The sequence below is a fragment of the Calypte anna genome, chromosome 4A (assembly GCF_003957555.1).
Source record: "Calypte anna isolate BGI_N300 chromosome 4A, bCalAnn1_v1.p, whole genome shotgun sequence".
In the NCBI taxonomy this organism is placed as follows: domain Eukaryota; kingdom Metazoa; phylum Chordata; class Aves; order Apodiformes; family Trochilidae; genus Calypte; species Calypte anna.
The window spans coordinates 41741819-41885997 of NC_044248.1; the positions used below are offsets into that span (position 1 = coordinate 41741819).

The window sequence follows — 144179 nt, forward strand, 5'->3', positions numbered from 1 at the left end:
GGTGTCCAGTACACTTGGAATCGACTGCCCCAGGGGTGGAAACACAGTCCTACCATCTGCCATGGACTGATCCATGATACCTTGGAAAAGGGTGGAGCTCCAGAACATCTACAGTACATCGATGACATCATTGTATGGGGTGACTCAGCAAAGGAAGTCTACGAGAAAGGTAAGAAGATGTCCTGGTTTGGACCAGGATAAAGGTGGTTTTCTGTTTCTGTACTTTTGCTTTTAGCTAAGTCTCTCTGAAATTAACAGCAAGTTTCTCAGACAGTGTGTGTGCTTCTAGGATTGATAACACTTGATGTTTATAGTTACTGCTAGAGACTGGTATGCAGGCCAAGGACACTGCTCAGCTCTGCATGAAAACATTTTACCGTCCAGGAGGACACAGAGGCCCCACCTGAGCCCTCCTTTAGGGAGGAACAGACAAGATAGATGCCAGAATTGACCAAACAGAGTATTCCATCCCATATACGTCACACTCAGTATAAACTTGAGGCATCACGAGGGCCGAGCCAGATCTTTTCCGGATCTTTTCCTGCTTCCCTTCCTTCACCCAGCATCCTGGAAGGATCCTGTCTGTTCATCTGCCTGTGGTCCTGATCCGTGCCAGCCCATATCTGTGTGTTCCTGCCTCCGGTTCCCGACTGCTGCCGACTCCAGGAGTCCAGCCTGGACTTTCCCAGGGCTGCCCTACAGCCTCGGTGGTGACGTGAGAGTTATTGGGGGAAAGGGGGGAGGAATGTGGTTTCCATTTTCCTGTATATTTGTATATATTTAGTAATTTTTCCCTATTTACCATTACTGTTTCATTAAAGTTGTGTAGTTTAGTTTCCAACTCATAAGTCTCTCTCCCTTATTCTCTCTCCTTTCTTCATTGAGGGGAGAGAGAGATTAAAGAGAGCGTCTGTTATTCGGTTTAATTGCCGGGTCAGTGTTAAACCGTGACAGAAGATAATTGAAATCCTCCTAGAGGCTGGTTTTGCTATTAAAAGGAGCAAGGTTAAGGGACCTGCACAAGAGATACAGTTTCTGGGAGTTAAGTGGCAAGATGGACGTCGCCACATCCCAATGGACGTGATTAACAAAATAACTGCTATGGCCCCACCAACTACCAAAAAGGAAACTCAGTCCTTTTTAGGAACTGTTGGTTTCTGGAGAATGCATATTCCTCTTTATAATCAGATTGTGAAACCTCTCTATGAGGTTACCCGGAAGAAGAAAGACTTTAAATGGGGCTCAGAACAACAAGCTGCTTTTGAGAATATTAAACAGGAGATTGTACAGGCAATGGCCCTTGGACCAATTCGAACAGAGCCAGACATCAAAAATATTCTTTACACCGGAGATGGAGGTGATGGTCCTTCATGGAGCCTCTGGCAGAAAGCTCCAGGAGAGACTCGAGGCCGACCTCTAGGATTTTGGGGTCGAAACTACAAAGGCTCCGAAGCCAACTACACAGCCGCTGAAAAAGAGATATTGGCCGCATACGAAGGAGTTAGAGCTGCTTCGGAAGTGATTGGTACTGAAGCACAGCTCCTCCTAGTGCCACGATTACCTGTACTAGGTTTTATGTACACAGGTAGAGAATCTTCCCATCATGCTACCGATGCTACCTGGAGTAAATGGATTGCTTTACTCTCACAGAGAGCTAGGATAGGAAGACTTAATCGTCCAGGAATTGTAGAAGCAATAACACATTGGCCAGAGGGCAAACACTTTGGAATGCCACCAGGAAAAGTGGTAAAACGGGCTGAAGAAGCCCCACCATACGACCAGCTACCAGAGAATGAAAAACAATATGCTCTTTTCACTGATGGATCCTGTCGTTTGGTAGGAGGCCATCGAAGGTGGAAAGCTGCTGTATGGAATCCTACACGACTAGTTGCAAAAACAGATGAAGGAGATGGTGAATCAAGTCAATTTGCAGAAGTAAAAGCCATCCAATTGGCTTTGGACATTGCTGAACAAGAAAAGTGGCCGAGACTTTATCTCTATACTGACTCATGGATGGTAGCAAATGCCTTATGGGGTTGGTTAAAGCAGTGGAAGCAAAACAACTGGCAACGTAGAGATAAACCTATCTGGGCTGCTGAACTCTGGAAAGACATTGCTACTAGGTTAGAGAAACTTGATGTAAAAGTGCGTCACGTAGATGCCCATGTACCTTCATATCGAGCTACCGAGGAACATCGAAACAACCAACGAGCAGATGAGGCTGCTCAAGTGTTCCAAATAGATCTGGACTGGGACCATAAAGGTGAACTGTTTTTGGCCAAATGGGCCCACAATGCTTCAGGTCATCAAGGCAGGGATGGAACATATCGATGGGCTCGTGACCGAGGGGTGGATTTATCTTTGGACTCTATTTCGCAGGTTATCCACGATTGTGACATATGTGCTGCAATTAAGCAAGCTAAAAGGTTGAAACCTCTATGGTATGAAGGGAGATGGTCAAAATATAGGTATGGGGAGGCCTGGCAAGTCGACTACATCACATTGCCTCAAACTCGCCAGGGTAAGCGCTATGTGCTTACAATGGTGGAGGCAAGTACAGGATGGCTGGAAACATATCCTGTGCCTCATGCCACAGCCCGAAACACTATCCTGGGCCTAGAGAAACAAGTCTTGTGGAGACATGGTACACCAGAGAGAATTGAGTCAGATAATGGAACTCATTTCAAAAATAGTCTCATAAATAACTGGGCCAAAGAACATGGTATTGAGTGGATATACCATATCCCCTATCATGCACCAGCCTCAGGTAAAATTGAAAGGTACAATGGACTGTTAAAAACTACCTTAAAAGCAATGGGTGGTGGAACTTTCAAAAATTGGGACAAGCACTTGGCAAAAGCCACCTGGTTAGTTAATACCAGGGGTTCCATCAATCGAGCTGGTCCTGCTCAGTCAGATCTTCTACACACAGTAGATGGGGACAAAGTGCCTGTGGTGCATGAGAAGAATCTGCTAGGGAAAACAGTTTGGATTTATCCTGCCTCGGGCAAAGGTAAACCCATTCGTGGGGTTGCTTTCGCTCAAGGGCCTGGACACACTTGGTGGGTGATGATGAAAGATGGAGAAGTACAATGTGTACCACAAGGGAATCTAACACTAGGTGAGAATTCCTAATTTCTGTTTGTCTAGCTTAATCATTAATGCATGGACTCTTTGGGAGTCATGAACTTGTATCCCACCATAACTACTGTTATGTGAACTGTTGCATAAACTAACAGTGTTCTATGAGTGTTTTTCAGGATGGTTTTGTGGTGATGAAGCCAGAACTAGGTTCATCGGCTGGCATCCAGTAACTTCCTTGAAATTACCATTTGCAACCTGCAACTTGTGGACCATGGACATGAACTGTGAAGACTGGTCCTTCTTTTGAGAATCTGCTACAATAGATGAACATCTGCAATTGTAGACTGAATTACTTAGTGAATTTTAGCACTGAGAGATAGTAATAATTTGTGTATAGATGTGTTTAAGGATAAGAGTTAGTAATGATTGGAGCATGACGCAAATGGTATGGAATAAGGGGTGGAATGTCCTGGTTTGGGCCAGGATAAAGGTGGTTTTCTGTTTCTGTACTTTTGCTTTTAGCTAAGTCCCTTGTAAGTAGTTGCATTTGCTGAAATTAACAGCAAGTTTCTCAGACAGTGTATGTGCTTCTAGGACTGATAACACTTGATGTTTATAGTTACTGCTAGAGACTGGTATGCAGGGCCAAGGACACTGCTTTCTTCTGCTCTGAGGAAAATATTTTACCGTCCAGGAGGACACAGAGGCCCCACCTGAGCCCTCCTTTAGGGAGGATCAGACAAGATAGATGCCAGAATTGACCAAACAGAGTATTCCATCCCATATACGTCACACTCAGTATAAATTTGAGGCATCACGTGGGCCGAGCCAGATCTTTGCCAGATCTTTTCCTGCTTCCCTTCCTCCCTGGCATCCTGGAAGGATCCTGTCTGTTCATCTGCCTGTGGTCCTGATCCGTGCCAGCCCATATCTGTGTGTTCCTGCCTCCGGTTCCCGACTGCTGCCGACTCCAGGAGTCCAGCCTGGACTTTCCCAGGGCTGCCCTACAGCCTCGGTGGTGACGTGAGAGTTATTGGGGGAAAGGGGGGAGGAATGTGGTTTCCATTTTCCTGTATATTTGTATATATTTAGTAATTTTACCTATTTATCACTACTGTTTTATTAAAGTTGTGTAGTTTAGTTTCCAACCCATAAGTCTCTCTCCCTTATTCTCTCTCCTTTCTTCATTGAGGGGAGAGAGAGATTAAAGAGAGCGTCTGTTATTCGGTTTAATTGCCGGGTCAGTGTTAAACCGTGACATGGGCACACATCCCACACACAGAAATGTGGAGGGGGGGCAGGAAATGGGGGGGAAAAGGGAGGAAAAAGGGACTGGACTGGACCGGGGGGGGTGGATTGTGCCTAGAGGCACCGAACTGGACCTTGGGGAGTGGGATTTCTGGCCTGGCTGAGCACTCGCCCCCTCAGAGCCAGCCCAGCCCAGCCCTTGCTCCTCACGTCAAAATGCGGAGGCGAAAGAAAAAAAATTAAAAAAAAACAAAATTTAAAAAAAATACATAGAATAATTCTTAAAAATCACAGTATGAACCGATTTGGACACAGACCGTAAAACCTCCAGAGAAGTTTCGTGTCGTTTTCGCTAAAACACCGCTCCCGCCGCGCACCTCTAAGAGGCCCCCGGCCGGGACAGCAAACTGGCACCGGTACCGGCACGTGACGCTCCTCAACTGGACCGGAGAAGGCACCACCCGCTTCACCTTCACCGACACCCTCTCCTTCCCACCCGGGACAAGGTTAGAGCGCTGCTTTCGGAACCGGGCTCACAGCCTCCAAGGCAAAGCTCTCAGCGCAAACTATGAGGCGAAGGGGCCGCGAGGAGGAGCATCGGCGCGAGGCGGGCGGTACCGGCGCGAGGCGGGCGGTACCAGCGCTCCCCTCACAGCCTGAAGGCGGGAAGGGGTCCCTGATCACCTCAGATCACGACCCACGGCGCCTGCCAGCAAAGCCTTCCCGGGGGGAGGGTTGAGCTCCGCTACGATTCCCGCTACCCCCGGCGGTCCCGAAGCCCGGAGAGCCCCGGACCCCATCGGGACGCGAAGGGGCCTGACCGCCGCCATGGCGCTGCCGCCGCCTCCCCTCACGACGGGACGGACCGGACCGAGCTGTGCCGCGCTCACCTGGGCGATACCGGCACCCATCAGGCCTCCTCCGATGACCGTCACATGCTTGACCACCAGCTTCTTGGCGCTCGCCGTAGCGGCTGCGGCGGAGGAGGAGGAGGCGGCGCGGATGAAGTGTCGGGTGGCGAAGGCCATGGCGAAGGTGGGTGGAGGGGAGAGCGGAGGGAGAGGCTACGAGCGGCGGGGCTGAGCCGAACCGGGCGGGGCCAGCACCGCGCTCCGCCCCTGGGCCCGGCTGAGGGGAGAGGCGCCATGAAGCCTTCAGCTTCTGGAGCAAGAATGGGAATAATCAGCTACCTAACAATCCGGGAGAGGGGCGGGTTAGGCAGCGATGGCCTTAGCGGGGAACCCGTCACGATTAAGGTGATCATCGCGACATCCTCCCTGGAGAGGATGGAGGAGAGGAGGCTGAGGGGAGACCTCATCACTCCCTACAACTCCTGACAGGAGGTTGGAGCCAGGTTGGTTGTAGCAGCTGTCAGTAAGACAAGACATGGGCTTAAGCTCTGCCAAGGGCAATTTAGGCTGGATATGAAGAAGAAATTCTTTCCAGAGAGAGTGATCAGGCATTGGAATGGGCTGCCCAGGGAGGGGGTGGATTCTCCATCCCTGGAGGTTTTTAAGAAGAGACTAAATGTGGCACTCAGTGGGCTGGGAACCACAGGGGAAGTGGATCAAGGGTTGGACTAGGTGATCCCAGAGGTCCTTTCCAACCCAAATGGTTCTGGGATTCTGTGGGAAGGCATAGCACCAGTGACTGTCCCCCTGGAGTAACCCAGCTCTGCCCAGCATTTTCCCCTGTGGGCTAAGGCGGTTTTGGGCAATGCTTGCAGATCCTGCCTGAGTTTGTATCTCCAGGATGATACATGTTATCCCCGGAGCAGAGATCAACTTTGTTACCCATGCTGGGAACTGCCAAGCCGACTTGTAACCATGTTTGGCTACTGGGGGAAAAGCCTTTTCGATTCCTCAAGAGGAGTCAGGTAGCAAGGTCGAGGTCAGCACGGGAAAAATGCTCCTGCAGGCAATGGAAATGCCCTGCCAGCCCCAGGCTGGCGTTTGGCCTGATGCTGAGCCTGATCAAATGTCTGCCCTTAGCACTGCATGTGTTAGAAATCTTTCCCAGCTAAAAGGGAAAATAATTTTCAGGATATCACAAGCCATACAGCAAACCAAAAATCCTTTCTTTGTTCATACTGAGTCATATCAGATGCACACCACCATCATTTTTTGATCTAATTATCACTAGAATGGCTGCAGCTGGCAGCATGGCAACTACAGCATATTCTACTTGAGACAGCATCAGGGTAATCATTACACAACCTGTTTTCTTCAGACAAAAGAAGCAAAGTACTCTTGTACCTCTGCACTTTGTACCAAAAGCACAATGCAAAAAATTTGCCCCTTTTGCCACTCAGCCTCACCTGATGGTAGGTCAGGAGGAGCAAGTGGCTGCTGGAAACAGCTTTATCCAAACTCAGCAACTGTTCCTCAGGTATGTAAATTCCTTTAAAAATGGGCACATGGCAAGTTACTTGCAACCTAACTCCAGGGTGTAAGGCACATGATTTCCACAAACAGCTGCTGCTCCCCAGTGCCCTCAGTACACACCAGAGCTCACACCACCTCCTTTTTCCACATGCTGCCTTCCACCCCAGGCTCTCCCTGGATGCCCTCTTCCCTCCCTGTCCCCTGAGCCCCTCTGTGCCAGGACTCCCACAAAACTACATTTCCACATTTTTTTTCCTACCTGGTTCTTCAGACTGTACATCTCCTCCTGGTGGCAACTCACTTGCCCTTTCACCTTCCTTTTCCCTAATCTTCCCTCTCCATTTACTCCAAGTAATTTTTTTCCTAACTGCACTGAGAGAATGAGCAGACACAGCATTCTATCATTTAATAGATATTGTATTTTCCCACTATCATTTTATTGCCCCATCTCCTGCACTCCTCACCCAAAATATTTTGTAGCTTCTTCTCACTCCAGTTTCTTTCTTTCTAAGATAGTAAATACCAAACCCCACAAGCTGAGTCACTAAGTGGAACTCATGAGAACCACTGTGTAAAGCTTCCAAACACGGATTTGGATATTACTTTATTAAAAATAAAATTACACTGAAGCAAAGTCCAAAGTATTTTTTAGAAATAAAGACATTTTTCAGCATTCAGAAATAACCATCCACTTATATAAGCACACATTTTTTAGTAAGGCATTTGAGATGCTTCCTCTGCTAAAAAAAAGGAGGGGAAGGATCCATTTACAAATACAAACCAAATATTATACCACTTTACTTAGAGTTTACCAAAAACAGCAACACATTTTTAAAACCACAAACATTTCATTGCTTTTGTGCTATTGTTTAGCTACTTTCATGGCATCCTGAGAAAATTTCAGTGCATCTGGAAGGTATGAAAGGCAGATCTTTACATCTTGCATTCTGGCAGACACTGACGTGGCTGCACCTTCACATCAGTATTTTTAGTGCCTTGCACTATGCAGCATTTGACTGTGGGTATCATCAAAACCCACATTTAAAGTACAATTTGTAGAAGGATAACTTGCAAACAACAGTTTTCCAAGGTGACACTTAAAACTGCAGGCAAAATGAGCACACACAGGTACAATACTAGGAAATTATGTGAATAGTTTCTTCTTTGGAATCTGTAAAAAAACCAATGCTAAAGTGCTTTTCAAAAGTGTCCTCATTAACTGAAAGGACAGGTATTTTACATAAGTGATCAGCTGCACACCAACATCATTATGTGGCTTAAAGAGGCATCTCAGCAGAAAGATAAATATTATCATCACTTCATTTGAGCTTTGCTAGTAAGCATATATCACAATTTCCAGACAAAGAAAAAAATCCCAACTGTACAGAATCCATTTATTCACTGGAAGATGTGCAGGTAAATAAATTAATTACTCCAGTACTGTCAGCTTTTAGTGCAAGTTTACTAGCAATGGTACCAAACCCAACTTTCAACTTTATTGTACTATGGGGTTTTCAGAAATGTCACATAAAACACCTGAACGTGAGTATGGGGAAGCTATGAAGTCATAAATTAGCCTGACAGCAGGGTACCTGACCAACCAAATGTTTAATCCAGAAATTAAGCCACTCAAATGTTCAAAACAGCTAACAGAAAACCCCAGTTTAAATCCAAAATATCTTTCTTACAGTCTTTGGTAGGTACTACTTGGCTGTTAAAACCTTAATTTAAAAACTGACCAAAACAGAGGTTAATTTGAAGGGGAGGAGTTAACTCTTCTTTTATAGTTTAGGTTTAGTTTCTGTTACAGAATACACAATTCCACTTCACAGTCAATTTCACATTCCAGTCTTTTAAACTTGTCATTAGGAGGACTTCTTGCCATTTCTAGATCTCCAGTGAGGGGAAAAAACAACCAAACAACAAAAAGCTACAAGGGTTTATCTGTCCTTATTTAATCTGACTTGAAATTCTGCTAGACCAAAAGATGTAAAAAGAGATTTAAGGATGATTAAGGACAGTTATTTAAAAGTTAATGATTACAGTTCCTCCAAAAGATCACTTTTACTGTGTGAGAGATCTCTCAAATAAAAGGCAAGGTTGAGTGCCCCCTTCTGGAACACCTCACAGCAGGTTTCCCTGGTTTTGGTTTGGTAGCACTAAAATTTTGCATGTGAAAAGAGCAAGGTAGTGATAATACACGGTATGAAGGACACAACTTTTTACTCCACGTGGAAGATAACCAAGTGAAAAGCCTTCATCCTCAAACCTCAAGGTTTTCAGGCTCCTCCTGTCCCTTGCCTGTGTCAGACTCAGACCTGTAGCACCTGTAGGATTGATGATGCTGTGTTTGCAGGGAGATTCCAGTTCCCAAAACCAAGCAATCAGTGGCAGGAGTGTCCACAGTCCCTGGGAATGATAAATCTGAGTGCAAGTCCCAGCTTCAGGATTAAGCAGGTGGAATTATCACCCAGTTGGTCTCATCCAGACTGCAGCCACTGCTGACAAGGGGAAAACAGCAAATCTGAAGGGGCAGCACTGATGTTGTCTTGAGTAGCTGCTTGGCACCAGAGAAAAAGAGACTTCTGTTTCTAGTTAGAGAAATCTGCTTTTGTTTATATCCCAAGATAAAACATCTGTATCCAGGCACTGCACACTCCTTTCATGCTAAGGATGTGGAATATTCAAGGATTGAGTTGGCCTCCAAAGTTGGGATTTCAGAGCTGGTAACTGCTTGCTTATAGTGAGCCCTGACAGTCAAGATTGTTTGGATCCAGTAATCCAGGTTGATTCAATCCCATCTACACCTACTGAGTTACTTGCAAGAAAGAGTCCTTTAAGGTTAAAAGAAGAGTGATTTAGTCATTTCAAAAAAAACCATCTATCATTATTTAAGCTCAGCTGTAATGTTTCTTCACACTGAAAAGTCTAATACCCTCTGACTCCTTAATCTTTTTGGTATTAGACCCTGTCCTTTGCTCATGGTAAATTAAATATCTACATACTCCTTTTACCAAAATAACAATTAGTACTTGCTAAAGCAGTAATAGATGCTTTGGACCATTCTCCCATAATTATTACTTGACAAACTGACAGCAATAGCTTATAGACAGAGGGGCAAAGTCCAGCAAGTTTTAATATCAAGTTGCAAACTATGCTGTCATTTCATTTGTGGAATGCAACAGCTGGCAAAAAAAAAAAAAAATCTCCTCTGAAGAGTAAATGGATCATTCTCACTAAGAAAGCCTATGCAGTTGGTGTTTTTTCTGGAAAGAAAGTAACAAAATAAGCTGGAAACAAAATACAGCTGGATTTAAAAAGTGCAGTATTTCTTTGTTTCATCTTTTTTTTTTTTTTAATGTCCTATTATTTCTTCAAAGCTATTATATCAAATGGACACGGAGCTAAAGTTAGACCAAACCTTCCCTCCATGGATGGTTTTGCAGCATTTTCAGGATACAAGAAGGTAAAACTTTGCATTAGACTTGCAAAAATTAAGAACAGCTCCATTTTTGCCAGCTGCTCTCCCATGCACACACGTTTGCCTAAAGAACAGATAGAAGAGACATATTACTGGTTTTGTACCACTGACACCTTTGCTAACACACACAGTTCCTGAGCTATCATGGTCCAAACACAGAAAGGCTCAAGCTGCTCCTAAGCTCTGAACTCAGCACCTTTGGTCTCCTGTATTTCAGCCTAAGCCTTGCTCAGCTGCCCTTCTTCTTCTTAACAGCGTTTACACACACACAAAGCAAAAGTTTTCATCATTTCTCACTTCTACCTAGCAACTAGAGGATTTAGGAACCAAACCCAACCCATTTTGCAAGCTCTGTAGCTGCTCATGTCAGCAACTTGGACACCTCATGCCTCTAAGGTCCCAAACCACCTCAAAACAGCCCCTTCCCCCCAACCAGCTCCTGAATGCACCTGGTTATCTTACCCATTCCAAAAGGAATGAATGCCTCTTTCTTAATTAGCTGGCCATTTTCATCCAGAAATCTTGATGGCTGAAATTCATCAGGTTTCTCCCAAAGGTTGGGATCTCTGTGCACTGACCACAGGTTGGGAACAATCACACTGCCCTTAGGAATAGTGTATCCCTGCAGCACTTGAAACAAAAGCACAGAGACAGAGGATCTGACAAGTTGCTAGAAGCAAACATGGGAGACTTAGAGTTATTAAAAAGACAGCTACAAGCTGTCACAAAAATTACATGGATCCCTAGCTGCAAATTAAGCAGGAGCTTAAGGCAACAGTAGCCTGCCTTGGTCAGAATCACACAGGTCACAGCAGCTGGAAAGACATCAAGTTACTGGGAAAAGGGAGCAGCAGTCATTAGAAATCCACTCTGCTACATGCAAGTGCTGTGACCCAGTTTCCTCCTGATCCTGAGCTGTCACAGAGGAAGAGGGAAAGTTTTGAACTGTTCCCACAAAATGGTTTAGAAGTGATTACTCTCATTTCAGCTTCTTGCACCTTGCTGGTCTCTGAGCCAAAACGTTAAAAAAACCCAAACAGCCCAGATCAGTTCAGTATTGGGTTTGAAAGTCAAGTATTGCTAAAGCCCCCTCATATTAGCCAGTGCTCAGCTATAGCTATGAAAACAAATTGATTTGGGAAAGGATCTTTTTTTCTTGTTTTCTGTAGATGTAGATCTCAATGGCTTAAGCCTTTCAAGCTTCAGCAAGCCCATTGCTCTGAATTGCTGCTTTCAGACCTCTGCATCAGATGGCCAAAGCCAGATGCCTGCTTCAGGGCCAGAGGTGGAGTCTCAGCTGCCAACTACCCCTAAGCACATCAGTCAACACAAACTGACCCTCAAAAAAGAAGCTGTTCTAAATCAGAGAACTTCTGGATGTCAGGTCAGACATGCCCACCTGCTCCCATTTTACATACTTGGGTTACATGTTTAATACATAAAATGAGGTCTTCAGAAATTCTCCTCATCAGATCTCCCCCTACAGAAGAAATGCTGCATTACCAGGTCTCTGCAAACTCTTACCAGCAGTTTCTGAGGCCATCCGAGGAATAGAGAGGGGAACAACTGCAGTCATCCTCTGCACTTCCAGAATGGTTGCTTCTGTGAAAGGCATTAGAGCCTTGTGGGCCAGGGAGGGCACTTTGTCACGTCCTAGAACTGTTTCAATTTCTGCATGAACCTTCTCTATTCAAAGAGAGTGAGAAAAAAATAAATTAAAGTGCACAATATGCAAGAAGACATCATCTCACTTTAATTTTCCTGTACTTCGTTGTTTACATAGATTTGTCCAAAATGACTGCCAGACCTGTGATCTCCAGCTAAAATAACTACGCCAAGATAAGACTTAAGAACAGACTCAGCTAAGAATAAAACAACCAAGAGCAATCCTGATACCTGTCAAGAGCAGAGCTACTGAGATGACAAACATTGCTAGCACTTCTGGATTGGAAAAGTACAGGAAAAGTTCTGTTCTAGTTGCAAATGCATTCATAATCTTGGTTAAAGAGTTTAACTACACAGTAATTTGAATGGCTTTCTACACACAGAACCTAAACTCAGCTATTCTCCAGTCCCCCAAAAAGGGAGCAGCAGGAGCTCCTTCTGCAAAGGAAAAACAGAAGTTAAAAATCTTCTCTCCCCTCTTCTTCATGTGAGACACAAAGTGTCCAAATATTTGTTTGCCCCCTTCATCTCACTAAAGGCTCAGCATACAATTAATTCTTTTGGTAGAAGTCTCCAAGAGGCAAAATCTGCTTCACCCATGTACAGGATGATGCTTTTCTTCCAGGTAGCTTGGAATCTGGCTACCCAGCAAAAGAATCTTGAAACGGGGCATCTCATAATTAACCTTTAAAAAAATAATAATAAAAGTTGGTTTCTATCTTTCTATATTGGTTTCTATATTTTTCCTCTGTTTATATTGTGGTTGTCCTGCTTGGTTTTCATCCAATATTTAGATTCCAGGCTTCTGGCTTGCACTTGTGTTTCTTTAGCACTGATTCAAGATCAAATAAAAGCTCAATGCAAAAACGTTTCTCAGCTCTCAGAGCAGAAATACCACAACAGCTGTGCTCAGTTGCTGCCACCTACTGGGTTTGTCAGGAAAACAAGTTCTTAACTGAGGAACAGTAAAAAATACCTGGACAGCAAGAGATTTGCTAACCTGCTTCGTGGGGTTTTAGTATTTTTATTTTTTTTTAAATGACACGTACCTGGATGCAGATATGCACAGCCAGAGTAATTTTAAACAGTTTCAAATATTAAAAAAAAAACGAAAAAGGAAGGAGACTGTCTCGTGCCAAATGTCATCACATTTTATCCTGCACAGCATTTCCTAGGAATTTGTAACCTTTTTATGGAACTATCCAGAAAGCAACCAAACTGCTGCTCACGTTACCAGGTGCAGAAACAGCAACTTCAGGAGCTCTCTGCTAACAGCACAGTAAATGAACAGTAAATTTCACAGATCTTCAGATGTCATGGATCAAAACCAAGCCAGGGAACAGACCAACCCAAGAACTCACCACTGCCTCCCTACAAGCAAGCACACAAACACCCACCCTTCTCTTCTTTTTTCCATGTGAAAAGCAAAACTGCCTTCCACAGACATTCTTTGATATTTTTCCTCTGGTAGCCCTTTATTTCCAGAAAGTATCTGCAACTAAAAGCTATGCAGTTCAGTGTTTTCTTTAGGGGATAAGGAGAGGTATCACCAGGAAAAAAAGGGAAAGGAAAAAGGAGACCCATACACAACTCTCAAGCAACCAGCAATAAGGAATGGGACACCACAAGTAAGAAAACTACATTCCATAGTGAAATGACACACTCTGGGCTACTGGGCTTATTTATATGATTTAACAGCAGCCACAGAATTAGAGAAGGGGAAATCAGAGAGAGTAAATCAGAGCAATCAGAGTAAAGCTGCAAAGAGATCAGACAAGAGAAGAAACTGACCAGCACACACATGTACAGTACCAAGCAGTAGGGAATGGGGTTAAAAAAAACCCAAACCAAACAAGAAAACAACTAAACACGAAACTCTTCCAGCATTGATAACACACAACCATAAAAAACTGAAGAACAAGCCTATGCAATAAAATTTTATTTCACTTTTGTCCCCACTGGACTCTCTCCCTCACATACTGATGCCCTACTTTGCAATCTTTGCTCAACAATTTGGTTGGCTTTGTGCAATAACCTATGATCTTGACCTATTTAAAGGGATTTCAGTCACACAGGTACCGTAAACAAGTAACCTATTTAAAGAGACTCCAATCTATTTGCTTACTTGCAAATCAGCACACAAAAACCTCAAAATAATACTTAAAAAAGCTCAAATACTTAATTAAAATTTCCCAGGTTTACATTGCACTTAGATAATCTGAGGTTTGTCTGTCTCTGCTTCAGGTTATCAAGAAGTCCAGGCACACATTCTGGGGCACTAATAAACGTTGTATCACTTCTATAGGCCTGGAATGCCACGACTGACAAAGCTTTTGACACACGCTGAGGTTCCCTGGAATTCCTTGGGGGAGATAAAGCTGTCTCAAAACAGAAGAAAGCCACAGACTAAAAAAGGGCCATTTAGATGGTTAATATACAGCATTAATGTAGATACCACCACAGCAGAGCAGGATAGATGATGTCTGATTCCATATCAGCCTTTCAAATCTCACAGACATGTGTAGTTATTTGCACTTCAGGTGCCTTCTCCACTGTTGCTGATTGCTTCTGATTCTGACACCTACAGCTTTCTGGCTGGAATAAAAAACATGGAATAAAAACCAGTCTTACCTTGGATTTCTGGGTAGAGAGACATGTAGAGCAGGCACCACAGGAGTGTATTGGAAGTAGTGTCTGTGCCTGCAATGAAGAGGTCACCGATGATAAAAAAGAGATAATCTTCATTAAAACTGCTCTCCTTGTTCTTTTCTTCTTCTGCATGGATGAAGTACATATCAATGAAGTCCCTGGGATTTGCTGCATCCAGCGTATCCCGGTGCTGCGCGATGATTTTCTTCAGAAAAGCAGTAATATCTAATTCTGTTTTCCTAAGCTCCCAGAAAGGCCCAAAGGGAAGGTAATAGAGCCAAGGGCAGATATTGACCAGCATCATGGAGCTGTTCACACTCAGCTCCAGTGCCCGGGCCATGTTCTTCAGCATCGTCTTGAACTCATCGTCCTCGTAGTTGAAACGCCTGCCGAAGGCCATGGAGCAGATGACATTGGAGACTGCATTGCGGATGATGGGGAAGGGATTAAAAGAATCCTTCCCGTGCTTCAGCATTTCCTCCTTTATAAACTTCAGCTCCTCAATGATTTTAGGCTCTAAGCTGTGTCTTCCCACCCCGAAGTGACGCAGTGTTGCCAGAGAGAATTTTCTCTGTTGCTTCCAGACGGGGCCGTAAGGTGCAAAAATAACACCTGGAAGACAAAGGGGTGATCTGAAACCAAAATGCTTTATTTTGAGGAAGAAATAGTTAGGCCTTCAACCCAAGAGCCAGAAGAGGGAAACAATACGTAGCAGCTCTGTCCCAGGCACCGAGATAGGAACTAAAGGAAGAACACAAAGTTCTTCATAATTGCTTTGGGAAATCCTCCTTTTCTAAATCAGTGACATTAATACAATAGCTGCATCAATAGTTTTAGCAGGTTTTGCAAGACACTAACAGATGGAGAAAATGTACTGTAGATGCTTTGGTACAAGTGCAGGAACTGTTAAATCTGGGACATGTCAGCTATAATCTTTTCTCCTCTGACACAAACTCCTTCAGCAAGGCAGAATATATTAAAACACAAACCAGTTTGCATTTCTTTTCCCCTTCCTGTTTTACAAACATCTCGATGCAGTTTGTGTGTGTTCACATCTCTCCACAAGCAAGGTTTTGCTCTAACTTTTATCAAAATACAGGACACACGTGTTGCAAGCAAACTGGGAAGGTGAAGACAAGTTCAGAGCTGCTTGGCAAGAAGAGTTCTGATGCCTCTAGGCACATGTTCTGCAGGATTACATCATTATGAAACACTATTTAAATTCACACCCTCAGCTTCGAATATAAATACTGCTCATCTACAAACATTTCTTAACACACCACACCAGAGACACCACAGCAAAACAGAATACACAACATGCTATTTCTAATGTCCTTCATGGCTAACTTGAGAAAGTTTAAAGTCATCAAAACATGAGCTTGTTCTGCTTTTGCTCCTCTAAGTAAGGCGGAACTACATCTGGTGGTTTTTTTTCATGAAACTAAAATTTACTTCATAAATGCAACATCAATTTACCTGTCAACGGGAAATCTTCATGTTAAATTTAAAAGAATGAGAAGTGGCACAAAAAATGAGCAACAAGATGCACCATGCTACAGTACTTACTGCTACCTGCATTTCATTACAACATAGTGTCATAAAGCCTACTGCAAAAAAGGAGAATAAGCAAGAAATGTGTAGCTAGAAACAGAGATCTGTAGATATGCAAATGAGAGAGCTCATTTACAATCCCAAATGTATAAACAGCTCTGGGTAACAGAAAGCTGGTAATCTTTCTACACAGATTTTCTGTTCATAGTAGTAATGACAGACTGAAGAACACAAACACATGGCCTAGTTTCAAAAGCCCTGAACAAAATAAGCAGAACATTATGAAGAGTCAGAACAAGCTGAGAATCAGCTGAACTTCATCTTCTTGGCACAAAGACATTCCTTAGGAAATTTATCCAAATGTCTGCTCCCTGGCACTTTAAAAACAAACCCAAAAACTTTTCAGATCTCCTTTCTCAGGTAAAGTTTCCTGGTAGCCCTGGTGTCCTCAGGCAGAGCAGGGGAATGAACAATCCCATTTGGGGATGAATTTGGCCAAGATCCAACGTTGGTTTTCAGGGTTTGCAGCTGGGATGGAGAATCCTGAGCTTGATTCCTATGGAGATGGATCACATCCCAAATTTCTTACTGCTGCTTTAGTGCTGCTGCACTAAACTGACAAACACAGAATTCCCAATAGAAAACATTTAACTTCTGTATTATCTGATTTGTCCACACCTGGATGTAGACAAGGCAGGATTATGAAGGCAGAAAACCACTCAAGCTCCATCCACTCTGGAGACTGAGTCTTTGCTGCCTCTCATTGCTACGGGACACAATATGCTGTACTAAACCAGAAATGCCAAACCCTACTTTTTCTCCCCAATGTAGTATTTCTCCTTCCACACGTGTGCAGAAGCCTGGATAAGAACTGACCTCTATCTTCTCCCTTAAATTCTCAGTCTCTCACACCCAGCCAAGAAGACCTCACTTCTGTGCTACTCAGTTGCTGAAATGCAGCAATTGCTCTTTCTGATACTCCTACTTACTTTCCCCCCAAGTACAGTATTTTATGTCTATCTTACACACACTAGAGCCACACACAGCTCAGATAAACCCTTATTTCTTCCATAACACACCCAGCAGGCCAGCTCAGATTAAAGACAAAACTACAACAGAAAATGCAGCTTAAAAGAAAACAGCCCTCTAAGTTTACAACAGGCAGTTTGTTTACAGAACCAAGATGTAGGCAAAAAGGATGCTTGCTGCCTCAAAGCATCCCAGTCAGAAGTGATAGAGCTGAAGTGACACCATCATCCCACTTCTCTTAATTCCTTTTCCTAGGACATATGAACACAGCTGTGGCTGGATCCAGCGTGAAGTCACACCCATGAACTCTGGAAACTAAGAGCAGGAGGCCTCCAATTTGAACTTTAACTCCCCTGGAGCATCTAACCATGGAAACTGGTAAGTTGGTGATCAGAAATTTTAGTCAGGCATGTGAATGATTTCTTTGTAAGTACCATGTGTGGGCTGCCCTGGCTACTCCTGTGTCACCACGCTCCTTCTAATAGAGAACCACATGCAGAAAACAAAACCCATACAAAATTCACAATATTAAACAAAAAATAAATCCACCACCAGCCTGAACACGTGGGTTTACAGCATGGCTGTAGAACAGTCTGATGTCTAATTGCTGTACCCCTTTCTTCCCAACAAATCCTTGCTAAATGTACTGCATCTAAAAATATTCATGCACTATAGCAACTACCTGCCAGTACGATCTGTCACAAGACAGTATCATTAAACCAATAGAATTAATATTTATTTTTTTTATCCTTTAAACCAATTAGAGCAATGGTATCCAATTGCCTGTTATTAAACAAGATCTAGGTCACTCACTTTCCTCTTATCTTTACTGGGGTAATTCTGACACAGTAAAAAAATGAAGATAAATAGCTTTAGGCACTTAAGCAATAGATTTTTCTGGCCTTGGAAAAAAAAAAAGAAAAAAAGATAAACAGCTTTCACCATGCAGTCAGCACATTTGCAAGCCTCTTGGGCTACACCTCCTAAACTGAAAAAGGAAAGGTACTTTCCCACAAATACCAAGATCTCTGATAACCTGAAGACCAAACACAATGAAATTCTAACAGTGACATCGCTATCAGATGTTTAAAATCCCCGTGCCCATTTTTTTGTGGAAGCTGGTACACTCCCCTTTGACCTACTCAAAAAACCAAACCTCAAACATGGTCTGGAAGTTTTGGCAGGCAGAGAAGCACAACTGGAAACATCTCAGCAACAGGAGCTCAGACACAGGCAGTGCAGACTGCACAGGTATGGGACTTGGCACAGAAGAAGCCTTCCCTGAGCCATTATTCCCTTAGCAAGAGCTGGGGAAGCACCCAAATTCCATGCTGCTGCAAAGCATTGCAAACTTCTCCTCCCGATAAAAAGCAGAAAGCCCATAGGTGACAGGCTCGCTGTTCCTGAAATCCCTGCACAAACAACATCTGCTTTACTATAAACAGCAGTAAAGGCATCAGGCACTGCAGTCACCCCGGCACTACCCGCTCTGCACACCGCAGCGCTGCGGAGTTCACTGGGATGCTGCCTGTTCACCGGGATGCTGCCTGCTCACCGGGATGCTGCCCGCTCACCGGGATGCTGCCCGCTCACCGGGATGCTGGCTGCTCACCGGGATGCTGCCCGCTCCCCTCAAGGGAGGGCGAGTTTCCCTCCTCAGGCTCCTCTCAGCCACGGGGCAATGGGCAGGCGCCATGAGCAAAAAAACAAGGAGGCGGCTCGGTCTGCAGCTGACAACAACTATTGATAAATTTCCGCCCAGCAGCCACCAACAGCTCCCGTTCGGTATTCCCGTTAAGCCCGGCCCCGGCCATGCACCCAGCGGTACCCCTGGGTACCGGGAGGCACCGGGCTGGGCTGTCCGCCCGCACCCCCTCCGTCTGCCGGCCCCGGGCCCCTTACCCTTCTTGTGGGTGATCATAAGGACGATGGGGACGGTGGGGCGGTCGCTGAAGACCTCCGCCTTCTGCACCAGCGCCTCCCGCACCGCCCCGAAGGTGTTGAGGACGATTAAGGGGCGGCTGCCCACGAAGAGCCGGAAGACGCTGCCGTACATCTTGGTGAGGCTGGTGAGGAAAACGTGAGGGGAGACGGCGGGGGAGCCGCGGCCGCCGCCCCACACGTCCTTCGCCCACCTCTTCATTAACGGCGGCGGCAGGAGGGCGAAGGCGAAGTTGCCCACCAGAGGCCAGGGCGCCGGGCCCGGCGGCAACCCCGGCGGTGCTCGCCATCGCCGCAGCAGCCAGTAACAGCCCAGCCAGCACAGGGCCACCAGCAGCAGCTCCGTGGCGGTGGGAGACCGCAAGAGCCACGTCCAAGCGGCCGTGCCCGCCGCCGCCATCCCCTCCGGCACCGCCTGACCCCGCCGCCGGCCGCTCACACTCCTCCCACCGCCCTCCCGTTACACTCCTCCTCCTCTTCCTCCTCCCACTGCCCTCCCGTTACACTCCTCCTCCTGCTGCTCTTCCTCCTCCTCCCATCGCCCTCCCGTTACACTCCTCCTCCTCCCACTGCCCTCCCGTTATACTCCTCCTCCTCTTCCTCCTCCTCTCATTGCCCTCCCGTTACGCTCCTCCTCTCATCGTCCTCCCGTTATACTCCTCCTACTGCCCTCCCGTTACACTCCTTCTCCTCTTCCTCGTTTACCCATCGCCCTCCCGTTATACTCCTCTTCTTCCTCCTCCCATCGCCCTCCCGTTACTCTCCTCCTCCGGTCCTGGAGCGGCCTGGAGCTGCGGTGGAAGATTTATGAGAGTTTGTGGTGGCACAAAGTGATGGCAAAGCGACCCGGAGCTCCGGAGGGGATGTTCAGAAGTTGCCCCCAGCTCCGCGGCGAAGAGCTGTCCCGAAAATGCGGGCACTGATCTGCAAAGGGGGCTGCGGTGAAACGTGTGAAATGAGTTCTTGCCCGGGAGTGTAAGAAGCTGACTGCGCTTGGACTCAGTCCAGGTTTGAAAGGTCTCACTCAGGTCCATCTAATTTAAAAAGAAAAAAAAAAAGCAGCTGCTCCTCACGGCCTCGCTTGAACTGGCGGCCACATCCCCCTTAGGCCAATATTTGGGTTTTATTTGGGCTTAGAAGGAAAGCAAATAAACACAATCCTCCTTCCCAGATAAAAAAGTTGGCACTTCTAGGCAATACACCAAAACTTTCTTTTCATAACCTGGAACATCGGTCCCATCTCTGGGTTAAGGGACTTCTTGGCAAATACAGAACAGCACTGAGAGGCTTTCCAGGGCTGGACTTCATTTCCAGAGGAAAGATGGGTTTAGTTCTCATCCTCTCCCATTAAACACAACAAAAACCACCCCAAATCAACCCCTTCCCTTGAAAAAACCCAACTGTATTTCAGCATAACTTCCCCAACCCTGCAAAATACACCTTAGTGCACTTTTCTCCACCTGATCAACCAAAAATTGAATCCCTAAAAGATAATTAGATACTGAAAAATGCTACTGCATGGTCTCCCAAACCATTTGCTGCAGGCATCAGTGACTTTAGGAAGTATTCTTGATACTTCTCTCACTAAAAGTAAAAAGCACTTTGGGCAAAACATAAATACACAATCTTTAAATTGACCCTCACAGAACCAAAAATGTAAAGAATAAAGAGTGTTTCCCATTTAAAATGATGATGGTTGTGTTGGGGTTTTTAAATAGTTGAACATTCAGTAAAGATAGTGACAATTGGCTCTTAAAATAGTGGCTGGACTATATTAAAAAGGTTTTATTGCAATTATACAGAAGTTACAAGAATTTTAGAAATACATAAAGCTTCAAATGGTTAAGGTAAGTTTTTCACCAAGCAATTAAGGCAACTGGATACAATCTTTAATAAAATATAAACAGCAAATGGATATTTTAATAGCTGTGGATAAAACAAAGTAGAAAAACTAAGATCACATGTTTAAATTGGTAAGACAGAATGCAGCTTTTTTACCCATATCTGGCAGAAATTGTGGTTAATTATAATGTACAATAACAAAAAGCATCTATTAGAAAAATATAGAAAAAACAGGTGACAGTTTATCTGATCCAAAGACATTTTAGATCTGAGTCACAAGGAAAGTTTAAGCCCTACAGTCTGCAAATAAGAAGCAAAGCTATCCAGCACAGCTGAAGTTTTTTTACAGAAGAGTAATGTAGCCTCACTTCTTTCTTAACTGAGAAACAGCACTAAAAACTTCTTTGCTTTCCTCATTTGCCTTCTCTTTCCCAATTAAAATTAGAACCAAATAGCCTCTTTTTAAAGCATAAGATTAACAGCAAAATAAAACCAAGGGCTTTACTAATATTCTGCATACACCAAATAAATACATACACAAGTTTTAGCACTGTAATGCTTCCCTTGGAAAATGTTCCTCTTCAGTTCTAGTACCACTGTAATAAAAACCACCTCTGTTTAGTTCTGCACTTAAGGAGAGTCCATTCCTCAAACTGTTTTGCCCTAAACTGAGTAACCAAAGCATTTGGTCACTGTGCTTCTAAGAGGTAAAAAACCCCTCCATATAACAAGGAAACAAACAAAAAACCATTAACAAATGAAACCACTAAAAAACCACTAAAGACTCTATAAAAACCAGTGTTTTAAAAGTAATGAACTGATTTTTCTTCAAAGATAACCATGGTACAGAGTTAAGACCCAAGCAGAAGCATTGGAAATGTAATTAACAGTAAAATCTGAAAAGCAATGTAATATTCCTCTCCCAATTTTATCCTTGGAAACCTATCAGCGCCCATGACTTTTGACCTGTTATTCTACACGGTTGTTGAGTTAGCACCCATTCTCTTCAAGTATGGGCTGTGTTTTTATATACCTTATTTAAGCTTGCAGGCAACTTGTGGATTTCTATTTCCACAGGCACTTTATTCACAGAACCATTCTCCTTGTTGAAGGGATATTGAAAATATTCGAATGTTCTGACAAAGCCATTTGGGTAACTCACAGCAGACACTAATGTTGAAAATCTGCCCAGTCCAGGGCCCATCACATGCTCACCTAGGTTTCATTTTTGCTGAGCAGTTCAACATGAGATCAACACTGACCTCAGTGTTTCTGTAAATATTGCACTTTTTTTGTAAACTAAAAAAAGACAAAGAGGTTTCTCTGAAGTATCTAGTAATCAAAAGATAGGAAAGTTACATTTCAGTGTGGTTTAGAGCTGTTATGGCTGACTTTGTTCTATCATTGGCTCTTCCAAATGTCCTACTATTAAAGAAATCCCTGAGGGAAGTAACACACAATTCAGACTTTTGTTACTAAAATATCCATCTTTGCAAAAACCCAGCCAGCCCTGCTTTTAGCCTAAATAGTGGGTTTGTTTCTGCTTTAAGTTAATTTAGACCTGGCATATTGGTTGCACTGGCAAAGTTCTATGAAACAGAACTTAGAGGAGCTCATTTATTCGTTGAAGCACCAGGTGCAAGTGATTCAGAACTTATTCCAGAATATGAAAGATAAAAGTTTAGTGACCAAAACCTCAAGGTGTGATCACTTTAGAGCAGAGAATTGTGCTGCAGGGTTCCAGACTGGACCATACTACCTGTAAGAATATTATTTTGCTATTCCAGAACCTAAGTAATCCTACTTCACAGTTCTTTTATGTTTTTATCATGTCCTACTATGCATTGCCTTTAAAATTATGCCAAGTTTCACTACTGTTCTTTACATAAGGTTATGGGGTCATTTTCCTTCACAAGTTTACTTTTCATAAGTTTCAGTAAAAGAATAATCAGTGTTCTCTGAATATAATTTTGTCCATTTTACATCCTCACTCTCTGTCTTCAAGGTTTCAACTATGATGAGGAAACCAAAGACTTATTTTAAAATTATTAGCTTATGCCTTAATCCTACCCAACAGAGTTCTTATATTTTACACAGAGTTGCAGAGATCCCTAAGTATGCATGAAAATTTCATCTTGGACATATAGTCTAGACCCATGTACATTCCTAAGGTTTTCCTGCATTAAAAATACTTCCTATTTTGCTGCTTTTATATAAAACAGAAGACAGTAATATTTCTACAAAAAGCATTTGGAACAGGCTTAAAATGTAAAGAAATTTTGCTTTATTGAAAAGGTGTCACAACAGCTTTCCTTAATGTTCATGGGTGAGAGAGCACCCATTGGTCACCATTAGCACCACAATGGACACAGATTTTTGATTTTTAGTTATGTGTGGTCATGTAAATAGTCCACCAAAGTATTGCATTTCCTAGTACAAAGGCTGACCATAAAAGATTTTCAATTTAATATGCTGAGTAAACCACACAGGAAAATCTCCTTAACGTGTTTTTACCAAATTCATGGTCAACACTTCAAGTCATCATGACAGATAGCACCTTTGAAGAGAAAAGCTACAAGATGCTCACATTATTGCTCTTTTTTTAAAGTACGACTAGTGCAATAGATTGGATTTGTGGGGGTTTTGTTGTCTGGTTTTTAGGGTTGGTTTTGACACAATAAACACACACACGAGCTGACACCTGCTAGAAAGTGCAATCCTGAAAGTTTTGCAACATAAACTTTGCAACTAACTCTTGCCTGTGAGGAACACTTTATGTAAAAGTGAGGCTGAGTTTGCAAACATTTGTAGAAACTGCAGCACAAGACATCTCTAAGTATCATTTTTACTGTAGCCTTGTGCTGTAGTTTGTAGAACTGGACCCTAAAGCTATAAAAAAAGGACATGTATTAGCTTCTTACCATACAAGCATTACAGCATTCCTGTATTACCTCAGCAGGCAATGGCTTATCTTGCCTTATTTATTTTTTTTCCCCCAGGTTGGATACATAGCTCTAATCCAGGCACAGAACTATGGATCCAACCTAGGAGAAACCAGGCAAGAAAAGCTGTCAGCCATCAACCATGTTGCATAGAAGTGAAGTCCTGTAATATTTTTGTAGAATTCTTTAGAGTTCTCCTTAAAGTCACATGAAGAGCACGAGAAGCAGAGCCAGGAAACTGTTATTTCCTCTTATCCTTTGAGGTTCCTTGGTGTGACCCTGACCTCCCAAACCCCAGAATTTCACATTTCACACATGTTCTCCTCACTTGGGAAAATAAGCACAAATAAGTACCAAACATATGCAAGAAGTGGTTCCTGAGATAAGAAGTATGCCTTGGGATGTCGTATTTTTACTTCAAAATAAGCTGAAATTTCAAAACTGTGCACAGATGTGTCTGACCTGAATGTCTTTTGGCTTGGTGTTGATTTTGGAGCCTTCTCAAATATAAACCCTACTATTCTCTAGTGAGCCTTTTTAAAAGGCAGTTCATAGAAGCAGGTAGAGACAGACAGGAGCCCAAAGCAGCCAAGGCTAAAGCATAAGCAGCATTTTGAGTGGCAGCAAAGTGGAAAAAAGTGGAATGCAAAACCAATTTTTACACAAGTAACAAAGTTACTGGAAATGGAAAAAGGGCTGGAGTTTAGCAACATTAAGGCCTATACACAAACACTTAAAAAATAAGCATGGAGATATAAATTTCCTTTTGATATTCTCAGCACTCCTGCCATCCCTAATAAAAAAATTGATAATAATAGTAATAATTTAAAAAGAGAACTAACCTACTAATTTTAAAGGCAAAGCCCAAGCCTGAATTACCAGCATACTCCACTGAATTCCAGCACAGCTCTCTGATGGATGGTTTTATACAGCAGTGCCCTTTTCAGCCCTCTTCTGGTTTGTGATTGCAACTACACTCTCCAGCTATTGCCACCTTTGGCCAGTCTGAAAAGAGCTCACAAGGAAAATCAGAGGTCTCCTCAACACCAGTGTTTCAAATACACACTGGAGACTGCACAGTATTGTTACTTCCTCTTAAAACATCATTCAGGCATTCCAAGTGGTTTCCTAGGGAAGAATATCTACTGAAATAGGAGATGAGTTCAGAACTAGAACTTTCTCCTGCAATATTTGACTGTACCTAGCCTGAGATTCTTATGTGCTACTTCCTGGCTTAATAAAGATTTAATCAAATGGTTAAATCCATGGAAACTTGAGCCAGCTAGGAAGAGCTCAGTGTGCTTTAAGCATTGCAAGACTTTCTCCTTGGTTTAGAAATACTAGTAACATCTTGGTGGAAAAGCTCAGGAAAATTTGCTAATGGAAACTTTAAAGTATTTAAAGATTGTCTCTTCCTGAGCTGGGTTTTGTTTTTATTTTCTAAGTTATGGATGAGAAGCAGTACAGTCCATAGCACAAGACACATTAGTACTGTAGAATTAAATGCTTAGTACTGCCCACTTCCTTCTGGGGTTTTTTTTCAGCACTCTTACATATAAACAATTTAATTCTCTATTACTTAGAATTTAGGTGCACCTGTAGCTCAATTTCATTTAAAAGGCAACATATGACCACCAGCTACTTAAATGTCTCCATCTTTTCATTTTTCTTGCACATAATAGAACAAAAGCCCAGAAGTATTTATTTTTAAGACCCCATTTTCAGTGACTGAAATTAAGACCTAGGTTTTACAATGCCTGGTATACAACACTTAAGCTCAGAGTGTTTAGTCTTAAATTATCACTCTAATTTTGTGAGCTTTCCTAATTAAGTCCAAAATGCATACACTGTAAAAGCATCAAGTTGACAATGAAGCTGAAAAATGGTCCCAGAACAGGTGATAAATTGGATGTTTTCATAATTACCCCATGAATCTTTTCATTTGTTGGTTTAAAGGGGGTTTTTTAATTAAAAGAAGTGGGAAAGTTCATTTAAAATAAATGGAAAGTCTTCACCTTGCACTGAAGTTAATGAATGTGGTCTGTACAACTATAAATTATACTTTATATCTACTGAAATAAGAAAAAGAATTGGGTTATTACCCAAAAGCTTAAGCTAAATTGTCTGGCCAGATACTACTGATGGGAGAAAGCCAGAGCTGGAGAGTTGGAACAGATTCAGATACAGATAAGTGGATTTGCAATAATCTCATTAAGAGAATTCTCTCTCATTTCCTAAAATACCTCCCAGTCCCATCCCTGTTACTGAGCTTTATTTCTCTATCACATGTAGGCAGTGTATCTTATCCTGCAAATACACTCTTGATTTCTTCCCTTTTTTTTCTCCTCTCCTCCCTCCCCTTTTTAAGGAGGGAAGCAAATCCAGGACTAAAGTTCTCAACAACCTTCAGCACAGCTTCTTACTACTCCCCCATCTGTATCTTGTTATTCCAAGATACCAGCAGTGAGTAACCATGAGCCTTTACTACCATTTACATCCACACGGGAGTGCTAAGCACATTGCCTTAAAATGCCATTTCACAGTGGTTTCAAGTACGTGTTAATAATTCCTGGCACTGGAATAAAGCATCTTTAGCACGACCACGTGGCAGCACAGTTCTTTAAATGCTCAAGTTAACCTTTTAAATTCAGCTCTAAGTTGAATTTAGGCATTTAAGGAAGCTTGTTTCATAAATGCAAAGCACCCACCACCAGCTAAGTCAGACGGAGTTGCCAGGAGTACAAGTGTGCTTTTTTTTTTTTTTTTTAATGTTTCTGGGAAGTTCAATGTGTAAATGCTCTTTGGTACAAAATCACAGCACAGGTACAGCCCATGTGACATCTGTAAGGAAGATCAGTATTGTAACTCCAAGAAAAAATAATTACAGAAACATACTGCAAAACCCTGGGCATAAACAGCCCAAATAAACCAGCAATCAAATGATCAGTGTATTGAGGGAACTCTGAGGTTCTCCTATTCTTTTTCCCAACTGCCATCCTTTTTCCTCTTAGGATGAAACCATGTTTTCAGCTTCATAGTATTTATATACAATCATCACTCAGTTCTTAGAATTAGTGATTTTTATGTACCAGCTGTGGTTTGTATTGGATTAATTACTACAGCATATACTGATACTTACCCCATTTCATCACCTTACATACAGGCCTGAAGAGTCTCCAGATACATCTCTACCATCCAAGTTTGCAAAAACAGTTTAAAATTGAGATAGTAAAGTAGAGTTTTCTGCTAGTTAACCACACACACCCATTTGGAGGGCTCTGATACAATGGAGAAAATTTTAAGCACTTAAGGGAGAGCCAAGCCAGAACAGGAATCAAATAAGGCAGCAATTTAAACCTTCCCTTTATACTTCAATCAAAGTTTCCATCAAATTCAGGAGCAGAATGAAAGCTCATACTGCCCAACTAAAGCACATTTTTTCCTTGCTTCTGTTTCACCACTTCCATATTTTTTCCTTCCAGAAACAGGAATAAGTGCAAAAAAAAACCCTAAACATCATCCTGCATGAAGAAATTCTGCTTTGCAGATATATTACAGAAATGCCACTGAGACATGGTGGTGCTTACTCTAGACAGCTAATTGTCTGCATGTCAATGACTATTATTCAGATGAAAACCACCATTTAAGCTTCTTGTTCACAAGTGTTCCAATATGTCATATTCAAGGTATGGTTGCCACTAATTAATTTTAAAAAAGATTGATATAAGTGACTTAACATGACACTTACTAAGATACCACAAAACTTAGAATCCAGCTTCAAAAATATTATGCTCTTTGAAGTAGGATTGATAAAACAAGTGTCTTGAGAGATTTACAGACTGCCACTGAACAGATTCATCTATGATAAAGAAAAGGGACTTATTATTTATTACATAAACGTTTTGATACTGGCTTTTTAGCTCCTCAGGGTCTGCTAGTATCAAGCAAATGAAAGCACAAGTATGCACATGTACACAGCAGAGCTTTGTGGGGCACATTAAAAGACTCTAAGAAGCTTGTTTTAAATAACAAAACCAAACATCAGCAGAATTTCTTCCTTAGCTAAACTTTACCAAGGATGTATTGTAAGGAACATTGTTTATTGTATTCTTTTGATAACGCACAAAAATATTTGAAATGCACATTAATATTCTTTGTGTACAAACTATAGCAATTGATCCCCTTAAATGCAAAAAAAATATATCTGAATATTCTGTATTGCATTTTATAACTTTAACTGCACTTTAAAAAACCAAGTTGTCATTATTTAAGCTGTGTTCACACTTGTCACTCCATTCAAGACATTCTTAAAATAGCAACATTTCCTTTATATTTCTATTAAACCAACATAAGGCAGTTTAATCTTTGCTATCAGGTTTTCCTCAACATTGGAAAATAAAAATTGAGTTAACTGCAGAAAACAATACAGAACATAGTATGCTAATTTTCTTTCCCAACAATACAAAACAATAAAAACCAACAGGAACCAGGTAGGCATTAATTGGAGCTTTTGTTACAGGTTTTTCGTGGTAATTTCCCACATTCTCAGCCAACTTCCTTAAATATCCATCTTGGTTGGAGTGAAGCCTGGGGGAAGGATGGGAGGGAAAGGAATCTGCATGTGAGTTCTACCAGTGTCAATTAATATGAAATGGTTTTAGGTAATAAGGTAATAACTGCAGAAATGTTATTCCTGTAGGTATTCACCTTGGCACGTTCTGGGTTGGTTTTTTTTTTAAATTAAGTCCCAGAAAAATGTGCCAAGATGTAAAACTGAAATCCAATGCACAACTATGGCTCTCAGGCAACCTTGCTACATAGTTTTGGCAAGAACTACTAAAATCAAGAGGTTTATTTTAAATATAGCCCCATTTTGGACCTGGCTTTGCATTCCTCAAGCAGGTGAGATCTGTAGGACTTTTGCCTGAATTAAGAACTGTACAATCACACTTTCCAGTAAGCACTTTTGTTTAGTGTGTGTTGAACTACAATGTGTGCCTGTGTGTATATACATATACATACACCAACAGGCACTGTATAGCTATATACACAAGGCCAAGCTGCAATTAGAGATTTAGATTTTGCAACTCTGTCCTTTTTCAAAATTTTATATTCCTTGAGCTCTGATGTTAGCAGCTAGTCCTAATTTGTAAAGCCCTCAGGCAGTTCAAGTTTAAATATAAAATTACTAATAAAAATGTAAAAATTGGTATGTAGCAGAATATATGGGAAAGAATGGTGGCAAGTAGCATTGTAGGGTCATAAGGTATTCATATCCACAGAGTACAAAAAGGTCAAGACTTGCTCCCAGCTGTACCAGTCTCACAAAGACCTTACTATATTAGCAAGAATAATCCAACAAACCACTTCCCAGAATTGTGTTTTTTATATACCTCAATCCTCTGATACTGTGCCTTTACATTTCATCATGTTTTTGCCCTTCTGCACTCCAGAACTCTGAAGATGAGATTTTAGGGTGCTTCTGTGGATGAGTGAGAGATAATAATGAAAAGTGTTAATGTGGTCTTTGGCACCTCTGTCTCCTTAGTACAGCAAAGTCCTGCTCCATCTTGTCTTTAATTAAAAAAAAAAAATCCCATCAGTGGTGCATACTATAAGCACTGCAGAGTAGAACAGGTCTGCACAGCCTGATGATAGGAAAACACATGAAATGGCAATTCCTGCATCTACAACTGTCTTTCCAATCCATTGCACAGAAGCTTGGTCCACTTTTTCAGTTACAGTGTAGTCCTCTTAAGAACTTTGGTTACAGCATTAATGTTTTGGTAAAGAAACAGAGCAGATGCTTTCCTGCCTTTCTTCAGGTAGATTTTTCATTGTCTTCTCCTGTCTTCTGAACCCGTGAATACTTTTTGCAGGAAGATTTGAAGCAGCTGGGAGGCCAAGATACTGGCCAGGAAAAGCTGCAAGGAACAGAGCCTTGCACATTCTTCTCAAAGAAATAAAATATTGGATACCACCACGCTCGAGAGAGAAAATTTGTCTGCGAAGAAACCTTTAAAGTCTGTATTGGCACAAGTGGGTTAAGAGAAAAAAGGAAAAACAATCAGTTTAAAGCAATATAATCAAATGACAATAGCCAAAACAACTACAAAAATGCAGTAGAGGTGCATTTAGCCTAGAAAAAACAGAGTATGGAGATGGACTGTGGTCCATAGGTATACTACAAACTGAGCATCTGCAACATGAGGGGATGCTTTGCTGCTGTAAAAAAAAATTAGGGATGCAAAGCACCCAGGCCTTTTTTGAAAATGTTTCCAGTCATGACTAACAGTTAAAAACTAGATTAAAATGGCTTGAGAGATATGCTCCAACTCCAAAGTGTCCCTGCAACAACTGCAGCAGATGCCTTCTGAGTAATACACTTTTGGTTACATTTATAGAAGTGTCCCTAGAATTTCAGGATGGTCTAGGTAATTTAGGTTGGACAGGAATTTTATAGCTGAACTTTTTATTCATAAGCTTAGACAAACAAATCCCATACAGCAATAAAATCTTCAAGGACAAAAAAGGTTTTCAAGCCAGAATATCAGGAATTTAAAAAAATAAATTTTGAAATGACTTAGACACAGATTTAATATGAGCAGCTTAACCCATTAAATATTTCCTTAAACCACAGCGACGTGAAACTCCTCACCCCATTTCTTTCAACTCAACATGGAACCTCTATTTTTATTTTAAAATTAAGATCTTTTTACTTAACCTCTGGGCAGTATTAACAAATGCAACCTCTGCATTGATTCTATAGGTATTTGGCACTCACCTTTTCATTAGCCATGGAGTGGTACCACCAGAAAAGCCGTGTGGTGATATAGTAAGCAATGATGACATCTATGGTGTAGTGTTCATGGGCAACAAGGATACAAATGATGCCAGCAGCACTCATCAGCCAGCAGATTAAGTGATACCACCAGAAATGACGTGGTGAATCTGTGAAATAGTGAGGCAATATGAAACAAAAACTCACACAAAAAAAGCTACATACCTTATTATCCACAATCCAAAAAGGGAAGATATTTTTAAAAGGTAATTTCATTATGGCCACTAAATATAACCAAGAGATAAGATAGACACTCCAGTTCTTTTAATTGGTGGTACTGAATCTCTGCTCTTTTTACAACCTATTCCCAAGTTAACTTACACTCAAGTGAAAACTTGAGCAGAAATCACAACAAAATACTCCCCAATTCCTAGGCTTGAACTACTTTGCATGAAACCTCTGTTCCGTGAAACAGAATACACTGTGCAGGGCTGTACAGTATGGGAATTTCAACCCTGTCATTAAAGATTAACAAATGAGAGTGAAACTATTTTTCAAAATGCATTTAAGCCACTTCAGTGGAAAAGTTCCCCTGTCCTTCTTGAAATGCCTTGAGTGCCACAGTGCCCATTCATAACTCCTGGCAAGCTGAAGGGCTTTATTTCCCTCACAGTGGGAGGTTTTGGCACACCTTGCCTTGTGGAGTAATGGTCTGCCTTTATTTTCATACAGTATCAGTAGAAAAATTACTGAACAAGCCTCCCCAGTTGTAGTTGAGGATGTTTTAAAGGCCTGTGCAAAATCATTACTGTAGGAGGACTGAAATTTTGGTGTGTCAAGACAGTACCTTCTCTTAAGCTACCCTAAAACATTGCAGACAAATCTGTACTTACTGATTTTTTTTTTCTTAACAAAAGGGAAAAAAAAAAGGCACCAAATCATCAAGAAGTTGATGAAAACATCTCCAGTACAGAGAGAGATACCAAGGCTAAAAATGTACATAATTATTCTAGGAAACAATTCTGGAGTGCAGGGCAATAAGAGGCAGCAAAGGATGAGAGGAAGAGCAGAGCAAAAAATCCACCAAGCCAGAAATAACAGAAACCTCAGAATTCATCCAGTACCAAAGACATATCATCCCAAGTGCATAAAAGAACATCATAAGCAATCTCTAATTTAGAGCAATTACAGGTCTGAAGTCCTTGCTCAGATAACATTTTGCTAATTATATGGGAGGCAGAAAAAGGAAAGCAATCAGTTTTTCCTTTACAGAGCACAACTCCACCAAAATATATGTCTAGCAATTAGGTAGCAGCCAAAGGACTCATTACATCACTTACACTCTTTGATGAACAGGTAGATCAGAGTTAATACCACAGTGTGACCACTAAAGAGGAAGTCTCCACACAGGATGTGTGATCCAGTTATGGAGAGACCACCACCAGAAATGAGTCGCAGGATCCTCTGAACCTTGGCCTGAGAATCTCCATTCAACTGCAACATCAGAAAAAAAGTTATAAAAAATAGACCATAAGTGATTCAAGTAAACTTCTTGCCCAAACATGGATTCAGGGAGACAAGAGAAAAAGACACAAATTATCTTCTCTGGCTTTCTTTTACATATTCTCAAACAAATAAGCATGCTTACTAAAGCTGTCAAGTGCCAAAGATCACCTTCCTAACACCAGCATTCTGTCTATGCTTTCCCAGGCTATTTAAAAATATACACTCTATGATACTGAGATGCACAATATACTGCAAAAGTAAGCATTAAAGAGAAATAGGCCAAAATACTTGATAACACTGTCTTTTCTTAAAAGGATCCTGCAAGAAAAGCTTGCATTTGAGTCTGTGAAATAATATTGGCCTTAGGTAACCCACCACGTTAAGAAAATCACTGCTGCAGCAGCAGTATGATTAGTTTGAGCCTCAGAAGCACGTTTACTAATTTGGTAGCAGCACTATTTCAACATAGGTACTTTAAAGTATCTTAACTTGAAGCATCTTAAGTGCAGCTACAGCTCAAAGCTCTTTCTGTATCACATAACTTTATCACTAAGTTTCTGAAGACCTCAACTCAAAGCAATTTGTGCTACTGAATAAGACCTGCAACATTATCTTCTATTTGCTCCAGTGAGCCATAAAGGTTCAGGCAGAAACTAAAAGAGGAATTAGGGAGCAAAGGCTCTTACCTTTGGTGCACACTGAAAATGCATCCCAGGCACAGGTAAGGTGGTAACATACATGGTAATACAGCGGTAGAGATACAAAGTTCCTATTATAAAAAAGAACCTGCGTCCCACTATTGATCTGGAAGAAAAGGGAGGAAAAGGATTGAGCACAAAGTTTACATGCAGAATACACAGTTAGAGCTCTAGTTTTATTCTATAGATATATCCAATCCTGCTCTTCCCCACATGCTTCTCTCAATGAAATACTAAGAATTCTTCCTTTAGGTTTTAGTTTTGCCAGTTCATAACAGTATAGAAACACCACATAGCTCCCACCAAAGCCATCCAACCAATTCAACATAGCATCAGTCTAACTCAGGTGCTGCAGTCAGGCATAGCTTTCCTTGACTCAGAGACCTTTTCTTTTTAGTTCCATATTATAACCACTTAAATATGTATACTTTAAGAAAGTGAAGAAAAAAAAAGCTTCTAGTTTAACTGCAGTGGACACTGGCTTCCTCCTCTAATTTGGATAAGATTTTTTCCATCGTTTCCTCTGTTTAAACATTGCCATGTCAGTTAATGCACTATGAAAAGTCTAATCTCAGATTAAGTTTGACTAGTGCAACATAGCTGTCAGAAATTCAGATTTTACTTCTTTATTGAATAGAAACAGAAGAAACCTTTGTTTCCATATCCAGAATGGACATTGGAATATTTTCTAAATAAGTCACCTCTGTCATTTTCCTGCCAGCCCTATTCTACAATATTGATACAAATAAAATTTCTTCTTATCCAAAGTAAGAGTAAGTAAGAAATCTAAAGTAAGATTTCTTCTATCCAAAGCAAAGAAACCATGTTCTGAAAATGTACTGCAGAGAAAAAAATCTATAGCTACTTACTTGTACCTAAGGAACAACCATTGGAGTATCCATAAGCCAACTAGTATCATTCCATTTATTTCTGATACAGAAAAAGCCCATTTCACACGATCAATGTAATCAAAAAATTTGTCAGGCAAGGGAGGGCTTAGTTCCTTTGGAGGTACTCTCTCATGGACCACAGTGATCATGACAGTTGTTAAAATCAAGTTGAAAAGAGCATAGACAAAGGCAATGCCTGTTTTCCACCATTCCAGAGGAAATTTGTTCCTAGACTCTGCAGGCATAGAAATCTGGATGTAATCAGGATATTTCTTGGATGTTTTCCGCAAGCCATTAGACAGCCCCTTTGGTTTGCTGGTGCCATTTTTGTTCTCTTCACTGACTGAGAGAGTAGGTCGTGAGTAGCCATTAGAAGTGTCATTGTTCTGACCCTCCATATGCTCTTCAAGCTTTGCTGTCTCTATGGTATTCATCCCCAACCCCTATGGACAAATCAGTGACCAATATCTGGGCTCTCTGAAGCCTGTTACTCCTCGAAGTCCAATGTTCTTGTTCCTGGATGATTTCTGTAAAATTCTAAAAAGTGTTCATTGTGCTTTCACTGTTCAGATACTGTAAAGGAAGTTGTGAGGACAAATCTTTCTTTCCTCCAGAGCTGTATCACCTGCAGAAAATCCCAAACCAAAAAACTGCTTAAACCAGATCTGAGTTAAGTACAAGAAATTATGCAGAAACAGGATTGAGTTTAATAGGTTTAAAATTCTATTTCCCTACAGTTAAAATATTTTCAGAACTGCATTCTTCTTTTAGCTGTTCAATATTTATGATTACTATATATAAATACAGGCTTAAAGTGAATTGCCATTTACCTAAAAGTTACAAGTTTATCTACATTCTGTAATGGGTTGCCAACACATTTCTTGCTCATGTGACACTAAAGAATTGCAAGCAAGAAAGCTGTATTACAGAAGCACTGGTCACTCAAATGCCCTCAGAACTAAGAACATAAATCTATTTGTACTAAATTTCAACTTTTATAAAAGCATTAATTACTTACCCTGTATAAAAATCTTTTCAGTAGTAGAAATTGAGCAGATACTCCCTCTACCTCCTGAGAGGGATTTTGCAATTCTCTCATTTAATATTATAAATACACCAACAGAAGCTGTCTTTTAAGGACTAAATCCCTACACTTACCCAGATAGAATGGAAAAGCTTCAAGGGTATTAGTTGACTATTGGTATAATCCAACTTTTACCAGTTCTGTGGAATTCTTTCTTTCTTCACCAAGATTCCAGTGACTACCTAAACAAGGGAAAAGAAAAAGGTATCTTTGAGCTCTTTTATCATTCTGAACACTGCTGAGCAGTTTTGCCTTAACCATGGGATGGCATCTTACAACTCTTCTACTCTTTGGTTCCCAGACACCAGAGGATCCTTTTTGGTAACTAAAGGGTCTGATACTCTTCAAAGATACATCGTATCCTGACATCATCACAGTCTTAGATTCTCCTCCTAGATAATTACCACTAGTTTTTAAGAGAGAAAGTTACAGAATCTGTTAAATAGCAATTATTTATTATCTTTTAGTGCTAGAGCAAGGAATTCTGGCAATAATCCACATGTGTAGAGCATAAACAAAGACACTGCTCACTTTTGTGTCTTTCCTAGAACAAAGGTTTTGAGAATGGTCAGAATCATATCTGTAAAATCAGAAGCCTTAAGAGAGTAATTAAGGTTAGGAGAAACCTCAGGAGGTCTCTGGCCTCTGGCCAGGATCAGCTATGACATGAGATTAAGTTGCTCATCCTGCTGTGTCTTTTAACACCTCCCAAGATGCACACCCTCTCCGTGCTTTACTGCATGGCTGTTTCCATAGTGCAAGCATTTGGGTTGGGTTTGTTTTTTTTAAGCACCTATTTCTAAATCTACTTATTATGAATTATGTTCTTCGATTCTCATCCTCCCACCACTGTGGAGAGCCTGTCCCTGCCATTCCTGATGACCTTCCTTGTAGGGATGAAGTGGCTGCTCTTAGGTTCCCCTGAACCTTCTTCTCTTCAATCCCCATCTTCTTTCCACCACCCTGACACTTCCTATGATGGGCTCACTTTCTGCTTAGACATTTCCTGGATCAAATACCCAAAACCAAACACACCATTCTAAATATAGGTAGAAAGTACTGAACAGAAAGAAATAACCACTTCTGTCTAAACACCAGCTATATCTCAATTAAATCCAGCTGAAGACTGCATTGGCTGCTCTCACTGCCAATTCACATTGCTAAATCACTTTTCAACAGATCCAGAAGAACCTTTTTCCAAGAGGCTAAAAGATTCCCTCACAACTTCTTAACTCCACTCTTCTTCTTGCTTCATCCAGTCTCTACATAATGAGCCTGTTCCAGTACTTCAGATCTGGGCAGAAAAATCTGCTACGCTGAACTGACACTTCAGTTCTGGCTCAGATGCTTTTGAAAAAAAAAGGCAAAAAAAGGTGTTCTATCATGGCAGATTTTTGTAACACTGGAAATAAATGTTTGGCTTGCATCCTTTTTTCCATTCATTAAAAGTGACTGTTCTAAACACCGTACAAAGAGTAGAAGTCACTGTACTACCCCAGTCTTATCAGGCAAAATAATCCCAAAAGAGTGCCAAAAGAAACCTCTGGATCATGAGGGTTTTATGTCACTTGCTGTCAGAGTGCCTCAGGCTTCTCTCTGCAAATTGCCCTCATTCTGACACAGCTTTGCAAACACTGTTGAAGAACCACCACCCAAAGCAAGGTTATTCTGCAGACCACAAGGTTTACAGATCTGTTAGGAGCCTGGCAGCACATGATGCCCACATCCCTTCTAGCTCACCACAAGGTTTACAGATCTGTTAGGAGCCTGGCAGCACATGATGCCCACATCCCTTCTAGCTCACCCAAAAGTTGCAGGTTATTGGCTGTGGGGCAGGGGGCCTGGCACAGAAGGCAGGGATGTTTCAGGCTGGTTTGTGAAATCCTCTGCCTGTTTCCTGAGGCTAAAGGTTGTGCTTCATAATGGAAAGCCAGAGCCAGGGATTAGTCATCACTTTCAGTACAGGGTGGTGAGGAATGACAGTGACTAATATGTGCTTTCCAGTGACTCTGCTGCAGTTTATCAGCCAGCAAGCAGCTAGAAGAGGAAGTCACATACTTAGAGTAAATTTATCAGTGATACGCCCTGAAAATATTTGGATAATTACTAAGGTAATGTTTGCTAATTTTTCCCCTGTGCTACTTCAAAAAGCAGCTCCAAAATAAGAGATCACATTTTGTTGTGAAGGGTCTTTAAAGTGAGGGGACAGCAATTGCTGACATCTGCAGAATATTTTAGATTAGCAGATGATAAATTAGGAATACATGCCCAAACTGTATAACCCAGACAAAAGCTGTTTTAGCACTGTTTGCACACAGGTCCATGCCTCATAATTCTCATTTAACTGAAGACTAAACCAGACATTCATTAGTCTTTGGCAAGGCACAGGACATTAAAGAGGCAACTGCTGAAGTGTGAGCCCTACCTAGTGGCAGCAGAAAGACACCACATGAATTCTTAGGACAGGGCACATTTAAACCTGAGCAGTATCACACTGTACCTCACACATCATTCAGTTCCACTACTGGCACACTACAAATTATGGATTTCTCCACAGAAGCAACACCTACTGTGTTCAGAGCCTCAAGCAATGAAAACATCCCTTTTCAGAAACATTAATATCTCCTCCCTGTCCCCCTTAGGGTGTCCTATATACGTATCCTGATAAATATGTAGTGCCAACACTAAATATCTAGCACAGTACAGTACACACTGCCAAACAAACGAGGGTGACTGAATACCTCCCCCTCTCTCCTCTCCAAGAACTTGCAAATAGTTTTCAGCTTGCTCAGCTCCGAGGTGGCTGCCTGGAAAGCTTCACTAAGATTAAGTTAAGAGGGATGATACAGACACAACAGCATCAAGTTCTCACAACCAACAGTCCCAGTAAAATAGAGATGGGAATACTCCAGCCTCTTTTTCAAGCTGTTTGTTTACAGGCTCAGACACTCAAATACTGAATGTTTGTTACCCTCTCACTTTTTTTTTTTTTTGCAACTTTTCATACTACACTTTCAGAAGTAAAACTTGGTAAATTGAAATTCCACCACAAGAAGTTACGACTACTGAGTGCCAACCATGATCAATCCACACAGATATTCATGTAGGGGATTAGAACAGCAGCACAGAATCCTTTCACATTAGTTATTCAAGCTTCCAGTTTGCAATAACCAGAATTCTATCAACTTCCCTAGATGCAATTCAACTATTTTACCCACAAGTTCAAGCACTACACAGTTAAAACTATTTTTAAAAGTCATCACAATCTAAGCTTTCCAGTGCAGTCCCATGGTCTTTCGTAAATTTGTTCAAGTATTCCATTAGCTCAAGGTTTTATTAATAGAAGAAAATACTTTCCATATTATGCTGACAAGAAAAAAACATTTCCTTTTTATATTAATTAGCCAGGGAAGACGACACTGTTTAGCTTTAAATACTAAGCACTCAACCCCTGTACACTTCAACAATTCTTTTTTCTTTCTGCTGCAGATGGAAGAATGGAACACACATTTCCTCAGAATTCTCTCTTCTGCCTGGTACACCACCTCCCCACAACACTGGCTACCACTGGTAAGTAAAGAGGGTGGTAACAGTGGAACAGCAATAGAAAATAATTACAGAATATCAACCTTTCTCTGTAATACCTTTCCCAGACATTTTGCTATCTCCATTTGAGCCTCGCCCTACAGGTAAGAAGAGGCCAGAAATACAATTGATGTGTTCTACTGTCCCTCACAGAGCTACAACTTACCTTTTTATTTAACTAAACCTCTCCAAAATAATTCAGCCTCATCTTTGTTATTCCCTTCATTAATAAGTAGGTTCTATTCTGTATCATTTAGAGGAATCACCAATTTAGTTCTTTAAAACCTTTCTGAATAACTTCTTGGCTCCTTAAAACCCTTCTAAAAGTTTTAAACATAGCAAGGAATTTACCTATCCCAAGAAGATGGCTCAAGATATAATACACAGATCATATTATCTCCTAAGATTGCTTGAAGACAAGACAGAAGTCCCCAGTTCAGGATTTGCCATACAAACTGCCACCCACAGGGGCATCTTTCAGCCTGGAGAAGCAGAGGCTCCAAGGAGACTTTATAGCAACCTCCCAATACCTGAAGGGGGTTACAAGAAAGCTGGGGGAGGGCTTTTTATATGGGTATGTGTGCCCTCAGTGCAGCAGGAATAATGAGAATTAGTTCATGTAAGCAGCCAAGGCCATGCAATTTTAACCCACATTACAGGTCAATATTCATTTTATTTATGTAACTCTGCATGAAGCAGAGTTATAATAGAACTACCTCTATTATAGATCTGTATAAACAAAGATAGGGACCTCCAGTTACCCATGTATCAGGTGGGTTTTGTTGTTTCAGGTTTGTTTTGGTTTTTTCTAAAAATAAAAAAGGACAAGAGCAGAAGGGATTTCTAAGGCCACAGAACCAATCTATTTTTTCCCTCTTCCTAATACTTTTGAGAAGTTGAAAAGTCTCTTTCTGTTGGATTAAAAAAATAAACAAATAAATAAATCAAAGTCTTTTAATAGCATGCACATATGGAAAAACATTTAAAGAAACTTTTTAAAAAGGCTTTGTACCACAAGGAATGCAAAACACTGCTCTGGCACAAGATACAAATTGAGTTCCCATTTTGTAGTTTAGTCCTTCATAAAGCAGAACCTTTGCCCTACAGATGTTCTAAACCTTCCTAGATGAGTTCCCATCATTCAGTAGCTCTCTCAAGGCAAAGAACACACAAGAAACAGGTTTTCTACATAGCAGTGTTAGCATTCCAGCAACAACTGGGAAGCAAGTCATCTCAAAAATGACATCCAGCCTCTGAGCAAATCTTATTTCTTGTTAAAATAATGCACATTGGGAGCTGCCTTAACTACTGAATACTCAGGTGTATGCACTAGAAGCAGAAAAGAAGTGTTGCATCTTGAGTAAAGACATCTTCCCAAGCCAAAAATGTTTCCTCCTACTTTCCTAGGATGGCTGTGCCCTAACAAGTTATACCATCTCCAACTCTGAAATTATTCAATTCCAACAGACGAATTCATTATCCTAGTCTAGAAAGGACTACTCAGAGAAAGCTCCCAAGTTGAAAGATCTATGAAGCAGGTTTGTACATCTCTGAGACCTATTCACCTCTGCTTCTAGGGGGCAACAGCACAAGTCCTGTGATGGCACAAACTGTGATCTCTTATTCTGCAAGGAAGCAGTCAGGGTCAGAATTCACAGTAAATTTCTGAAGCCTGCTCAGACATCAGAACACTGAATATTCATTGATACACACAAGACTTCCCAGCTAAAACTCTATGTTTCCACTAACCCTCAACATTTGAGCTAAAGTGCAGCCTTCACAGCACACAATTTAAAACAAAACCAAATTATAAAATCCCCACCAAAACCAAACAAAAAATAGAGAACAAGTTACTGTTCAGTGCAGCTACACAAATCATCACACTTACAGAAGGCAGAATAAAAGAAGAAGGGCCAAAATTGATGGACTAGTTTTGATGTCTTCAGCTCTGAAGGAAAAATGTCCTCTTGAGCTAAGGTACAGATCAATTCATGAGTACATCTGGCCCCCATGCCTTGAACTCCCCAGACAGATTTTCTTCAGGTGAAGGAAGCATTTCAATCTCTTGCCTCAGATTATGTCTAACAATTTGTTCAGGATGTGTTTGTGTCAAAGATGGTGAGTTTTAGCAGAGAAATAAACAGCAACCACTTTATAGTTCAAACAATGCCCAAGAAACTCTAAACGAAGAAAATGGAAAGGTTTTAGAGATGTACTTATTTCCAATTCACATACCTGAAATTCAGTGACAGAGAACTATGGGGAGGGAAAAAAACCCACCTCAATTTACAAACTGTCCCAGACCTGTAGCATTCATGAAAACAGGAGAGGAGAGGTGTGGAAACAGTGTTTTAAAATGGTTATAATAGCAACAAGACAAAAAAGTCATCCTAAATAACAATGCATTTTCTGCCCACTAAGACCATTTCATTGAATTACACCACAATTATACAACAACAAAAATACTGTGCCCTGCAATTTACAAGCCTTTTGATGAAAGAAAAGCTTGTAATCTGATTTGAATTGAAAACACTATAGAATATCACTATAAATACACGTGTAGATTTTTCATGTTTCACTCTCAGCAATGCATGACCAAATCACAAGTTATGTACCATCAGTCTAACAACTGCTGAGTAATACAAACCATTAAAACTGAAGTCAACATTTTCTTAATAGTGTTCCAGAATATTAATCAAAACATTAATATCAATTCTTCAAGCAAATTATGTGAGGCTTAAGTACAATACTTTGCTGGTAGCTGCTAAGCTGATGAATTTTAAGGAGTGCCTGCAAATTCAGGATATAATCACTGAAGCAGATGGAAGTTTAAACCCACAGCACTCAAATCTCCATACTAATTACCAGGTTCACGGTAGCACCTTAGAAGGAGCAATGCCTTTAATATTTCTTGTTTCAGAGCCAAAGAGGATGCCACAGCCCTTCCCCTCAAGACTGAAGTCCATCATGGAAGTTAACATATTTCTAGAGAAAAAAAACAACACTGAAAAGAGCTGATTTTCTCTTTTAGTGAACAATCACTTTTAATAATCAGTACAAACTTCAAACTATTTCAATCAATCCTCTTTCTCACAGGATAGAAAGAGAAACAATTTCACTTTGGAGGATCACCATTTGCTTTCTGGGACATTTTCCACATTAAGTAGAGCTGTGGGTTTCTTGGTTTGGTTTGTTTTTTCAGCAAAAAGGGAAAAGTTACTACCTATAGCTTTGTGCAAAATATACATCAGCAGTGAAACAACAGTTCTGTGAAAACAAACCTTCACTTCTTTGCACTTCTTAAATAACTACAAAGTAAGTGTCTTACATTGGCCCTGTTACTTAAGTAGCACCAAGTTTTGTGCTCATGAGCTGCTAGAAAATGAAGTCGGTATGCCACAGGACAGGAGTGAACTCTTGTGAAGTGACACACTCAAAATGGTGTATAAAATCATAGTGAAATCAAATGAAGATAAATCCATGCTTCAGAGAACGGCACTGTGAAGAACTCTTACACAGCATCCTAACAGACAAGTACTGCATTATAAAATTTTTTTTAAGAGACCACAAGCTTTGGTAGGAATTTCATCAGATTCCTAAAACACAGGAATAAAAAGTAATGAGTTCACTTTTGAAACTACAATCAATAGTTTCCCTCTACTCATGAAACACATAAGTTACCAGAAAAACTAGTAAGCACAAGCCAATCCATAGCAAATACATTAGCTCAGCATTAAACAAACAGCTTTCAAATTCCTTTAAATGCTTTCAGTTTTATATTGAAATGGTAGTACATACATTTGAACCAGAGTAGCAGGCAGAAGATGAAATTATAGAATTCTGCCTTGTGTGTTTTTAGTACTGTTAAGACAGTAACAGAGCATTCCAATTTTTAAAATGTCCGAGGCAGCAGCAGGGATGGGAACAGCTTGCTTCAATACACTCTGTGTTCAGTCTCAAACCAAGACATGGGCAGTGGTATTTGGCACCCTTATAAAGCATCTACAAACAGGGAGTGCTGTTTCCCATTACAAGGTTGATGTGGGGAAAGTACAAAAAAAAATTCAGATGATTTGTAATTATTGTAGAAATGTGCAAGAACCACCAATGGGCTACAGGATTATATTGTGCCTTCCATAGAAAAGGCAGAATTAACAACTGTGGGGCATGACCTTCTCTACTGCTCTTTTCCTCTAGCAAATTATGTCACCTGAATAAGGAGACTATGTCCTTATTTAGGTCTGCTCCACTAACCAACCAGAGCTAGAGGGAACATAAGCAGGAACCTGGGTGTGTGCATAAGTAAACATTTTGTCACTGTTACGTACATTTCACATAACTGAAACTAATTGAGAGAAGTCTTTCAGCACTCATGACACAACAGTTTCAAATCTGAGGAAGCTAAGCAGAATAAAAGCTTGAAAAAGAGAAAAAACAGAAATATATCTCAGCAAGAAAAAACAATCAGTGAGAGCAGGTGACTTCTTAATAAAGGACTTACACAGATGCAAGTGTTCAATTCAAAAATATACTGGGGAGGTAGCACATGCCAAAAAACTTGTGGTAACACTTCAGTGAAGGAAAGCCTTTCACATGGGTTTTAAGCTAGGTCCCACAAGATCCAGGTTCCAGACAGGGTCTGGCAGAGGCTTATTCTTAGAGAGTGGACAGATTCCTGCACTCTGGTAGGGTTATTAACTCCCATTTAATTTACAGTTAACCAAGATTTTAAAAAGAAAGACAAACCAATCAACCAAACTGAGGTTCTAGTACTGGAGGCGTGGACACCAGTGATCTGCAATTAAACAAAACACTCAATGAGTACAAACTCCAGTAAGTTTTGCTAGTTCACAGTGACACTTGGGGCTTGCACAGAGGTGAAAACTGAATAAACACACTAATATGATTTAACCCATATTAGTAATTAGAATTTGGAGCATTTGAGTTTATGATAGTAGCAAGACTGATATGGGTCTAAGATACCAACAGAGAGACAAGGCCAAACAAACCCCTCTGCCAAATGAATCAAGGTTCTGTAGCTAACATGAAATATGGTGATTTATGAAAAGTACTAGGTTAGGGTATGCCTTTGAAACACTATATTTCACCAAGAACATTACCAACTGCCTTGGAAGTTTCTGAAAAACAGTGATTATGAACTGCTGCAGGCAGCTTGTGAATACTCAGTTGAAGGATCAGAATGAGCAGCTTAAGTATATTTAGTTTCCTGGGTTTGTTTTGCTCACTTTGTCCCATTTCTTTCACAATGCCTATCACCCTGACCATCAAAGCAGCACTAATGTAACTGAAGATACACATTTAATTGCTATTTGTACTGCAAACTTTTCTGTTCAGCTTCAGCCATGCTGTAACTTACCCCAGAAATTTAATACAATCTACGCAGTTTAATACTCCAGATTACTGCTAAATCAAGGATAAACCTGAATTAATTTATTTTAATTTTCAGTTCAGTGTAAATAGCCCAAATTAAGCTGATGCAACTTTCAAAACATTCAGTGCTGCACCCAAGGGGCTCAGCATCTTTTCCTCAAGGAGGAAAAAATACAACCCCAGTCCACTTTGCATCAATACTCACAGGCAAAAAAATCCACTGCAAAGCCTAGTGTGAATCTTACTGCATTTCACAGCATTCTAGGAAGATTCAGCCTAAGGAGGCCTGAATATACAAAGAATAGGAAACACAAGACTACAGAAGGGAGCAGCAAGAAATTAACTCTAAAAGCCAAGAATAACAAGACATTGTTCTGTGACACAGCAAAACTCACCCTTTGAAAGCCCCACAGTGCACTGACTGCAGCAACTTAGATTCTGTTTACACAGTTTATAAAGAAAAAGTGGGATGTCCTTGGAATTTAAACATGGCAGCTGCAAGTTAATCTGCATAAACTGGGTAAGGTAAGCGAAAGCCAGACACCTGCTTTTTTGTTCAGGTACCTTCAAGTGAACAGGATGTTCTCCTTTTCCAGGGTTACCATCTCAGAAAAAGTACTTTATCTTGAAAATTCGAGAGTTGGTATTGACTATGTGCTTTCTTGCTGTAAAAGTGCCTTGTCAGAGTGAATGCAATGAAGTTTTCCTGAGTAATAAGGAAATAATTTTCTTTGAGAACTCAGACCTGCATTCTATTTGCAATTATTAACTTGACAGCTTCAGAAACTGCCAGTCTATTTTAATTTGTTCATCCATGCAACAGAAATAGACTTCAGTATTTTTTAATGTTAGACTGCAAAGAACAGGAGGACCCAAACTTGATACTCCATATTTTGAAAGGGACTTAAGGAGCAGTAGAGCAGGAAGTTTCACTCTGTAACCACAAGCATGACCTCAAGGCATTGCAGTCCCCTTGTATTACAGATACTACATGTATATTAGCTTTAGGGTAAGTAACAGGTTCTCCTGAAGATTATTTTTAGTATACAGTTTATTGCTATTAAATTCAGATCAATAGCTATAAACTAGACTTCCAAAAGCAACTATATTGGTAATAAGTACTTTACTCTTTGCATTACACATATCTCCACACAGGAGCTATGCTGGGGAAGAAAAACAGTGGTAATGTAAGTGTCCTCATACAGAGACATTTTTGATTACTTAAGTTCTAGAGCCTCACTAAAACAATCAGGTTCAGTGCAGTTAAGAAATACCTTTCAAAAAAAGTGCAGAAAGGACATGACAGAGCTATCTGTGTTGCATAAAACTTTCCCAATAGCAGTTCCTCTGCATCTGCTGGGACAGTGGTGCCTGTGACATTCTTAGTGCCTGCAGCATCTTTGGGGACAGCAGTGTCCATGGTACAAACAATTATCCCACTAGACAGAGATCTCTGAAGACACTGGACCTTGTGTTACATTAATCTTCCCAGCATCTGTTTGGACCATTGCAATACTATACCCATACTGAAAGAAATGTCACAGCATCTGTACTGTGCACTCCCCAACAAAAGAGCAGCAAAGAACATTGCAAACCAAATGCCCATCAAATTTCAACAGAGATCCAAGATGAAGATGTATGCAATTTTGTTACAATTACCTGCAATCTTCAAAGTCCATTTCTATACTAGAAGACTTTAATGTGCTATTTCTTCAAAAACATTATTTTGCATTCCCTGGTCCTTAAGGAAAATGACTCCTTTTTTAAATCATCACTTGTCTCAATATTATTTTGTTAATCCTTATAAACAAATAAAAACAAACCACCAAACCCACAATATACTACTTTCCTGTTTTCATACTTTTTTTTGTTATAATACACTGCAAATAAAAATTCTTTGTCTTCCAGAGTGAAAAATACTTGAGATGAGGTCTATTATGCAGCTGTCTCAGAGACAAGGAGGTACGTGTAGAGTTTTTTTGTTGGGGGTTGGTTTGATTTATAAGGAAATATGACATTTTTCATAATACTGCATCCAATATGTAATCCTGCTGATGTCTACATAGAAAATTAAGTGTTGAATCCAGAAAAAAAATAGTTTATGAAAACAGGTTTGTTACAGGCTATCATTTTTGTGTCTCACAGTATTACAATCACCAGACACTTGTGATCCAGAAAACCAGATGCTTATCAACATGCCAACCCTGGCTCAATATTTAAAATTTAGTGGTAAAGTCATTCTAGATTCAGATTATCAGCATAAGAGTAGGGGAAAAAATAATCCATCTTTACTCTTTCCAAGTTCTCTTTTCTCTATTGTGTAAGTACACTTTAAGAACAGTACAGAAATCAAATCTCATTGAGGCCTCTATCTACATTCTACTGTCATCACAATTTCATCTAAAGTTTTCTCTGCCCCCCCCTTTGGTTTGTCCAAATATCCCTTGTGACTGCACAGAGTGCTCAGGGTACTTGAATATTTTTCTGAAGGACAGAGACTCCAGTATATTTCATTGAAATCAGATATGAATTTTAAGCTTTTCACTAAAAGCAGCATAAATCCTATTAAAAAAAAATTGAAGCAAGCACATTGACCTTTCTTGTAAATTAAGCCCTAGATCACTTAGGTTAGATTAAAATAATAGAAGTTATTGGTTTCATAGAGAAAAATATCTAAGGCAGTCTCCAAAAGTCTGCTCTGAGAAATAATAATACACATAAGCAACTACCTTAAATATAATGTAAAAATAAATTTGTTCTTAGGAAAACCATTTAATAAATGTAACAAAGTGAAGCTTGTCAAAACTCCTGCAAGGCCCACCATTTCAGAAAGTGCTCACTTTATGCTAACACTTCCATAGAACTATTCACCTATATTATTACCTGTGTATAAATTCATAGCAGTTAAGTGGCTTGCGGATAGCTAGCTAGATAGATATTTTCTAAGGTCTTAAAAGAATAAAAATATTAAAAATAAACTAAACTTAGCAGCAGCAAGTCTGCACTGCATTTTATGAGTTTTACTATCTTGCCAGAAGATTATGCATTAACTGCTTTTCACGAGGGTTTTGAGTTAAATTTAAGCCAGAAACCATACAATGTTAATAGAAATGTTCTCTTGTCACCAAGTCTAGAAGTTCAGTTCAGCTGCACTTCAGGAAGCTTCAGCCCAATTTCAACGGAGCACAAATACAGCAACAAGAAAAAAACAAACCCAACAGCAACACATTTTCCATTACCATTACGATCCTTACAGTAACCCTTTTTCTTTCTGAGCTGAAATCAAGCATTTTCAAGTCCCTCCTGCTGAGATATGTGGTACTGTTTTAAGTAGCAGGCACGCAGTGCCCACCTCAAGAACACGTAATTTTAGTAGCAAACTAAACGCGTTCCATGCATTACCTATTTGGCGAGAGAAATCAAAACAGCAGGTGCCCTCTCTAATTAGAGCAGCCTCTTCACGAGTAAAATTAAGACTATTCTACAAGTAAAACATACGTGGAAGAGATTGCAAGTGCCTTCCCGGTCTCTGTGCAGTTCACAGGGGCTCTGGGGGGTGCCATGCTTTCAGTCCACCTGTGCCGTTCCCAACTTACCTACAAAGCTGTGTACGCAAAAGCGTTCGCTGCGGGCAGTTTCTCCTCTAAAGGCAGATGGAAGTCTTTTCTGGAGCCTCAGGGCTCTTAGGTTTGCGTTTTGCAGCTCCTTATGGCCAGACACTCCCACCACTGAGGTAGCAGCACGCAGAAGCAGCTAGAAAGTTTGCCACAATCTCTCCCTTCCCCTGCAATTTGCTCCTCTCACAGCCTCAGTCTCTTCTCCTCTCCTCTCCTCCTGACGAAAAGTCCCTCGGCTTTAAGGGCCTCGGCGGAGCCGAACGCTTCTCGCCGAGCTTTCCCGCCCGCAGCGCTACCTCAGCGGTGGGGCGGCTCCGGGGCGAGGGGCGCCGGGGGGCAGCGCTGGCTCGGGGCTGCTGCTGCCACCGTGTTTACCGGCAGTCTCATGCCCGCCGCCAGAGCCACCGTGCTCCCTGACATCATTCATTCTCTTACACACACACACACACCCGCCCACTCCATTGCCAAACAGTGACTCACCCCGGCGCTGCTGCTATTCAGAGGCAGGGCTAGAAAAACCGGCAGGACCTCTGCGCAGCACCCGCCCGCTGACAGAGGTGGCGGCTGCCGCCGGGGCCCCGCCCGCCCGCTCCCGGACCACACCCCCTCTCCTCCTCTCCTCCCCTCCCTTTCCCTATATGCGGTTCTGCGCGCGCGCGTTGCCCGTCGCCCCGGTGCGGGGAGGGAATCTGGTGCCGGCGCTGCCTGCGGGATACGCCAGGGTCTGGGCAGATGCAGAGATGCGAGGGACCCCTCCGCACCTCCTTTCTCCCCTCCGCCTTCCATCCCACCCCCTTGCCTGCCTGCAGCCTCTACCGTGTCCTATCTGCCATACCTACAGCCGCCCCCTCAGACCACGTAATATCTCTCTGGAGGGGCTGTTCGGCCTCTTCTGTCGCCAGGAAAGGGTTAAGTTAGCTCGGAAAACGAAATACCGAGGTTTATACCGTACGCCTAAACGGTTCGTGAAGCGATCAGCATTGCCCTCCCCAGAGCCCAACGGGTGGCAGAGGCGCGGCTCCCGCAGCCGCCCCGCACCCCCACGGCCAGGTCAGCACTCGGCAGGGAAGGGCTTCCCGGTTCTGCCGAACTCTGTTCTGGAATGAGGGATGGCCCTCGCTAAAATCCCCCCTCCTCCTCAGCTGTTTCACTCCCCGTCTTCGGGCTTGGCTTCCCTGGGGAATTCTTTTGGGGGTGGAGGGGTCGGGTTCCCCCCCCCCCCCCTTTCGTATTTAAGAGTTCCCCAGTATTACGTAGCAACCAGATTTTGTTGGGAGCCTTCCAGCAACAAACATGGGATTAGCGGGGGGGGAGAGGGGAAAGAGGTGTCAACACAAGCGCACCGAAACTCGCTTGGCTGAGGTACACCTGTCCTGCCTGAAAGGCAACAGGGCTTCACAGCCGTGGATTCTAGGAAGGCACCTGACCCTGGATTTGTCACATCCCTGGAAAGCCCCCTTCACACAGCTCTTGGTCATTCTCCGTTGTTGTTTTCCACAAACGCCTGGGGGACGGGGGAATGTGCTTTATTCCAGCACAGGGTGGAATCATCAGAGTTCTGTGGGACAGGGAAACTCTACTCTGATCTAACAGTGACAGGCTGAGTGCTGGTATAGATAAGGTGCCAGGATTTAAAGGTTTCCCTCCTGCAGGCTTAACACAAATTGTATATTATAACCAGATAAACAATGCAGTTAGACTACTGCTGTTCCTGTTGGTAGGTGAATGCACATATGCACCTGCAGTGTTGAATCAAAGAAATCTCCTGGAACCACTCAGCATTCTTTACTAGCAGTTCTGACCCCCCCACACACTCCAGTTCCTAGAACTGGTTCAAGCATCCTTTAAAACAAATCTGAAAAAATATAGAGACACCACAGACATGGCAGGGTGTTTGCCTTTAACTGGTTATGAAGCCATAGGCTTTTGCTTAATTATAATTAATTACACTCAAGTCTTTGCAGCATTGGGTTTACTCAGTGATGTTATACAAAGAGGATGAATAACAGTTCCAGAGTAGAAATAGTGAGAGTAAAAAGTTGTTCCTACTACCAAACGTAAGTATAGCAAATGCTAGACAGAGCCCCTCCCTCCTCCTTTTTTCCTTTAAATGAAAAAAAACATTTAAGGAAGGAAGGGGAAAAAGAAAGAAGGGAAAGTTACAACATTTTTTCCAAATTATTTAGATACAGTCATCTGAAACACTGTCCTTTTTAAAAATAGTGTTCTTTGAAGCACTGCATTTGAGAAACCAAAAAAAGAACTATGTTACCTCACTCTGTTCAAGGCTACTCTTAACATACAACCCTACAAAGCAATCCTCACATGTGACCTGTTGAAGAAGTGCAGAACTTGGTCACTGTGCTCCTGTTGGGTTCAGAGGTACATCTATGAAGAATAGCTTGCAGGAGATGGTCTGTAACTAATCTGGTAACTACTGTTTGCAAGTCTTGCATAGCAACAAACTTTTGCAAGCAAGTAGCGTAACTGCTAAATCACAAAACTTGGCAGAGGAATTAGCAACACATCCCTTAATCATCACTTTAAACTAGATTAACCTCACAAGGTCTTTTTCAAACAGGAATTATGAGAGGTAGATCTTAAAGCTTGCTGGATGATGATTTATTTTACAAGAGAAAAAAGCTCTCACAAATTCAAAACTCTGTTAGAAGACCATCATACAAGTCACATTCCCTCTCACCTCCCAGGGAGGCAGATGGGAGGGAGAGAGGAAGAGGAGAAAAAAGGAGTTTTGAGGAAAAAAAAAAATACTGTTCCTTTCAGCTGGAACAAACCCAGAATCTTTTTCATTACTGTTTATTTTTTTCTCCTTTCATGAGATCAGCAGGGATATTATTGGAAACAGTAATTCTATAAATGACCACAGCCAGCCTGTGCATTAAAATTCTGACTATTTCCAAAGAGACACTCAGGCAGTTTTCAAAGGCAGCTACCACCAGAATCCTGCTTAGTTCTGCCATGAGACAGAACCAAAGCTCTAAGTTGGGGTTTGGGTGTGGGGAAACAAAGGAATTTCTAGTTCTGGCTGGATTTACAGTTTATAGACAGAGTAAACAGTAACAGAAAAAAAATTACTTTCCTAGCTAAGCCAAAACAGACATCTATGTAGATTTTTGATAGAAAAGAACTAATAAGAACATTTGTTCTAATGATTTAGCACCTATTTGTAGCCTTTATTATAATAGCTATGTTAAGGGAATATTAAAACATACGTAGGTGTTTTGCACTGAAGTGCCCCTCCATAAGTATAGTCCCACGTAATTCTGCCTTGCTTTTTCCTTCAAGTAGCCTACAAATCATTGCAATCCTGCAAGCTGCTTCTCAAGAGGCCTAACATTACATTCTGTTCCCTGGTTCTCACATCAGCTCTATTCCATCTATGGAAGTTGATACTCCTACCTTGAAAGAAATCCTGAAGGAACTCCAGAATGATTCATTGCTCCCATCCAACTATGAAAGAATAAAATACACTAAAGCCAAATGTTTGTAGACTATCTACTCCTAGAGAGATTCTTAATCAGCATGCACTTGTCATATACTTCACAACACCTAACAGAAGCTTCAAAATTTGGGAATTGGATGCACTTAAGTGGTAACAAGAATTCTATGTCTCTCGTTAAGTACTTTAATCAATTCATTATTGCTTTTTCATCAGCAAGGGCTTTAGAATTAGGAAAAATCTTACCTTACAGGTTCACCATTAATGTCATTATTTTTTTGGCAACTGAACAATTAGAAGATAATCCACAACAGAAGTTGTAAGACAAGTTTTTCAGTAACTACTCCATAAGCACCAGAATTCAGAAGTACATAGTTCTGCCCTACTTTTACAGGGGCAAGGACCTGAAGAAACACATTTATAAATCTTCCACAGGTAAAAAAAACCACAAGTTGCACTGCTTAGATAGCAAGTCTACCTTAACAAGTCAGCAGAACCTGAGCCCAAATAAATATGCAATGAAAAAGAACACTTCCTGCTATAAAGCACTAATCTGTCACCATCAGCACTGCAGTACAGAGCCTACAAACTTGGACTTAGATCAACGCCACTACTTTGTAAGCAGAGCCGTGGGCACAGGTACCTCGGTGAGGTTTACTAAAGGCAACCGAACCCTCCTTGCATCCTCCCGAGTGAAGAAAAAATGCCCAGGGATTGATTACCTGCGGCCTCCCGCTGCGGCCCGGTTCTCCTTTCCCGGCCCGCCCGGTCCCTGCCGCCCGACTGCTGAGGCGCCGCTGCCGCCCGCCCGCCCCGGGCTTTCAAAGGAGGCGGGAAGCGGCGAGAGGCCAATGGCGGCGGGCGGGCGGCCGCAGGTGCCCGGCTCTGGCTGCCTCCTCCTTCTCCCCTTCTCCCTCCTCCTCCCTCTCTTCTTCTTCCTCCTCCTTCTCCTTGGCCTCCTCCTCCTCCCGCTGCTGCTGCTGCCTGGATTACGGCCCTGCCCTGCCTCACAGTTGCCCTCCAGCCTTGGACTGCCTGAAGCACCTCAGGAAGGCAGGGGCTTCCTCCAGCTACTCTCTTTTAATTTCTGAGGTACACAAAACCTGTGGTTATTGTTTCCCATTTGTCTGATCTTAGTACTCTGTACAGTTTGCATTCCTCAAAAATTGGTGTATTAGCTGAGCAGAGTTTCCAAACTATTGTTTCTAGACACTTACATGTTATTGAGAACATCCTTGACTAATTTTAGGGAAAAAATGCTGAAGCAGTGTGGCATTTATACTCCCTGCTAAAGCACATGGGAAAGAGGAAAAACTGATTTAGACTCCAGTAATTTATATATTTTCTTTTTTTTTTTTTTTTAACAGAGCAATAACTGGGAACAAACTTTGAAGTTCCTCCTCAACATTTCACTTACATAAGCAGAAAAAGCTATATCACTATATAGTTTGGTTTTTTTTCCTTTGGATACTACTGCAGGGTGAGAGGCTTAAGGGGGAGACTGCTTGCTTGTTTGATTTTGGTAATTTTTTTAGTATTCAAGCAGTCTGAAACCAAACATGCTATAGGATCTGTGAAACAAGAGAAGCAGTTGTTTCTTTAAACCAGTTTCCTTTCTGACTGAAGCCAAAAATTGATTTTTCTATCTAAAAAATCCAAAATCACTCCAGCTTCAGAGCTCCTTTTATACATAAGAGCAGCATTTGTAGAAATGCTTTTCTTACGTGAAGCAAGGCTTTAGAAGGGAAAATTTAAAAGAGTGCAGGTACTTACTTGACAGTGGGCTTAAGGAGGACAAAGGAGATCAGGGAACAATCAAAATAATTCTAATTTACTGTCTCTGACTGCAAGTTTGAACATCAAGGTGACTCTGGCAAACTGCATCCAGCAGAAATATGGGAAATGTTCTCAACTTCTTTAGGAAAAAAGGAAACGTTTTTAGAAACAACTAGGAGATCAGAAGAATCATGCCAGGCAGTTGAAAAGGCTTATTAAGGCTTTTCTGTAACATCATAAAGATTTGTGGATATGACATTAAGTGCATGAAAATTAGGAGAAGACTCCTTAGTTGTAACAACTAGCACAAAGTCAACAGACAGCTGAATTCGCCCATTTTTTTGGATACTCAGCCTTATCTGCTTTATCTTCATGTGCCTGAATACTTTTCCTCTCTAACAGCACTGATCCCATCTTTCTCATGTAGCTTCCTTTCCATGTCTCAGCTTTGGTATTTTTGCAGCCAGCCCATCTGAGGCAGAACACTTGTGCTAAAGCTATGATAGCTTGCAACTGTCATCTTCAACAAATACTTCATTGGGTTTTCCCCTGGTAATGCAAAACAAAAAGCCCCTAAATCTTAATACAAACTCTCAGCAGCTGAACAGGAGTCTCTAAGCGATCTCTTTTTGCCTCTGTGTGTGTTTTTTCTATGAATGAGAATTTTATTTCATTCATATAGGAAAGGAGACAAAAAGCATGACAAAGGAGGTAAAATTGCAATTTGAATGATCAATCAAAACTGTTGAGATATAACCCTCCCAATTTAAGCTTGAGTGATGTGATTTTTATGTCATTATCTTACATTTTAAGATTCTATTAGTATGACAGCTTTTTTTTTTTTAGCAAAAATTATTTTTAAACCTAAGCTGACACAATTGCATGAGGGACAGGTGGCCTACTTAAAAAAATGTTACTGCTGTTATCATCTGAATATAAATTCAGTATGAAACATATGGAGAGATCTGTCACACTAGGGTAATGTCCTGTCTAATCTGCTCTCCTGGCTATGCTAGCACACAGTTCAAGAAGCTACAGAAGAGGCACAACAGCAATACTGGTAAAAGCTGGGAAAAGGACAGAAAGGAGAAAAGCATCCTTCTAGCTGCTTATCCACTTACTCTTCCAAAATACTTGTTTTCTTTTTTTTTTTTTTTTAATCTTTCTGGCAAGCATAACATGAGATGGGTTTTGTCTTTTTAAATAAAAGGATAAGCAACCAACAAGTGAACTTAATGAAGCCATGCACTGAACACCAAAAGACTGCTGGTTTTGGTGCATTTTCTGTGGTACAGAGTGGGATGCTCCTCAAATATGTAAAATACTGATACAAACCCGTGCCTATTTGTCCAAGAATTTAAAAAGGTTTGGTGAAAAATACTGGAAGTATACAAAACAGTCTGAAATTAAGTCTTGTTAATGATTTTTGTAAAACTTTAGAATAAAGTCTGACTGTGAAATAACACCTAAAGATATTCTGACAGATACTCTTTAAGTAAGTGAAAGCATAGTGAACCTTGGAGATACAGAGAAGCAAGAGACAGCTGACTCATGGAACAGTTCTGGATTTCAAATATGACATGCTGCTTTTGATACTGTGTGTTAGCAGGGCTTTAAAATGTCTTCTTTTTCAGAATACTCCAAAGAAATAAGTTTGGTGAGAAGGTATGTAGACCTTTGTTTCACTGTATTTTAAATGTATGCAGAAGTCATTTGGGGCTAATTCTTATGCAGGAGCAAAATGCCCTGGTTATACTTCTTGAGTGTCCCTGCCCATGCAGGGGGGTTGGAACTAAATGATCTTTGAGGTCCCTTCCAGCCTAAGCCATTCTATGATTCTATGAAAGTCACAGTCAAGAGATTTGGTGCAAAGGCCTTAGTTGAGAAAATGTTGATTAATGGATGATTCTTTAGACTGAAAAGCACTTCCTGGAGAATCTTTATGCCAGTTTGTACGTTATCATCACCCAGATGTGACTAGATGGCTTCAGATGGCATGAAGCCAAAGTAAAGTGACCTGGGTATGTGCTGCCAGATGTACATTTACTGTTGTAAAAATGTGCTCTAAAGCATCTCTGATTCATATTTTTAAATTCATTTGGGTGAGGATGCAGCAAGGGTTAGTCATAAGACAGGGGGAAGGGTTCTTCCTAATCTGATGAGAAAAAAGATGAAGAGTCTTCTCAAGTCTCTAGCTTGAGAAGAAAGATGTTGGAAGAGATGAGAAGGCTGACAGTTCCCCATAAAATGCCTCAATGGAAAACACCATAGCATAATCTTGACATTTGCTACTACAAGTTTAGATCTATACAGACCTTTGAGATGTCTTCATGGTTAAGAGTGGAGATTCTTGTTGTGCTCTTATAAATAAATCAGGAGGAGTTGTAAGTATAGATGTCTCCAAGGTTGCACACACTAGGAAAGGCAATAGAAAGTAAGATGGAAATGGAAGAGTATTTTGCAATCTGGAGCTGATGGGAATCTTGTATCTACCAGGAATATCATTGATATTTATTAATTATGCACTGAGCTTGAATGGCATTGTGCTAGGTCAGAGATAGACATAAAAATATGAAACTGAAAAAGAAAGTTTCTTAGTAGGTACATAACATTATGGAAACACAGGTTCTAACTAGCAGCATATGTACACAGATTTGAAATAGAAATAAACATTGAGAAAAAAAGAGTAATTTTGTTGAGCACAGAAAAGCAGCCTTTTTTGGGGGGTTGCTATCTGACTTTGTAATTAAAAGTAAGGTAAAAGAACTAAAAATCACTAGTAGCTACTGAATTAATGGATAGCTTGTATGATTTCAAGAAAATAATCTGTATTGAATTGCTGCATATGTTTGCAATTAGTTCTGTGAAAAGAAGAGCCTGGCATTCTGCAATAGCTGGCATATTCAGGAGCAGGTATGTTTTATATCTGTATTGATTTTTTGGGGTGTCTCATAAAAGAAGCCTGTAAATTATTCATGTCTAAACCAAATTAGATTCTCAAAAAAAACCCCTTTACTGAAATCCATTTTAAGGGCAGCAGAATTGTAAAGTCATCTAGTTTAGCTATAGTGACTTCTAACAATCATTTGGTTGCTAATAATACCTCAACCACCATGTAAAAGCCACCCTCAGACACTGAATATAAAAGCAGTGGTGCAAAGAAAGTTGAGATAGCAGGCCTCAGAAAGCACCCTAATGGGATGGGATATCTCTGCCCCAGAAGTGCCAGGCTGCTTATGTTGTCTCAGGGCAGGAAACAAACCCATGCTGATATTAGATGATCAGTCCTAGAAGCTTGAGACTTACACTCTTCAACACACTGAATAGTTTCTTGCCACATGTGGCAGCACTATAAAGCAACTTAATGAAATGATTCAGGTTTGCACTCTACAAGAGGAATGGAATCAGGTCTTCAGTGAACACCCTGTAACAGTCCTATACCAAGTCACCAGTGTTCTTGGACTCCTCAGTTTAACAGTGTAAAACCAAAAATAAGTTTTTAAGTGATCACCTGAATAATTCAGTGAAATATACATACAAGAACAGGCAATATTAATTGGATAGACTGATGGTTACTTCCTCTGTAATGGGGGATACTTGAGTGCTGGGGAGCAAAAAGGTACTGACAGCTCAAAATTTGGAATAAGCAGCTGTTACAATCTCACATTTTTGACTAAGAGATTATCACACAGATAATCATAAAGAGCTTATAGTTTTTCATTTCATTTTTCATTTCATGAGCACTTCCAAGCCTGTTGGGCAAGGCACTGAGCAGCGCACAGGTATAGCTGTGCTGTCTTCTTTAGGCTGAGGTCACCCTGAGCAGCATACAAAATAGCTAAGTAGTGTTGTAGCACAGGAACTCTGTGCCAGCAAGTTGTCCAAATATTTACTTACCTTTACAGGCAGATTTTACAGCTGACACCAAAGTGCTTGCTGCCATGGCTACCCTGTTTTCAGTAGCTGAGTGAGTTCATTTGAATCGAGCTTGAGTTTCTTTTCCAAACACTGCACACATAACTCTACAGCTCTACAATGTGTAGAACTTCAGTTAGCAATATACACACTTTCCTGTTCACTTTCTATAGCATGTAAGACATTGGAGAATCAGGATAAGTCTATCAGTGAAAAAAACATCTTGCCTATATAGCACAATTACTCCGTGATGACTGTAAAGAGATTGCATGCTAAAGCATCTAAAACCAGCTGGATTTAAAGGTGTTTCTTAAGATGCCTTAACACCATTAATTTCTCATGAAACATTAATGGTATTCCAGGATTTTAATTTGTGCTATGGAGAGTGTTTTAGAGTTTAGAGCCTGCATTGTTCCCTTTTTATTTTTCTTTTTACATTCTTATTATGTACTGTTCCAGATCTAGCATTCTTATTATGTACTGTTCCTTTCCTAGTGCTTTAACATATTACAAATCACATTACTATAATTAAAGCTGTTCTGTTAAAATGCTAAATGGTTTAGATGGAGTTCAGAAAAAAAGGAGTTCAGAAAATAGAGTTCAGCTGAGACTGTCTGATTTCAGTTTACTGCTCTGTACCAAATCTAGATGTATTTACTCACCCTCCATGTTAGAGAAGCATGTCTGGAAAGACCTATAAAAGAGGAAGGAGAGCAATAAAATTATGTTAGTGATTACACTACAAAGCCCACTATTTTTCAGTTGCCCAATAAACTTTCATGTACCTTGCCTTTAGATAGATCACATTTATAAAGATAAAAATAGATCAACCTTATTCAAATAGTTATGGTTTATCATTTGACTTAAATGTCCTATGGCAACCTTCCCTTGGATTGTCTGTTTTCTCATACTCTTCACTGTAACCCCCTAAATATTTACATATTAAATATTTATTATTAAATATTTATATACATATTCACACACACATTCTTGCAGCTAACTTTGAAGGATTAAAGTTGTACTTCAAAAATTGTTCATCTTCACATGAAAGAGATGCAGACAAGTTGCAGACCATCTTGTCTGGTTTAGCTTTCTAAAACTTTGATATTGACTCCAAGTCATGTATGCTTTCTTTAGCCAGTCTAAAAAGGCAGAAATTAACATCCCATGTTTAAAACCAGCTGGGATAAATATTTCTCTTCCCTTTCTCCTAGGTACAGCAGAAGAGCAGGTCACTAGCATAGTTCTGGTACATACCCACCTAAAGTTAAAGGAGATGAATCTTACCTTATCAAGACAGATCAGGATTCTCTAAAGAAGCCTTGGAAGAGGCCATGAGGTATAGCCTCAAATTAAAATAATCTGACACAGAAAATAGTGAACAGTAATGAACACTTATTTCAAATTTTGTCTTTTTTATCCCTCACAATCTGTAGCACCTTTTGGTACTGGGAGGACTCTTCTGATCTGGATTGCTGTCCCTAGAGTTTTGCAAAGAAGCAACACAAAGCATTTCTCTTTGTTCTTAAAGTGGTGCAGTCTGAAAATACACATCACATAGTGTTTTGGCTGCACTGAGGTTCTAGTCAAGGAACTTTTAGGCACAATCAATATTTGGGGTAGTATTACATCTCAAAAAACTGCCTTCTTTGGGTATCTAATACAGAACACTGAAAGACACAAGGACAAAATAATTTCTGAAGCCTGCCTTTCCCCTGGATGGAGGGCTGTCTTCAGTTCATTGCCACAGTTAGAAAAGTTCATACAATTTTAGGCAGTGAGCTAAGACACAGTATTGGCAACATGCCATGATGCCATTAAACCAGTGTTGAGCCTAATACACACATGGTATGGGGAAAACAATACTGTTAGAAAATTCTACTCTGATCCCTAGAAAGTGAGAGCTGAGGCAAGTACTCCTCAGGGGTATGATAAAATTTATGGCACATTCAAGAGTACCCACATTTATGTTCTTGAGTAATTTCAGTAAATTACCTGAGTAATTGCAGTTGTCTCAGTGGTTTAAACTGCTTTAGTATTACTCTCCTTTTGTTTAAAATTATGGAAGAGACCAACGTGGGCTCTTTGTTACTTGCAACTTTCTATTGCAGAAACACTAAACTTCCATTTAGCTTGCCTATAAATACCTCATTTTTAAAAAAAGTTGCAGCATGTTCACAGAACATACACTTGACAACTTCATATGGGGTTGACTGGAGCATGCATCTATCAATACTTCAAACCTCATATGCACATAGCACTAGGATTTTAATAATTTTTAGATGCACAGTACAAATTTTAGAGGCATAGGCAATCCAGTAATTGTCAGAACTATTTAAAATGAGGCTACATAGTTTGTATAAATATTAGGAAGAACTTTGTATATAGTATGGTAGAATCATTTGCAATAAGAATCCCATCCAAGGCACAGCAGCCATCTGATGGAAACACTTGAAATTTACTCTTAATACATTTCTGTAGACTCAAGAGTTCAAACAGGCATCAAAAATGCAGTGTGGTTTCTCCTGTAATTAAGAATATTTTCATTTAATAGCAAAATATTTATGTTCTTATTCCAAGAACACACCACTGCAATCCAGTGTTTAAGCCAAATGTTTTCTTTTAGCTTTTCTCAAATCCTTCGCAGCCAAACTACACATAACTTCACTGAATTCTACCCAAGCTTTTCCATTTGAACTGAATGGCTTTCTTATAAATGTAGTAAAGAAAAGAAGCTGTCTTGCACCGTAAATATCAAGTCTATTCCTACTGGAAAAGTTTACCATTTGCTCCTGAGAAATAAGCATCCTAATCCTGCAGCCAGCACCTGACTGAGCTACTTCAGATCCATTAAGGTGTCTCCATAAACTTCAGGAGACCAAACTATTTGAGAAGAGACCTGAGATTTAGCTCGTACTAAATATTGGGATAACACTCTAAAAGGAAATCCCAATGTAGGATGTATATCTGAAGCAAAAGTGCAATGGTGCTTAGGTTGGAATCACCACAGAGAATTGCAAATTAGATACATTTTGGTGAAAAAAACAGATTAAATCACCAAGTAAGCTGTGCAACTGGACTAGTTCCCATTGCAAAACAAAAGAAAAAGAACCCTAAAACCCCTGATCTTCAGATATAATTCTATCAGCTGCAATAATAGAATCTGGCTTCAGAAAACATGAGACACTACAATCCAGATGACAGGGAATTTAAAAAGGGAAGGGAAATATTCCTAATCTGTTGTATTGCTTGATTACATCATTTGGTTAAATTAGATCATCTGTACCAACTGCTGCCTTCAATGTGCTCCCATATGAGCACAAATAGTACTAATCTGTTTTTTTGTGTTTGGTTTTGTTTATTTAATGGGATCCAAGGTCGGAGTTGCTTTTAAAAGTTTAGTGCTAGAATCATAGGAAAAACATTCAGTGGAAGAAAAATAATTAAGGAGAAAATAGGTGTATCAGATCAAAGGCTTCCCTACCTCCCCCAAAATAGAATAAAAGCAGATCTTGATTTTATCCTGCAAGTACAAGTCAAAGATAAATTCTTGGCATGAATTTGCTTTCGTTTAATGTTTCTGTAATACAAATAACTTGAAAATACAGCTCCCCGTAATATTATGTTTTGCTATATAGCAAACAAATGGTTTTAAAAACTTGGTAAGGGAGTGGTAGGTGGCTAAATAAATACATAGAAACCCCAGTGTTTTGTCATATGACAGACTATAATAATACTTCAAAGTTTTGGACAGATTTCCATATATTATTGGTTTAGGGTGTAGCTGTGTGGAAAATCGTAAATGTTGTCTTTCGGTATTTACTTTACAACTCTGTAATCTTCAGCTGTATTTATAGCTTGAAGTGGGAAGAGATGAAAATTAGAGAGGCCTGTTGGAGCATCCTTTGTAATGAAACGTTTTTCCCATTTCTCCTTAAAATAAAAGCCCAGACTGCAGCCTTGGCTGCCTGGGGAACCCACCCCAAGCGCTTGCAAGCCATGACCTTAAGTTTCAGGAGCAAGCATGGAGGAGCCATGGATAAACCTGCTCTTTGTGGGGAGAAGGGGGGCTACTTTCTTTTGGAGGGTTTAACCACAAACCAGAGGTAAAGTTTCCTTGCCTGATGACAACACTCCAGTGATGGGGGGTTTGTTTCCGAGGAGCTTTGCTACTCGCTCCAGTTCACCGGCTCCCCGAAGCGCTCTCTCCCCACACCCGCTCCGGGACAGGTTGGGGCAGAGGTCTCAGACACTTCTCCCCCTCCAGCTCCCTCTACCCCGGCTCCTCAGCTCCGTTCCCCGCCGGGGGGCTGCGCGGCAGCGCTCCCACCCCTGGGCCGCTGACGCCGCTGGGGTTCCGTTAGCTCCAACGGCCGCCGCCAACGGTCGCTGCGGAGCCCCCTCTGCTGCCCCCCCCACCCTCTGCCTCAAGGGCTGCTGAAGCTTTCGGTTGTTCGCCCGCGGCTTCTGCTCGCTTAAGGGCAACCTTGCCCCCATGAGCCGAACGCCAGGACTACCTATGAGGGCTCCAGCACTTGCCTGTGCTAGGTGGCATCTGGGCCAGCGGCGGGGGCGAGGCCTAGCTGATGGGCACCCCCTGGCAGAAGGCTGTGGGGCTGAGGGAGATGCTGGGTGTGAGTTGGGTGAGCAACAGGCTTGGGCATTTGCGGTGTGAAAGTTGGAAAGGGATCTGGGGGGGAACTGGTTGAGAGTGGACTAAACGTGAGTCAGCAGTGTGGGCAGGTGGCCAAGAGGGCCATTGGCATCCTGGCTTGTATGAGAAACGCTGTGGCCAGCGGGAAGAGGGAGGTGATCGTCCTCCTGGACTCTGCACCGGGGAGGCCACACCTTGAATATTGCGTTCAGTTCTGGGCACCTCGCTATTGGAAGGACAGGGAAGTGCTGGAGAGTGTCCAGAGAAGAGCAGTGAAGGGCCTGGAGCACAAGTCCTGTGAGGAAGGGCTGAAGGAGCCCTTAGTTTGAAGAAGAGGAGGTGAGAGGAGACCTTCTTGCTCTCTTCAGCTGCCTCAAAGGAGGTTGGAGTGAGGAGGGAAACAGCCTCTCCTCCTGAGTGAACTGTGATAAGTCCAGAGGGAATGGATGGAAGCTGCACCAGGGGAGGATTAGGATATTAGGAAACATTTTTTCTCAGAAAGGGTTGTCAGACATTGGAATAGTCTGCCCAGGGCAGTGGTGGAGTCACCAACCCTGGGGGTATTTAAACTACATGTGGACTTGGTCCTTAGGGACATGGTTTAGTGGCGAGCTTACAGTGTTGGTCAAAGGTTGGACCTGGATGACCATGAGTGTCTCTTCCAACCAAAGACATTCTGTGATTTGGCGTATCCTGGGATCACTCTTGCTGGGAAATAGGAAGAAAAGATCATCCAGGGGAGGCTGCACCTGTGAGGGCATGGTTATTGCTAGGGAATGAGTTTACTGATGTGGTGATGGAGGCAGTGCAGCACTGGCAGGTGATTATAAACAAAGATGAGCACCCAGCCACACAAGGGCACCAAAATGCACAGTCTAAGACTGGGGGTGAAAAATTGCCTATTTGTTACTTTATTTAGACTTTGGAAAATTGTTTCCATCCTAAATAAGGTGATCTAACATCTCCTCTTAGGTTTTGACCTTCCCCTATTGTTTACAAGATGCTCAAGGCAAGGTTTATAAAGAGAAATGCTTTTTATTGGACTAACCACTCTTTTTTTGGCAGAAACAGCAAAGCTTTAGGGCAAACATCCCTCAGGTTTGTGCAGCTGTATAAAGGTGTCATAGGTACATATTAAAGGAACACCTTTCCATTCTGCCAAGAATGTGGGGGGTTTTTGTATATACAGGAGCCTTACCAAAAGAGATTCTAGGTCTGGAGTATCAGTATAGTGAAAACAGACCCTCTTTTGCTATAACTGAAAGAAATTAGATCAGGAAACAAATCTGTCTCTCCTAGCAGCTTTGTAAACATCACGGAGCTGTACTTGTAAGAGCAGCTGGGTGTGCTGTAAAAGAAACAGAATACTAACATTTTCCAAAATTTCAAGTAAGAGATTTTGCCTTATTGCCAGCTAACCTAGGTCCAGGTGATCAGATCACAGCTGCATTTAATTTAAATTTTGTTCCTTTATATTTGGACAAAGAATTTTGTTGTCTTTTGCTTCCTGTATTGCTTTAATCCTCTCATCTGCCTTTTTCTGAACAGAGCACTGGATCAGAAGAGATTTCATGGACTTTGTAGTCTAGTTCCTTCCTGCAGGAGTTAAAACAGGTGATATAATCCTATTTAGAAATTCATCAAGTTTTTATTTTAAAACAGGTCTAGGGGTTTTGCCTCCACACTCCTATTTGAAAGCTTTTGCAGTACTTTATGTACATAACAGTTGGAAACTTTCCTAATCTCCATGATAAATTTTTGTGGCAATTCACTCAGGTGATCTTGTGGTGATACTGAGTTCTACTTTAAGTATCTTTCCTCTAATTCTCCTTTATCCTCAGTATGTTTGTAAAGAAACAAACCTTTCATCAGATTTCCTTAAATAAGGTAATAAACTAAATAAGGTAAATCCTTTTAATCTCCTCTGTCAAGATTGTCACCTATTTTACAGTATTTCAGCAAATGCCATAGCAAATTCTTACATAATAGCTTGTACACTTGCCTGCTACTGGAAAACAGTGGGTAGGGTTTCATCTCTTCATCTCCTCAGTAGTACATAATTCTGCTGCAAAAGATGAATATACCAGGTGTTGTTTGGTTGGTTTGGGTTTTTTTTACCTAAGTGTATTTTCTAAACTGTGAACTCTTAGCTGGTAATAGAAAATTTCTCTTGATTCCGAAGTGTATAACCTTGCACTTCCTAAATTATAACCTCATCCCCTTTCAGTAACTGAAGTTCAATGACCTTTATGATGTTCCAAGCCTTTTCTAGTTTGACACTGACTCCAGACTTTGTCATCAGAAAATGTCATAAGCACTCACTCATGCTGTGCCAAAGTTAGCTATGATACTATGCACTATTTTTAGTCTCCAGACTAATCCTAGAGAATTCCACTGGTGACTTTCCTCCAAACATACACTTTGCCTTTCAGTGCAACAAGTGGAAATCTTTGTGTTTTTGCTGAAGAAGCAAAGATACTACAAGGATTACAACAAGGAATTCGTGTTCTTCTCTGCAATTTTAATCCAGTTCATTTCCTCCATCAGAATTGTTATTTTTTTCTCACAGTGAAGCCTTTTTCTTATTCATGAGCTATTGTATAAATGCTGTAATAAATTACATCAAAATTAGTCTAATTTGGCTTATTTTAACTAGAAAAAAAGAGGTGGTCTTACTGGGGGGAAAAAAGGCAACTAGGTAGATCTTATACAGTCTGCTTTGCATAAAATGACTTATTTACTCTTCCCTGTTTTTCAAATTTTCATTAACCTTGATGTGTTAATTGTTCTTTCCTATGCTTTGTGTTTTAAAACCTTAGATACTATTAAAGTCAGTTTAATAGGTTTTTAGTTTACTTGGTTGCTTCCTCTTTATATGATTACAATATTTTCCTAATTCACTGAATTTACCAACCCTCTGCTTTTCAGCTCACCATTTGAGAAGCTGGTGGAAGCTCCCTGGGTTCCAATCCCTGCCCCACCTCTGCCCAAGGCCAAGCAGATATGGGAAGCTGGATGAGTCTCTGCGAGGAACATACTCAAGAAAGGGAAAATGAAACTGCAAAAATAAGAAAAGGACCCACAGAGCAGAGTAGAGGATGAAGTGAGAGGGCAATGCCTGAGAAAAGACACCCAGGTCAGTGAGGAAGGAGGGGGAAAATAAAATAAATAAATAAAAATAGATAAACAAATAAAAATAAAAATATTAAACCAATTAATTTAAATTATTCTTTAAAATAGAATATAATTTGTTTGTTTGTTTTTAAAAAAAGACATTCAGCAACATATCAGCAGATCCTGGTCAACTTCCCATCCGTCTCCTGTGACAACCTCTGCTGGTTAAGGCAAAATGTTGGGTGAAGTGATCCAGGCCTGGGGAGATGGAAGGGGTTGAGGAAGTCTTGAGATCTGGCCAGGGATTGTGAACTGCAAAAAGGAAGGAATCTGAACTCCTGTTCCATGTGTAAGAGGCTAGATTTTTCTTTGCAATAGCTGCTGTAAATGAAGCTATTCAGCCTCTCCAGTAATTACTTCAGAGAAATCTGAGTTTTGCTTGGTAAAGAAAGCACTTAAAGTTGGAATTTCTGTAAAGTATGGGTTTTCAGTTTGACCATTTATTTGGAAATATGGAAGAGCTTAATATTTCCCAATAGGATCTGACCCTCCAATATTTATCTGTCTTATTCTCTTAACACTCACAGTACAAAGCCTTGCCCAGACATACTTTGGAGTTGTTTCTCCTGAAGCCAAGTGTCAGAAAAGAAAGCTCTTCTGATCTAATGCCTTCCTTTTTTTAACAGTGGTATTCAAGGAGATGCAGTAGGTTTTTCAGCATCTTTTAAAGCAATGTTTCCTGGTTTCTGTTTGCTTGGTTTTTGTTTTTTTTTCTTTTCTGGTTCATGTACTCCTGAAATGTAAATAGGTGGTCAATGTGTACCATGTCTGCATTTCATGGCCATGCCTATTAATATGGAGGAAGGCCTTTGCTGTCCTAGGCATGAGATAGATGGATCAACAGGGCTTGAAGCCTCTGGGTTTCCTTATTGCCAAAGAGTACATTTTTGTTCAAAGTTTACTTAAACCACAACAAACCAAGGGCTTCAAGTAACAGCTCTGAAGTAAGAGACTACAGATGCTGGAGAAAGGACTGTCTTGTCTAGTTATATCACAAAGATTCCTGTAAATTTTTGACCTACAACAGAACATTTCAAGCCAAATGAAAATTACAGTCTTAGATGGAAAAGGTGAGGCTGAAGTCAGGAGTAAAGGAAATTACCCAAACCTGCCAAACTGTATAAATTCTGACAGGCATGAAGTGTGGAGGAGTGTGCTTGAGTTACTCTGTATGGGGCCTTGATCCCATGTTTTCCTTCAGTCAGACAACAGGTTCCTGTCCTCTCAGAACAAGATGGTTGCTTTATTACTTGAGCTGTGAAACTGCTGCAGTGTGAAGCCATGGAAAAACCACCTGCTGGATCTCACATTTTTCTGAGTAAATAACATGAAAAGCTTGCATTGTTTGAAGTACAGGGGACAGTCTGTGAGAAGTTTGTTTGTGTTCTAGATGTTGAACAAATTGTTCTTCTGTAAGAAAGCTTTGGCAGCCAACATTGTGTCTTGAGCCCTCTCATGACAGAGGTCTCTCTACAGAGAACCTACTGGTTTGATAGTTTGGTTTAATACAAAGGTTCAGGTTCTATCCTCCCCTGATCCACACAGACTCAGAGATTGCTTAAAAGTCAAGTTTTATCTTGATTTCTTTTCTGTTCCTCTGCTTTTGACAGGTTAGCCAATCCTTTAGTTATATGCCTGGAAAATTCCTCAAGAAACCTACAGAATTCTCTGAGAATAATGTGTTTTCTGAGCTAAAAAAGATAGATTGAACTGTATTCCTGCAATTTCAAATTACATAGGAAGATTATGGAGGACATACTCCTATGTCAGATCAGAATAAAACTTCGTAGGCTGCTGTGTAAATATACACAGAGTGGTTCTTGATGTGGTTTTCCACAATAGTTGCTCTAGGCTTCTATTTGGTCCAATTTTCACTGAGTGCCATAATGGCAGGTTCTTCAAAGGCCTTCTCATTCATCTTAAGCTCTATCAAACCAAACCAGAAAAAAAACCCCAAAACCCAGAGAACGGCCTGTAGATAAAAACAGACTCAGAAACAAGACCTGCTGGTAAATCCTGTCTCTGGGCACTGGTCACTATAATTCTGCTGAAAAACTGTAAGTATAGACAAAATATGAAGGATCCAAGTGGAGATGGTTCCAGGCACATAAAGCAAGGTAAATATAAGTGGCAGAAGAAATGAAATATTTTTATGGTCCAAGTCAGTTTAACCAGGTCAAAGGGACCAAGCACAAAGGCTCAGGATCACATGGAGCTACCTCCCCAGGAGCTAATTTTTCATATGCAGCTTTGAAACCATGTTCTGGACCAAGTCAAGTAGCAACTTTACCAAGCTAAGTGACTAAAATTAACCTGAGTTGAAACGAAGTAGAATGAATTGCTTAGAAGCTAACAAACTAAATTCCCATACTTCTTCCTGTTTGTGCTGTAAATTGACTTTAGATAGCACTCTGTTGATTGACTGCTGATTGAGGAATATAGATTGTGTTTACATGTGGTAAGATAAATCTAGATGTAACCATTTCTTCTAATTAAAACAACCATGGTGTTTATTCTTATAAATCATCAGTGAAGCTGTAAACACTGAAAGCAATGATGTTTGTGGAGCACTGACATTTGTCTCTAAAATTTACTTGGGAAGGATAATTTTCTGGAAAGAATGACTCTGTTTATGAATGCCTGCATTTCAAGTAACTTCATCTGGATCATTTGCTTTGATTTCCAGACTAACAGAAGTTTGAAATGGGAAGCTTTGTATACAGGAAAATTTGGACATGGATATGGTGATGATTCTGCCAGAGGTACACCTCACTTCACCTCACTTCACAGAGGTACACCTCAATTCAAAGCTTTCTTTGTTTTCTACCTCATTTCTCCCGTTCTGCTTCTTTATCCTTCCTATTCAGATGTTCTCTTTTTTTCAGATTACTGTGAGCTTTATTTATCATTCTCTCATAACATCTTGAAAGATGATTCTGCAGCACAATTTTCTAGAGATTAAAAGCACAATGTTGACACATTCTTTTTGCTTCATGGCTGTATTTTATATCATTACAACCCAAAGCTGAGAAATACTGCTAATATGAAAAATTATTCAACTCAACAATAAATATCCTAAGATTTCTCTAATTACTATTAGGCATTCTCTGGAACGTTATTGAGTCCTCTGTGTTAATTAACATGCAAGTGAACACAGATTGGATTTTAAAGGCCATAGACAGACATAACCTTTATAAGGATTTAGAAATGCTGAACAAACAGCCACAGTTCTCACAACCAAGTGAAACACAGTGTAGTACATGAGTTAATGCTGCCATAAACCAGGTCAATATGGCCCTTGGACACTTACCAGATTTTGCTGTTTGCTTCCAGTCCATTGGGCCTCCTATGTGTTAGGAGTCATTTATGTTTGTATTTTGAGGTGCAAACTTTAATGCTCCCTTCTGAAACTGGATGTACAGTTCAGCCAACTGACTCCTGTACCTGTTCTTGAGGCTCCTTTATTGTTTAAGCACACTTTCAAGACTTTGATTTGTATGGACATTTTGGGTTCTGTTTTAGTTCCCAACCTAGGGAATGGTTAGATGTGAAGCTGAAGACAAGGAGTGGCAAAAGAACTAAAATATGATCTATCTTTATTTACAAGGTAGCAGATTTGTTATTTAGAAAAAGTATCTTAAAGCAATGCATTTTTTTCTTTCAAATCACTAGAAGTCTGTTATCTCTTCAATCTGACACCACTTCTTACTGCAATTTCTCTACCTGCTTGGGGTGAAAATGCCCAAGTAGATTAGTTCTTATTTTTTAAGTTCACAGTCCCTCTTCATTAAGACTTCTTCATCTTTGTTTTCACCTTCTGGAACCAGGTGATCTATAGCTTAAGTGCCCCATCCTTTTCTCCTGATGTAGATTACAAACCGTGTCTTGTAATACAAGCATTTCCTTGTCCAAAGTATAATACACAAAACGTTACAATCTTAGGCCAACTTCTTTTGGGATTCTATTTCAAAATGCAGGTATGGGCTTACAATCAATATTTTAAGTCCAAGGTGAACACTGTTAATAATCAGATTACTCAAATCCTTATAATAGGTACATGACTACAAAAGCGTTCCACGTAGTCACAGTATATTCAATACAATGTTTAACAGTCATTCAGTTTATCTGATTGAATTATCTATTAAATGAACCATTTGATTTTGGGGAGAAAGCCTGGTATGATTAGAAGTGTTTCATGGCAGAGAGATATTACAGCACAGAAAGTTTCATGATAAGGACCTGTGCTTACATGAAGTAAAGATTCATCCATACTGAGACATTTTACAGGCTGACATTTCAGACAATTTTATTCATTATCTCCAATTTGAAATTGAAGTTTTGCTGAACAGGCAGGTACCAGCCTGGAAAAACATTATCTGCTGTCACTGAATGGAATGTCAGATCCTGGATGCAATCCCATCTGGTCAGCTCACTGAAGAGTTTGCCCAGGAAATTGTGCAGCCTTTTTCAGGCAGTGACAACAATTCCAGACCTTTCTCCAGGAGTGACCCTGGTGATCTCATTCAGGTTATGGTCAGAGACTCAAAGGATTACTCCAGTGAGTAATCCAATTGCAAAATTGAAAAGATTTGAAAGGTCTGTGTTTCAGAAACCTTTATAAAACTCTCCCTCCTGTTTTTTAGATTGTTTATAGCCATGAGACAACTTTGGAGGAGTCAGAGAGGAGCCAAGGTGACTGGGTAAATGGATCTGACCAAACTGTCTGCCCACAGTAAAGAACAGTTAAACTGAACACATTTTTAAACGGGTGTCAATTACCTAAAGATACAGAGAAGCACATGGCAAAGTATTTAGGTTTCTAATTTTATGTCTACTTTCCAGTCAAATTAACTAGCACTCCTGAAAATGTCAGCAGTCACATAGGTATACCTACAATCACTCTGTACCTTTAGAATATATAGTCAGTTTTATTCGGAAACCTGATACTTAGTTTTATTGTAAAGTTAACTTTTTATGTTGTTAATGACAGGAGAAAATAACCCCCAAACCTGACAGCAAACTGGAAGGCAAGAGCCTGAGTATTTCTTACTCGTTGAATGACCTCTAGTGGTCATCAGAGGTTTTACAGGAGCTGAAGAGCCAGCGCTCAGAACATTCTAGAGATGTGTCTTTTTTTTCAAAATATGCAGCATGAAGATCAGCTTTTTCAAAACTCTGCACTTTTGCCCTACACCTGGAAGGTTTCCTTGTTTCACTATTAAAATAGTATTTTATCTCACTCTAAAAAGCAAGCACCCTGTGAGCTTTGCAGGAGTCTCTACTCAGAATTCTTCTATCCTACCCCTTGCTGTCTCTCTTTCCTAGCCATTCCTTCCCCCAATCTCCTTCTCCTGAGCTTTGTCTCCAGACAACACGGCATTGCTGTGTATCCTCTTACCTTCCATGACATCTCTTCAGCTTCTCCTAACATCACTGTTTTACCTGGGACTGGCTGCTAACCTGGAACTGGCCAGAGTAGATCACTTCATCCTGATCACTGACAGCACATGGAGTGAGTTTATCTATCTAAAGAGCAAATTCAGCAGATGGAATACTAGCAACATAATTGGGAAGAGCACTCTAATCCATACTATTGTGGGTCATGAAAAGAAATCTGAGTTGAAAATTCAGCAGAGTGTCAGAAAGCAAATGGTATTTCTGCTGAGCTTTCTGTGTGGTTTAACCCCAGGTGGTCACTAAGCACCACACAGACCATAAACCTCCCACCCTCAGTCCCCTCGGTGGGGAGGGGGGAGAGCATTTCTAATTATTTTTCCTGATTTCAGAAGAGTCATCTATCTTACCTAAGGACATTAAGCTTTAAATCTAAATTTCAAAATATGCTTTAAAACAAACAACTTAGTATCTTTGAAACAGTGTCTTTCTTATACAGCAGATGTAAACATTCATCCACAGTAACAGCCTTTTTATTTCCTCCTTAAGCTGTCAGAGAACAAACAATCCACAGCCAGACTGTAAACAGGCAAATACTTTCACAGTAAGTGCAATTTATGTTCATATAGCATTTCTACCTTAAGATTAGCACTTAAGTGCTAAAGCAACTCCTTTCTTGAACTAATATAAATGGACTAATATTTATTCAGCAAATAGAACTCCTGTTACTATGGCATCATCTCCACTTTAAGATTAGCGCACTCACGCTGAAGCAGCTCCTTTCTGGAGGGAAGAATCTAAAAACTTCTGGTTCTAAATTTGCAATATGACATTTCATAGATCACAGCACAGGATGAGCTTTGTTTGTCGGGGAAATCACTCTCAGGTCGGAGATTTAATGGAAACCATCCTTGCCTTCCAAGTCACAACTTCACCGCCAATGCCCACACCTCTCGGAGCGTCATCACTTGGAAGTGAACCCATCTTTCTTCAACGGCGTGGGAGATACGGCTGTTGCTGCCACAGAAAGATGAGACTGCCCTCCGTCCCTCCTCTCCATCGCCCCAAACCTTTCCTGACGGCCTCATAGGCACATGAGGATGCGGGGAACTTCTGGGAGTTGCTGCCACCCGCGGAGTGGTGCAGAGCGGAACAAGCAGACGGCCTCGTATCCCTGCAGTCTCCTTCACTTCCAAACGCGCAGGGATGACCTAAAGCACCAGGCGCAAGAGAAAGCACTTCCATAACCCCAAACTCCCAACTCCCGGGTATGGAGGGGAGGGCCAGGCTCAGGACCAACCCCGCCACCCCGCCAGGGGCAGCCGCGGTCGGGCTGCAGCGACGGAAGCGGCCGCCTCCTCCCGACACCGCCTCCCCATTCCCACCACCCCACGGCGCCGCGCACGCGCGTGGCGGGGATCTTTTCCCCCTTCACCCTTTCCTCCCACCCCCTGAACCCTTTCCTCCCACCCCCTGCCTGCTTTTCCCTGCCTGCTTTTCCCTGCGTGTCTTCCCCTCCCCGCTCCCGTCCGCGGCTCCTCCCTGCAGCACCTTCAGCCAAGAGGAGGGCGGGGACGCGCACACGGCACAGCTGCCCAGCGGCTCCATCCCGATTCCAGCATCAGCAGGCTCGGCGCTTTCCTCCTCTTCTTTTCCTCCTCTTCCTTTCCTTCTCTTCCTTTCTTTCCTCCTCTTCCCTTTTTCCTCCCCCTCCGCCATGGAGCTTCCCGAGAGCCAGTGCAAGAAAGTCAAGCTGAGCAACAGGGTGCCGAGCTGGGTGAGCGGGGAGCCTGTGGGAGGAGGTGGGCGTGGGGGGAGGATAGGAGAAGGGAGGGAGGGAGGAAGGAAAAAAAAAAAAGCGGCGGAGCTCCGTGGTGATGTGGCGGGGAGCGGGGACGCGGGTGCCCATGCTGCCTCCCCCGCCCCTCCATCTTCCCCCTGGGGTTGCGCGGGCGGGGGGCGCCGCGAGCCGCGACCGTTAAACGGTTCGTCCGCGCGGGCTTCCCCTCAGGGAGCGTCAAGGTGGAGCCCGGCGAGGGTTGTTCCCCGATCCCGCCGTGCTGGTTTTCCGTCGGGAATTCGTAGGATGCCCGTGGGGAAGGACAGAAAGCCCTTCCAGAAGGGACCGGGGAGTCTGGGGGTTTTATCCCTGCCTCTTCAGCTTCCAGCGTTCTGGAGGAAAGAAGGGTTGGAAGGTTGGCGGTGTACAATGTGGCCATTCATAAACCTGGGCTGGCCGAAGACTGAGGTTCTTTGTGTGGGGGGTGTTATGTGGAAAACTGTCGAGACAGGGCTTAAAAAAAAATATAAGTAAAGCCTTCATTCTTGTTCATCAAGATGGGGGAAGATCGGTTTGCAGCGATGATCAAAATGCAGCTATTTAGAAGACACACTGCAGGCCTTTGAGAACATTTGATACTTCTGCTGATGCAAGACGAGCTGGGGAAAAAAGGAAGTATTATTTCTTTCAAACAGTGCTGAGTTGAAGCAGATAAGAGATAAGATCCAGGACATTTGATCTGAAAGTAGCGGTGTTTAGCGGTCTTTGAAGTCTTGCTGTGAGTGGTACGTGCCCCAACTTTCTTATTTAAAATGACGAATCTATTCAAGAGGAAGAGAAGAGACTCATGGTTGTCTGAAAAATTAGGAAGTTGATACTGTACTAAAAAGCATTTGGTAGCTGTCATGCCTGTCCAAGCCTATTCCCCCGTGTACAAGTTCAAACTTGTTTACATAACAGAGCAATTGGGAAGTTGCAGTCTGTGAGGAAAAGGCAAAATCCAATGTTATGAAAACAGTGAAATAGATCATGTCTCAGTGGGGCTAACGGCTAACTCTGTATCAATTAACTTGTGAGAAGCAAGGCCAAGATGGATTTGTCCAAACCAAGGACACTGTATGTTAAAAAAAAAAAAAAAAAAGTTAACTGACATTAACTGTTCGCTGAGCTCAGTTGAGTTTTGCAACCCCCACTCTGTTACGTGGCAAGCAGTGGCAGTTTTCTTTCTTTTGCTTTAGAAGGTCTCAGCTGAAATGCTCATTATAAACCAATAAGCTTCACCAGGAAAAAAAAAAAACACTACTGCTGATTCACACACTCCACAGACAACTGTTCTGGCATTTCTGACTCTGTGTCTGTTCGGCTGAGAGCAAACTCAAAGCAACCTACTATACCCGGATGGAACTGGAAGACATTGGGAGGGTAGGCAGAGCTTTGTTTTCCAGACTTTTTCTGGACATCCAGCACTCCTCAAAATACACCTCTGCCTGAGGAAATCCCCTCACCAACCCAACCTGTGGGCACAGCAGACTCCAAGTTACAGAGCAGCACACAAATACTGCCATTACACAAGCTTGATAGAAAGACTTGTGAACACTTAAGTGTAGCTCCAATTCCGAACGCGATTGAGGTGTTGCATCTAGGTGAGTTTTAAGTCCTAATAAGAACTTCCTTCGCTTCTTGTTTCTGACAGCATAGTCAGCAGAATCATTTCTGGATTTGTTTTTGCCCATTCTGCCTGATGCCAGCCAATGGCTCCACTCTAGCACGGGTGAATGAGCTGTCTCTGCTTTTGTAACTGCAGCAGGTGGCAAACAAAGATATACTACAGTTATCACTGTGTTGCTTGTATCTGCATTACTAGAGAAGAGTCAGGCTGCTTTCTGCTGCTGTGATTTTTTTGAAAGTTTCCCAGGATTAGAACATCTGGCAAAGATGAGTTTATCTATGCATGTGGCAGAAGAGCATGCATTTGGCAGATTGGGTGATGCTACGAGCAAAAGTGTTTAAATGCCTTATTGTATCAGTGTCACTGTGGCAAACTGGGTTCTGCAGGGCAGTTGGGAAAATAAAAGTAAGAAGGTTTTTTCCTGTATAATTTGAGTTATCAGTGCTGAAGAACTGGTATCTGGGGTATCCCTGGATTATAAGAGGCACATGATGAGTGAGTTAACAAATGGCCTAGAAAATATCTGAGATGACTGGAAAATGGGAAAGGCATTAAAGATGTTATGTTTCAGAGGTGATACTGAATGTATCAGTGTGGCTGTTGTTAGCTTATGGGAGTTGTTATCTTGGGGAATGTATGCTGTCATCTTAAAGCAGAAAAAACCAGCTACTCACTACTTCTTGAGTTAGAAACCACGCCTGTGCTTTACATACTTCTTGTCTCATGCTTCCAGCCTCAAAGCTGTCTCAAGTTAATGCTGTAGCTTGAGGAGTCTCTACTTGCCATTGAAACCTTCCTACTTCAGAGGTCTTGCTTTGTGACAAGTTAAAATTTGATGTAAAATGATTGTAAAAGCACAATGTTTTGTTGTTGCTCACAAGTAATGAAGAAATTCAGTTTATGCCAGTGTAGTGATCTGTCTGGTAACTATAAAACAATTAAGCACTGATTTTTTTTCTTTCTGCTGTCTTTTGATCTTGATGTTGCAACTTGGGTTTGCTCTTTATCTGAATGTCTGATCTCAGTTCTTACATTAATGGCATTTGGCACTGATAGACTTAGCTTTGGGAAAAAAAAATACAGTTGCAACTGAGCAAAACATCATGGATAAGATATGAAAAAGATACAGGTCAAATCTATATTCTTATCTGTATTCTTAGATATCTTTATTAATTTCTGTCTTTTACCCGCATTGCTAAAAGTTTACCTTTATGCCAAAAAAAATGAGGTATAGAGTCAGAGAATTGTCATGGTTGGAGAAGACCTCTAAGATCACAGAGCCAATGCAAAAATCACCCCAAACAAAACCCACGGTGCTTCCTACAGTATGTCCTGAAGTGCCACGTCTACAGGTGGTTTTTTTTTTTAATACCTCCAGGGATGGTGACTCCACCACTTCCCTGGGCAGCCCATTCCACTGTCCAATTAGTCTCTCAGTAAATAAATGCCTCCTAATATCTAGTCTAAACCTCCCTTGGTGCAACTTCAGGACATTTCCTCAGGTCCTATCATTATTTACTTGAGAGAAGAGGCCAATACCCATCTCCCTACAACCTTTCAGGTAGTTGTAGATAATTATAAGGTCGTCTCTCAGCCTTCTCTTTTCCAAACTAAACAATCCATCAGCCTCTCCTTGCAGGACTTGTTCTCTAGACCCTTCACAAGCTTGTTGCTCATCTCTAGACACCGTCCAGCTCCTCAATATCCTTCTTGCAGTGAGGGGCCCAAAATAACACAGCCTCACCAGTACCAAGGACAGGGGGGCAACCACTTCCCTAGCCCTGTTGCCACACTACTGATGCAAGCCAGGATGCTGTTGGCCTTCTTGGGCAGCTGGGTACACTGCTGACCCATATTCAGCCTGGTGTTGACTAACACCCCCAGGACAGCCTTCCTGACTCTCTTATCATTGCATGCTCTTCAGTGCACATCTGTAAAGGTGTGTAACTTTAATACTGCAATATTTTATCTTCAGAACAAAGATATTAGCCTAATGTGGCACTTCAGATTTCAGGTGAGAATCAAGCTAGCATAATCAGGGAGAAGAAAGGAAGGATGTGTCAGCCTTCTCAGTTTCCATTGCTGTTAAATGAAACAGTCAACTGAAACATTATTGCTATTTAATATGGTGAAAATATTAAAATGCAAAGTTTGTTTAAGTAGTGCAGAAGGACTTGATGTGTAACATGGGGTGGAAAAATATTTTTCTGGGCAAGTCAGAGAGGAAATTTCCAATGCTCTAAAAAAAGCAGGTAAATAGACCTTTGATATTCTTTTTTTCATTAGCAGACAAAAATCAGTGTGTCCTTTCAGTAGTGACTATTATAGTGAATGTAATTAGGCTACAAAGTTCAAAATAGCTTTCTTGAAAGAGTACTTGTTCATAATATTGAATTTTTACTAATTTTCTTATGTTTCATTTCTTTTAACATTGATAATCTGGATCTCCAAGAGTAGTGATGTTTGATATAGTGTAAAAGGAAATGACTTTGTTTCTGCTATCATTTTGGGTGGCTGTTTAATTTCATCTATTGCTCCTCATCAAATTTTATGTGCAGGAATTTAAAGACTGAATGAATAATTTAAGAGCATAACCAATGTAAGCCACTGATATCTGCTTCTGAGTATTTTTCTGTACCACATCAATATTTATAGTAAGTGTATTCATAAGGATAGTAATTAAAAACTAAACAATGCTGAGGATTCAGTGTTCAGGTTTTGTTGCTCAGTGTTGGTAGTCAGTCGTCTAGTAGAAAGTGGACATGATTAAGAAACATTTTTGCAGCAAGAGGGAATGGCTTGCTAATTATTAACTCTTTAGAGCACCTCTACAAAAAGCTGTTTTCTATTGGGAGATAAGGAGGATTTTGTTGCTACTTTCCCCAGGTGTAGTACTGAGCTGTCTTGTTTGTGAGTATGTAAGCAAAAGGTGGAGCTGCAGGGGCTGGGTGTGTTTTGTGCATGGTTGTTTGGGCACTTAGGTGCCTGCTTCTCAAGTACAGATGGATTATTGTCCCACCAGCTTGTTAGCTGCTCTTTTGTACCTGTGTGACTTCTACTCTAGCAGTCTGTTGGCCCTCTTGTTGCTCTCGTTTGTCATGTTTGCAAATTAGTTATTTGAGAGTTTTTGGTTTCTTTTGTTAAAGTTGTGGGGTTTTCATCATTGTAAGGATCCCTCTTGCCTTGTTCCCCAGGGTTTGCTGTGTTATGTAAGCCTAATGCAATACCCTCATCAGTTTCATTGCTGCTTTACTGGTTCTGGAAAACTGATGTAACTTAGTGGATACAGACTGGAAGAAGCTTCCTTGAATGGGACATTTGACCTCAAAAGTATTTGGGACTGATGATGGACTTATTGCCAGGAGACAAAAGCAAAGCCATGTGTGGTTTTCTGTTTTAATGTAAAAGTGCTTACTAAGACAGTGGCATGGGACCTGTGCTTTTAGACTGTCATCTGTTCATCCAGTGCCTGGTACAATAAAGTACAACTGGAATTAATGAGAGAGAATGTTGCTACTAATGCATTAGTTTGAACTGTGGTGTATTTTCATTATGCACAGTATATCTTCCTTTAATTGAAGACTGTATGTGATAAAATTATTTTTATTGGCTTTAATTTCACAAGTTACACATTTCACAGAATCAAAGAATGGTTTGGGTTGGAAGAGTCCTTTAAAGCTCATCCAGTTCCAACCCCCCTGGATGGGCAGGGACACCTCCCACCAGCCCAGGTTGCTTAAGGCCCCATCCAACCTGACCTTGGGCACTGCCAGGGAGGGGACAGCCACAGCTTCTCTGGACTGTCTGTGCCAGGGTCTCACCAACCTCACACTAAAGAATATAATCCTAATGTCTAACCTAATTTTACCTTCTTACACTTGAAAGCCATTTCAGTTTGTTCTCTCACTGCATGCCCTTGTGAAAAGTCCCTCCCCAGCATTCCTGTCGCTCCCTTCAGATACTGTAAGACTGCTATAAGGTCTCCCTGGAGCCTTCTCTTCTGCAGGCTGCACAACCCCCAACTCTATCAGCCACAGGAGAGGTGCTTGAGCTCTCTGATCATATTTGTGTCCCTCCTCTGGACTCCCTCCCAGAGCTCCATGTCTTTCCTGTGTTGGGCACTCCAGAATTGGACACAGTTATGTAGTACATAATTGTTTCTGCTATAAGAAGAGATTTAACTTTTTTTAACTTTTTTTAAACTCTAACTTCTGGTCTTAGTTATCTGTATTACACGGGCTACATATACAAGCCAGCTTTGTTTTAGGAGATAAATTATTTGAAGATAACAGGATGAACAAATGTATCTTCATTTTGTATGGTTATGGCCTTTTTACAGGTAGTTTCTTATGGGTTTGTATTCAGTCTTCACCAAATTTTAGGTTGTCACCACCAGATTCCAGAGTTACTGTATTTAAAAGCTGGAACATCTGTTCCTACCCTGAATTCCTGTTTATATTCACTATGAGCTCAGCTGTGTATAGAAGTGGGGTTATACAATCACACAATTTCATAACTTCGGATTAAGTTACAGATAAACTTTTGCAGTTTTTCAGCAGACTGATGTAGCAGCAGTTCTTGAAGACACAAGTGTAATTTTTGGTAACCCTGCTTTGTGATGTCTCAAACTGTGAAGAACTCTCTGCTAGCACTCTGTAGATGAATGTCCTCCCTTTTTTCTTTTTTTATTAAATGTCATTAGGTGCTTTCCTTTCCACCTGGCACTGATACTTCAAAGAGAAGATAGCACAAGCATCCTGCAATATGTTTGTAATCAGAAGTCAAAACATCATTACATAAACCACTAAGTCCTCTCACCTCCATACACTCTCTTTTTTTTAAGCCTTCTCTTCTGTTTGTTCATGCTATTGTTTCCAAACTGGGTTTGTTTACCCTGAATGCAGTAATCCAGTCTACACCTAGGGTTGAGGGTATGTGGAAGGGGGTGCTGGGTGGTAAATCCACAAAGCTAGTAGAGCTTTCTGGTAACACAGGGTTTCCTTTTTCCTTTATACATGAAAAAAAGCCAAATTGCCTTATTTCTAAGTATTCTGGTATCATTATTATCTAGTATTCTGGTCTGTATAATTGGTTAGTTAGTTCTTTGCTTCCACTTTTCACTACCATACTCAGATGGTGAGCATCTTGAGTGACTGTGCTTACAACCTAAGGGAGACTAGGTTTATTTTTCAGACTGTTTATGAGGTATGTTTAATTAGTCATTGTTTTCTATTAGCTGTTTTGCTTAGTGCTCCAGGCTAAAGACATTAGCAGGTAACATCTCCCATTCAACTCTTCTTCACACCCCATTCCATCAATCATGCTGGACCTGTCTTTTTTGACATCAGTTCTGTCTGGTTATCTAAGGTTTTGATCTTTTATTAACCAAGTTAGTGAATTTTAATTAGATAGTATTAAGACTTAAGGGAATGTGGAAAGCTGATCTTTCTGTTGGTTTCCCCACCTTAGATTATGTAATGTGATTGGCAGCAGTGTCATCTTAAGATATTCACACAGCAGCTTATTGTAATTAATAAATCATTTTAAGAAAGTGTGTAACCAGCTTTGTTGAAGTAAAAATATATTTTTAAAATCACCTGGCAATCCCAAGTGACACACTGAAGGAGCACAAGGGATGTGGCTTGCTATGGGTGGCTTTTCTAATTTCCTTTGGCATCTGATCTGTGCTGCAGCTGATGGATTTGGTATTTTTTTTATGCCGTTGGTCTGTGTGCACATCTTTCTTTTCCTGTGAACAACTTTCAGGATTCTTTTCCAGTGCACCCTTTCAGAAGTTAAAGATCTAATCAACTTCTTTTACAGGGAATGCAGAGGGCAACCAATGTTACCTACCAAGCTCATCATGTCAGCAGGAATAAGAGAGGCCAAGTGGTAGGAACAAGAAGTGGCTTCCGTGGATGCACAGTCTGGTTAACAGGTACAGTCACAGATTGCTGAGGATCCTTTTATTTTAGTTTCTCTTCTGAAAAACTGCTTAGCTGTAGCTGATTTTTTGGTTGCAGTGTCAAATATTTGTGGAATCTAAGACCTTGATGCAATTTTATTACTCTTTTTAGTAGACTAGTAAGAAATTGCTCTTGGACAGACAGAATATATTTTGTTTAGTGCTCTGGGATCATTATTTGTCACTACTACTTAATTCTATTTGAAGTTTGGAGTGTATGGGAATCCTCTTTGTGTTTTAACTAATTCTGGCTCTTCTAACTGTCAACTTTACCTATTATTAAATGTAATCTAACTTTTCAAGTCTGTGTATGATTTTTTTTTCCTTAAAGGTTTCTTCTCTTTGGAATGTTCTTGTCTCCTTGGGTTGAAATAGCACTTCAACATAAACTGATGCCTTGGGACAGATATTGCCTGTTGAGGGCAATGCATATTGGGACTTAGTTTTGAAATAAGCACCATGCTTTTTCACTGAATTGTTTTGATTGTGAAAAGAGGGGGCTAAGTAAATCCTGAAAGACAGCTTTGCTTCATAACTGTGAGGGGATTTTTAAAAATTTCTTTCAAAGTTTTAACATATTTTCATTGGAGGATATTTCCCCCCCCCCCCAGTTAAAACTGAAAATAAAAATTAAATGCAATAAATTATATTTGATTATGGATATTTTAGTACTTTGTAAACCATTTAGAGGAGTACTGTTGTATTGTGATACAAAAGACCTTCAGAGTATAAGAGAGACTTAGTTCTTTAAGTAAAATTTGTTTCCACTACTGTTAATGTGTGTGAAAAGCAAAACAGTAGTTGATAACAAATTGCTGAGAGCCATTCCAATCTGATTTGATACAGTAGCTTGCTGCCACAAATTTCTTCAGTAAAAGAATGGAGCCCTTTCTTTCCCTGTTTGTGTCACGTAGCTCCAGCCTGTCTCTCAATGCTTGACTGAGCTGGTAGGCTGCCTTTCTTTTCCTCCTGCTAATTCATTATTATCATTTTGAAAAGGTCATGATAAAAATGTTTTCTCAGTTATCTCTCCAGCAATATTTTCCATTCGTCATCCTTTTTAATCAGATGTAATGTTAATGACCAATTTCCTTTTTTCAGGAAGAAGAAGGGTGGTGGTAAAATACAAAAAAATAGGAAGGCTGCTTAAGGAATTAAGAAGAGGGTGTTGGGGAAGCTAGGTAACTGAAGATGTTTGAGGACTAATGTTAGGGAGTGAAATGAACTGAAGGCATTGAAGTAAGCAGTACTACCCATTGTAGAACTAGACAGCCAAGAGTCTTGGCTTTTTTTTCCATACTAGCAGTGGTACATTTACTACAATTTACCCTAAGTAGTTTCTGTGCTTGTAATGTGTATTATCATTGAATATTCCAGGTCTGTCTGGTGCTGGGAAGACCACTGTGAGCATGGCACTGGAGGAGTATTTAGTATGCCATGGCATTCCATGCTACACATTGGATGGTGACAATATTCGTCAAGGCCTTAATAAGAATCTGGGTTTCACACCAGAGGACAGAGAAGAAAATGTCCGTCGTATTGCTGAGGTTGCAAAACTGTTTGCAGATGCTGGTTTGGTGTGCATTACTAGTTTCATCTCTCCTTATGCTCAGGTAAATGGGAAAACCTTCTAGGTAAAATGGAGGAAAATGATGTGGGTTACAATTTTAGTTATAGGAATCTCTCACTGAGAGATCTGATATCCCAGATCTTCATACCAGTTTTTACCATGTGATGAAGCAAGCCAAACTTAGGTAGCTTGCAGAGCATCCGTTTATCAAACAATAGTTTGCTTTTTTTTCCCCCAGACTTCAAAATTTGTTTGCATTATACTATCAGCTTCTTTAGAATGAGCTTCAAAAGCAGACAGAAAATACGTGGCTGTCATATTTTAGTGTTTTGGGGTTTTTTGTTTCTCTTTTCTTTCAGGATCGTAATAACGCCAGACGAATTCACGAAGGGGCAAGTTTGCCTTTTTTTGAGGTATTTGTGGATGCTCCATTGCATGTCTGTGAGCAGAGAGATGTCAAAGGACTCTATAAGAAAGCCAGGGCTGGAGAAATAAAAGGTGAGCCTGGATGTAGTTACGTCCTTTCTATATAGGTGAAGCATTGGTATATTTTGACTCCATATATGTGGAAGTGCTGCAGTCTGTGTGTGCACTGCCTTGGAAAGCAGCATGGACTGGGGGACATGACCAAGCAGAAAAATGGTATCAACTTTAGCTCATGGAGCTGACAAGTTAAATGCAGAAGGGCAAAGCTGGCTATCCTCCCACTGAAAAACCCTGAGCAGGTCACATGTTTTCTGTTCCAAGTCCTTAGGATTAAGGATTAGTCTGTCTCCTCTGTGTGTCCACTGACAAGTGAAAAAAAAGTTTGATTATGTCTAAAATCTATAACTGCATTAATAACAGTTACTGATTCTTCCAAAAGTAAATCATGATCATCTTTCTCTAAAGACCATGAAGAACATTTCTAAAGAGACTAACTTATATTTTGAAATTAGGGTTTTATGCTAGTGCCCATGAAAACGGTTTCCTATCCCCAGCCTCATATCAAGAAATAAAGTGCAGCCTTTAATAAAAAAAATTAAAATATGTGATCACTCCAATCATGAATTGCAACTTTTGTTTCAAGTGTTTCTTTGTTATATATTCTAGTTTGCAGAGGTTGACGATAGTACATTTTATCTGTATTAAGAAGAAAAGCAGTTTTTTAGAGTTATCAGTTTCAGGAGTTTTCAGTCACAGCTAATAAGGAAGGACAGTTGGTGGATGTTGATAGTTCTTCTGCCAGTGCTTCTTTCTTTTTTCACAGTGTAAATCAAATAACCTCAACAAAAATGTGCTATGTGTGTGCTGCAGAATGCTGAAGTTTGATGCAGTCATGTAGTAAGGTTATCAGAGGGTCTGATAAAGAAAAAAAAAATTCCTTAAGAAATGCTGCATTAAGCAAGCTGAAACTCTGCTCTTGCCTGTTGTGTTGGTTTATATGTAGAAAACTGTCTGTGAACAATGTTGATACGGAGTCATCTTATGGGAAAAGTCACTTAAGATTTTTGTCTTATGTTCTGTAGGTTTTACTGGAATTGACTCTGAGTATGAAAAACCAGAAGCCCCAGAGCTTGTGCTGAAAACTGATTCCTGTGATGTGAATGACTGTATACAACAAGTTGTGGAACTTCTTCAGGAGAGGGTAAGCAGAAATATCTGCAGATACATCTTAGTAACTTTTTGCTAAGCATTTTCATCTGCAGTTTGAATATATGTGCTGAGAAAAGCAGAGACAGTGTAATGACCAGTTCAGGAAGCTGATCTTGGCATGGGTTAGTTGAGTTAATGGTTCATAGCTTCTGAACAGGTAGGTCTCTTTCTGCATTCATGCCTGTAATCTATACCATCCCATTTGAAGCCTCTGGGCCTTCTCCTGATCTTGGATAAATGGATCCAGCTCTTTCCCCACTTAAAAACCAAATAAAGCAAACAAGAACACAAAGAAACAAAGAGAAGAACCTCAATGAGTTACTTACCAAAATAAAATGAAACAGGGAAAACCTAAGCCCAAAACTCACATATAGTGAAGTCAGCCATGAGATGGCTTTATCCTCTTGAATCCATACCCCCAGAATTTGCTCATCTTGATGTAGAAGTGGGTAGTGGGATAACATTTCAGAGAATTATTTTGATTTAGTTACTCTAGAAGACAATTTTCATGTTTTTGGGAGGTGGATATTCTGTAAATTTAGGGTTTAGGCAACAGCTTGAGTAAAGCTCCACCAAGTGTTTGATTTGAACAAGCAAAAGATCTCATGCAGTAGCCAGCACAGAGTTAGTGTTAATTATCAAGAAAACTCTCTGAATAGATCACTGCTTGCTTAAGGTTGCACAAAAGATAAGACAGGGCAGGAAACCACAGCAGAATTATAGATTTCTACAGTAATGCTCACCTGAATATGTTTTGTAGGAAAGGAGGAAGAGCTGTGCAGGAGTCCTGCTATGAGAGGTGATGGTTCCTGACTGTGGGCTCCTGCTCAGGAGAACAATTCAATGTGTTTCATAGTGGTAGAAAACAATGTTATGTGTTCTAAGATAGTGATCCCCAAAGGCTTGGGTTAGTACAGTTGGTACATAGTGCTGATTGCTGGCTCCTGACCCAGTTAGCTTTGCTCTGTCCTGTTAGTACATTTAGGTACACTTTAGCACTTAAAAAATTCTATTTCTTTTTGAACAACAGTATTGTGAATGCCAAAATAGCTTAGTGGTGACTTATTTATAAGGAAACAGTGAAATTAAGGCATGGCTGAACTGGCAGGTCCTGTTCTTAGGCCATATTAATACAGTGGTATTTTGAGAATGCAGTTTCTGTAGGTTTCCTTTAGCTGGAACAAGCTGTGCCTTTGCTTTTCTTTAATAATCCACTGTGATTAGTATAGAAAGAGACAATAGGGTAACAGCATTAAAAATAATTTGGGATGTTTGTTTTCTTTCAATAACTGAAAAACTTTGGGAAGAAGTCCCCTCGAAGTATTGTTAATCCTTGAATTTTAAGGACTGTTGTTATACTAATTCAGACATATGAGAACTTTTTTTAGAGCTTGATAAATTTGGTGTTCAATCTGCTGATATTTTTCAGTGAAGTCTGACAAAAGTAAGGCAGGTGTTTGGATGTAAAGATGTTATTATTTTCTTTCTTGTTTTTCCTGTCAACAACTTGTGTCAGAGAAGGGCACAAAACTCGACCTGGTATCCCGAAGTTGGCCTTTGCTGCTTAATGTGTAACTTCTCATTTGGAAAATGAACCTTTTAGGGAAGTTACTACCCTAAAGTGGTCACTAGATGGCTTGCTAGCCTAGCATTTTCCTGTAACTCCTACAGTTTTAAGACATATGGATTCCTGTTCCTACTCTTGTGTTTGATTTTAGGTTTTGGTTTTTAACAAATCTAAGATCTTGTTTTAAATGCCATTTCTGTGTCTGCAAGGGAGTTGAGGTTTATTAATCCTACAAATCTGCTAAATATCTGACTCAGTGTTGCCAGATGTTGTGTTACATCCTTAGAATGAGGTAGGTTGTTGACAGAAACTGCATTATAAAACCTTTCGCTCTATTGTTTCTCCCATTAGTGGGACACTAAAACCAGGATAATTTTTGAAGATAATTTTTTAATAGGCATATTTATTTTAAGCTTTTGATAATGTAAGATTGGGATGCTCTGTTATTGTAATGAAGTACAGTATGGACTGGGGTGTAGAGAGAAGTCTGAAGCAGCATGGTGTATACTCAGTTATTATACTTTGCTTGTAAGATCTGCTGTCTTCACAGCAGGCAATACCTTTGTTTTATTCCATGCTTATTGCTGGAGTCTGCTGTAGCTCTCCTGGGTAGTAATGCTTCTGCAGACAAAATAGAAAGTAGGTTTGGTCCAACTCACTAATAAAAGCAGCTTCTTAATTGATGTCTGATGTATAATGAACTGAACTTTTCCTTACAAAACATAATTTCCAAGTGCAAGTTTAGTTTGTTTTCCTTTTATTTGTCTTTGGAGATAAAAATTATGTATCACTCAGTGAGACTTGCCATGTTTTTTTCACTCCTGCAGTTATTTCATCTCCCATTTGCTTTCATCATCCCACTCCCTTTGTTTTACTTTCTGTGCAGGTAGTGCCTGGTGTTGGATAAATGCTTTAAAATGCTTGGGCAAACTTTGTGTTTCCTGCAGGCATACCTTGTGTACTCTGGGCTGCATACACTAGGAAAATAAAGATAATTTCTTTATTCTTGCTATGGGTCTGTATATACTTTACTGGAAGTGTGAGCTTGTTTTCTCAAGAAGCAAAGCATTACTTCACAAAAGTTTCCAAAACCTTGAAAAGGAACTAAAGAACTTGGCAGCTGCTTTCCACTGATTCTTTTGCCACTGAATATCACTGGAAATTTGACTGAGTTTTGACATTTTGCACCATCCTTTGTCAGAGGAGACTTTAAAAGTTAATCATGATAGCTTTAATTTAAAAAAAATTAATGTTTTTATCCTTATATTAATATTTTAAGTTGAAGGTCTTGAATCTTTAGCATTGTGGAGTGAGAATGTCTAGTTTAAAACTCATGGGGGAAGATGATTTTTTTTTTTCAAATATATGTATGTCCTGTGGTATTCTGGTGATAAAACAGATGTCTGTTCATTGTATGTATGTATGCACAGGTGGCCTCACATTTAAGTGTTCTAAGCATCAGTATATAGAGTTGAACACTGATATTATGTCATTAGCTGCAGGTAATGCATTTAATTTGTATTTCTGTATTAATTTCTTGCTATTGAGAGGTTTTGGTTTTTAGCACCATGTTACTACTTCTACTGTATGTTATAGTGAATGACTATAAAGAGCAACCATTTATTGTTGTGATTTTTTTGGTTGGTTGGTTGTTATTTTTGGGGGTGATAACTTCTTTAGCAAATATAGGAACATAGAGCCTTCATTTCTGCTGAGATAATGTAGGCATTAATAAGTCATTAAAAATGCAGTGGTTGACTGGGTAATGTTATAAAGGGTACTTAAGGTTTAGAAAAAAAATCTTGTTTCATTTCAGGAACTCAGGCCAGCAGCTTGGCTGGCTGTGTATCATAATCTTGGAACAGTGTTGGCTTTTAAATGAGTAAAAATTGCTTGATGACTGAACTGGTGCTACAGAATAGTGCAACCATAGAATTTTACTTCTTGACCATGCTCAGTGTTGAGCAGCATTCTGAGCAAACATCAAGTTTTGTTTATTTTGTTTATACAGGACATCGTACCAGTAGATGCCTCTTATGAGGTGAAAGAGCTTTATGTGCCGGAAAATAAGCTACAGTTGGCCAAAACTGATGCTGAGTCTCTGTTAACCTTGGAAATAAATAAGGTATTGTGTGTTCAGTTGTCTTCCTGCTGGAGTTGAAAGAATGTCCAATCTTTTCCTCAATTGAAATAAATGCCTATACTGGTTACAGAATGTATCTCAATCTACTTTTCCCCTCTTGAGAAACAACACAGATTCTGTGTTTGATGACTTTCTAGAAGTAACAACTGAATCTTCATAATTTCATAAATACTGTCTGGTATAATGTTACTCAGTTTATCAAAGATTTACATTTTCAGTGACTTCCTCTATTGATGAACTAAGCCATGCCTGGCATTTCTTTTATGAGGAGTTATTTTTAGAAGAATTACTATTTTATTTTTGTTTTTTGTTGTTGTTTTTGTTTTGGGGTTTTTTAAAGTTTTTTTTTTTATGATAACATATTCATGCTACTTTTCTGGCTTATAAGAGAGAAAATGTGAAAAAGCTTGTATCAGCTTGATAACTGGTCCTCTTTTAGTTAGCTGCATTATTTTCCAACTCAAATTAGTCAAAACTGCTTCTGGATGTGTTTCTGCTCTTCCACACCTTATTTTCCTCTGAAGATCTAGGCCTAAACACAGATACAATACATGAGGTTTTTTCACTGGATTTTTGTAGTAGTATTACTAGTGTTTAAAGATAAGTATTTGGTCTGGGAGCTGGCTAAGCTCCAAGGGGAACATCTGCAGTGAGTAACTTGACTTCAAGGACTGAGTGTAGTTTTAAAGTATTTTTAAAATTTCCCGGGCCTTCTATTAATAATAAATTCTAATTCTTCCTTTTACTGCATCTTACTAAATTCCTTTTAGATATATGTCTGTAAAACTATTAATTGCTTTGATCAGGAACAAATATTTCATGTCACCATTATTAAACTTCTGTAGTGTCGTGTTCTAAATCTTTCCCTATCTAGAAAAACAAACCCTTTTCCTCTTGACCCATAGCCAATGGTTTGTTAAATATCAAGCAAGTATATAATGTAAACTTGGGAAGAAAATGTCCTGTACTTGCCTCAGCATAAATTAAACAATGTAATAAAATTAGTCATGCTCTTTGCAAAAGAGACTTGCACAAGCAAAGCCTGTCCTTGTCAAAGACTTGAAGTTTTAGTAATGCATATGCAGAAATAATAGAGGCCACACACTAAGTCATAGTGTGACTGTTTAAGTTCTAAGAAAGGAATTTCCCTGTAAGCTGATACCTTTTTAGCTAAAAATAAGTACCTGAGAGAATTTACTTCTGGGTTGTCTCACAGGTTTCTGCAATACATTTTTTTTCTAATCTGCTTTAAGACTAGGGGTCTTAAGATTCACTCCCAACTTCTGTTGTTGATTTGTTTTTCAACACGTGGAAATTTGAGTTAGTGTAAGGACTGGAAAATAGGCAAAAATATGAAAAGTGGGGAGCAAGTAGCTCTTTTTGTCTTACTTGTAGAAACTTTGATTTCTTTGTGATTAAAAACTAATACTGAGAAATCTTCTATTTATACTATCGTGTATTTATGGTCAAACCAGGATCTGTTTTGATTAATACCTGATGTCAGTCATTAAGCAACAACTTCTGTCTGCTATGTTTTTCTATTTCTTTACAAGGTGGATATGCAGTGGGTGCAAGTGCTAGCAGAAGGATGGGCAACACCCCTGAATGGCTTCATGAGAGAGAGAGAATACCTGCAGTGCCTTCACTTTGACTGTCTCCTTGATGGTGGGGTAAAATTTTCTGTTTATAAGACTGAGCAAAGTAATGCTACTTCTGCAATACTGTCTATGCTCATTTAGGATCTTGTCCCCACTAAAGCCAATAGCAAAGCCCCTATTAACTTCAAGAAGCTGTAACTTTTCTCTTAGAGACAACCCAAATGTTTTGAACTCTTTCAGCAAGTGTATGGTCATTAGAATTCAAGCATTTGTATGAGACTTTTACAGTATTTACCCCACTGGATTTCTCACATCTCACTCTTGCAGTCAAGAAAAACCAAGACATCTAGCATCTAGCAGTGAAGTAAAAAGGAGAACAACACACAACCTTAAAATTCAAATATGTTGCTTTAGTTTTAGAAGTAAAGCAGCTGCTAAGATTTCAGCTAAACAAAAAGTCTGCAAAATGTCTGCCGAACTCAATGGATTTTATGCTTGAATCTGAATCAGGTTTTAAGTAAGCAGCAAAAAGCACCTTTTGAAATACTTGAATAATATATCCTAACTGCTTGGGAATGTTTGGCTGTCTCTATTGAATTGAACTTTCCTTACAAACTCAGAGTTTGGATTCTGAGAATGCCATTTCATTTTCACTTGTTATCCACTCCAGTAGCAATCTTGCCTAATATTTTAGATGATCTGTTTAAAAATGTCAGGTTTGTATTTCTGCTTACTATATAGCTTTTTGAACAAAATATTTGAGATCCCAAAGTAGATCCTCACAGTCTGAATGCTTGCATGCAACCATAGGTACTTGTTTTTTTCCAGTAGTCTTTGCTCTTTTTCAAGCCTCAGTGCTTGCACATTTTATAGCACAGAACTTATGCAAGAGTTAATTCTAAAAGTTACTTTTTACTCCTATTAAAGTAAATACTTGAACTGCCTGTTGTGTGATACACTTACAGCCTGGACTGTACCTTGTTAAGAGTGAAGATTTTCATATCATTATGACCATTACTATAGATAAGTGCCTTTTTTTTTTTTTTCCTCACTCTGCAGGGGGAGTTATTAATCTCTCAGTGCCTATAGTGCTAACAGCTACTCAAGAAGACAAAGAAAGGTTGGATGGGTGTACAGCCATTGCTCTGGTGTATGAAGGCTCCCGTGTGGCCATTCTCCGTAATCCCGAATTCTATGAGCACAGGAAAGAGGAACGCTGTGCCAGGCAATGGGGAACAACGTGCAAGGAACATCCCTATATCAAGGTGTGCATTTAAAAGTTGGAAATCTCCTCCTGTTGGCTGCACTGTTTGTGGAGCTGCAAATTAAGTGATGTTCATCTCTATGGCTGATGTATTTCCACAGCAAAACTACTTGGAGACCTAATTAAAACATATGGTCAGAAACAAAGGTGATTTTGTTTGTTCTATGGAGCTGTTGAGTAAGTCTGCACTTGGTGTGAAAATCTAATCTCAATATGTACACATGAAATGAATTTAGAATGTACTGTAGAATCTGTGCTGCAGAAAAGTAATCTTGGCCCTCTAGTGTGCCTTGGAAACACATCCCTCTGAGTAGGCTCATCAAAGCTGTGCAAATCAGCAGAGCAATGCACTGTGAAGACAAGAAACTTCTGTTCTGCCTGCATGTGGAGCATGTGAGACCTGCCTGACCTTAGGTGTTTTTAAAATGAGCCCTGTTCCTGGAGAATTCATGATGTAACTCTGGGTAGCTCTTACCCATTCATCGTGTTTGGTGTGGTTTTTTTATTTTGACTTATGTTTGTCATACATACAATATTCTAATTGTAACGTGCTCATTGAGGTGATGTGTTGGGTTTGCAGGCTGTAAAACAAATCCAGAATTACTTCAAAGATTGTAATTTTTATTTGTAAATTAAAGTGGGTGAGTAGTTAATCAGAACTGGTTTATTCAATACATTAATGCTGACCAGAATCTTGTAAACTGAAGGGCCACTCTCTGTTTTTTTTGTTTGATTTTGTTTGTTTGTTTGTTTTTCCATGTAATAATGCTTGTTAAGAATACTGGCTACTTGCATTTCTGTGCCTGCTGATGATTTGTGCTTCTCTCCTGCACCATGATATAACATGTCTGGACTATGTTTCAGTGTTTTTTGTGGTTTTTTTTAAATTTTGGTAAAAACAAACACAGAAAACAAACCACATTGATACTTGACTTGAGGCTGTCAGATAAAATGACCCTAAAAGTCTTCCCTTGGTAAAGATGTGCCTGCATTACAGTGCTTTTAGATGCTTAGGAAATGTTGACAACTAATACTAAGACAGATTTTCCTTTCTTTTCCTAGATGGTTATGGAGCAAGGAAACTGGCTTGTAGGTGGAGATCTACAGGTCCTTGATCGTATTTATTGGAATGATGGACTTGATCAATACCGTCTCACTCCAGCTGAGCTAAGGCAGAAATTCAAGGATATGAATGCTGGTGAGTACATTTTTATTGTTCTGTTTTTTCCTGCAAAGACTTACCCAGTAGTGCTGCCTCAGTACCACAGGGGCTGCCATTGTTTTAAGGATGAAGAATTTGAATGCTCCCCTTGGTGGCATTTTTTGCCTGTAATACTTTTCATGAGCTTGGGCATTGAATTGCCTAAATACACAACAGAGGCTGGTAATGCCTGAGGGTCTGAATTTTATCTTTCTATGCACACTAGAAATGTTACTAATACAATAAAAGATAATGTTAAAATGTGGTAAATGTGGTTTAAAAATAATCAGGTTTGAGTTAACCACCACAGAGGTGTGGTTGAGTGCTGAACTTTCATGCCCTTCTTTTTTTAAGTCTTTTTCATGCTGCTTCTGGGGAGCAAAGCTTATGACAGCACAGACAAGTAGGTTGGTGCAACATGGGAAGTAACACAGTTAAAAATTGTAAGCTAACTGCTTTACATTGCAGAAGAAACAGAACAGTTTTTCTCAGTAAAGCAGTTGTCTTAGGCAGGGAAATAAGAGTCTGAGTAATGTCATAAAGCAGGATCAAACATCCTGCCTTCATTGTGCCAGTGATTGGCAGGCAGCTGCTAAGCACTTTTAAATGTGAAGGAATAGATTAACATCAGGAATGTGAACTGAGATTGTTCCTGAGGTCCTCATGTTTCTAATGTGGTCAATATTTCCAGAATCTGCAGGTTTGAGACCTCAGTCTTCAGTTTAGCTAGACCCTTAAAAAAACCTTTCTCTACATTTCATTGGTTCCTTATAGGGAAACTTCTCAGTTACAGTGATTTGCTGTCTTGCAGAGTACTTAGTTGATCTTAATTTGAAGAAGGGAAAAAGCCTGTTTTTTTCAGGACTGTTTTTCAGCAAAGGGTTTATAATAATTTGGAACAACAGTGAGCTTTGCTTTCCTGGTCTTGTTAACTTATAATGTGTGTAGACTCTGCTATTCTGTATAAGTGAAGGAAGCTTAATAAGGCACTTTAAATCCCCTCTTATTTGTTTTGTAGCAAACATGTCCACTTGTTCTCCTGATGATACACTGAACCTTTAAGACAGGTAGCTTAGTTTGATTTTCTCTTAGAATTTAACTTTATATTATCTGCTTGTTCAAGTGCAAAACCCATAGAAAACATTATAGCTGTTGGAGTAATTCTGCTGCAATCTCAAAAATGAAGGCAGCTGATTTATGGTTCTTCTAGCATGATTGTTTTTCTTAGTTTTGTTTATTGAGAATAATGATTTTCTAATAATTCCTAATACTTTATTGATCTGCTGCTCTACTTGTTCAATAGAATTCAGAGGGAAGATTGTACTGCTTGAAGATTTTTCTGCAGTTGTATAATTCTTGATCAAATAAATTTTTTTTTCCTTTTTTTTTCCCCCCCCCTATATTTTCTCTCATTTTTTCTCCACAGATGCTGTCTTTGCCTTCCAGTTACGTAACCCAGTGCACAATGGACATGCTCTTTTAATGCAGGATACTCACAAGCAGCTTTTGGAGCGTGGGTACAGGCGCCCAGTTTTACTCCTGCACCCACTGGGAGGTTGGACAAAAGAGGATGATGTTCCCCTCATGTGGCGCATGAAGCAACACGCTGCAGTGCTGGAGGAGGGGATCTTGAACCCAGAAACAACAGTGGTGGCTATATTCCCTTCCCCCATGATGTATGCTGGGCCAACTGAGGTAAATACATCAAGAGTTTAAAAAAAAACCAACCCCCTTTGATAGTGCACTGAAGAATTTTGTGCTGTGCCCGATGGTTTTGTGTTGGGTTTTTTTGAATGGAGAGAGGAGACTCATTTTCCTTGGTAAACCAGACTGTAAAGGGCTCTCTCTCTGATCAGCCAAACCATTCTATAAAAGAATGCTATCTTCATAGAGAAGAAAGTTCTATATTGGAGCATTTTGCTGGAAAATGTGGGAGACAAAACTGGGTTTAGGTGGTCCTTTCTTTACAGTGATACAGGTATGATAATACCTGTATTAATACCATAACTAATCCTTCTTTTTTACAATCTTTTTCAGAAAGAATTCTAAGATCTGGTAACATATATAGTTGTCCTGAATGTTAAAATACTTAAATTTTATGACAGTTAAGAAAAAAGTTTGTATGTTGGAGGGTTATAGTCAAATTAAAAAAAAAAAATCAAAAACAAAAAAACAGCCCAAATCAAGCCCTACTTTGCTTATTTTCTGGGAAACTTAATTCAGAAAGAATTGTTTGAAGGCTTTTGTAAAAATTCTTTGGCAACACTTTCTTTAGGAGGCAGGTCTTGGGTTGGAATCCCTAGAGATCTGTGGGAAGCAGCAAAGAGAATAAATGCTCTCATTTGGGGGCAGTTCCTTTAGGGGGTATTGGTTCTCCATCTCATTACTTTTTTCTTTTTCCCCCCATGAGTCACAGAAGTTCAATTTCTGACCAGGCTAAAAGATGAACTCTCTGGTAGCTTTTTGGATAGACAGGGGATCACATGAACACCTTGTTTAAGTAGCCTATCTTGTCTTTCTTCTGATGAGATGTTTGGCAGCTGTCTGTCAGTCAGGATGTCTTCTTGGAGAATTTAACTGTGATTAAAATAGGCAATATGTGACTAGATCCCACTAATTTTCCCAAAGCACTTGTTTTGGCATTTATCTTTTTTGGGTAAAAGGAGATGTATGGAGGGTGACATCAGGAAAAACTGAGCCAAGAAATGGATGAGCTCCATCTTTCTTGCCCTGATGATACTGGTCCAAACAGTGTGCTAAAATACCTTTAAAAATTTCCTAATGTGCAAATGAAATGGGAGCACTATGTCTGAGCTGTAAGTTGGATGGCATTTCACATAATTGTTTTATTGTGGCTCCCTAGTAAAAATTGTGTTTAATTAGGGAAAAAGTGGTAATGGTATAACTCACACATATTTATAGGATCATATTTTGACTGTTTTCTTCTGTTTAACTGTTTTTCCCTGTCTCTGTTGTAGGTTCAGTGGCACTGTAGGTCACGGATGGTTGCAGGAGCTAACTTCTACATTGTAGGGAGAGATCCAGCAGGGATGCCACACCCTGACACTGGGAAAGATCTGTATGAACCAACCCATGGTGCCAAAGTGTTGACAATGGCCCCAGGCCTCCGTGCACTGGAAATTGTGCCCTTCAGAGTTGCAGCTTATAATAAGAAAAAGAAGTGCATGGATTATTATGACTCTGATCAGTAAGTTGTATTTTTAAGGCTTTTTGAGCAATAGCTGCCTTTTACCCCCCACCCACATTAGAAAAAATGGTTTAAATTCAATTCATGTTGCTCAAAGATGGCAGTGTTTAGATGTGGTTTTAGATCACAAATGCAACTTGACTTCAGGAGGATTTGTGTGTGGTTTCACAGCACAACTAACCTGATCCAGCTTCAGCTGTCACTGGGAGCTCCCCTTTTCCTTCCAGTTTTTGGAGTTTCTCTAACTCTGAAACACATTCAGACAGACTGCTAAATACACAGGAAAAAAAAATTTATTATTAGAATAGGAAGATTGGCTTTCTGCTGGTTTATCTCTCTAGATATGGTTCTCAGGTGTCAGATATACATCAGAAATGATGGAAGAGAAACAGTGACAGAGTGAGCATGGAGAAGATCCTGGACAAGGAAGGGTGACCAATAGCTATTTTCTCTGAACAATAATGCAAAATTATGCTTTGGACCCAGTGTTTAAATCTGGAGGGTTTTTTGAAGGAGAGTAACAATCAGAATTCCAATTGCACAGTACAGAAATTTTTTGTAAAAATATAGATTCTGTTTTCATTAATAATCTTAGTAGGATAGATTGAATTTAGATCAAGAGGAGTAAAATTACACCTATGACATTAGCCAGACTAAATGATGAAAAAAAAATCTCTTTGGTAACAGTATTTGCTTTTTGTTACAGACCACATTACATGCACCCTATTAACCTTTCACCATGCATTTGAGGGGCCCCCTGGTTTTCTCTTTCTATCACTTTTTGGAAAACAGACCATGCTGTTGTTAGTGTGCAGCTCTGCCCTGCTGTTGTCAAAATGTCGTTTATTTGTCCTGGAGGCTGTGTAATAGACAGGGTGGGCTGAGGTGTGGCTGCCATCCTCTAGATGGCAATGCGGACACATGAAGGTTCCCCAAGGAGAGAGCCATTATTGCTCCTGCTCGTCAGAGTTAGGACACCGTGGGATTTTAGGAGTGCATTTGCAGCAATGCACAGCAGCACATGTAGGGCTTTAACTTATTTTTTTTTCCCCTTTGGTCAAAATGAGGATAATAACAATATTCTCTACTTATCATTGCTGAAATCAGATAGCAAACCTAATCTATGTTTCTGTGGAAAGTTTGAGCATTTCCACTTATACAATTCTGAAGAAATAATACATACAGAAACTAGTATGAATATTGGTAAAGTCCTTTACTTACAGTTTTTATCCACCTAGATTTCACAGATTTTTTTTTTTAGTCAATAATTGAATATATGCAGACATGTTTTGGAAAAGTTTATACAAAGAATTCTTGTTTCAGTGGCAAATTTCCAAATGCATGTGTGATCTGTTCCTGTGTTTCTTCAGCCAAAAAGGGCTCTCGTACAGTTACCACAGACAAGTGTAATTTGGGATCAGTGGCTTCATAGTAATAGTTGTTTGGGTGAGCAGAGATTCCCAATTTACAGATCAGTCCTATAAAATGCAGCCACTGATTGCTGCTGAGAAAAAAAAAATCAAAAAAGGAAATTAGTCTGGAAATTAAAGAAAACACAACAGTTTCTGGAAAAATGGATTATTTTTTTTTCCCCCTGAAAGAAAACAGATGAGACCATTTTGGCTAAAAGAAAGCAGTAAGTAAGGTTGCTGGAGCATGCTTTCTGTAAAATGTGAGTGAAGCATAGTTATCTGTGAAGAGTAGAGATTTTAACTTTATCCAGTTTATTCCCAGGACCCCCAACTATGGTTGTAGTGACTGCTTTAATAGCACCAAGTCATTTGTAGAGGACAACTGTTCCCACTAAGTACATACTATTTGGAAATTTTTTTGTTGTGATACCTGATGGTTGAAGTGATAGTGAGAGGGTGAGAGAAGCATATTTGACTGCCCTCCTTGATTTAGCTATGTGGAACAGGGTTGCTTAATCAACTTTAGTACATCATTTAGGATATGCTGAAGCACTTCAGCAGCTCAGGAGACTTAAACCCTCCTGCCAGTCAGAAAGGAGTTTCCACAGCATGGAAAGGATTTGCTTTGCATATTTTGATATGAATCACGTTATCATGTTCTACTTTCAGAGTCTGTTCATGGCCAGTTAGGTTTTGATCCTAGTTTATGCTAGCTGGTTCATTCAGCATCATGGGGCATTCTGAAGGCACAGCATAGAGTGGCATAACAAAGTTGACACCCAGAGAGACAGCATTTTGTTCCTGTAAGAGTTTTGTAAGTCATGACTTGATGCTGCAAAGGCAAAATAAAATTAGGTAAAAATCCTTCTGAGAAGGATTGTAAGGTTAAAGTTCACCTCATGATAGATCCTGTTTGGGAAGTATGAAGTTGGAAGAGAAGAATTGTTAAAGGACTGGACCCCCCCAGATGAGGAAGCTCTGAATTGTCCTAGGAATTAATTGGATCTAAAGTTTACAAGCTGAGCAGAGCATAGCAGTTGTATTTCAGCCAGACCAGGGTGAGTAAGTTGTGTTGTTTTATTTCCATACTTTTTTTTTCCAAAAAACATTTTTATGAATAGGCAAAGCTATGAATGAGTGGTCTGTTCTTTTGTTATGAGTCTTGTCTCTAAGAATCATTTCTTAAGACCTTGAGGACACCAGACATTGCTCTCCACACAGAAGGGCAATTCCAAGAAGGTCATTTGCACAGGGCCAAATATCTTAGGACCAGATACCCTAACCTGGCTCAGGGTTCTCAAGATTATGACTGATACTTAGTGCTTCCAAGTGAAAAATCAATTATGTAATATATTTTGTACTTAGATTAAATTCCTTGAAGTGGAAAAAATGTTCTCCTCAGTCACTATATTAAGGTAGTGTATCAATAACTCAGTGTGGCAAAGGTTTCCTGTAGGACTGAGGACACCTTCATGCGGTTGTTCTTCATTTGCAAACTGGCAATAGCTACAGTGTTTTGTCACAAGAACAGTTAGGTCTTTGAAATGGTAGCCTCACACACTCCTCTGAGGTTGTTTGAGCTCATAAAAAAGCATAAAGAAGTGTCAGTGTTTCTGGAGTCTCTTGTAATAAAAAATAACTACTGAATGTCCAAAAAAAAACAAAACAAAAACAAAAACAAAAAACAAAACAAAAAACACCCCAAAACCAACCCAAAAGAAGGGGAAACCGTTTAGCAGATTAAAACATGTCTCTAAATGGAAGACAGGAAAGAACTGGTGTATGAATTCTTGATCTTCTGTGCATGGTTTGTAGTGTCCTTTGCTCACTTACTGTGAATGGTTTGAAGAAACAGCACAAGTTTATTCCTCTGGTATTCTGGGTAAATCACTGCTTTCCCAAATATAAAACAGTATCTTGTGCAACTGTGGGTGTCTGTATGCACATACAGCTCTGTGTATGGAGGGCACAATCTGAAGTGTTAGAAAAGATTCCTTTTCTCCTTTTGCTAGATTTATGTGAGCACAGCAAATTCATATATTTTCTGTCTGCCTAACCCTGTTCTTCACAAAGTTTTCACAGCTTGTGTACTGAAAGCTTTTTCCATGCCATGAGTGCAATAGGATTCTAGGATGGTACCAGTCCAAATGTGTTATGTTTCAGGACTGGTTTTCCATTGACAGATTTTTGTTGTGGATTTATTTCTCCTTTTTTTTTCTTTTTTTTTTTCTCATCCATTTGGAGGATCCTTTTAATCGTATTGGCACCAAGTATTAGTCAATACAAGTCAATACTGGGCACTCAGTTGGTAGAAAAAGGTCAAGTAATGACATTGTAAACATCTACAGATATACAATGTGGCTCAAAGAAAGTTAATGCCAGCAGCCACTGAGTGAAAATTTCAAAGCCACTTAAATCCCATGGTCAGAAGAGGCTTGGGGTAGCTTTAATTGAAATCCATTCCAAATCTCGCTTGAGAATGGAATGTGGATGACTTTGGCATTTATATTTCAGAGTGGATTTAATGGCCAAAATCCATCCTCAAAATTCACCATGAACAAAATTACTTGACTCTTCTTTCTCGTTCCTTTTTCACAAAAGCAAATGACTCCTACTGCTCCATTTCATTTCAAAATGCTCAGGATTCATATCACCCCACAGTGCCAGTACAGTATTTCTCCTTAATGGAAATTTCAGTTTCTGATATTGAAGAGATTTGAGTCTTATGAAAGGCAGGGAGCATTGAGTGGTTATTCACATACTCTGTTTTGGGTATGAAAGTTTAATTTCAACTAGAAACAATAAATTGCAAAGATAGTAATTTTAAGAAAAGCAAAAATTACCGTGTTGTTTCAACAAACAGGAAACATTGCCAAAGCTCCACTTGAGTCACTTCAGTAGTTACTAATTAAGGTAATAAAAAAAAAAAGGCTAACTCATTCAAAACAGAATTTTGGAATAGCAAGAGGGCATCATTAGTACTTGTTTACTTTTTAATAATCTTTTTGAAACTTTTCTAGGAATGTTGTGAGACACTGAATACCATATGTTTCTTACATTATCCTTTCTCATGTTTTTCCTTTCCTATAGATCTTCTGAGCTTCTTTTGATGTTTTTATTTCTTGATATCTCCTTTTTGCTTGAACTTTTGTATTGCTGCCACTCTGTGGAAAAAACACACTGAGAAGCTTTCTAGCACTTGCTTTACTCTTATCTTGGTCATCTGAAGACTTGGTATTTTTTGCTAGGCTGAACCAGGGTTATCACTTCCCCACATATATTTTTTAGAAATAGTTCTTTGCAATGGATGCAAGTCACTTAAAGCAGTGTAAGTGAACAGCACTTATCTGTAAAAAAATTTTCAGGTATTACAGAGTGCAGTGACATAACCTTTTCTCTCATGGGCATCCATCAACTTGAAGTTTTCATTTTTATCTAATTTATAGTTTGCAGAATTGAAGCACAGTAGGGTGCTTTGCCTTGTGACACTTCGTGACTCCACAGTCCTGAATTGAGGGCAATAAGAAAAGAGCATGTATGGCAGTGCTGCTGTGTAAATGTATACAATCCAAATAAAAAAAAGTTATGGGGCTTGTGGTTTTGTGAAAGGGAACTATGAAATGCTTTCTCCATCTTGCAGACTTCCATAACTCAGCACTTAGAGCCAAGTTCTGCCCTCTGATGCGCACACTTGGCTCTTGTTTCTACCTAAGGCATGTGCATCTGAAATCAATACTTGGCTTTTATTTCAAACAGACAAGTAAAGAATGAGTAATACATATATGTTGCAAATTGAGCAAATGGTGCAAGTAAAACAACATATATTATTTAAGAATAAATAGAGTTCTCTTTGAGAGAATTCTAGCATTCTTGTCTTATTTTTACTGTTTCAGTCTTACGAAGCGTAAGAGTTTCACTTAACTTTTCTTGTTCATGACCACATACCTGAGAAGTTTCAGATTATCATACTAATGATAAATAATCCTGATCTGGGTTCATTTGTGCATTTGTCCAACTGAATTCCAATTTTTAGGGGAAAACATCTTTATGGTAAGGCATTTTTATTATTCCTTGGTTTTGTTCTTTGTTTTGATCTATATGTGGCACATTACTCATATGCATATAAATGCATATGCATGCTTAGTGGCAATGGCTTGCAGTGGCCCAGCTGTGGAGCTTGCCTCTCAACTCTTGAGGCTTTTACTCTCTCCATTTTGCAAATTGTCCTTGATTAAGATTTCATGCAATATTCAGTGGCACTGAAGTGTCTTTCAGCCAGCAGGTAGGGCTGACCTGCTACCATGGCAGGGCAACATGCCAAATAGGATGGCTGCTGTTGTTTGACAGAGGGCTGAGGCAGAAGTTAGAGGAGATCATTGTCTCTCAAACAGCAGTTCCATGTTTCCTTGTAGAGAGCAGCAAGAAACTTTGTTCAGTCCACAGGAAATCAGTTGGACCATGCTGCTAAACCTGAGGAATTACCTAAGTTAAATATTGTAGAGGGTGTATATTTGTAGAGACTTACTGGTATTGCTGGCCAAATGTCTGAAAGTGACAATTACACTCCAGTTTTATACTTCCACGAAGAAATTTATCAAAGTATCAAGAAAGCAGAAGGAATATGAGCAACTTTGCCTGCTTTTAAAATATGTTCTTTTTTTCCCCCTCTCCTCTTGCCTCCTCTCCCTCTCCCCCCCTTGCCCCAACTCCCACTCTCTCAGCCATGAAGACTTTGACTTTATATCGGGGACCCGCATGCGCAAGTTGGCTCGGGAAGGACAAAACCCACCAGAAGGCTTCATGGCTCCTAAAGCTTGGACTGTGTTGACAGAATACTACAAATCCTTGGAGAAGGCTTAGGCCTCTTATTAACTGCAGATCAACCTTTGACGCCTGATTTATTTACGAGAAGGGGACCACACAGTCACCATTCATGTTGCTTTGTTGTGGTGTCTGTCAGGAAGTTCTTCTCTGAAAACAGACCCTTTCTCCCTAACTTAGCATCATTCTTTGTCTGTCCTTATGGGTTCAATTATGTCCTGGCACCTAACTAGCTGCTGGTTTTAATGTCTTCTCTTTTATTACAGTTAATGTTCTTGCAGTAGGATTTTTAACTCTTGTCTTTTTTTATATTCTACTGCCTCTGTCCTATGAATTCTGCTAAATAGATGCAGCTTTTTTCATATGTTATTTAAACTTCTGGGTAGTATTTGGTTTTAGTAGGTTGTAGGAGATAATATGTTGGTTAGACCCTTAAATACGGTTGATGAGCTGTAAATCAAAAAAGTAAATAAGTTTTAAAACATCTGTAAAAGTCTCCTCATCTTTATCTCATCATCATCATCTCCAAAAGCACTTACCATTGATTTCTCATGACAGGTAATCATAAAGCTGAGTTTTTTTATGTATCATAATAAAACTTTCTCTTTCTTGGTTTAATTTTGGAGCTCATTGAATTGCCTGGTAATTTTCTTCTGCAGTGGACCCGTACATTGGCCAAGTAATGAAAAAAAGATAGTATGTGATTTTTACTTTGAATTGGTAACTGATCTGTGTTTTGTTTTGGTTTTTTTCTATATGTTCTTGTTGTGAGAGGTCATTAAGTAATTTATTTCTTCTGATTCAACTTAGCATTTTTAAATTCCAGAAATACTTTTTAGGTCTTCTGCAACAAAACTATAGGAGGCCAATCTTGAATTTGTGTTTAATCATGGCAAGCAAAATAAAAAAATTCTTTAGATCTTGGCATTCCCTGTGGTACAAATGCTTAGTCCTGAGGTTAGTGTTCTGCCTATTTTTCAAAGTTCCCAAAGAGTAATTTCATTCTCTTGGTTCAACTTTGCTTGCCTGAAAGGACACAGCAAGTGTTCTTCAAGGCTTCTTCAAAACTCCTAAAGCTGATTAATTTGGCATGTGAAACATTAACTGCTAAAGAAAAAACATAAAAATTTAAAAGTAAAAAGACTTCTTTAAGTATAAAGTAACACTGACTATTGGGGTCTTGTCAAGCATTTGAAGGAAATCAGTGAATCAGTCACAACCTTTCCTAGCCTATTAGCTAGAAACTGTCTCGTATCCTTCTCACAGAAACTTACTTTTCTGTTGTCAGACAGTGTATGCAGGAGGAACCAGCTCAAAATCATTTTTAGAATGCTGATACTGGCCTGGTCCTGAGCCTGGATGGAAGCATCTGTTCATCTAGATTTTTTTGGATGGAAGGAAGATTATGATAAGAGGACCTGGGTAATGCTACTTGCAGTCTTTGTTTACTTGTTCAAAGCAATATTTAAAACAAATGCTTTGATAATTAGTTCCTTCTCTTTTCTTCCTCTGTCTCTTTGAAGAAATCTAGAAAGGATCTTTTAATGGGATTCTTACCTCTGATAGAACTAAGTCAGAACTGGGGAAAGATAAAGCATTTTTGTTACCAAACCGCAGCAATTACTTGAGACTTTGTTTTGATAGTGTAAAGCTTATTTTGTTAGAATTGAGGAACATATTTTCTTCAAACTTGGCTTTCTTTTTAGATTATATCAATATGTAGAAGGTGTGAAATCCAGAAGAAAGAGTCAGTTCATCTGTGTGCAGCTGTTCATGCAAAACTTCCAAGTTTAACTATGAAGATGAACAAGAGATACCAGCTGCTAAAATGGGGATTGCTGTTGGAAAAAGGAGTTTGGATTCTTTGCCATCAGGTTGGATTCCTCTGCTAGCTATCCTGAGAGATTATAAAAATATTTTGGCACAATAGCACACCCAAGTGAAATTCTATAGAAGTTAAACTTATAAAAAATGCTACATCTACTATGTGAATTCTGGAAAATAATTGGGAGTGGTGTCCATGAATGTGAATAATCCTGTAAAGTTAATTTAGAAGCAGAAATGCCTTTAAGCAAATTCATACAGTGATAACAAGTAGATCTGGTCTTCATACATAGCTGGTTTGACACTGAAGCCAAACATGTTGTTATAGTGCTTCTGGAAAGCATTCCTTGCAAAGCTCTGTAGTAAAGAAGCTTTCAGGTTTATTCTACCTTTAAGCCAAGAGCCACAGGGTTTCCAGTGTAATGCTGATTAAGAACAGAAACATCTGGCTGATTTGTGGCTAGGACTTGTGCTATAAAACAATATTTTCCTGTATTGTGTGAGTTTTACTGTACAGTTTAAATTTTTCCTCGTCTGCAGCTGCCTCATTTAAGGTAGCCATATTTACAGTAAAGAACTACCCCAGAAAGTATTCTTTTTCCAGAGTCTCTCTTTAGCTTTTCTCTTTATCTCAGTGGGTAGTGTTGTCACTTAGCCATTCCTAGCATTCTTTTTTTAACAGTAGGTTCAGCTTTGTTAATGGTGCTCTGGCATTTGAGGGTCTTCTGAGACAATAGTTGAGTGTCTTCCAGGAGGGCAACAGGACAAATGCCAACACCTGTCTTCCCACACCTGCTCTGTCACCAGAGAGCAGTGACCTCGGGAACATGCCATGCAAAACTAATAATACTCCTGAACCATGATACAAGGATGAGGACAAGCAGGACCTGACTTTCCAGATGGAAAAAAGAAAGCTCAGTTACCTAATTTCTTCAGTTCCTAAACCAACTCCTTTTTTACTGGAAAAATACTAGTAGGTACAATGTATCATGAATCTAAGCAGTTATTTAGATATGTTCTTTTCTTAACAAGAACAGCAAGTTTAAACTTCCAAGTAATTTGTTTTTCTAATGGTCATTTTGCTTTACCAAGCAAGACTTTTTCTCTGTTCATTAACAGAGTTGGAAAAAACCAACATTCCCCTTCCCATTTTTTGCGTCTGCATTGATCTACCTTATAAATAGTTCTTTATGTACTCCTCTTGCACAGGATAATTTATAAAACCTTGTGGCTGAGAATCCTCTTCCTATGTGAGCTCCTGTACGCCTGTTTTTGACTAAAATGAACGTTCAGGGTAACTTTTCAATTAAGGATCTACAGGTTGTGGTGGAAAAATAGCAGTTGAGTGCTGAAAATGCTGACTTCTGTCACATTTTTTCTTTCAGTAGAGAATCTGACCACTAACAACTCAGCAATACATCAGAGGTGCAAAAGGTAAACTAAGTCACGTATTATTTTTAGATTCCTTTTGAAGCTAATCACACTTCTGTGTCAGGAATAATTCAGTAGAAGTCAGGAGAGGAAAGGAAATCAGTGGATGGCTTGGTGTGATGGTGGTGGTGGAAATAGAGCAGATCTGCCATGAGATGTACAGTCAGTACTGCAGTTGGCTTTGTGTCTGGACCTCCTTTGCATTTCCCATTTCTTTAATTTCAAAGGTTACACAAGTGAATCACACAGTGGGTTCAGCTTGCTGCCATTCCATGTTACAGAAAGAATAAAAGTTACTTTGAGCATCCTGACCGAATAATAGCAGAGTAGTCCAAGACCAAGTCCCTTCCTGATGGATTTAAGGTGCTAATCAATGTACTACTCCCTTTCCTGGTAAATGCTGACAGCTTCAAAACCAAGATTGTGTGTGTTACTTTTAGAATTTAAATACATGGATTCCCTCTTATCTCTGGCCATGAACCTTTAAGCTTTTGCATCAGGCACTGTAGGAACACAGCAAAAAAGCTATCATTGCTGCTTTCCTGTGAGTCAGAAGGTAAGTTTACTGCATCTATGGCATCATCCCCAAAGATGGGGAAAGGGAAAACTATTCTTTCACTTAATATAGGAGAATTCACAGGGAAAACTGAAACAAAAACTGAATCCTGATTTAACTTTGTATGCATGTCTGTTTATCCATCTAAACAAATGTGATTTACTGTGATGCTTGAACACAATAATTGCATAGGAATGATATTCTACTACCCAAACCTAACACAAAATCCTTCACCACCTGTAAAACAATAAGGACTTCAGCCTGGAGTGAGATGGCAAAATTAAATGCTTGAATGAAACCAAATTATAACACAGAATTAATATTCTGTTATTTATGAACTGGTCTCAGAAACTTGCTTACTTTTGATTTAGATGCAGTTTAAGAGGAGAGTGACACTAGTTCTGTTTGTTTGTTTGTTTGTTTTTTAAAGCTGAAGCTGGGAAGTCAGGTTGCTAAGAGTAATTTAAAGACTTCAGTGGCCAGTTCTTTGGATATGAAAGTTCCTTGCCAGCAGCCAAACAAGTGTCAGGTAAACATGTGATTTAAAGGAAGACTGTGCTGAGGTTTCTACTCAGTTATATTGTTTTACCTTGAAGAAAGCCTGAGGGCTGGAACAACAGAGCCTCTTTTAAGTTTGCTTTCTCATTTCACAAAAAAACTTTTTGATTAGGAATGTAGGTGGATTTTTGCTAGGCTTTTGAAGTGTCCATTGAAGGTTTTTCTTTGTGTCTCCTGAAAGCTCTGTGCTTTTGTGGTATTAGGATAATTTTTTTTACCTGTATCCCTTTTCATTGTTTACTCTGTATTAAAATAATTTTTTTCTTCTTTAAGGGAGGGTAATCTATATTTATGAACCAGAATCATGCCTTCAGCATTTCCAGAGCTGTTTGCCCTAGAAATCTCATCTTGATAGCATTTTGAAATTGAGAGGGGAAGACAACTACTCAAAGCTAGAAAACACTGCTTAAAAGCCACATCTGGAATTCTTAGACAGTAAATGGCTCCAACTTAAAAGAGAATACAGAGATTTTATATGCCATAAAACTCAAGGAGCCTTGGATTCTGTGTAAGGACCATCACCTGACCTTTATGTTAAAATCCATATACATAATGCTTTGAAGTATGTTTGTAGTCAGAACTCTACCTACCTGTGTATAAAACGAGAAAAAAAGTTATGATAGTTTCAGTATAAATTGCAGTGGGGTGGAAATAGTGCCCAAATCTTGCTTTTATCCTCTGCAAGCAAAGCTGTCTGCTCTGTGGAGTCCTACATGCATCCCTCTAAATTACATTCTGTGAGAAGAATACAAAGACTTTTTCCATGTTCACTTATTTTCATCTTGTGACAGCAGGTGTGTTTGCAAGTAAAAGACTTGCAGTTTGAGCTGTGAGATGTCAGTTTTTACTGAGCACCTGCAGGTCTTCAGGCATTCCATCCATATGACCTATATCTGTGGCCAAAAAAATTATTTTTGTACAGTTTTTTGCAACAATTGTGATGAGATAAATGAGAGACACCATTGGTACATTTGATTTATTAGAAAATATGGCACTTTGTTCAGGAGGACAAACCCACTCCACTGCCATGTAAACCTGTCTCTGATTCCAGAAGTGCTCCTCAGAGATGGAAAACACTTAGGCTTCTGTATTATTGTATTAATTTTTTTATATATTATTAGTTTGATTTCATCAAAAGCTTTTTCAAAGGCTTATGTGGAAGCAGAAGAGACTCCTTCCCCCTTCAGCGTTGGGTTCAAATAGGTTGGCAGCAGTAGAATGGAAAACTGCAGCTGGATAGTACACAGAAGGCTGTTTGCAGGACTGCTCATGTGTCATTGACTTCTGTCTTGTTTCTAGTTCATCTGCCACCTGTGAAAAACAATATTTTGATCACTTGAGTCAATTGTTTCCAGACAATGAAGACAATCATTAGCCAAGATCATGTCCAAGCATAACTTTTTCCACTAGGAAAAAGTTTAGCACTGTTATAGTTTATATTTAAATTAGGATACAGCCTCAAAGATCTAGTGTTATAATTATATGAGCAAAAATTTCCTCTCATATTATGTGACAGCAGAGCAATAAATTTGCCATCAGAGTCAACATCAGAAGTACAGTGCAAAATGTGAAGTATTATTGACATTTCTTCATTAGACACAGTTATAAATAACTCTTTTGTTCATTTTTTTCAAGAAAAAATGCTGTTTCTTTCTGAAAACTGAAAATATGTTTGCCTTACTTGGTAGTTAAAGACACTCAGAATGGCAGTGATTCTTTGTAGTTTTTCTGAGGGTGTTTTTAAATACATGCACACTTCTGAGCTCCACAATGAAATGGCTTTGTTAAGGACATTCAGGTTGTGAATCTTTTTCTTTGTAAACATTATTGGCTATCAGATTGGTCATTTTTTCCTTTGTACATACATAAAAAAAGTCTTAAAAAGGTCAGACTTCTGTAGAGATTGGGTACAGAATTTTTATCAGCTATTGAAACAACCAGTTTGCTGGTTTGCTTTTCACACAGGATTTTGGTTCAGTGATGCCCTTTATTCATTAAGCTCCTGGAGTGAGTCCAGAGAAGAGCAAAGAAGATGATCAGAGGGCTGGAGCACCTCTCCTATAGACACAGGCTGAGAGAATTGAGGTTGTTCAACCTGGATAGAAAAGGCTTTTAGACCTTATAGCAGCCTTTCAGTACCTGAAGAGGCCTGCAGGAAAGCTGGGGAGGGACTTTTTAAACTGGAAGAGGGTAGATTTAGGTTGGACATGACAAATATGACCCTTAATGTGAGGGTGGTGAGACACTGCAATAGGTTGCCCAGTAAGGTTGTGGATGCCTCATCCCTGGAGGTGTTAAAGGCCAGGTTAGATGGGGCTTTGAGCAGCCTGGAAAGGCTGAGGTAGCTGAGGGGCTCTTCAGCTTGGAGAAGAGGAGAATGAGGGGTGAACTCATTAATGTTTATAAATATGTAAAGGGAGAGAGCCAGGAGGATGGGGCCAGACTCTTCTAAGGGATGTCCAATGATAGGACAAGGGTCAATGGGTATAACCTGGAGTATAAGAGATTCCACATAAATATAAGGAAAAACTTTTTCACTGTGAAGGTGACAGAGCACTGGCACAGGAGGCCTGGGGAGACATTCCTGGAGACATTCAAACCCTTCTGGATGTGTTCCTGTGTGAGCTGCTCTAAGTCCCTTCCAATCCTTAACTTTCTGTGATGATATCTTTGTTAGTACAAGTCAGTATGGTTTCTACTAAAAAAAAAAACAAAAACAAACAAAAAAACCCCAAACTTAAGTGACATATAAGCAACTAAAATTTTGAACTGAAGTGAAGAAAGTTTGGAGTTCTGAATTACATATATTTTTTTTCTTGATGTCACCTAATCTTTTAACTTCATCTCTCTGTTGTTCTGTATTTTGTTTTCCCTAATGTTTCCATGATGCGCAGCATGGATCAAAGAGATTAAACCTCATTTGCTACTAATGTGACATGAAGGGTGGAATTCTTCAGTATTTCAGGGTAAAATGATAAATAATCATGGTAATGAGGAAAGACTCCTTGTGTGCCACATGACACAACCAAGCTGCATCTGGTAGCTCTTCATTTGCAGAATGTTCACAGAACTGTTCTGACACCATCCATGGTACTGGTGCACAAAGTGGGAAATAATCAAAAAGGCATATTGGGAACAAAGAGTAAAAGAGAAGCCCATTTTTCTCCAAATAGAAACATACCAGTCCTGCCATGAGTAAGGAGGGTGGGGGATTGTTACAAATCAGCACAGGCAAAATACTAAAGGATTTTATGGTTTCACTAGATCTTTAAGCAGGGCCCTTTGCTAAAGACCTGATGGCATAAAAGCTGTAATATTTATCCTCTTAAAGAACTAAGTATTGCCATTTCTTGGTTTTAAACTGACTTTCACTACCCAACAGCTAGATTTGTTTTAATAAGCAGCAATTTTAAACTGTAGGAGGACAGAAAAGTCCTCGTGGGAGGTGGTAAGTCTCTCTGTTTCAGATTTTTCCTTTGGTACCATGCATGTCTTCAACTTAGCCTGAAAATACAAAGCTGAATCTGCAGCTTGATGTTTGCCACACATGAGCATGTCTGTGAGCTCTGCCACAGTTTCTCTGTGGGCCTGTTGACCTTGCACTAATTAGACTGGTGTCATTCCCAGTGGAATAATACAGATCTGCCTTTAATGCTCATGCTCTGGGATTAATTTAATGGGTGCATTGCAAAATGCTACATAGAATTGTATGGGAACAGCTGGCTTAGCTTGTTTCTTGCCTTGGTAGATTTTCAAGCCACTTGGACCCTCTTTCTGCAGCAGTGTTGGCAGATGCCCTTCTAGGGCCAGAGGTGGATCTTCTCCCTGAAAAAGTCATTTGTGAGTGCACAGAAAGGGCACTGTGGTTTCCCTGCAGGAATCAGTACTTGATCTTTTCCTGACACTGCTGAACAGGCCTCACTGTCTTGTCTGTTAGAATGACTTAATTGGAGGACTGTTGAAAACTTCAGCAGTTGCTGAAGGATTTCTTTATCCCCTTCTGTTCTATTCAGCCAAACTGAACATTCTTTGTAAACATCCATAGAAGAATAGAAGTCCTCCCTTTACAGAGTTCTGCTGAACAAGCAGGATGGGATTGGTCTTCCTCAGAATGAAATACCAACCCAGATGTGCTGTTCAGATACGACACACTTATTTGCAGTTGCTCTGATCTTTTGCCCAAATAAGAAAGAATTGTATAGGATTTAGTTACGGGCTTATTTAAGCCATTCTTTTGTGGAGTGTGTATTTATCTGTCTAAAACTCTTGAGACATAGTCCTTTCTGCTCCTCGTTTTCTCAAGAAAGAGCTACCTAGCCACTTCCCTGGCAGTGGCCCACGCCAGGTTGGATGAGGCTTTGAGCAACCTGGTCTAGTGGGAGATGTCCCTGCCCATGCAGGGGATGTGGAACTAATTGGTCTTTCAGGTCCATTTCAAACCAAACCATTCTATTGTTTAATGTAGTTACACCAGGCTGCTTCTGCCATAAGGAAAATAATTTTTTTTTTCTCTCACTGCAAATCCTAAGCAACAATATTTGCATTTTTTTTCTGGGGTATGTAGTTTTATAGGGTTCTGCTTCATCTGAAGTAATTCTTATTCAATGGTGTGTGAGTGGCATAAAATTAGAATAGATTAAGCTTTCTCCTTTTTGGTGGGGCTTGTCATTGTTTTTTTTATAAGACCTTGCCAAAAATTAATTTCTATCAGTTTTGGTCTTCAGTTTCTCTGGATTTATGGTAAATGATGCTTACCCTTATCGCCCATAAACTAAATTATTTTACTTCCCATTTAACCAGTTCAGTTAACATTAAGGCCAGACATAAATCTTCAACCACCTCTAAAGCAAAATTTTTTTTTTCAATCTAAATTTGCATTCATATTTTGTGTTCTGGTGATTTTCCATGTTTCCATGGAACAAGGTTCCTGATGGGTGTGCAAGGGGTATGTAATAGGGCAAAATCATGTTACTAGATGGGTCTTATTTTATGATCAAAAGATGAACTTGTTACTGATCCTCCCTGAGTTGTAGAGTTACTTCTGCAGAGTTCTAGTGCTAAGTGATCTAGGTCCTTCCTTGAAGGTTCATAGCCTGGTCTTTGCATTTTACCCTGGTTATGTGGATTATCCTACATAAAAAGCCTTCATCAGGTTTTTACCAGATGGTTAAGACACAAACACATTTTTCCTGTTACCTCCAGGCCCTGTGAAGCAGCTGGTATTAATGAATAGAAATAGAATAGAATATCATGGCATCTAGTTGCTACAAGGAACAGTTCATAGCCAGGAGTCATGTAGACTACTAGAAAGAAGGAAAAAGGAACAACCCCAAAACACATGACCTCTGAAAGCACATATGAACTCTAAGTTTCATCTGCAGTTTGGGCACTTGTACTGCTCAAGGCAACAGAATACAGAACTAATAGGAGATACTAGTTCTTATTGCTAAAAATTTTAGGGAAGAGAGTCAGACAGTGTGCTGTCTGGGTTCCTTTTTTAAAAACCATTAGTGTCGTTTATCTTCCAGTTGATCATACTGACAGGAATTTGTAGCTTCATGGAGAGCTTTGGAACAGATTCTGTGATTTATTTATTTTTTTTTTTAAAGAAATATAATTACAAGGTGAGCCTTGGAAAGTTATCTAGCTTTGATGTAAAACTATGAGCTCTAGAAATTTATTTCATAGCCCTGGTTTAGACTTTTTACCTTCTTAAGATTATTTTGACCTTCCTTCTACACAGAGCAATGACAAAATTCAAGATTCTTACATTTCAGAAAATTACTTTTAAATGGTCCTTACTGCTTCATAATTGATAGTTGCCCACCTTGGGAAATGACCAGTGAACTTTCTTTAAACTCTCACTGAGGCTCATCTTACAGATTTTTTTCTGTTTCATTTCAGTTTTCTTTGTTGTTCTTTCTCCTTCTTCCTTTTCTTTTTATGTAACTCCATGAATTCTCATAAGGGCTGTGGTTCAAATAGTGGGAAGATCAATGTAGCATGACAACTCTGCTGGGTGAGAGAACACTGAAAAGGGATTATGGCATTGTTGTGAGAAAAATGTTGGAACCTGATTTACAGTGAGACCAGAATGACTACTGCAGTTCTTAATTTTTATAAGCAGACAACAGGAGCAGCAGTAGGAATGGGTGTGGGTTTCTATTGTTCTCCAGAACTGGGAAGATTGGTGCCAGATTCTGTATTAGGTTAGCACAGGAGGGAAGAGTACCAAAAAATCACAGTGAGATCAAAGTAAGTTGAGAGCTGGGAAAGAGTTTGCAGAAAGACATTTGAAATGCTCTGTCATTCATTCAAAAAAAAAAGCTGAGAAGTGGCCAGGTTAGTTTAAAGTTGGGGAAGAACAGAATTCCTTGATCTGGAGAGAGAAACAGCAATGTAGACAAACCTGGGTGTGATGTAGGAGTATCCGGGTGAAATACTGCAGGGTAGAGGAGTTGATCCACAGGAAGATCCCTCTACAGAACAGGTCCATCTGGCCCATAATTTGTCCTGAATGAGAGGTTCCCAGATTGCATATGTCATTCTATCTGGTGTCACAAAGGAATGGGGCTTGCAGAAGCATTCAGCTGTGACCAAATTTTTCTGCCTTATAAGGTTGAGGGGAACACAAGCAGGATAATGGTGTCAAAAGAAGAACAATGTATTTCCTGATTATTCTGCTTGGTGGATCTATGAAGTCCAGAAAAGCCAATAGGGAGAAATGCCTGGTGGTTTGTGGCTTCATTACAGAGAAACTCTTGGGTTATGGAAATGATAAACAGCAGGCAGGCAATTCTAGTCAAAACTTGTTTCATGATTAAAACTGCTAACCTGTGTTACAGCTCTTTTAACTTTTTTCAACAAGTAATGCTCCTCACTATTGTTAAGTTTAAATTTTTATTTGCTTACCATTGTTACTAGTGGCTTATTAAAAGTTTGAAAATGGGTGTATTATCAACCAGAATTACTTGTATGCATTTTATTAGGATGCATTTCTCTTTGGCAAGTGTGAGATGGACATGTATGGATTGCTCTAATACTCCATTTTGGCTTTGTGTTTGGAAGCTGATCACCTGTACTTCTTGCTGTACTCCAGTGTCTGGTGTCAGCAGCCATTTGCTGTGAATGCTCTCAGATGAAAAAGAATACCTAGGAGGAATACACTCTAATTTCAGCAAAAATGTAGAAGGTACTTTTAATTTAGATGTTTAACTAATTCTAACAAAAGATATAATTGTAAAGAAAAAAAAAAAGACAATTAGACTTTCCTGTGACAAGATATTAATACAAGCCTCTAACAAAAAATAGTTCATTGTAGTTTATAAAGATGGAAATAAACATCTGTGGCAGTGAGGGACTTTAAAGCCTCTTAGAACAGAAATGTTTGTACACAGAACTGTTCCGTTTTTGCTAGACAAATTCAATTCCTAAGCTCCCACATGTGAGGCATTTCTAATTTTACCCAGCTGAAATTTAGCTGTTACCCCAATTGCTGTTTTTTTGTTATTGTTGTTGCTGGTAGAGGGTTGGGAGTCTTCATTTTTGGAAAATTCTTGGTCCTAAATTTGCAATTTAGAATGCAAATTATTCTTCATTGTGATTGCAAAGAAGATTTAAAAATCCTTGAGTGTTTTATATCAAGTAGTGTGACTCTGCCTCTTACTGTATCCTCCTTCCTGATGTTTTTAGGTGGAACTGCTGCATGACAACTTGAAGCACACAAAGTGGCTTCTAGAGGAAAGTGCTGATTCACTCTCAGTGGTCAACTGGGTGAACTCACAGACTGGTAGTGGAAAGCAGTGATGTTAACACAGAGAGAGCAAACAGCTTGTGTGTGCAGGTTCTTACTTCTGCTGCCTCATGGTAAATTGCTTCTCTTTCAAAGGGAGTAACACACGTACATGTGCACATCTCTGGCTCTTTTGAAGTAATAGGTTTGCTACAACCAAACAGCCCAGCCCCTAGCCAGGTAACTTTATTAGCTGGTGGCAGGGAAATGTGTAAAAAGTAAACAACTTTTATATACAAATCCTGAGCCCTGTGTACTCTACCATGCAAGTGTGATATTGTTTACTACAGAGAGAGTTGTAAGAGTATGAAGTAGGTGCAAGTAAGACACAGGGAATAAATAAAATAGCTCCTGTCCCTGCCTGTGGTCAGATACCTTTCCTGTTTGAGTGATCACTCTTGGTAAGTAATGTTAGATACAGTAGTGAAAGGAGGCCAGGGGTTTACATGAACACCACCTGGATTCCTTGGTTTAACTGCAAATACCCTGCTTAAGCTTTGTTTGTTAATAGACTTTGGAAGAGAATATTTCTTCTAGAACATGAAAAATTAAGCAAACGAAACCTGTAGTCTTCTCTGATACAGGAATTTCATACAATTTTTTTTTAAATTGCATTGTAAAGGCTGCTTAAATCTTTTAACAAATAATTGACACTGTATTATTTATTTATTTTTTATGATGAGGACAGCATAATCTTTTCCCCAGAAAGCATTTCTTTCAAAAGACTTCCATTATAAATTCCTTCTGTGTCTTGGTATTATGTAAGTTAGGAGTCCCTTGGCTGTAATAAATACTGGTTAACTGACCTTTTTAAACAACAGTTTAAATAGTTTGGTTTCAGCCCCAAGTTATTGTAAATGAAGCAAATGAAATTATTTCTTTTATTTATTACTCACATTGAGGCAATTCCTTTTTCCATAGAAATTTGATTAAGACATGACATTGGACTGAGAAGTAGAGACACCTGATTCATTATTCATCATGCAAGGTTATGGTAGAGTAGCCCAAATAACACATGCAGGAGTGCTATAATGGTAGTTTTTATATTCTAAGGGCATTTGGAAGGCTGTCTGAATCTTTGCCCATCATTTTTTTACAATTTAGGACCAAATCCAAGGTGTTCAGGAAGATAATTGTGTCTTTTGACTACTCTGTCCAGTTCTGGAGTCCCCAGCATCAGAAGGACAAAGAGCTCCTGGAACATACCCAGAGGAGAGTCACAGAAATGCTCAGAGGGCTGAGCACCCCCCCGTGAAGCCAGGCTGAGGGATTGGGATTGTTCAGCCTGGAAAAGAGGAGGCTCCAAGGAGACCTTAGAGCAACCTCCCAGTATCTGAAGGGGCTACAAGAAAACTGGGGGAGCGATTTTGACACAGGTGTGTAGGGAGAGGACAAGGGGAAAGGGTTTCAAACTTGAAGAGGGGAGATTTAGGTTGGACATTAGGAAGAAATTCTTTAATTTGAGGTTGGTGAGCCCCTGGCACAGGGTTCACAGGGAAGCTGTGGCTGCCCCATCCCTGGCAGTGTCCAAGGTTGGATGGGGCTTGGAGCACCCTGGGCTGGTGGGAGGTGTCCCTGCCCATGCAGGGGGGTTGGAATTACAGATGATTAAGGTCCCTTCTAACCCAACCCATTATATGATTCTGTGATAACTGATAGAGTCCTAAGACCCTCATACAGTAAAAACAAGGATCTTTAGATAGAATGTCTGCATAAAATTATTAATATTAACCCCTTTTCTTTTTGCTTTCTGGTTAAGTGATAACTATGCCAAAAAGGACCTGGGATTTCTAGGAGGCAAGGAGGACAAGTGACAAGTGTGGCTGTGCACTGAGGTAGAAGAGTAAGTTCAGGGGAGGACCTGAAGAAGAAAGTTTACTTGAAAACTGTAAGAAAAGGCTTTGAAAAAGGCTGCTCAGTACTTGCATACCTCAGACCTCCTATAATTTCCATAAAAGAGACTCAAAATATTTTAAGCTCTAGACTAGGTTTTAATACAACAAAAAAAAGGAGTAATTAACTTCTTGAGGAAAGCAAATTGGAAGTGATTGATGGGGAGCAGTGTAAGAGATTTAAACATTTTTTCTGCTCCCATTCCAACCTTAAATTCTCCTGCATGCTCCATTTTTACAGAATCAGCTTTGCCATTATCAATTCAATGATTCTGTCCCTCTGGCCTTCTTCCATCAGTCTTGCTTTGTATGTGCCAAGCAGAGTCCTTTACACTTGTATCCAACTTGCCCACCTCATTTTTTAGAGGAGCAATGAAATGTACAAAAAAAAATTTTAAAAAATTATCTTGTCTATGACAGAGGGTTTAGGCATAAATCCAGTTTCTCTTGGTATGAGCATTTTCTGAAAAGGGTTTGCAGGACAGCACTGTGTAGTTCCCATGAAGAAGGCAAATGAATCCTGAATTACTGTCTGGGTTTGAGGGCAGAGGAATCAGCCTGAATTTGAGTAGGATTTACTTTGATTGTTGGACAGCTGATTTTCTACACGTGAAAGACAAAGTAATCAAGATTTGCTGCTTGGTTCCCACTCCAAACTTACTGTATTCAGGGAATACAGGGAAGAACAGAAATAACTTTTCACCTATATTCCAATTTTTACAGGAAGGGAACATCAAGTGTGTTTTGTACCCAAATCCAACTGTGCTGAATGACTGTATGCACAATGTTTTATTATTTCATTTTTCTCTTGGCCTTTTTTATGATCCTATTGTTTCCAGATGTGTCCATTCCAAATAAATATCTACCAACTTTTCTTGGAGCAGTCAGAAACCACAAATGAGCTGTTACATAGCAGCTGTGTCAGACTACTACCTGTTTTTAACCAGATTCTCAGCTCTTGTTGTGTTTCTTAAGAGCAGCTGATCCGAAGCTGACCTTGATATTTTAGATTTCTGGTGAACTTGAGTGGCTAAAGCACTCAGCATCATACAGAATCAGCTCTATGTAGGTATCCAAATAGCCCTTTGCCAATGTGTCTTCAAAATGTCAATTATGGACACATTGGTTGCACAAAACAGCCAAAGGCTTAGGTCTTTCCCCAGTTCACATTATAAAACAATGGGGAAAATCAGAAAGATCACGTTCTAGGATGGCTCTCTGGGCCAGGATGTATTTTTCTTTTCCACTTCTGTTGCTTTGAATGTCATATTTGGTCTCCTTGTTGGGCTGACTTTGAGTAACTACTGTCATGCATATGCTCTTTTCACTGACACTTTCTTCTTCCCATCCCACGAAGGGCTCAACTAGTTGCATGCCAGGAGCTTGATGGGAGCTGGAAAGAGCATGAAAGTTTCCTTCTTGGCTTTATTTCAGTAGCTCTGCCAGATCCTGATGTTGGGTGGGACCCGGAAAGTATTCACATAGAAAAACAATTAACAAAATACCATGGACGTAATAATTTGGTTTTTAATGTGAATTTATTTTACTCATTTGAACAGTATTTATTTCAAAGACCCAGAAACACTTTAAAAAGAAAAATTAGCAATGAAAATGTACTGTTTATTCTTTTTGTTTGTATGCACTAAATGATTCAATGGACAAACTTTATGATTTCTTAAGTAAATTTTCTAAAAAAGGATAAGATTGGCTTCAGGATAATGAAATTAATTCTGTGTTGTGTTGACCAGCAATAGATGATTAATGCATCTGGATACACTGGAGACTGTAGAAGTGCAGCCCTTATACCTTAAAAGAGGTACAAAGTTCCTCATGGTAGGACTTGACCTTTTTCAGGTGGTGCTCACCTGTCTGTTTGGCATGGTTTTGTAAGTATTCCCTCCAGCTCTAGCTCCTCATCCATTCGTTTTCTTAACTTCAAATAGGCTGTGTTTGACTTCAAAAAAGCATCTCCCAATGTTGAGCAGCAGTAATGCTTTCTGATTCCTGTATTCTGTTTTGCTCCTGGTGAGTATAATTCTTTTAGCTGGAGTATTGAAGATTGAATTTTGTTTTGAGATGGTTTCTCTTGAACCAGCATGGCTGACTAACACTTCAGTCATGTGGTAAGAGCAGAATAAAAACATAAATAGATAATCAAGCGTAACACTTACTCCAGTAGGGCTACATACAGTTGTGTGCACTTTTTAAAAATTATCTATTTTATTATGAAAAGCATAGACTCACAGTGCTGGGACTGGGAATTGTGAGACTAAGGCAGTCTTCAATGCTAGACCTTTTGTCAGGAATTTACTCTCTTGACAACACTCATGTTATCCAGATTCCAACCTCTGAAGGTGACTAAGTGAACCAGAAATGTTACCTCTCCAGGAAGGGGAACATAACATTCCATATTTCTACTGGTTTTCCAGAAGGGAGTGAAACCTTTGTAGAAAAGGTAAACATGCTTGTTCATTTTTTGAGAGAAATGTGTTGTAGAAGCATGAAGTCCAAGTATGATCTCATCCCTTCCTTTGTCTTTGCATTTATCTGGTGATTAATCTCTTACTTTAATTACCTGATTCTTTACTGCATTGTTAGGCTGAATGCAGTCAAGTGGGGCTTAAACTTTGCTCTGTGGCAGACACCTGGCTAAGGCTGATGCTGAAATACTGAGCTTAAGCCTTACAGAAAAAAGGGGGGTGGGGTCAAACTTGAGAGCACCTTAAAACTCAGGGAAATTGTAAAATAATTTTACTCTTGGTTTTGCTGTTTCTTATTTTGAGTATTCTCATATACCATGTCCATTACCTTTCTGCTTGAAATCTTGCTGAGTGGGGCACAGTGTGAACTGCATAATGAATCCAAACCACCTGTTCAGCATTTTTGGCATCTTTAAAGGAAGGCAAAACTAAATTCATAATACATCCAAAGACTGGAAATCTAGCACTTCAGCCTTCAGTTATTCTGGCATTACGTAAGGAACCAATGAGAAGAGGTTGGGAATGCTACTGCAAACAATTTTATCAACCATTGTACTGAGAGGAAATTACAGAGACTGAAAGCATGCTGCTGGTGGAGAAGGGTTTAAATGTAGAAGGTACTCTGATAAATTTATCATTATGGCTTAAAGGCAACAAATTTAAGGGTAAAGAAATAAGAAAAAATAAGTAATTTTCTGAGCAGTGAGGTGCAGTTTGGTGTCAACAAGCTTTTCAGTTCAGTGCTGATAAAAACTTTAAGATAAAGTTACGAAGCTTTGTTTTTCTCTGGAAAAAATCCTCACTTGTTTCACAGTGAGTTTCAGGAAGGACAGAGATGAAATAATTTGCTTTTGCATTTTGCTAGGAAACCTACTAATCACATAACCCAGCAAGGCAATGGGAAGATCATTTTTCCACTAACAGCAAGATGCTGATCTCATCAGTTGCACTGAGTATGCTGTTACTGTGCAAGTAATGTGGAGGACTATTACCTGAAGAAAAGGACAGAATTCAGTAAGTCAGGTATAGTTCATTTAGTTATTGTCCAAATTATACTTACAGGAGATTTTGTGCAACTGGTACCATACATATTGATAACTTAGTTAAGCATTTGTTGGACAATGAGTCTTAAACCCTGGTTTCATCAAGCACCTGAATCATCTGTGTTTTTTCTGTGTAATGTCTGAAAGTATCCTCCACCTTGCTATTATATCTGGTGGCCATTACAAACCAACAGCATGTAAATTCACATTATTAGATCAAAAGCACTGTCAGAGTATTTCTCCATGTATCAGGTATGTTTACTTTGGTGTTACTTTTATTTGACTTCCTATACATGCATACATATTTATTCAGAGAATCCCATGAAAAACATTAGCCCCTAGTCACTGTACCTAAATGCAGACAGTTTTCACACATACACTGACATAAGAATTTGGGGTTGTTTGGGCTATGTTTGCTCTTGCTTCAGCAGAGACAAATCATAAACAACCTTTTGTGATTTCAGAGAGATCTTCAACAATGTCACTGAGGAGGTGACTAGAGCTAAAACCCTGCCATGCAAATTTATTTAAGAGTAGTAAACAGTTCTTAGCATTCTTCTTCAATACTCCTAGAATTCTGTAACAGATGAAGTGACTGAGTAGGACACAGAGGAAAAGAAGTGAAATACTGATAGCAAACAGGAAGGTCAGAATAGATCCCAGATACAATGCTTTTTAATCTGTTGGCCTAATAATCACTAATTTACAGTATTAGTAAAAGATAAGAGAATCAGATGTAATTTAAGACTCAGAAACCTCATCAGATGTTAAAAAGCTGCTCAGAAAGTTGGCAATCTGTAGTCTCAGAACAGTGCACCAAACCTGTACGCTTAAAAAAAAATCAGTATCAATGGTTTGTGCTTCAAAAATATTATAAAAATAATCTGTGGCCAAAAAGCTGCGTGCAGCTGTAGCACAAGAGCAGTTTGCCAAACAATCAGCTGAAGCAGGATGTTCCAATTTTGCAGAGCTTTAAGGGGCTCCTGGCAGAGAGGAAAGCTGTGTTACAGACGTGCTGACAAGTACAAGATAAGCAAGCTTTCCACTTGCTGCAATCTTGTTGTTTTAATTACCCTCCAGTGCCTATTTGTGGTAGCCCCTTGAGAAGTCAGTCCTGAGGATACAAGTTCAAGTCAGATTCTGCAAGCTATCAAGTAATTGCACGTTTTGGCAGAAAAAAAAGAGGGCCTGGCTTAAAGGAGTGAAAGCTAACACAGCAGTAGAACTCCAAAGAAACATCTCTCTTTAAATTGCTTTCCAAACCTCTGATTAGCAAAATTCCAAAACCAAAATCCCTCCTTGCAAAGTGAATCAAAGCTACTGAAGTGTTGAATAAAACTGTAATTTGCGTAACAGATCACTAATAGCAAAGCCTCTTGTTACCTGCTTTAATATCCATAAATATACTGGAAGGAATCTACAGTGTTGGTTGCAAAATGCAGTTTTCTATTAACAAAGCTCAATTTCTACTTGTCATGTGGAATTGAGGCAGATTCTTTAATATTTTGATGGGGTTTACTTGCTGTTGTTCTAATGATGAAATGCTACCTATCCAGTAAAGTAGTTGAAATTTCCTACTCTTGGAGACATAGTAGTTGATATTACTACACAAGCAAAAAACAACCTGATTTCTTAGTGTTAAGATAAGACTCTGGAGGTCTGCCCTTGAGGGTGACCTTAAATTCACCTTTAAATTCACCTTTTAAATTTCTGCCTTTCTGATGTTTATTTCCGTCCCAGTTCCCAAGTTTTGATTGTCAATGTTTGCAAAGACCTTTTGATCCTACTCTTAATATTCAGCACTCTGAAATTGTCAATATAAATTAACCCCAAATTATTTGCAAATCCCCAATTTGAATTTCTTTCCTATTTAATTATATTTTTCTATGAAGAACACACTGTAAGAGCACACTGTTAACAGCTGAGACTTCCTAACATCAGAGAACCAACTCTTTGGTCCATGACATGATGTAACCAAGCCATGCTTTCCTGATCTGCTGACAGAGAAAGAAATCTTTGTGGACTGGACTCAGGCTGTTTGTTTGCTTGTTTGTTTTTTGTTTTGACACAATTTCTAACACAGCAGGACCACGTTCTGTTCTTGGAGATCTTTCAGGCACTGGTGCAATATAGATACATAATGACATTAACTCTCTTGGACAATGCATTCTTCTTCCAGTTGACTATTGGTGTTATCAAGTATTTTTTCTCCAACTGTACTGTATTAGTTGCCATACCCCTGCTAGACTTTTGTAGATGATTTCTCTGTTGTTAATGAAGTTCAGACTAACTCCCAGATCAGCAAAATATTCCATTTTAAAATCTGTTGGTTTTAGCAAGCTCAATGAAAAATAGATGATTAAATATAAAATCAAGGTATAAAACATTCTTATCCACTGTGAAACTTTCTGTGGTTGTGGGTTTTATTTTTCTTCTGCTTCCTTGAAAATTTCTGATGACTTTCTTAGGATGTAACTTACATTGGTGGCTATGTGGCTGAGGTATGTGACCTTACTCTCTTAATATGGAAAAAGCTACCTACCCTCAGGTCATGCCTGGGAATTCTGTACCATGCAAACTGTACAGGACAAATCTTTTCTTGGCATGGCCACATATCTTAGTCAGCAGGTTCAGCCAGTCTCCATCATTTGCTGTAAACCATAAATTTAATATACTATGAAAGATGCTGCCTATGAAGTCTCTGAAGTTTAGAAATGTTGGCAGCTGCAAACATACTTTGGAACAGTGTCCCCAGCTCCTTGCTGGGTTCTTGTGCTGTTCCCTCATCATGTGTCTGATCACTTTTGGAGAAAGGATACAGGGCTCAGTGGACTTTTGAGGTCACCTCATATGATTGTTCTACCAGTGTCATAAATTTTCCACATCTGTGGATCTCTGCAAAGAAGGGCAAGGAGAAGTTGCAGAGATAGCATAGGCAAGTATCCCAAGGGAACATTTTTCCTATCTTCCAGAGAAGCTCATAGGAAAAAAAGGGATGAAAGCAAGGAACAAAATAGAAATGAGGACGTAGAAGAATGAAAAAGTGAAACTTAAATCTTAATGAATGGAGAGCAAGAGAATTAGATTTTGTCTTTTCCAGGGTTCTGAAAAAGCTTGTATTAAAACTTTAGGTATAATAGCAAGTGTTTTTATAACTCCTGTCTATTCAGGTTGTCCTACAAGAATATCTCAGGTAGTATCCATATTTAAGGCAAGGCAGAACAGAAATGTGGGATGATTGTGAGCTGCATTGCAGTATTATTCAGGACTTTGAAACAAATTTCCAAGGGAAGGATACTTTGAAGGTGAATGGAGTATGAAATTAAGTACAAAATGGCTTTACCACATGTAGGTCACTGTCAACTTAATTGATAGTGCTTTTATCTGCCAATGCTGCATACTTGGATCCCAATAATGGTCATCCTGAAGTCAAATCATGAAACTAAGTAGACACCAGACTGAGTTGGATCATCCCCAGAGCTTGCTTGACAGTGACCATGTCAGTCCTTCTGTTTGTCATTAACAAAAATAAAGTTGTCAGGGCAGTTTGCTCTTTTACTGCTGTTGGTTTCATTGACTTTCCAGTACTATGCTAATAAAACCTTTTGTCAGCAGATGCAAATAAGACTTCATTTAGCAAGAGCAGAACTTTTTAAGAAAACATTTTTCATGCCCAGTTACATTTTAAGTGCTGAATGGGAACCACATGAAGGCAGCAGATATAAATACCCTTAATGCAAATCTGCAATGCTGTTTTTGCTGATGGTTTTTTCCTCCCTTGCTTTCATGTTCAGCCAGGTATGTCCTAATAAAGTAAGACTCAAGCCTTCCACAGACTCTTAGAAAACTCAGATGGGGTCTGAGGGATAAAAATTTGATATTGCAATTATTACTAAGATCAGTTGAAAAGAAATTGCAAATGAAACTAAACAAAATACATGATCTTGTTGCACTAAAGATCCAAACTTAATTGCTGAGGTCCTTATTTAATGCTCTGAGACAGGCTTGGAAGATTTATTTTTTTATGCTAGTCAAGCAAACAAAATTTTCTTTCTTTATATGAACAATGAAATCTATTTTGTGGACATATAGGCACCACATTACTGATATTTGAGGCTGAAATTTTATTAAACAGGAGATTATGGGTAGGTTCAGCTACAACTGTGTAGCTGTCACAGGTTGCCAAGGATTCTCCACTACTGGGTGTAATAAAAGCTTGGGCTTTGAAGAAGAGATTCTTATGTACTATTACCAAATCATTAGGAAGCTCTCAGGCATAAGTCATTTAGTATGACAAGGATGTTTACCAACATGGGTTCAGTATAATTTGTAGAGAGCTGTCATAAAAGGCCTGTTCTATAAATGAAGAGAAGATCAAAAGAATAGTAATTCTCATTAAAGGCCAAAACTGAGCTGGCAAAAAGAAACATTTGTAAAATGAAGCCCTGGACTGCAGTCACTCCTGCTTCCTTCTTTTCATCCAGAAGAAGGAAAAAAAACAAAACCCAATCATTGTACCTCCCTTTCATTTGATTATCTTTGTAATCTGTGCCACATACTGAAAGCTCTTAGTATATTATTTGGAAGAGCACCAGAATAAAAATACATGTATTTATGTTTACAGAGTATGAAATTAAAAGGTAACAGGCTCAAGAGAACTTCAGAGAAGCTGAAAGTTGGCAGGGATTGCCACTAATCCTGATTGAATGCACTGACATAATGGCAATATCCTAGCACAGTCAGGCCAGAGGTTGGAAAAAAAATTATGCCAAACTGTGCATATGATCTGCAACCCACCAGCTTTTTCTATTTCATGTGGCAAAATCTATCCACTGTAAAAACTAAACATTAATCCATCCTTTCTTAAATGCCAGAGAATTTATAATTTCTTAATTAGGATGTTCTTTAGTTAGTGAATTTTTAATCAGAAATGAGATCACTATTCTTATTTCCTTACTCTCTTTATGTCAGAAATCAGGCATTTTTGGAAAAAAACGAAATCTAAAAGCAAATCCTCCAGTACAACAAACCTTTTGTGTACTTTCCCTATCTTATATTTTCAATACCTACAGGAAATGCTTTTCATTAGATGAAGAATAAAGGAAGCAAATGTTATTCTGTATGCCCTTTTTTGGCATTTGAGAATAAGCAGCCAGAAAGTCCATATGACCCATATGTCCAAACAATATACGGCTGGGCATATTTTCTGTAATGCTCTGCAAATGAGATCATGTACTGTAGAGCTAGCTTATGCATTTAATCTCTCATATTTGCCTTTGAAAAAACCATAAATGAATATTTTACAGAGTGATGTAACAGTTTTGTCTTTATCAGTCTTTTGCATGGAAGTTGGAGGTAATGTGACTGGTCCTCTTCCTTGTAGCCATTGTCAGCAAGATGGATGAAAAGTGATCATTGTGAATTATTATCTCATTCCATATTCTGGACCACCTATGAAAATGGAAGCAGATGGTGGATAGCAGAAGATACATTCTAATTGGGAGAGTGGCTGTGGTGTCACAGAATGCATGAAGTTTCCTCTTACTCATTATCCCTCTCCTGAGTCTTCCTCAGGAAGATCTCACTTCTTAAAAGAGCTTCCTGATACCTGCTTGCAGAAAAAGTTTGAGACTTCAAACTATAGCAGAATGTGGGGTAATTTCTAGCTGGGTTGCTTGACAGAAGTATGTTTTATTTCATCTCTGTAGCTGTTCCCTTGCAGTCCAGCTGTGTTCAACAGCTGTAGTGTGGATATGGAGGCAACCCTGACCTTGCCTGATGCTGTGCTAGCTTAGGACTAAAGGTAAACTCTACTTGACTAAAAACCACCTTTGATTTGAGAGAGAAAAGTACTTTCTTTCATTGTTCAATTGGAAATGTTGAATTTTTTCTGTGATAAAAACAACCACTAAAGCAATTGCTAACCCGGGAATAAGAGGGGAAACTGCCAGTTTTTTTCCATATCCTGCTTGCTGCTGAACTGAGGTTTTATTAATTATCCAAGTGACATAGCAGAAATATGCCTGAGTTGCTCAGGTAACCTGTTTTCTATTTCACACGTTTGAAATACACCTGTTTACAGAAATTGTGACCATTTTCCCCCTCAAATTTGACAAATTACATTGTACACTGTGTTGTTTTCAGGAGTCTTTTTGCTTTTACATTAGTGAGATTTAAAACTAGTTCAAGGTTAGGTTATTCAGGAACTGAGGAAATAGCTGTTCTATGTGTACAGGAGAAAAAGAAATTTGGAAGCTTGTAATTCTTCAGTGAATGAGATGTAAGAGTTGTTGCTGTTGCTGCTTACACAGCTTATGGTTGCAGTTGGTATTTTCTTTTAAATTGGAAGTCATAAAGTTCACTTATTGTATTTGTCCACTTGGTTAATAAACAGTCTCTCTAGTTGCACCAGAGGAAGTTTAGATCAGATATTAGAAGAAAATTCTTCACAGAAAGGGTAATCAATTGCTGGAATTGGCTGCCCTGGGAGGTGGTTGGATCACCAGCCCTGGAGGTGTTTGAAGGATGTATAGATCATCTTAGAAACATGGTTTAAGCACTGGACTTGGTAGAGTTACCTTAATGGTTGGTAGCATTAGAAAATGGTTGGACTTAATGATCTTAAAGGTCTTTTATAATCAGAACACTTTGGTGTGATTCTGTTGTTTGCTTTGGCTCAGTTTGTGACTCTGCTGAGCAGGACACTGCATTCAATGGAAAGGAAAAAAGCTAAGTTGGAGTGCTTGTGATTTTACAGTTAACATTAGACACAGATCATACAGAATACATAAAGGATTAAATGGTGCAGATTCTTTTTTATCTATAAATATTCTTGAAAAATAAAAATGTTCCCAATTTTATTTGTATATTCTCCCAAACCTTTTGGCTTGTGAATATGTGAGGGTCTTTATTTCTTCGTGGATCCTCAAGTTTCTTCATTATAGAACCCCTAATTTGTTGAGAATGAGGGAGTTTTTCTTTATGCTAACCACAGTATAATTGGAAGGAGATCTGTTCTTATTAAAACTGTTTCAGGCAAAAAAATTTATTACAGCCACAAAAGTATTATTAGTGCACCAGTTATAAAGAAGGAAATTTTAGACACATCTCCTGGGGTTTTTTACCAGCCACAGAGTTCAGGAGGAGGGTAATATAATCATGCTTTCATTTATTTTGGAGGAGCGAGAGAAAATAAGGGAAAATGCTATTATTATTATTATTATCATTGGTTATATGAGAAGATGAGAAAAAGCTCTGAATTGTTGAAGTTTACTTTCATGGGATGAAGTGTAAACAGAAATTGTCTTTTTTTTCAGGTAGTGCTAATGGATAGCTCCATGAAACAATGCAAGCACCCCCAAATATTTGGGGTTTACTTATTGTATATTTAATTTTGCTGAATAATTAATGCAAAGTAATGATTTGGAAAGGAAGTTCATGAAACCTGCATAAGGTTAACGTGGGGTAACATACGTTCATTATGTTCCTTTCACAAGATTCAGTCTCCTAGTTGTTTATTTCTTATGGTCGAGTGAATATGTAAATTTTTTAAGTCCAAACCACTCTTGATTGCTTTCAGTCCAGTATCACTGTACGTGCAACACTGCAGGGCCAAACTCAAACTGATCACCTCCACGATCTTTAGTGAGAGTGAAATGTGGTTTTGTGTTTGCAGTTACAAGGTTCTTTCCCACAATCTGCTTCCACTTTCTTTAACAAAAACCTCTGTGTCTGATCCAATAAGCTAACACATAAAAATGTCAGCTTCTGAGCCATGAGTACTTTAAATGATAAGGAAATCTCTACCTCACTTTTTATGAGGATTTTTTGTTTTAAAGCCTTTCACAGCCTTTTGCATATTTTTTTTACTGTAAAAATACTCACCTCAGCTGCAGTTATTATTATGTTGGTTGGAAATGGAAGGAGAGTGATGAACTCCAGAGTGATAATACTTTTTAATACATCAAGCAGTGAGCTATTAGAAGAAGATCACAGGAAGAATGTGAAAATCTGTAGCTCACAATATCATAGTTTTAATAAAAACAGACTTCTGTAATTCTTAGTGTAAACGGATGTTGCTGCTTGGAATTCAGCAGATCAAGACCATTTAACTTAATACAGGAGTAGGAAATCATTGCTTTCTAATATGAAGTTTCATTTTAAAAAAATGTGTCAGGGTGTTTAAGTTTCCCTTTTAAAAAATTAAACATACATAAACATAAGCATACAAAAAAACACCCATACCAAATAAGCTCCATCCCATTCATCTTTACATTCTCAAGATAATCAGAAGTTTGTTATAATTTGGATAGCAGCAAAAAATGTGGATGCTGATCTGAGCCTGTTGGGTTTCTCAAAATGGGCTGGGGAACCCAGTACAGAAGAAGTCTCCTAAGTTTTTGGCTGCTGTGAGAACAAGTTCTGAACTGGATGGAGCAGTGCCCAGGGGAGCAGAAACTGAATGGTAGCAATCAGCAGCAAAGACAGCCAGAGAGAAATGCAAAAGCTACACAAATAATGTAGCCAGCTTCATTTCAATTTAACTCTGGCAAGTTTTTCATTTTTGGCTTGGAAATCTCTTGGTGTGTAGATCAAGATATCCAAGCAGCCTGAGCAGTGATTTACTCTTCATCCCTTTGAAAGTTCTGTATGCTGGCATGGAAGGAAGCTCAGCAGAAATCTGCTTCTTCAAACTGAGAGTCCAGTGTCACATTCTAGTCTGTTCCCATCCATACTTGTTCCACTAGAGCAAACCTGCCTCCAAACATCATCCTTCCTTCAATATTTGAAGGCATCAAAGGAGAGTATCCCTCTGGTGTCCAGTGTGGAAGTCTGATGAGCCAGAGAGTCACCTTGTCCATATAGCAAAGAGTTGGCATACACGGTTTGAGACAGAAGAACAATGAAGTTACAAGAAATAAGAAGCTTGACTACACTTTTCCAGGCTTTCTGGCATTTAAGGTATGTGTATTTTAAAGGACAACATGTTCTCAGCCTTTACTCTGGTTTACCTAAGCATTTTTATTAAGAAATGTCTTTGTCTTTACTAAAGTGTCAAAAATGACTGAATAGTTTGCACTTCTAGGTGTAGCTAGACCTCCATCAGCAGCTCAGCTGATACTGACAGCTCTCCAGAAGGCTGCCAAGAATGGTGGGGTCCCATGAGGCACCAAGTACAGTTCTCAGGAGCTTACAGATTATTTTGACCAGCATGAACAAAAAAAATATTGGAGGCCTCACAGAAGTTGATCAACTTTGCTGGTGTGACCTGAGGAGCCTGCAACTTATGTGAGTGTTTCATGCCTAACTAATGAGGTATTTAAATTTGCTGGCAAAATCTGGGCTAAGAAAAAAAGCCTGAAATAGATTGCACATGGTTACAACCAGGGGTCTTTAAAGCAACCATCCACTGAAGAAACCCTCTTTGATTCTATGTTATTCAAGGAAATTTTTCTTATTTAGATATGGTAGTTTCTCTCTAATGAAAATTAGGACCAGGAGTTCATTAGAAATATGATTGTCAGTTTTTATTCCTGTGTAACTCCTGCTGGAAAAATTCTTTGGCCTAAAAATTCTGCTGTTAATCTCTGGCTGAATTAGATTTATTTTTAAGTGTCAAGTAAATTGATCAATGCTTTCTTGTTTTTATTACAGAACTTTAAAAATTGCCAGATGCTGCTGGCAAGTTGTGGTTCCTGAAGGTTCTTGTCAATAGCCTGAGGCAGGGGCAAGAAACACAAGGGCAAGAAGGTTACTTTTGGAATGTGCCATTTTCTTCTGCACACTTATTTTAAGGTACTCTGAGGGCATTTTAGATTTTCTCCTTTTTCCCCCCTGATATTTTTGGGTTGTTGTATTTAGAAGAAAATTTATTGACTTCTGGGGGTTTTGTTTTGGAGAAAATGACTGATGACTCTATCTGAAACTTGTCATTGGTGTAATTTAGCACTACAGCAGCGTGACATTGGGTAGTGCAGAAGAAGGCAACAGACCTGTAGGGCAGCATTATTACTTCTGGGTGTAGCAGCTGACAGAAATGTTCCCCCTGTCAGACCTCCCCAGGGGGCAGAGGCACTGAAGTTGTTGCCAGTGGTGGTTGATGCTTACTGGGAGAGAAGAGTTTGTCTCCATGGGTCCAGAACCTTCTAATCATAACCACTGTTCAGAGAACACCAGGCACATCTTAACTGCCCTTCCAGTTTGGAAGAAAACTCTAGAACTTGGACTAATTGATTGACTTCATGCAGTCACTTGGTTTTGGTCACTTGAACCGTCTGTGATTCTTGGGGGAACCAAATACAAAAGCCATGACAGGTTTACAGGCTGAGCTGCTGGGTGGATGCTGTCATTTTCTTACATAATGGAAAGTTAACAGATCACTTGCCTGAAGTTAGGCACCTAAATATACAAGCAAATGTATTTTTTTCAAAGATGCTAAATATCCAGATAGTTCCCAAGATTTGATGGTGGAGGAGTTGACCCACAGCTGTACAAACCCAACACACTACTGTAAGCAAACATGTCCTTGAGGGTAAAATGTTGGCAGGTAAAACAAAAATATGAAAAATCTATATAAGGCATGGCAAATACTGTAATTTTTGCCAGTTATATAAAGGAAGCTCTTGACCCCTTGCCAACCATTTCACATATATCCAAATTGTTCTTTTAGCTGGAAATAGCCCTTTGTGCCCAGTAAGGTCTGGTTTGTATAGGAAGATGTTAATCTCTGAAGTTTTTCAGCCTTTGAAGAGGGGGGCAGGGAAGAGAAAGTATAATTTTCAAACAGTCCTCTCACCAGCTTTCAGATTTTTCAGTGTAACGTAATTTTAAAAATGGTTTGTCTGATTATTTTGCAATAAATATCCTCTTCTGGGTATGGTCTAGACAGAAGGTATTATAAATTGAAAGGTCCTTCCCTGTGTTACAGGAATTCAAATTGGGATTATGGTTTTAATGAAAATCTTATCTTTTGACTATGGAATTAGTGACATGGCCTCATTACAGTGTATTGGAAAGGGGATTTACTACCTGTTACATTCAGGAATTTTTCTCCTCCCTTCACTTCAGCAGAGGATGTCAGGTTGCTCAGGAAACCTGATAACTGCTGTGCAGAAGCTGGTGGGGAAAATCCTGATCCAGTTGTTCTGGAATATGTCTGACCAGTAAATGAGACATGCTGAGAAATGATAAATTTGGTAGTGCTCCTATGGCTAGTCTCAGGGAAGGGGAACAGACATCACAAAGTCAGAAGTATTTTATTTAGTCTCAGGTAAGAATCTTCTAATGTCATTAATTTAAATGCATTTAAAAAATAAGATTTTTTAAAAAAAATATATACCCTTTTGCATGGAAACCCAGCATGTATCTTCCTGCTGCTTAATCAGTTTGCATATTAAACCAAGTGATATTATATACAAAAAATTGAGCTGTGTTAGGTTAAAAAGGGGAAAATAATTACTTACTTCATTCTCTGTGGTGTAAGATGGCACAATTTCATGAGTGTGAGGGAGTTGTCCATGTGGTTAAATTTGGTTGTGCATACAGGGAAATCAGAGGCAGACCTGAAGCATGGATTTTAAAGCTGTGTTTGTCAACTTGATCAACATGCACCTGCACAAACAAGAATTTCCAAGTGGCTGGTTTGACATTCAGTAACTGCTTATAGTGTTTGTCCACTCACTCGTGTACTTCTGTTTGAAGAGGGCATAAAATTTCAACTGAAGCTTTGTTGGTTGTTCCCAGAAAGCTGATGCCTGTTTCTGAGAAAATGAGACATTATTATTGTATAAAATCAAAGTTGTGTTACTTTGAGGTGGTCATTTGAGACTCTACAGAGGGCCAAAAAACAGGTAGACATTTACTGAAAACAGGAGGTAAAATTGGAGCATGTAGACTTGTATATTCTCTTCTTATGTTCTTTTCAGGAGAGGAACATGTCTGGCAGTACCTTCTGAAGGCAAACCAGAAGACTGATGCTATAGACTGTGTTTGTCCAGTACCTGTGACCAGGAGGGAAAGGTAAGACTAGCCACAGGAGCTGTCTTTACTGAATTGTCACATGCTTTTGATCAAAATCCCATAAATCTTCATTGTATTAAGGGACAATTGTATTTTGGTTTGCATGAGCCTAAAGCTTTCATGTACCTGAGGGTGGAGAAATGGGATTTTTGCCCCACATTGTTCTTGGCCATTGCCACCCACAGTGCACTGCTGGATAAGTGAAGTCTAAAGACAAATCCCCCAAAGTTTTGGTGACTTCATTTAATAAATCACGCAAAGGGAAGCGATGGAGTGGAGTATGTGGGTTCATCTGGTAAGAGTCATGTAAAAATGTGTTTACTCTTCATTTTACATTCTCTCTGTGTGTTGATATGACATCATTCCCTATAAAGCTAGGAATACTGTGCACACATAACCATGAGTTTGTATGAGATGCAGCAAATATCCCATGAGAGATGGAACAAGACATAATTTAAAGTTGGAACCTGGAGTGATTTATGAAGGTCATTGTCTTACTGATTCAGATACTTTCCATATGTTGTTGTGGAACCTCCTTTTTGGATTGTATGTGTAAAACATGTGTAGCAAATTAGTGTCTATACAACATTCCTCCTTTTGAAATTATTTTGGGTCTAAAATGTTGATGTGGTTTTTTTCTCTCCGATCTGTGATATCCCACTGTGTTTTTAGTGAAAGATTTTGAGGTGACCTTGCTGAAGTTTGGTGAAGGGCTTGACAATAAACCTGGAAGTGCTTTTGATGCTAAAACATCCTATTGCACTGGATTTATGGCTTGGCTTCTGTATTGTGCTCAGTTGATATGGATATGCCCTGTATTATGATTAAAGCCCTGGTGGTTGGCCTACTGTGAGAGCAATAGAAGACTATGGGCTCTAGCCCATAATAATTCTATCTCAATTTAGAAATTATTTGAAGATGAAAATAGTTACATTAGAATTCTGTGAGGGGAACATTTACTTTTTGAGGCATTAAGAGAGTCCATTTAATTTACTACGATATATAAAATACTTTTACTGAAGAGAAACTTTGTTTCACTGGTTGCTTGGACATTTACTGTTCAAATAAATCAACGCCACCCATGGCAACCTGCACCAGAAGTACCTGCTGAGGGGAGATGGATGAACACAGCATGAGGAAAAAATTATCTGGTCTTTCTGTTTGACATTTGCTAGAATTTATTCATTGTTCAGCATTATTCACCAAGCAGTATCTGCAGACTAGTTTGGCTTGTAGCTTGTTCCAAAGCAATTTGTAGTGAGTACTCAGAATATAGTTCAAATGGAGATTATTTATCTTTAATATGGGGTGGTGTTAATTTTTGTTCTCTGTGTATAACCCCTCACTCAAAAAAGAGTCCAGAGATCACAAGTGAGTCTCCTAAGTGATGCAAATTAATAATAGCATGAATTATGGCATTCCTACAGCTTAACTTTCTCCACGGCTCAGTGGTATTCAGAAAAAGCTTAAATCAATTTTTCAGCACAGATATTTGAGACTGCCACTTTAAAGTACACCAGGCACACTTTCTGTACTCCTTTAGAAATCCCTTTTTTGGTGGATATGTCTTCCAGTAAACATTTTGCTAGAATATCCAATTGAAAGAGGACACAAATCTACCTGAAACTAATAAAAGATTCAACCTTCATTAAGAAAATGTGAATTTTCCCTGTAACTGTAGCCCAGAATCTATGTTTTCAGAATCTTTTCTCCCACCTTCCTGTCTTGTAAAGTTTTAAAATATTCTGTGAAGCTGCATTAAGATAGCATATACCAAGCTCATCAGGAGTAAAAAAAAGCTCAGTTTGCAAGTTTTTAAGGTATTTTCAGAAACACAAATCAGTAATGGCAATTCAGTTCCTTGATCAAATGAATCAAAACCAAGTTTGCAGCTTGAGCAATGACTGTTTCTCTTGAGCAATGACTGTTTCTTCAGTTTCTATCTTTCCTTGGTATGCAGCCATGATGATGCTGCTGGTGCAGGAGGTGAGGATGAGCATGCTGGTGAGCAGCAGAGTAGGGGGCCTTTGGACATCCTTTATTCATCCTTTATTGTATCCTGCAGGCTCTTAATGTACCAGTGCCCCTTTGTTCTCCAGACTTCCATGCCGTGCAAGCTTGCTGCTGGGAGGGGAGAACAAATGTGGCTGTAAAGCTTTAACAGCTGCTGCAGCCACGAGTGGTTTGCTGGATGAGCTCTCCAGCAGGTAAGACAGACAGTTCCTTGGATCTGCTATCATTTGCCAGAGCCACTGCTGCTGCTCTCCCCTGCTGAGGGTTGCTAATATATCTTTTGGGGCTGGAGAAAAGTCAGTCAGCTTAGAGGGTATTTTCCCCAGAGCCTACAGGGAAGGACAAACAACTCCAAGGGAACTGGGGAAGCAGCTTCTACATGTGAATGTGCAGCACAGATTTGTCTTACTGGTTTTTGGTTTTATGTTTTCCCAGGATGAAGTTTATGCACAGCAGGAGGACTGAAACAAGGTGTATGTGATTCTTCCACTCTCAGAAGAGGATCTGAGGTGAAAGCAAGAAGTAAAGGTACAGAATGCTGACTCTCTGGGAATAGTTTAGGGTCATCCCTTCCTGGATTACCCTTGCCTACAGGGAAGCAGGAACAAGTCAGTGTCTATACTCAGACACCTGCCTGCTGGCCATACATTAAAGAATTAGGAGCATGTCAGTTGGTAAATTCAAAGTGAGTCCACAGTTGCCTCTTCCAGGTTTTTCTTGGTGCTTCAAACAATTTATCAACTGCTTTCTGCTTCTTGTAGAACCCCTGGAAATCCCATCCCAGTCAACTGCTTATTCTCTCTTAAAATCCATCTGTTTCATTTCTTTGCTGAACTCTTTGACTGCTCCTCTTCTCCTCACTAGTTTGGACTTACCTGCTGCCTGATGCTTCTCTGCTTCAACAGGCACTGTGTTGTCTCCCCTTTTTCATCTGGACAGCATTTCCTGAGTCTGTAATGGGTTTTCTTCATGGGATTCATGGAAACCAATTGCATCCTGGCCTTAAAAACTTACAGGGATGGGGCTTCCACCACCTCTCTGGGCAACCTGTGCCAGGGTCTCACCACCCTCATGGTGAGGAGATTCTTCCTAACATCTAATCTAAATCTCCCCTCCTCTAGTTGGAATCCATTCCCCCATCTCCTGTCCCTGACATCCTAAAAAGTCCCTCCCAGCTTTCCTGTAGCCCCTTCAGATCCTGGAAGGCCACAATGAGGTCTCCTTGGAGCCTTCTCCTCTCCAGACTAAACAACCCCAACTCTCTCAGTGTCCTCACAGCAGAGCTGCTCCAGCCCTCTGAGCATCCCCATGGCCCTCCCCTGGACACACTCTAGCACATCCATTCCCCTCCTGTAGCTGATGGTGTCCCTGCTGACAGTGGGAGGGTTGGACATGGTGACCTTTACAGCTCCCTCCCACCCCCCACCATTTCCCCCACCATTTCCCCCCACCATTTCCCCCCACCATTTCCCCCCATCGTTCCCCCATCGTTCCCCCCATCATTCCCCCCATCGTTCCCCCCATCGTTCCCCCCATCGTTCCCCCCATCGTTCCCCCACCATTTCCCCCCACCATTTCCCCCCATCGTTCCCCCCATCGTTCCCCCACCATTTCCCCCCATCGTTCCCCCATCGTTCCCCCACCATTTCCCCCCATCGTTCCCCCCACCAGTTCCCCCCACCATTTCCCCCCATCGTTCCCCCATCGTTCCCCCATCGTTCCCCCCATCATTCCCCCCATCGTTCCCCCCATCATTCCCCCCATCGTTCCCCCCATCGTTCCCCCCACCAGTTCCCCCCACCAGTTCCCCCCACCAGTTCCCCCACCGTTCCCTCCACGGACGGCGGGACGCGTGGTGTCCGCCCGTGCCCAGCAGGGGGCGCTGCAGCCCCTTGCCCGCGCGCAGCGGCTCTGTGAGGCGAGGCGGAGGTGTCGGTGTCTGCCTGAGGTGAGGGAAGCGCTGAGGGGAGGTGCGGGAAGCGCTGAGGGGAGGTGCGGGAAGCGCTGAGGTGCGGGGCTGGTGCTCACCCCCGGGACCCACCGCTCCCAGGAGGAAAAGGAAATGTTCTGGAACCGGTGGAATTCGGTATGAAGTGCAAAGGCGGATTTTGGGTTCCTCGGGAGCGGTTGCCACACCCAACAGCGTTGGTGGCGGGGGGGGGGGGGGGGTGAGCTGCGCACCCAACAAACAGAGTTGAGTCAGAGAAATTATAGAATTAGAGCAGTGAAAATCAGATCTTTTTTCTTTTTTTTAATTTTTTAAAATTTTTTTTTAACATTTTACTTGAAGAACAGTCTGATTTTGGGGTGTTTCGTTTATTTATTTATTTATTTTCAGGAAGGGCGTTTCGGTTTTCCTCTGTCAAACACAAAAGAATTTCAGTGAAGGAAGATGCTGCTGGGTTTTTAAGTTTAAGTTTAACCTCACAGAGGCATGAGTAAATTTCACCCTCTTTAACAGAACACGAGGGTTTGGGCTCTGTTTCTCTGCTCCCCCAGTGAGCAGAACCAGTCAGATCCGATTTTTGGGCCCACAGTGGATGGTTTGGAACATCGCCATCGAAGGCCCAATAGGCCTTGGGTCTCAGTGCATCTGATGGAGGAAGGAAATGCAATTCCTCACCCACAGGACACTGTACCAAGAGTGCATATTTCAGAAGAATTTCTTAGTATTTCTCTGTTCTCCCAGTGCTTTGATAACCCCTTCCATCTTTTCACAAAGATGTTCTGGTTCTTTCCAGTGTAGCAACTGGGAAGAAGGAGTAAATGCTCATAGAGAGGCCCTAGGAGAACGAAATTAGACATTTCAATGGAAAAGGATGAAGAGGAAGTAATATCTGTCTTTCTGGGTCTAAAAAAGTTTAATTTGCAAGCAGAGTCCATGACAAAAAGAACTGATGGGAGGTGATTTCAAGTGGTGGTAGGTCATTATGGGCCATCAAAGGTCCCTTCTGTTGCTGGTCTGAATAATTAACAAAGCCTCTGTGATCATGTTTCACCTCTGTGGCCTTGGAAACCAAGGAAACTCAAGATTTTAAGTGCTCTGCAGGTATAAAATATAAAGTGATTCCTATGTTATAATAACATTACTTGTAACAATGTAACTCCTAGCATTTTCATTACTTCTGCACAAGAGCCAGTGATGGGCATTATACACTCATCTTCCTAGAGTTTGCTTTTTTCCAGAAAGGTATCTATATGGTCAGTAGCATTTACAAGATATTTGTCTGGCCCTTCATAGAATCATAGAATAGGCTGGGTTGGAAGGGACCTCAGAGATCATCGCGTCCAACCCTTCTGGTCATTGTACTTTTGGACTGGAGACACACAGCTATATTTTCATTTCTAACTTAGAAGTATTTGTGCCCAGTGTACTCTCTCAGGATGTGAAGTGGAAGCAACTTGGTATAATGACTTTGGACACTCTACCTGAAGGGACATGATCTGGATCCCAATTTCCTGGCTGTGTTGTGGGCCAGATCTGTGTTAATGAACCTCCCAGTCCATTGAAAAGAAGTTATTACTTATCATTCTCCTTTTAGAGGAAAAAAATGACTTATTTTTCTGTATTCTAGGAAACACACTTCATACCTTTGCCTGGCCTTCAGTGGTAAATCCTGGGCTTGGGTGTCCCCTGCTTTTCATTCTGTATAGATATTACCTCCTGTCCTAAGAAGTTGTAATGTATTAACTTGTCAGAAACAGTGACAATTCAAATCTGTTTGTCAAAAAAAGAAGTAATGGGTGAATCCCAGTGGCACAGTCACCAACCCCAGAGGTATTGAAATGGTGTGTGAACCCAGTCCTTGGGGACATGGTTTAGTGGTGAACTTACAGTGTTGGTCAGAGGTTGGGCTGGATGATCTTGAAGGTCTCTTCCAACCAAAGACATTCTGTGGTTCTGTGAACCATTTTTATTAACTTTGCCCAAAGCTCCTGCTCAAAAAGGACTTCACCCAGAGCGATGTTATTAAAGTGATGGTGTAAATATAATTACAGAATATACAACCTTCAAAACAAACTTCAGACAAATAACTGAGATGATATATACATGGAAAAGGATACACGGAAAAAACCAAACCAAAAGACCCCCCAAATATCTGTGGCTGTTCTTAGTTATCAGCATCCATCACCAGTCAAAATGGCTTTGGCATACCCAAGGTTCTAAGAATAAGTGTTAATAAATTCCAACTTAAATCTAAAGCCTTTACCAAGGAACAAATTGTATGCTATGGTGTACAGTTGAAACTTCAAGCCTACCACAAATCCCAGAAGCACACATTCCCAAAACAAATGCCTTCCAGCAAATACCAAACAAAAATAACTTTTCAACAGAAGATGTCTCCGGAGCGTAGAAAAATGCCAACCCTCTTAGGACAGTCATGCAGGAGAAAGTTAGTAAATAGTCATCATAAACTCCAGCTTCTTCTCTGGACTCAGCCAACAACCATCATGTCTGGGTGGTGGCAAGGAGAATGAGATTATTTTCATCTTCTCAATGTGACAAATTCCTCTGTTCTCCAGATTAAATGAAATAAAGCCCTTCACTGCATCTGGTGTAATAAAGTTATTCTATTACCCCCTTCTAGTCCAGATGAGGCAATCAGAACTGAATACTTTTCCCCTACAGCTGCTGCTGCTGCTTCTTTTGATCAAAATTGCTCTGTGTTCATAGTGACTGTAAATCTGAAGGAGGAAGTGTTTTTAGGAGATGAATAGACATGCATCACCCTTTTTGGGAAGCATTCAAGGCTTTCTGTACTCTGAAGATTGCAAAAGAAACTTTGCGTATTTCAAGATCTCAGATGTTGTTCTTTATTAAAGGGATTTTCCACACCAAAATCTCCAAGCATATAATGAATATTATTTAGCCCAAATGAATTCATAGTTAAGAGTTCAAACAAAGAAGAATCCAGGATTTTTTTTTTGAGAATTTTAATAGATCTCACATTACTAGGCTGTTCCCAACCCAATCCAGAAGGGAATGAATAATGCTTAAACCATGAAACCATTAGGGTTTTTGAGGAAATGGAAAGCATCCACCTATCTAAGAAATCAATTCCACAGAAATTGTTCCATTGTGAAAAAGTCTGGGAAAGCAAGTCCAGTACTTTGTTGTTTTTTGGGTTTTTTTAAGCTAGCAGGGTTTTATCAAGAGAGCTTTTCTAACCATGTAGTATTACATACATGATTTCCACATAAATTGACCTAGAACATTTAGGGCAAGTTTTGGTGCCTAGGCTACATTCCCCTATTAGTCCATTCTTACAAATAATGGGTGTCCATGATCCTTTTTTTCTTACTGCCTGCTACAATAACACCTCAAACTTTTTTATCTCTATCTCTGCTATCTCAGAACACCAAGGGCCCTGAGTACATGCTATGGCAGCAACCTGGAAAGAGGAAGTTGAGAAGAATTAGCATCCTGTATAGCTCATGGGTTGATATTGAGTAGCTTGGATTCCAGAAAGTCACAACTTAGGAGGAAATTTTAGGATTTTTTTCTTTATCTCTGGTTTATCACAGGAGATACACTTCACCCAAATACTCCTTTTGAGGACCAAGCCCTTCATTTAAAACACTTCAGGCTGAGCTGGAGATTAACTCAAGGCAGCACCAAGTGAACCTACAAATTCAGTGAAGGTTATAAAATGAGAAGGTCGTGGAATGCCCACACGGGATGGGAGTCTGTGACACCAAAGGTAAGAGAAAGGTTTCTGGAGAAATCTTGGTTCTGAGTAGTCTCAAAAAACTCTGGCATTGCTGGAACTAATTCTTCATCTTTAGCTGAGTTTACCTCAAACGAATCTTTTATCATGATCAAAACTGGGAGACAATCCTGCTTCTGTTGCATTATTAAATCTACACCTGGAAGAATGAATAACTTTAGGAAATGAAGGGTCATTTGGCACTGGCATTGGCATCAGAAGTTCCTGCTGAGAAATTATAGTCCAAAGAGTAAGGCAGAGCCTTAGACTCCGGGGTGTTAGAGTCCCTAGTGAGCAACTCACTAATTTAAGCAAGGTGGGATTTCTGTACATCTGTTTCACTAAACGTACTGCTGCCAGGCAGACTTCAAGCTCATTGCTAGCAGGTTGTTCCTTTGACAGTCCAAGCCAAGTTGTTTTTTTCCTGTCTGTTACAGTGAGGAAATCAATGCCTTTCCACAGGCCAGGGATCCTCAACGTGGCAGTGCCTGGATCCAAACTTGAATTGCAGGTATTTCTGCTGAGCTCTCTGGAACTGTGGTTATAAAAAGAGGTGTAAAATAAGAGAAGAATCAAGATACTTCAATTTAGGCCAATAGAATTCTCCACTGTAGTGATTAAGTGCATATATTTTAAAAGCAGAATGGATGCTTGTTCTCTTGTCCTGTTTTATCTATCTTCACTTTGCAGGCCATACAGAGTTTATTCATTGTATATGGTAGAGTAAATCAAAATTTAATGTTTCATTGATTGTCTTCTGCAGGAGAATTGTCAGGCTATAAAATTGTGATTATATTTTTCCAACTACAGTAGCAAGCCTGTGATGATTTTTACTTTTTTTTTAAAAAAACAAAACAAAACACCCACAACAAACCTCTCAAAGTGTTTCTTTTTATTAGAGAACTATAATAATAAAAAGTAACAGGCTTTCTAATTCTAAGGTTGAAAAAAACAGCTGACTGACTCCCTTGGGATTTTCAGGATTAGAGGTTTTGGGCTTGGGATTCAAACAACTGCAAAAAGTCCATTGCATTCCAAATTTTACAGCTTTAAAAAATCCTGCCTAATTTCAGAAGAGTTTCCTGGATCTGGGTGATTTTATGCTTAAACATGGTGTTACAAGAGGAATAAAACATCTTATTTCATATGGAAGCTATCCCTTTGATCCATTCCTACTGTATTTAACCTGCTGCAAAACATTTTAGCTCAAAATAATGGAATGTCATGATTAATTTATTTGTGGAATTTTTCATCAAAAAGAGAAAGTTAAGGCACAGTTAGGAACAAATGCACTTAAAGACATGAACTTAAGCCATGAACTTAATTTCTTTATTTTTTGTGTGCTCAATATCACAAACTTACTGAAGTGTAAGGAAAGACATACAAGAAGAGACTGTAGCAGAAATAGTAGATGAATGTATTTAAATCAATTGTGGTATCTTTTAATTTTTTCATTTCTTCCTCTCAATCTCATATCCATTAAAACTGTTATACAGAAATATTTAAAAACAAACATTACTATCAAACTATTCAAAGTTGTATATTATCCCTTTTAGTTTCATGTCACAACTCCTGCCTAATGTAAAACCTACAAACCAGCTTTGCAGGAGCATGGACCTCTATGAGTAGCTTTGGTCCACTGAACTCTAGTAGTTCCTGGTGAAAAAATGTCTTTGGTGGCAAAGCCAGGCAAAAGACAAGTTTTATGGGTGTTTAAGGGGGAAAGCTGACCTGAATTGTAATTAACAGTGCTTTTCAGCATTTTCAGTCCCTTTAAATAACTTAACCTTAGGGCAGTTTTAATCTGTAACAATCATTTTGCCCTGAAATCTTTTCTCCCCTGCCTTAAAAATGGATTTGTGTGCAAGAGGGCACAACAATCAATAAAGTAGCTGAACGTGGGTTTTATCACATCACTGCAAAGTGGTATCCTATGTGTTTCCATCTTACTTATTAAAGGAATAACTAGCTCTAAAGCCAGGGTGATGGAATAGCTTTGTGGAGAGTTGTATCTCAAAACACAGTAAATAGAAATATTTAGTCCATGCTCAATTTTTGCATGCTCATTTCTTTTTTTTGAAAATGACAGGGTAGTTACAAGAAAGAAAAAATGATCTAAAGGCTTGGGACAGGTAGACCAGGAAATAAATTTATTGTGTTCAAAGTATTTACCAGGATTATGGTCACTAAGTGTCAGTTGTAACTAATGAGTATGGTAACCTGGACATAAATGGAGGTAGTTGTAGTTGTCTTGTTGCATCTCATACAACTACATTTTTTTATTTCTGGAGATGTATACAGATTATGGAAAGAAAGAATATTGTAACTGTGTTACTATACAGGACAGAGTCTTTAGACATTAAAGGAGTGAGGCAAAGATGGTTATTTTGTCTGTGTGTCACATGGACAGCACTGCAAGACTCATTCTACATAGTGGAAAACTGCAGGCATCTGCAGCTGAGGAAGTTTTATATTCAGTATGGTATTTGCAAAGAGTGTAAAACAAATAGATAAACAATTCAATTTAATTACTAAAAAAAGTCAAAATCCACAAAGGAAGTTTTTTCATAATAATCAAAACAATAATAATTTCAGGCAACAAAAAATAATTCTAGTTGGCTGCAACATCAAATCAGACATAAATCATTCTGCAAAATGCACTGTTACCATCTATTTTGAGACAGCATAACATTATGTGAAGATTACTTCTTTTTTTCTTTTCTTTTTTTTCTCCATAGGATAGAGCAGGAGCTCCTACTGCTAATACAAACCACTCCTTTCTCAAGTTCTGGCAAAATGTCACTGAAAAGAATGTCACTGAAACCCCCATATCAGCCCAGATCAACTCCAATTTTATGCACCTATGTTGTCTTCTGTGTTAATATTCCTGCTCTGTAGGTAAATGACTTTGCATCATGGGAAACTGGGTTTCCCATGTTATTATAAGAATTATAATTTTTAAATAAGAATTACAAGAATTATAAGAATTATAAGAATTTGGGGAAATCATTAAGGTTGACTGATGACATGAGAAACATGATAATGATTCCTTTCTTAATGAGCAGTTGTAGATCTATGAGGACCTAATTTGTCCTCTCTGCTTAATATGAAAGTGTTGCTTAGGTGTTTGTGTGTAATGGGAAAAAGATGGTCATTTTCCAGAAATGGCATTTGAGGAAGAATGTGCTCTGTTTTACTGCTACAGGGTTTCAAATGAAAGAAATTACAATTTCAGTGTAATCTGGAAGGCAGAGTCATTCTAGGTGTTAACTGAGACTCACCAAAGGAGTGAGTCTTTGTCAGTAGAGCCTTTAGGATAAGGGGATGTTTATTGCTTGCAAATTCCCACAGAAAACTGAATCTGAACTGAATCTTCCCTAATCTGTAGGCTGACAAAAGAAACTTCAGTCTGTGAAAAAAAGAGAATATTTTTTCCACTGAAAAGTGTGTTTTGTTTCAGTGGTCTAATCTAAGAATTATTAAAGGAGTAAAACTCAACCTCTTTCAAGCATCTTTAGTTTTAATGTCTTTCTTGTTGCATTGCTTTGTGTTTCTGCACACTTGTTAATAATCTTTTCCTTTATTCTAGCCCATCTTCTGGTTGAGTCCTGGAGATGCTACTACAGTGACAGAGTCATACATCAGGGAGAAGTGTTCCTCTTCAATTTTTTGATGCAACAAATGACAAGGTTGGCAGTGGTTTACATGAGGACAGAACTGCTGGAGACAGCAAATGGAGGCAAAGTGCAATATAAAACCTCTTATGTTGTGCTCTGGTCTCCAACCCGGGGACATCTCTGGCTCTTCAGCACAGGTACACTGCTGGATGCTTTGTAGAAGAAAATTGAATATTTTCCCATTGGCCAGAGACACATGGAAGGCTATAATTGTTTTTCTTGGATAAGGGAAAAAAGGATGGGATCTGACTTGGCTTGAGATACCTGCTGTCTGTACAGCTTTCTCAGAACTAGATACAGAGAAAAAGAAATTTGCTGAAAGCAAGAGGTGGCTGGGGTAGTAAAAAGGTCATGGTATGGCTGCCTTTATTCCTTTGACTTGACTGTGGAAGGACAAGTTGGCTGCTGCACCTGTGTGAGGATTTTGGGGGGATTGGCAGTTCCTGGGAACGTTGCTGGAACACAGCATCCTGTGCATGAAACCTCAGAAAGTATAGGGTAATCTGTGCAGTGTATGTATGTAGAAGAATTCACCTTACATAAGCTAAAACATGCATTTGAAAATGCCTTGTAAATGTCTTCATAGACTTTAGATTTTTATCCTGATTGTGCAGGTGAAAGAAAAGAAGTTTGGAGCAATTAAAATGTAATATTTTTTAAAATTCTTTTTGGTCATAGCATCTAAAGAGCAGAGGAAACAGAGGGTTTCTCAGACTAGCCAGAGGAGGAAGAGTTGTCATCATTCTCCTTTTGCCAAATAGCTCACAGGGTAAGGAATGCTTTGAAGATATTTTTTCCTGCAAATGTGATGTAACCAGCAAGCTGGAGTAGGCTGACCAGATTACAAACAAACAGCTCTGAGGAAATGTTGAGGTTTCTGGAGTGTAGGAGTGGTGTGGCACCTCCTGGCAGGTAATTCTGGAGGGATTAGGCTGCTACACTGACCTCCATAACACTTCTTCTCCAACTTTCTGCCACTGTTGGGAATGACTGAGTCCCATGACTTGCAGGTTTGGGCTAGAAAGACAGGGAAAGGGGGAAAATGCCCTGGTTTGAACACAAAAAGACTGTCTAAAATATTTATAGAATGGCAACCAATGACCTTACCTTTTGTGTAAGTCTGGATAGGTTTCAGCTGGGGAGGGGACCAGGTGTTCACCATCTCCTTCCATGCCTTTCAGCTGCAAGACACTGCAGGCAGCAGAGCAGTGTTGGAGGCTGAGCTGTGAGGAGAGGCTTCCTGAGCCTGCTGGGAGAGGTCAGTTGTTTTTTTCCTTTTCCTTCTCTTTTTCCTTAGGTTTACTTTCCCTATGATTCCTCTGGCATGGTTAAAAGGTGGCTTCTCTCTTTGTACTGTAAAACTGAATAAGCTGTCCTTAAGACTTGCTGCAGGAGGACAGCACAAAGAGGTGCTCAAGCCTGGCTTAACTCTGGGCTTTGTTATTTATGAACTTCGGGTTCTGTCCTCTTAGGTCCCTGTAAGTTATTCAGGCCTTTCCAGGGTCTGGATGTAACACAGAGGGGAAGTTAGGCAGACATTACATTTTATTTCCCTTCTTAGTCCCATGTTTTGTCATTAATTTTTTTTTAAGTGATTGGCTGGAAGGAGTTTAAATAGGATACATTAATATTAAACTGAGCTGCAACAAAAAACGGGTGCTTTTTAATATTTTCTTTCAGACTGGTCTGGAGCTCTCTAGGCTTGTTTATTGTTGATTATAGAAATTAATTTCAGTTACATCATTCCTTTATCAGTAGGATCTGCCCACGTTTGGTTAGACTCAATAGCTCTAGAAACCACTGTGTTTTTTCCAATTGCTTTGAATCAAAGTGGAATTAAGAAAAAAAAAACCCAAAACTTTTGCTGAGTTTGGGATGGATTTCATTAATACACAAAAAATTATATTAAGGAGACTTCAGTCTGAAGCTCTACTAGTCACAGCTTCAGCTCAGCTTTGAGAAAAGACTCCTGATTCTCTAGTTTTCCCACTTGCAGTATGCCTGTGACCTAGAAGCTTCTACCTGCCCTTTCCTTTTGTCACTTTTGATCAGCAGGGTCTATAAGTTTTTTTGGTGCTTTACAATTCCTCATGATTTGCCAGGTAAAGCTAACAGGTCAAAAATGAGAAAAATCTCTCTGATTTTGTCAAACAATTGTGTTTATGTTGATAACATCTGCTCTTAATGGCTTCATACTCCTACACAAGGTCTTATGTTTGTTTTATGAATCTTTCACTGGACTTGTCTTATCTTGGTTGTAATTTTTAAATTTTTATGCCCCCAACCACCTAGGGGTTTTAGGGAGGAATGGGAGGTTGTATGATTGTAAAGTAGGAGTGGCTTTTAGGGTTTTTTTTACACTGATATTTAATATTTTTTAATTATTTCAACAATAAAAAATATTCAGGTATTGTGATGGATTTATAGGACTGTATCTTAGAGCTTTTAATGTAGTTTTTGGGTTGGGAAAAGGAATAATTATCATCATGCTCTATGCTTCATGATGAAACTTCATGTTTTGCAGGCACTGGCTCTTCTTTGGGTCAACAGTCTAATGTTGACCCTGGAGATAAATTCTGCCCTCTTGCAAAACAGCCCTGGATCACATTGGCCAAATGTTTTCTGGTGTAAGAAAGGCCTAAAAGTAAAATTTTTTCTCCCTGGTATTCTCAGGATTTCCAAGAGGTTCAGGAGTAGGAAGCAGGAATCTGTGTGCCCATGGGAATGAACCCCAGTATGGGTACATTGCTTGTGTGTGTGATTTACCTGGGAGTTGAGGCTGCAGCTTTTCACAGCTGAATCTCATCTGAGTCTAAATGGGTGTCTGTTAGGAGAACACAGGTGTTGATCACCTGTGATCAGTGATCTACACCTGTGGATCATTGGGCTCATCAAAGAAGGGCTTGTTCTGGGCTGCATCAGCAGAAGCACAGACAGCAGCTGAGGGAGGGGATTTTCCAGCTCTGCTCTTGTGAGACCCCACTTGGAGTTCTGTGTCCAGTTTTGGGGTCCCCAGGACAAGAAGGACACAGAGCTGTGTCCAGAAGAATGCTCAGAGGGCTGGAGCACCTCCCTGTGAAGCCAGGCTGAGGAAATTGGGGTTGTTAAGCCTGGAGAAGAGGAGGCTCTGAGGTAAACTTATAGCAACCTCCCAATGTCTGAAGGGGCTTCAAGAAAGCTGGGGTAGGGCTTTTGACACAGGTGTGTAGTTAGAGGACAAGGGGAAATAGTTTAAAACTCAAAGGGGGAGGGGGATTTAGGTTAGTAATTAGGGAGAAATTCTTTAATTTGAGGTTGGTGAGACCCTGGCACAGGTTGTCCAAGGAAGTTGTGGCTTCCCCATCCCTGGCAGTGTCCAAGGTTGGATGGGGCTTGGAGCAACCTGGGCTGGTGGGAGATGTCCCTGCCCATACAGAAGGGTTAGAGCTGGATGAGCTTTAAGGTCTCTTCCAACTCAAACCATTCTGTGATTGCTCTTAAGGTCTTATTTGCTAGAGCAAAATGATATTAAATAATATTAATATAAACATACCTCTGGTTTCTTTGCATTAAGTTTGTGTTGGTTTCACTACTCATTAGTACTCTGAATATTCCTGTTCCCTGCACACATTTC

The 144179-nt window shown here is 39.9% G+C and overlaps 4 protein-coding genes and 1 long non-coding RNA gene across 11 annotated transcripts in view; 2 read left to right on the top strand and 3 right to left on the bottom strand.

Moving 5' to 3' along the window:
- HADH (hydroxyacyl-CoA dehydrogenase) overlaps positions 1-5412 on the bottom strand; it is a 19994-nt gene extending 14582 nt beyond the window's left edge. The window contains exon 1 of the mRNA XM_030450275.1: positions 5223-5412. Coding sequence (XP_030306135.1) covers positions 5223-5360 — 138 coding nt within the window. The 5' untranslated portion in view covers positions 5361-5412. The remainder of the gene's footprint in view (positions 1-5222) is intronic.
- Positions 5413-8050: 2638 nt separating this feature from the next.
- LOC103538651 (cytochrome P450 2U1) lies at positions 8051-19463 on the bottom strand. Its single transcript, XM_030450274.1, has 5 exons — positions 18994-19463; positions 14494-15123; positions 11722-11883; positions 10660-10827; positions 8051-10261 (listed from the first exon to the last, which is right to left on the bottom strand). Exons 1-5 carry the CDS (start codon positions 19430-19432, stop codon positions 10083-10085), a joined length of 1578 nt encoding a protein of 525 aa, XP_030306134.1. The 5' UTR covers positions 19433-19463; the 3' UTR covers positions 8051-10082.
- Positions 19464-28298: 8835 nt separating this feature from the next.
- Positions 28299-57205, bottom strand: SGMS2 (sphingomyelin synthase 2). Of its 7 annotated transcripts, XM_030449565.1 has the most exons (8): positions 47348-47726; positions 43107-43155; positions 34850-34957; positions 33671-34316; positions 32790-32907; positions 31938-32091; positions 30601-30767; positions 28299-29841 (listed from the first exon to the last, which is right to left on the bottom strand). In XM_030449565.1, the coding sequence occupies exons 4-8, from the start codon at positions 34123-34125 to the stop codon at positions 29638-29640; spliced, it is 1098 nt and encodes a 365-aa protein (XP_030305425.1). In that variant the 5' UTR covers positions 34126-34316; positions 34850-34957; positions 43107-43155; positions 47348-47726; the 3' UTR covers positions 28299-29637. The 7 variants fall into 7 exon arrangements, with proteins under 7 accessions (XP_030305425.1, XP_030305429.1, XP_030305427.1 ...); XM_030449569.1 differs by lacking the exons at positions 43107-43155; positions 47348-47726 and adding an exon at positions 57182-57205; XM_030449567.1 differs by lacking the exons at positions 43107-43155; positions 47348-47726 and adding an exon at positions 51551-51623.
- A 5516-nt stretch (positions 57206-62721) lies between these two features.
- On the top strand, positions 62722-67124 carry LOC115598239. Its single transcript, XR_003987508.1, has 3 exons — positions 62722-62787; positions 64102-64309; positions 67034-67124. It is a non-coding gene; the product is annotated as an uncharacterized LOC115598239 (long non-coding RNA).
- A 3679-nt stretch (positions 67125-70803) lies between these two features.
- PAPSS1 (3'-phosphoadenosine 5'-phosphosulfate synthase 1) lies at positions 70804-100067 on the top strand. Its single transcript, XM_030449563.1, has 12 exons — positions 70804-71518; positions 79014-79128; positions 80533-80768; positions 81085-81223; positions 82234-82352; positions 85939-86052; positions 87624-87735; positions 88728-88933; positions 89995-90130; positions 91560-91828; positions 93112-93341; positions 99475-100067. Exons 1-12 carry the CDS (start codon positions 71012-71014, stop codon positions 99611-99613), a joined length of 2322 nt encoding a protein of 773 aa, XP_030305423.1. The 5' UTR covers positions 70804-71011; the 3' UTR covers positions 99614-100067.
- Positions 100068-144179: the final 44112 nt, after the last annotated feature.

Excerpts from the sequence above, each read along its gene's own strand:
- SGMS2 (XM_030449569.1), bottom strand. The coding sequence starts at position 34,125 with ATGAATACCATAGAGACAGCAAAGCTTGAAGAGCATATGGAGGGTCAG. Across the intron at positions 32,908-33,670 it reads TGGTTGTTCCTTAGGTACAA|ATCAATAGTGGGACGCAGGT; the intron begins GTAAGTAGCTAT and ends CTTTTCTTCCAG. Across the intron at positions 30,768-31,937 it reads CTACCTGTTCATCAAAGAGT|ATTCACCACGTCATTTCTGG; the intron begins GTAAGTGATGTA and ends ACTATTTCACAG.
- PAPSS1 (XM_030449563.1), top strand. The coding sequence starts at position 71,012 with ATGGAGGGGAGGGCCAGGCTCAGGACCAACCCCGCCACCCCGCCAGGG. Across the intron at positions 79,129-80,532 it reads ATGCACAGTCTGGTTAACAG|GTCTGTCTGGTGCTGGGAAG; the intron begins GTACAGTCACAG and ends TGAATATTCCAG. Across the intron at positions 88,934-89,994 it reads AGGAACATCCCTATATCAAG|ATGGTTATGGAGCAAGGAAA; the intron begins GTGTGCATTTAA and ends TTCTTTTCCTAG.
- LOC103538651 (XM_030450274.1), bottom strand. The coding sequence starts at position 19,432 with ATGGCGGCGGCGGGCACGGCCGCTTGGACGTGGCTCTTGCGGTCTCCC. Across the intron at positions 11,884-14,493 it reads TCTCTACCCAGAAATCCAAG|AGAAGGTTCATGCAGAAATT; the intron begins GTAAGACTGGTT and ends CTCTTTGAATAG. Across the intron at positions 10,262-10,659 it reads ATTCATTCCTTTTGGAATGG|GCAAACGTGTGTGCATGGGA; the intron begins GTAAGATAACCA and ends TCTGTTCTTTAG.